At 38.4% G+C, this 144,179-nt stretch overlaps 1 protein-coding gene across 1 annotated transcript; it reads left to right on the plus strand.

Annotated features, from left to right (window-relative positions):
• Positions 1–19,504: 19,504 nt before the first annotated feature.
• MDFIC2 (MyoD family inhibitor domain containing 2) lies at positions 19,505–118,222 on the plus strand (the record flags this gene model as incomplete). Its single annotated transcript, XM_082847451.1, has 4 exons — positions 19,505–19,592; positions 75,137–75,175; positions 105,127–105,348; positions 117,963–118,222. 4 exons carry the CDS (start codon positions 19,505–19,507, stop codon positions 118,220–118,222), a joined length of 609 nt encoding a protein of 202 aa, XP_082703577.1.
• Between the last annotated feature and the right edge of the window lie 25,957 nt (positions 118,223–144,179).

Consider the following 144,179-nt stretch of genomic DNA (forward strand, 5'->3'; position numbering starts at 1 on the left):
TTCTAGTTTCTCCAGCATATCAGAATCACTCGAAAATTCGTCATTAAAACAGAAAACTTTTCGCATGGAACTTACATTTTCAGTGGTATAAGCCCATGGCTTTTTTCTATGATGTAATACTTCAACAATAATTTTGCACAAATCTTTACCGAGATTCAGTGTGTAGAATCAAGTTACTACCAGTTGATTAACACAGCCAGACATAAATTGAGTTAGAAATCTCAAGTACTCCCAATTCAATAGTCTTTAGAAAAATTGAGCAAAATAACAATAAAACAGCTTAACCATTAACTTGCTCACAAATAGCATTTTTAGAATTTTTTGAATGAAACAATAAAGGCAAATGTTAACAGAGCCTTTAAAATTTAATAACTTATCAAAGATATAAGGTTAATCCTTCACTTTTATTAAGCTACTGAAAAGCTTAAAGACTTTTATAAGTCTTTTTCTTCTTTAATTCTAATTACTTCAGAAAGTTTACTGCTATTATTATTAAAGATGAATGACTATGATTGAATATATGAAGTAATTGATTATCTAAAATTTTGTGTGTGTTGCCTAAAATTTGCACTGGACCTTTTCTGTCTAAAATATAACTAAGAACGTAATTTCTTTAAATTTTTCTTTCAACAAAACATCATTAGTAAGTATGATCCCTCTTTAAAATGATAATAACATTAATAGCTTAATTGTCAAAAATATTTCTTGGACACATGATTTCAATTGAGACAGACCCACCTCCTTCCAAATGCCAAAAAGCACTATTCCCTAGCTATAGACTGGGACTTAGCCTAGTGAAACAAATACAAAGGAATTTTTTAGAGCAGGTTTAGGTTCACATTAAAACTGAGGACGGGACTTCCCTGGTGACGCAGCGGTTGGGAACCCATCTGCCAATGCAGGGGACACGGGTTCAATCCCTGGTCCGGGAAGATCCCACATGCCGCAGAGCAACTAAACCCGTGCACAACAACTACTGAGCCTGCACTCTAGAGCCCGTGAGCCACAACTACTGAGCCCATGTGCCACAATTACTGAAGCCCGTGCGTGCCCTCTGCGACCTGCGTGTCGCAACTACTGAGCCCGCGTGCCTAGAGTCCATGCTCCACAACAAGAGAGGCCACTGCAATGAGAAGCCTGTGCACCAAAATGAAGAGTAGCCCCTGCTCACTGCAACTAGAGAAAGCCCGCACGCAGCAACGAAGACCCAACACAGTCAAAAAAATAAAATTAAAAAATATATATATATATAAAACTGAGGAGAACGCACAGATATTTCCTATATAACCTCTGCCCCCAAACATGCATAGCCTTCCTTATTACCAACATGCCCCTCCAGAGTGGTATATTTGTTGCAAATGATGAACCTACACTGACACATAATCATCCAAAATCTATAGTTTACATTAGGGTTCACTCTTAGTGTTGTACATTCTATGACTTTGGACAAATATATAAGAACATGTATTTATCATTATAGTATAATACAGAGTACTTTCACTGACCTAAAAATCCTCTGTGGTCTACCTGTTGATGTTTCCACTCCCATCCCCTTACAACTGCTGATCTTTTTACTGTCTCTATAGTTTTGCCTTTTCAAGAATGTCATATAGTTGGAATCATACAATACATAGCCTTTTTATATTGGCTTGAAGTACATTATTGCAAGCTCTATCGTCTGGCTACACCATGGCTGTGTTTCTTTGAGATCTCACAAGCTTAATTCCCTACTCCATGAAGTAAGGATGTCTATAGTATATATCTTTAAGTTTTGGAAAAGTATTAGATGAGGAAAAGCACATAAAATGCTTAGCACATTGCTGCTTTGCATATTTGTAATGATGGTCTGCCAGTCTTGAATTCTCTCAGCTTTTTATGTCTGAAAAAACTCTTTATTTCACCTTTATTTTTGAAAGAGATTTTTGCTAGGAATAGAATTTGAGGTTGATTTTTTCCCCTCTCAATATTTAAAATAGTTGCACCACTGTTATCCCTCTTGCATTATTTTAGATGTCTGTTGTCTGCTGTCATTTATCTATTGTACCCTATTTGTAATGCGTCTTTTCTCCCAGACACTTTTAAGATTTTTCTCGTAACACTAGTTTTAAGTAATTTGATGTGCTTTGGTGTACTTTTCTTTCTGTTTCTTGTGCTTGAAATTCACTGAACTTCTTTAACACATGGGTTTATACTTTTAATCAAATTTGGAAATTTCCAAAAAATTGGATTTCTAGCCATATTTCTTCAAATATATATTTTCTTCTGTCTCCCTACTTTTTCCACTTTTTCTGAGCCTCAGCTCTACATAAATTATACTGATTAAATTGTTCCACAACTCAAATGATGCTCTGTTGTTTTTTCCCCAGTTATTTTTTTCTCTGTGTTTTATTTTTGATAATATCTATTGCTATGTCTTCAGGGTCATTAATCTTTTCTTCTTCAGTGTTTAATATACTTTTAATCCCATTCAGTATAATTTTTTTCATCTCTAAAAGTTCAAATTGGTTCTTGTTTAGACCTTCCCTGTCTCTTTTTATGTGCATGCTTTCCTCTACCTTTTAGAACAAGAGAGTATAGATTTACTAGCTGTCTTGATGTTCTTGTCTACTGTTCCTGTTATTCGTGGCAATTCTGGGTCTATTTCTAATGATTGATTTTTTCCTATTTATTATCAATTGTCTTTTCTTGCTCCTTTGTGTGCCTGATAATTTTTTATTGGATGTCAGACATGGTCTTTTACATTGTTGAGTGCTGGGCGATTCTTTACTTCTAGAAATATTTTTCATTTTTGTTCTCGGACACAACTAAGTTATTTGGAAACAACTTGATTCTTTTTTGGCTTGCCTCTACACTTTGTTATGCTGAAGACTTACTCAACGCTCAATGTTTTAGGTCTTTTTACTCTGCCTGGTGGGAACATAAACTCTTTGTGGCCCTGTGTGAGCTCCAGGTATCGTTCTGCCTGTTTCTTTCTGATAGTTCTTCCTGGACGCTCATGGTTTTCTCACAGGTAGGCACTGAGCCATATTTAGCTGAATTCTTGACAGGAATCATTCACTCTGTGTGTAGCTCTCTTCTCCCCAGGACTCTGCCATAGGCATTCTATTTGTTTTGGCTTTCTTCATCTCTGAACTCTGTCTCCTAAACTCTGAGAGACTTCCAGGCTCTGTTTAGGTTTCCTCACCCTGCAATGAACTTTTAAAATCCTTCTAAGAAGCAAGCTAGGACAATCATTAGGCTCATCTTGTTTGTTTTCTTTCTGTCGAGGATCACTGTCCTGCACTTCCTGTTGTTCAGTATCTAATTGTTGTTCCTTATGTTTGTCTAAATTTTTTTTTCAGCTGTTTAAAGTGGAACGGTAAATCTGGTTCTTCTTATTCCATTATGGCTAGAGTCAGAAGTCCTTTGTAATATACTTGATGGGGTAATACTAGTATTAGTGGTAATCATCATCATCAAATATGTACAATGATGCCAAAAATTAGTAAAACAGCTTTCATCCGTAACTGTCTTGCCATCATGACATAAGCTACATGTACATGAAATACATATTTATGGGGTAACTGAATAATGAGAACAAATGAAAGATAATATATATAAAATGGAAAAACTGTTCAAAATTTGATAAGACATGGAGGAAGAAGGAATGGAAGGATAAAAACTCTGGTACAACTCTTTAGCCCTTCCAAGTGTCTCCTCAGAACATGAGAGACAACAACTTCAATGAACTTCGTGACTAAGTGGCATGGACGTCTGTACTGTCAAACCAAAAGAAAGTTTGTTGCCCCGCAAGGAGAAAGAGAAGTTTACATAACAATAGCCACCAACATTTATATAGTATTTACTAAGTTCTAGTAATTGTTCTAAGCACTTAACATTTAATAATCATTTAACCCACAAGGACACTGTGAGATACATACTGTTATTAACCAGTTAAAAGATGAGGAGAGTGCAAAACAGAGTGGTTGAATAACTTACCCGAAGTCAGATAACTAGTAAGTGGCATATCTGGGATGTGAAACTCATCATTTTGGGGCTATATTAAGCATCCCCACTAATTTGAAAATGTTCCAGTCTGAGGGTAGATGAGAAACACAGAATGACAGAAAAAAACAACAGAAGGTATGGAAGGGAGGGAGGGAGGGAGGTGGAAAAGAAGAAAGAGGGAGGGAGGAGAGAGAGCACACATTAGAAATAAGATTACAAATTCACAGAATTCAGAAATGCTCTTCAACTGTACTGATCCCAAGAATATCAGGGTTGTGCTGAAATCAAATCAATTTTGCTAGGATACGGAGAAAGTTACCAGGAAAGTAAGAGTGAAAAGGTGATATACAAAAAAAAGAAAAAAAATGTGCTACAATCAACTGGACTGTAAATAGGTGAGGGAAAACAATTCAACAGAAAGGAAAATCTCTATATAGATCTAGAAGAAAGTAAACCAAAGTGACTGATCCCATACTTTAGGCCTATGCAGGCTATGACAAGGCAGCAATGGTAGCCTGGTCTTTTTGTGGAGACAGGACCTGAAAGCTAGAGTAGATGGTTACATGCTCTTGGTGGACCTTCAGTTATTTTTGCTAAAGTTATATGCTCACCATTCACTCATCCACCCTGTCCTCTAGAGTCTGACTACTCGAAAGTATGGTTTGTAGAGCAGCAGCATGTCCATTACCTGGGACCTTGCTAGAAATACAGAATCTCAGGTCTATTCCAGACCTCCTGAATCAAAAATTACATTTCAACAGGATTCCCAGGTCATTCTGTAGGCATAAGAAATGTTGGAGCCTGGAGAGAAAGGGGTCACAAGACAGGAAAGGTCTCTTTCCACCCCTTTCATCACTGTATTCCCAGAGCCTAGTTCAGGTCTACACATAATAAATGCTCATCACACTTTTTTTAATGAATACATTATGGCTATTATTAGTAACACTTCACATCTGAAAACCAGCCTTGTTTTCTTCCTTGACTACCTCAACTCAGTGAGATGAACATGTTAACCACTACACTATGGAAACACGATTATCTCAGTTCCTAGTGAGTTCTTCCCTGCTAAAATCCTACAGTTACTGAATGTGCATCTCAGCTGGCACTAATTAATATCATGCCATGTTTTAGTCTCTACCTTTCCATATGTATGTGTCACTGTACATGTGACATCCCTCCAACTAGAGTGAAATCTCCCTGATGGTAGGGATTACATGTACTTCCCTTAGATTGCATATCCTTCCCTTAAATTACATATCCTTCCCTTAAATAACTGGTTATATTCAAAGCTATCTAGAACATGCATACTCATGTAGGACAGCCTATGAGGCAAACTAAAAACACCTGTACACTGTAGGGTATAGTAATAAAGTATAAGTTTAGATACTAAGATGACCTGGGGTCAATTCTGACTTCCACTAGTTCTCAGCATTAAACGCAGTAGATATTTCAGCCTTCTGAGCCTCAGGTTTTATCTTTAGGGTGGAGATAATGGCACATTTCAGAGTGCAGAGCCTCCTTAGATACACAGGGCTAGTGCTATAACTCATCAGCTACTCCTATTCTTCTGTCTTTGGAGCTCTTAGTCCAAGATACAAAATAATAATGCATAAAGGGACTATTACACCAATAACCAAGCAAGAACACGAAATATTTTTGTTTTGGTCATGTGTAGGCAAGAAGGAAAAATCAGAAACTGCCACTTTGTCTCATGACCTATTTTTCATAGGGAGTTTAATAGTTCAGACAAGACTTCCTTTACTTGGACAGAGACATGTTTTATAATGTGATATACCTACCAGTTCTCTCCAAGTACTGGCTGTTTGTTTTCATAAACATGTATTTACAAAGGTTATAGGCTGATGTCATACAGGTGCAATATCAGCCACTCACAAATGATTTCTTGGAAAGGGAGTATTGTGAATAGAACGATAAAGAGAGAGAGTAGAATTGGAAATGAGCAAATTGCAAAGGAAGGAAGTGTCTCAAAATTGCTCTCCCTATAAGAGGACTACATTACTATTCCAATAAAATATTGTAATATATTTTTCCCTCTCGCAGCATCAATTAGCTAGAGACTCTTTGTAGTTGATTATTTCCTCTTTTGAAATGTAAATGAACACTTGAAAGTTGAGTCTTATTCAATCTTCCTGCAATAACTTTTATCAGCTAATCAGCTAGGTGTGGATGTCCACACCTAGTTGAGATACACACATAGTGAAATCGCTGAAATAGGAAAGGAAATAGACCCAGATGAAGTACTTTGCATGTATCTCAACAGAGAGGAAACGCATTTTGGGGAGGTCATTTCTTTATTGTGCGGGATCCTCCTTACATAACAGGATGTTCAGCACCCAAGGTTCCTGTCCTTGATATGCCAGTGACGTTCCCTAGTCATTCCAGCCACCCAAAGGACTCCTTTAGCGAACCACTTGCTTGCTTCACCGAGAGAAAACAAGTGCATCAAAAACTAACCTTGTCTATTTTACAGTTTTGCCTTGCTGGCCTTGCAGCGACTAGGGTGCCATGGAAATGTCTCATCTACATGTAAACAGCTGAGTTAAGGTACAAATGAAGTGTGTGGTCTGCTCTGAGCCTGACTTTCCTCCATTTCACTCAAGGCTAACCTGGTTCCAGCTTTCAATATTCCATGCCTTCCGTTCATTATCTCATTGCCTTTTTTTGCCATTCACATATTCATCTTCTAACTCAACACTAAGAGGGAAAAAGAATGGAGAGAGGAGAAGAAGTATTCCCTCTATGACCTCTTTTTGTTGTCACGGTGCAGTGCACTGTGCCTTTCCTACACCAGCATGCATTTTCTGCCACCAGCCTTTCTCCTGTGGTTCAAGATCTCCTGAAAAGGGCTGGAAGGAGTTACATTGCATATCAGCAGGCATTGTTCTCCATTGCATTCTTATGATCACATCCCCTGGATGCACTGAATTTTGACTGCCTAAGTGGGATTTTAAGTTACATTAATTCTGTTCTTAGATAGCACTTAGAAATGATGAGAGTCAAATGTTAAATGACTGAGCTTATCAGAATGTATTCCAATATTTCTCAAAGTGTGTTTCGTAACCACTGGTTGCAGGGTTATGTTAACAGGAGCTACTTGGAAAATGATTCCATGGTCAAATAAGTTTGGAGAAGGATGGACTGAACAAATTACTTTAGTGCGTGGATTTACAGAGCCTTTACTGTGTGAAGGTGGTAGGATCTCAGTACAGTGGTGAGGAATGAGTTCAGTGTTTTTCAAAATTATTTGGCTACGAAGTCAATTTTCCCACCTATTACTGGAGCAATAAATGAGAAACAAGTGATTCTAGTCTTTAATAAGCCACTTAAGCTATGGGAATACAGACTTTCAGAGCTGCTGATTCGGCCCCTAGGCAGTACACTACAGGACTATAGCAGTTGGCGCCATTTACATGGCGCAATGTGAATGGAGCACTTTATCAGTCAGAGTTCAATCAGAAAAGCAGAACCACTGGCAGGTTTATATAGTAAGGGATCTGTTACAGGGATTTGATCTTACACAATTTGCAAAGTCAATTAGTCTCTATAAAGTGGTAGTTTTTCTTCTGATGCTGGAGTTTCAAGTGGGTGGAGCAGGTTATCAGGAAGACAAGAAGGTATGTAAAGCACAGGATAAAAAGGATAAACTGACACCCATGAGCTTGAGCTGGAAGCCATGAGTTTGGATTGGAAACTGCGTTGGTTGTCACTACCTCCAACTCTGAAGAAGTAGATACCCTGCAGAGAAGCTGGATAAATTCCATCTAATTTGTAGAAGGAGAATTTCCCCTTTTATTATCTGTACCCTACTCCTTTCCCTTTTTCAATCATTCCTTCTTTTTAATCTCTGTCCACTAAAACTTTCTCATCTCTTCTCCAAGAAAACTCATTTTTTCCCCCTTAGAACTTGTAGAACATTAACAATTGTGTATTCTTAGATCACTGTGGCTTACCTATGTAGGTCTTGTGTGGTTTTAACTTTATTAAGTTCATAATTTAGGGATATACTGATATTCTTTTCCAATTAGTCTCTACAGCTCTTCAAAGAATTATTTTATCTCAGATAACATCAAATAAAACAGCTTACAATTTTTTATTTGCTTTATAGTTCTTTAAAGGATACAAAGACATCATTTGTGAATAGCTGATCAAATGTTAGAATTTCTCTGTGAATCCAAAAGTCCTATTAAACTGGGATTGTATTTGAAGTTCAATTTATTTAAATGTCCTGCTTTAAGACTGACCCATGAGAGGTGGTCTGGAGAAAAGACTGATCAAGATAACATATTTTTTTCTTTCTCTCCAGGGATTACAAAAAAAAAAACAGTATTCCTCACTGATGTAGGTAGAAAACCAGGTACTGTATGAAAGAAATCACGGTTGTCCATCCTACTTAATAATGACCACCATCTCCACAGGAGATCTTGGAACTAAAAAAGCCAAGACACAGCCAAGAATATGACAAAGAACTTGACAGTGACGAGACTCAAATAGGAGGGAAATAACTACATGTAGTCAAGAAATGTCTCTCCCCCAAAGAGACAGAAATTTCCAGATGTTAACGTTTCAAGAGTACATTTGAATGACATAATGTACTGATTAAAGAGGACTTTGTTTTAAGCATTATCATACCTCCACCAATAATATCCACTAGTTTACATAATTATTTAAAATAATTAAGAATTTAGAAAAAGGTACTGTAATGTAAGAATCCAATAAATCAATCCCTTCTCATTAATAAATAATTTTTAAGTAATTTGTAATACAAACTCAGTAAGCAATGTTCTATATGGCTGTAATCGCTATCATCCAAATATTTCAAAATATCTAGGTTTCCAGGGAGAAAGCAAAGTTGCTATTTCTGCAATTTACTTTGCAAATAAATTGCACTAAATGTTCTAACTGTATGAAAAGTTCAATTATCTTTTAAAAAAACAATAGTGCACATTTCTGGGAAGACAATATGCCTCTTCATTTCTATAATGCAATTTTGAGAGGTTAAGGGGCAGTGTCTGGTCTTATTGTCTTCAATTTTATAAGCCACCTTTTTCCTCTTAGAAGGTTTCCTAGCAGATGGTAGTTCAACAAAGACCTCACAGTAGTCAAATATAAAGATGAGACAGTTGTAAACTCCATTTGGATGTCAACTAGTCTCTTAAAAGTAAAGTTGTATATTCTAGGGTAAAATTAATTTGCAAGCTAATGAACGCTATTTTTAACACTGTATTTTCTAATCACAATTTTATTTATTGAGGGGTTTTCTCATTTTCCCCTTAAAATTTTTTAATTTGATAAATACTAAAACCAAACAAAAAGTAAAACCACAGACTTGTATTGATACATAAGTGTTTACAACAGTTTTATTTGTAATAGCTGTAACAGGAAACTACTCAAACACCCATCAACAGGTGAATAGATAAACAAATTGTGGTATGCCCACACAATGGAATGCAATAAAAGTGCACTACCGGCACAACAATATAGATGAATCTCAAGATCACTGTGCTGAATTCAAAAATCTAGCAAACCAAACCAAAAAAAAAAAAAACCACAAACCATAGTATATGATTCCATTTAGATTTAATTACAGAAAATGCAAACTAATCTATAGAGAATAACAAAAAGAGGATTTGTATTTGTCTGAGAATGTGGGTGGAGAGAAGGTTGGATTACCAAGGGATGAGGAGACTTTTGGAGTGATGGGGATGTTTGTTATCTTGATTACAGTGATTGTTTAATGGGTTCATACACATGTCAAATCTGACCAAACCACGTGCTTTAAATATGTGTCACTTTTTGCGCTTCAACTATACCTCAATGGAGTTGAAAAATAATTCGCTCATAATAAACATAATTTCTAAGTCTTTACTGAGTGTTTAATGTATGTTCAGGCTCCTTTCCAAGCTCTTTACATTCATTAATATTTAACCACCACCCCCAACAACTTCAAAGTAGATACCATAATTATTACATCTACTTTAAAGATGAAGAAACTGGAACAAATAAGTTGCCCCTTTGCTCTCCTGATTGCCCAATTTTTCCACTTTCTCACAACCCAAACAGGCCATCCTGTGTTAAACCCTAATGATTGGATCCCAATTCCAAATTGTGGGAGAGAGGATATTGGATCGGTCAGCTTGAACCACCTATTTCTGATACCACCTGTTATGGCCAAGGAATAGGGTGCTGGACCCACCTCTGTGAGTCATGGTGGTCATTATCTAAGAAGGAAGCCTTTCTAAATAGACTCCTAAAAAGCACTTCTAAATGTTGCCTACATTGGTGAACTCATCTTTAGAGATCTCGGGAGAGTAGTGGGAATGGAAGTACAAAGCAAGGCTATGTCTTCAGATCAACAAAACATATGGTGTTTTTATTTCTCTTTAACTGATATTAACTTAGCATTTGTGCCAACATTCCTACTGATAGTTGAAAACAACTTACAAATTCAAGTTAATTCAATCTCTTCCAGCTTCAAAGAGAGGCTTTCAGGCTATATACAATCCCCCCTTAACTTCCCCTTGGATAGCAAATCTAATACATGATAATCCTCTGTCATTGCTGGTCTTCACTTAGAGAGAACACTTCCTAATAGCCTTTGGGGATGATCTCTTTCCCCACAATTTCTTCTCCCCAAATCCATAACCCTTCCATTGCTGCTAGCGTGGATTGCCTACCATGCAGCACCCACGAATGGCATCTCTTATTGAGACCAAGAGCCTTGTTTCTGTTTACTGGCCCTCAGCACTTCTCTCAAACTTGGACGAAGTTTGGAATTCTCCCCAGGTGTTCTCAGAATACACTGTATTAATGGAAATACTCAAATCTTTTCACCTAGTCTTTCCATCTGCTATTGATATTTAGATGTCATGCTGGATGCAAAGATTTTTCTCTAAGTCTTGAAAACTACTAAGGTACTTCTAGGAAACTGGGCAAAGAACTATTCTGCCCTAGTAATCCCCAGATTATCCAGGGATCCTACTGTCCCAATCTTTCAAGAATTAACGAAAACAATAATGCACCAAATTCCTATTTAACGAACATCCAGCATCTAAACCACAGTCACACATCCCCTTCAAATTCCTTCCTACTCACTTGTCAGAATTTAATTGGGTGGGGTGATTAGCTCAAACACTAAACTTTAAAGCAATTTTGTAGTCTTACCTAACATATGATTTATGGTTTAAATGTGATCTCAGTTCTTTGGTACTTATCATAAAAAGGACTTGCTTTCAAAACTACTGATTCTTCTATGAACTTAAAATAAAATGAAATTTGAATCTCAAAAAGGAGCCACCCTTTGTTCTAGACTCATCTGCCCCACACCAGGGGATGTTGAAACCTGTCTCTGATGTCTGATTGACTGGAAGGATAGGGATAAAGGAATGTGCAAAATTTCTTTAACTTTTGGTCTCAATGGAATAAATGATACTGGACTTGCATGTCTTCATTTATAGTTATAAAACCTGATAATTCTTGAGAATAGGTAAAAACAAAAGACGAACTACATATTTGCTCCAGCTCTTGACTTGGCAACACTTTCCCTACCAAAGTGCAAGTACTGAACAGATGGCCAAAGTAGAGTAGCAAAGTTGTTGAAGTGAAGAGGCACAGACCGGAGTTTGGGCTATTGAAGTGGCTAGAATGTTCAGTGCAGGGTTCTGGAGAAGAGGGAGCTGCACGAAGAAGGTAAGGGGCAGAGTTCACCCTAGCATTCCTGGCTAGGGGCTGGGTTGTGCATGCATAGGAAGAGACTTGAAGTATCTTGCAAAAATTAGCTTCTGCGGGACTGAGCAATGAATGCATGTATGAGGGTTAATACAGTGTTAGAGCACACTCTGGTCCAACTAGACTAGAGATATCTCACTGAGCACCTGGGCATTTAACTGAGCCCTGAAAAAGGACATGCCTCAGCCATAATAACCAGATATTTTAGCCTGAGCTACATCGTAACACTAAGAAAAAAACTGAAATTGACTCAACCCTAACAAAACATAAAACCAAGCCTGACAGGATCCAAAGTATATACCAGTAGTTTAACTGTTAGCTAGAACAAAATTCATTACCCTTTAAAAGAATGCGGTGCTGCCCAGAATCTCCATAATGTATCATCCAAAGTATTTAATATACAATAAAAGATTATCAGCCATTTGAATAACCAAGAAAGCAAGCAGTCAATAGAAGATCCAAATGTTGGGCTTACCAAATGCTGACTTTAAGCTAGCTATAATAATATGATCAAGAAATTAAAGGAAAAATGGTGATAATAAGTGAGTATTATCAGCAAAAAAGTAGGAACTATTAGAAAGAACCAAATATAATGTAAATTCTAGAACTTAAAGTATGTTTAAAATGAAAAATATACAAGATTGCTTTAGTAGTAGTAGATTGGGGAGTATAGAAGAAAAGTCTAGTCACATCAAAAGCAATTCTAGGGCTTCCCTGGTGGCGCAGTGGTTGAGAGTCCGCCTGCCGATGCAGGGGACACGGGTTCGTGCCCCGGTCCGGGAAGATCCCACATGCCGCGGAGCGGCTGGGCCCGTGAGCCATGGCCGCTGAGCCTGCGGGTCCGGAGCCTGGGCTCCACAACGGGAGAGAGGCCACAACAGTGAGAGGCCCGCGTACCGCAAAAAAAAAAAAAGCAATTCTACAAAGATTATTCAATCTGAAGAAGAGAGACAAGAGGCTGGGGAAAAAATAAGTCGAGCCTCTGTGACCTTTGTGAAAATATTAAGTGGTCTAACACATGTGTAATTGGAATGCTGTTGGAAGAGAAGACAGAGAAGGGAAGAGAAAACATATTTGAAGAAATGATGGCCCCAAATGTCTTGAACTTGGAGAAAAACGTCAACTCGCAGAATCTAGAATCTCAGCAAAATCTAAGAAGAAAACATTTTTTTTTAAAAACTACATCGAAACACATCATAGACAAGCTGTTGAAAACCAAAGATTAAAAAAAAAAATTAAAGTGATCAGACAGGGAAAAAGGCATGTTAGATATAGGGGTACAATAACAGGAAGGATGTCAAAATTAAAATGAAGGAAGGAAGGGAGGGAGAAATGGAGGGAGGGAGGGAGGGAGGGAGGAAGGGAGGAAAGGACGAGGGAAGGAGAGAAGGAAACTAGCAAACAAGAATTCTACACTCAGGGTAAATATCCTTTACTAAGGAGAATGAACTCAAGACATTTTTAGATAAACAAAAGCTGAAAGAGTTTGTCACCAGCAGACCCAAACTTCAAGAAATGGTAAAGAAAGTTCTTTAGGCTGAAGAGGAATGAAATCAAATGAAAATTCAGGTCTACTAGAAGGAATTGAAGAAAACCAGAAATGGCAACTGTGTGGGTAAACGTTTTTTAAAATATCTATTTTTTCTTTTCCTAATTTATTTAAAAGACAGTTGACTATTTAAATACACACACTCACACACACATGCACACACATACACACAGGAACACTGCCCATCAGATTATAACATTTGTAAATGTACAGCACATAGAAATAATAGTACAAAGGTGAGTGTGTTAATTGCATTATATAGTTATAAAGTTACTAATTTAACATGAAGTGGAACAATATTTACACTAATGGGACAGTAGTAAATTAAAGGATTTATACTGTAATCCCGAGGAAACAAAAATCTTCATAACCCACTAGCAAGTGTCATTCACATGTTTATTCTTATATCTTTTCTCAGTGCCAACCAAGGTCTATGTCAGTAACAGAAACTCTGTAAGGTATAAAAATAATTTGGTCAAGGTAAACAGCTTTTTTAATGATTTGGCATGAAACACGGATAAAACTTAATGCATTTTATATCCCTGAGTGCTATTTCTTAAACCTAAACTTTTGATGAGATCTAACATCTAATAAATCCTTGAATTGGTATGCCTTGTGGTGTTAGCTGTAACTTTCCGCTGGGAGAGCCTGTGTTACAAATAAGGAATTTTCTTCTTGTTTTATTTGTCTTTACCACGGATACTTTAGACCAATGTTTATTTACTCCATGTGTATTTTTGTATCAAGGCCACATAATCTCAAAGAGAATTTTAAAATGTAAAAAAACGTGATGGCATACATTGGTCCTTAGAATGGCTACTGAAAACTTTTTCATTAACTATACTAAATAATATAGAGATTCCATTCTGTAGGAGAAAACATACTTTTGAAGGGTAAGCACTCATCCTATACCGTTTCCATCTGGACCCAATCCACCAATCCTTCAGAAAGATGTACTCTTGTAAGAGTCCTCAAATCCAATAATCCAAGTTGGTGACTTCTCTACACACTGATTAATATCATTTTGTGCATTATACATATAATGTCACTGTTATACAAACAATGGCAAGGGACAATGCAATGATTTTGAAGACAATCACAAAAGACTAATGTGATAGCACATAATTATTTGTTAAAGAAGGCTCTAGTTTCACACATTCAATTTTATTTTAAAAGAAACAAGAAGATGAAACATATGACGATCTTGCAGGGATTTTTTTTTTTTTTTTTTTTGGCAAAGATAGCTTTATGCTGGATAGTGTGCCCTTAAAGATTCTATTTCTGGATAGGATTTTGATTAGGAACTAGAAATACTGCTGCATGAGTCAAAATAAAGGGAATGGAATTATTACTGCCGCATGAGTCAAAATAAAGGGAAATGGGTAATTCAAATTATCTCCTTTTAGAAAAGAAAACAAAAAAAGAATTTAAAAAGAAAACTTGAGCCTGGAGACCACATTCCTGGGTCTGAATTATTTGGCTCGTTATTTGAAATGAGCACAACAAACATAATTTGGACAGGGGATCCTTTCAATAACATGTTTATTCTCCTTGGAGCTTAGTCAGACCAGTCTGACCTCTGAGGCGGGCCAGTCACTTCTGGGCTTTATTTTGGACCATCTATTTCCAAGTCTGCTCTGCCTGGGACCCACTGGACTTAACTCCTTTTTACTTCCTATCATCCACTGTGGTTTATCTTTTTCATCCCAAGGCCCAGTCTAGCTCAAGAGACTAAAACCCAGTCCAAATCAGACTCCATCACCCAAATGGAGAATTCTGTGACCGAAGTACCTCTCTAGGTGGGTGAATGAATGATTTAAAGGTTGGCATCAGTATGGAATACCCTTACTGCAATGTCCAACCAACAGGGACACTAGTGATATACAACTGGTTCAGGATAAAGTACTTGATGCTTACTTTTATCATCTTTCCTGATGAAGTAGATGAAAAAATGCAAATACCATGCTTATTAATGTCTACAGTTCTCATTGTAAATGATTGCTAAAACAAAGACAGGAAAGGAATTTAAAATGAGTTGTCTAACTTCAAAAAATGGCATCTTCAAAATGAAAATAAAACTTCCATATAGAAAATTCAAATAACGTCACCCACTCTTCAAGACAAAAGCCAATTCAAAGAGCAAAAGTGAAATCAAAGGGCAGTGAAAGTCTAAGCAGGGAAAAATGATAAAATAGAACAACAGAAAAATTTTAACTGTTAGGACATGTTTAAAATATATCAGTCAGTCTCCAAAGAAGATATACAGATTGCCAACAAACGCATGAAAGAATGCTCAACATCATTAATCATTAGAGAAATGCAAATCAAAACTACAATGAGATATCATCTCACACCAGTCAGAATGGCCATCATCAAAAAATCTAGAAACAATAAATGCTGGAGAGGGTGTGGAGAAAAGGGAACACTCTTGCACTGCTGGTGGGAATGTGAATTGGTACAGCCACTATGGAGAACAGTATGGAGGTTCCTTAAAAAACTACAAATAGAACTACCATATGACCCAGCAATCCCACTACTGGGCATATACCCTGAGAAAACCATAATTCAACAAGAGTCATGTACCAAAATGTTCATTGCAGCTCTATTTACAATAGCCAGGAGATGGAAGCAACCTAAGTGTCCACCATCAGATGAATGGATAAAGAAAATGTGGCACAAATATACAATGGAATATTACTCAGCCATAAAAAGAAACCAAATTGAGTTATTTGTAGTGAGGTGGATGGACCCAGAGTCTGTCATACAGAGTGAAGTAAGTCAGAAAGAGAAAAACAAATACCATATGCTAACATATATATATGGAATCTAAGAAAAAAAAAAAAAAAAAAAGGTCATGAAGAACCTGGGGGTGAGACGGGAATAAATACACAGACCTACTAGAGAATGGACTTGAGGACACGGGGAGGGGGAAGGGTAAGCTGGGACGAAGTGAGAGAGTGGCGTGGACATATATACACTACCAAACGTAAAATAGATAGCTAGTGGGAAGCAGATGCATAGCACAGGGAGATCAGCTCGGTGCTTTGTGACCACCTAGAGGGGTGGGATAGAGAGGGTGGGAGGGAGATGCAAGAGGGAGGGGATATTGGGGTATATGTATAGCTGATTCACTTTGTTATAAAGCAGAAACTAACACAACATTGTAAAGCAATTATACTCCAGTAAAGATGTAAATAAATAAATAAATTAAATTAAATTAAATATATCAGTCAAAACTGGATAATATTTCCAAATTAGAAATGAATGTTATCTTCATAAAAATTCCCTCAGAACTATTCTTCCAAAGGATTTTAAAGTTTGCAATTTACTTAACAAATACAAATAAGTGTATCACAGTAATTTCAAAAGTAAAACAAGTAGAAAAATATGTATAAAACAAGTGGAAAAATATGTATAAATCAAGAAAAATCAAAGCATAAATCAAGAAAAATCAAGAGCAAACCATAACCTCCAAAGTAAGAAATGTGGACAGGATTTGAGTTATACGTTGCTCTGGGGACAGATAATTAGAAACTAGTTTAGTTGAACATAAATAAAATATGTAAACATAATCACAGAATCCAAGGAGAGGCTTCATCATCACACACTCAAGGTAGGAATGGATTCTCTGCCTTAGAAATTGCACGGAAGAACAGGTTATACAATTTGTAAACTTACAGAGAACTAAAACCATTTTGAATCTTAAAAAAAATAGTTTCTGTTGAGGAATAACACGGATACTCATATGGTCTATGATTAAAATACAACTGGAAATAAACTAGGAGGAATAATATGATCAGCAGTGTTCCGGCTCACTCATTCTCGCCTGAACACTTGACTACTTCTTCTCATCTGGACAGTGTTTGCATCTTAGGTTTCTTTAGCTCCGATGATGTCTCTATTGTTTTAAGATCACTGTGATTGTCATTTACCAAACATCTTCCTGACCCCAGGAATACATAAAATTTAGATAATTTGTTTTTCCAAAGGACAATGCCCGAACTCTTAAGGGCATTAGATTAAGTCTCCAATTTATGATGCAGGGACATAAAGTGCTATAACTAGAGAAAAGAGACAACCTAAGGAAACATCGTAATCAGGTGTTGCCTATGACTTTGGGACAAGGAAAACACCACTGGTTTTTGATATACTGGTTTTGTTTATCCAACCATTGTTACTCTGTAGGTGATCATGTCTTACACTGAGCAAGATGCAGAAAATGCAGAGACAGAGGTAGAGCCCTGGGGGGTTGGGGTGGAGGTGTTTCTAACCTTGCCAGGAAGATAAGACAGGTTTACAGAAGACCACAATGGAGATGATGGTGCCAGGAGTCCCAAGGGGGATCAGAGAAGGGAATGATTGTTTCTAGACATTAAGAAGGCTTCAAGATGGGGGTGGAGGTGGGATTTTGAGGCAACATTCTGAAACGTTCATAACAAAAGCAGGTGAGTTCAAGAACAGCAGCATTGCAATTAGGTTAAAGGGAAAGGATAGGCACCTCGGAGAAATCTTAAAACTTTAAGCCACAGTTTGAAAATGATGCTATAGATTCTGACCAGTCAAGGTCTTCCTTGGCTATTTAAGGAATCTGAAATTTATCTTTTGCTCCCAGTTTTATTGTTTTTAAAAACTACGTTGATCAGTCAACTTTCACGCGAAACTGGGAGCAAAGTAGAAGAAGGAATGAAGTTGGGAAAAGACGTGAAATGGATACAAGTCGATCAGATAACAGACAGTTTCCAGGTAAAGACATTGGAGGAGGCAAAACACTTTGGGTTAAAAAATAAAGATTATTTTTTATGATGAAAAGAGGGGATATGTGTATAGGTATAGCTGATTCACTTGGCTTTACAGTAGAAACTAACACAACATTGTAAAGCAACTGTACTCCAATAAAAATAAAATAAAATAAAAAACAACATTTAGGAATGTTGGACTATTTATTATCACGCATTCCTAAGGGTTATGGGTTATGCTCTCTGCTGTTAACCTTCTGTTGAAAACAGTACTATCTCTGCCTAAGAATCTAATGACAAATCCTCTTTGGAATGTGATTCCAAATTCTTTTGGGAATACCTGCAGACTCTCAAAAGAACGTGGAATGTTTTCTTGTTGTCTATAAAACGTTAGAAAAACTTGCCTTTTGAAACAGCAGCTGCAGGGTGAACTTCTAGATAATAAACCCTGAGAGGTTTCTCTTCCTTTTCTTTTAACCCAAATAGCCTACGTATATTTTTCAATCTCTTCTTTCCACATCCTTAATATTAACTGTAAGTGATGAATGGCGGGTGTGGAAAGAAGGAGACTGGAGAAACTCCATCCATTTGAAAAGAGTTCATTCTTCTCACCCTATTTTGCAGAGTGTCATTTTAAATAAGTGCTGGCCTGGAGAAGGTTTTTATTGTTTTGAACCACAGGCTTTACATTACCTTAAAAAAAAAACCCTCTCAGCCGCAAGTTGGATGCTTCTGGCAGCAATACAAATCTAGCACCACCCAGGGAGGGAGCGTATTTGCTTCTTCGCTCACTTCTGGCAGGGCAGAGGAATGCTGGACATTGAGAGACAAGAAGGGAGGCTGCCCAGAGCATCGGCACACTGCTCCCCCGTCCCACGCCTTGGGCCTCCTCCCTTAGGAACAAACAGGTAAGTACATCAAGGTGCTGATGCAAGTGGGGCATCCTAGCTCACTGCAACCAAGCCATGGAGGAAGTCAAGTGCAATGTACTGAGAATACCTAATAGGTCTCAACACCTTCAGGAAGCTCAGCTTGGCCTGGCTGAGGTCATAAGGTTCTCATTCTACCCAGCACATTGCTGAAAAGTCCTTTGGTGTTTATTAGTCTTTCTAGCTTTGCACGTCACCTTGCAGCATGCTTTTCTCTAGGCTATTAAGAAATGCATTAAAACAGCCACTGAATGTTTGGGTTTTGACAAATCTGGGGCTACTTGTTCATCTGTTTTTCTTTCGTATTCAGAAATCAGAGCTCACAGCAAGCTAGACTGCTGAAAAGTGAAATATCATCTAAAGTTTCGTTTTCAATGTCAGTGTTGTAAAATACTATACATGGATAAAATGTAAGACTTAACGTTAGACAGGGAGCTGAAAAACTACAGAGATAAAATGTTCCTATAATATGAGAGTTGTCTCTAAATATAAGGCTCCATGTTATAAATTTGGGCTCTTAATGAATTTTTTATATAACCAATTCTGTTTCCACTTAGATGTCAGAAACTGAGCTGGAAAAGATAAAAGTCAGAACAGCTGAGCATCTTGAAAATGACAAAAATAACATTTCTTGGTTGAAGGAAGGTAAGCCCTCTTGCTGTTGATTTTCTATCAATGTGAGAATTGTGCTTTTGTTTATAAGCAAAAAAGAGTGTGGGAGAAAGAAGAAAAGTGTCCCAGCATTTCAAATGACATTAATACTTCCGATTTTCTTTCTTTCTTCTTTTGGCCTAAGTGGTAGTTTGAGGGTGTTTAGTATTGAAAAGCTTTTTGTATTCCTTAGACTGCAGAGGTCACTCAGATGACTTTATGGGTAAGAGGATATACATTTTCAATTCAAATACACGTTACCTGTGAGGTTCTTGTTGTGCTGGAGAATTTTCTCCCTTGTAGCCAGGAAGATGAAATAATTTGAGGACAAGTATTTTTTAAGTAATAATCACAGAAAGGAGTGCAGGCTGCAGGAAGTCATGTCTACAAATAGAATCGCCATTCACTGCAATTACAGAAGCCACCTTCCCCCGGGAGAGCACTGTCAGCCACAAGCAGGGCGTGCTTAAGGCGCTTGCTTGAAATACACACACAAATCGATATGTCCTCCTAGGAGAAGCACGAATACGTGCACTTTCTAAAATACGTGTAAACTCATGATTATTTACTAGAAGGTTTGGTTTCATAATCTTTTCTTTTTATGAACATCTTTAATGTCTTTAATCTTCTTATGAACATCTTTAAAAGGAGACCAACTTGATATTCTATCTAAATAGATAAGTTGTGTCTTTTACTTCATTTCCTGAATCTATTCTGTTGTTAGAAGACGGCTCTTAAGTAGTTGCCATGCCTCAAAATTGTTTTCTAAGGTCACAGGAGACTTTAATATATATGTCAAGTAAGTTCTACAGCACCAATAATAATAATAATAATCGTGACATCAAACACGATGACAATGTGCATTAGTGATTATGCTGAATCATCACAACAACCCTAGGAAGCATTAATCGCTCCTAATATTCAGGTAAGAAAATAGAGTCTCAAAGAGTTTAAGTAAATTGCCTAAAATTACAAAATTAGGAAGTAACAGAGCGGGGATTTGATCCCAGACTATGTGACTCTATAGCACATAAGCTGAACTACCACCTTACACACTGTTTCATAGAAAAGATGTTTAAGTTACTTGTCAGGACATGATCTGTGCTCAGAAAGTTTTCCTAAAGTGTTTAAATCAACACCTCCACCTTCACACGTACTCTTCTATCCACTCTTATTCTTAATCCTGCTTTACCCCCATCCTCATTTTTTAACTGTTCACTTTTTTTAAAAAAGATTATCCTTCTGCCCCAGGGCCCCATAATCAAATTTAATAGCTGGAACTCATCTCCAGTGAAGACTTTATTTCAGGATAAAAGTGGGTACAGACATGTATTCTCAGAATCATTCCCTTCGAAAAGCCACAGAGCTAAGAAATTCTCTAACTTCTTTTTATTAAACAATCTTTTAAATAGAATCTTTAAAAAAACAATATAGAAGTAAAAAAACTGAACTCAGGCCAAAGATCCCTCTGTGTTTTTCTTGAGAAGACCAAGCCCGCAAAGACAGAGAAGTTCTTCACTGTGACTTAGAGCGTAGTTTATCTTATTTCTTTTGCTTCAATTGCCCATGCTATAGATGTCTCATAGAGAAATAATGACAAAAATTGATATACCAGTCACTTGCTTCCTGAAGAATTTCCATTTTAAAAAATTGTCTCCATTAAGTACAATTCAGGATTAAATTTTTATAATCTACAAAATCTAACTTCCTAGGTGACCTGTTTTAGCCCATTTGGACACTTCACTTAAGCTACACTCAAATTATGTTTACTGTATCATAAAAGGGATTCCAGCCAGATGCAAGATAACAACATCTTAATTGGGAATTACCAGCAGGAGTTAGTTTTTGAACATAAATGTCTTTTTTTGTTTGTTTTAATGTTAAGAAAAAGGATCTATGTTGGCTTTTTTTTTTTCTTTTTTTTTGCGGTACGCGGGCCTCACACTGTTGTGGCCTCTCCCGTTGTGGAGCACAGGCTCCAGACGCGCAGGCTCAGCGGCCATGGCTCACGGGCCCAGCCGCTCCGCGGCATGTGGGATCCTCCTGGACCGGGGCACGAACCCGTGTCCCCGGCATCGGCAGGCAGACCCTCAACCACTGCGCCACCAGGGAAGCCCTTTTTTTCTTTTTAAAGCAACCTGGTGCAATGGAAAGAGCAGAGGATTTAAAGTCAGGCAGGTGAAGGTTTAAAATTTCAGCTCGGCTGTTTACTAGCTGTTTGGCTGTGCCATGTTGCTTAGCCTCTCTGAGCTGCAGATTCCTCAGGAAAGGACTATAACACCTACTTGTGAAATTATGGGAGAGAGATCTCATTACTTTTGTGTCTTTTTTTCCTCTTTAAAGCATGATTCAAAATAATATAATGTTTTTTTTGAGATCCTGGTTCACACTTGGAACAATCTGCACTAGTACCAGCACTGTATATTTTAATAGCTTTGTCAACAGAAAGGACCTCTATAAAGACGCAAGGAGGCAGTTTATTTGGGATCTTAGAATTGCAATTTGGGGAATCACAGATTCCGGAGGAACCCAGAATAGTGTCTCAACAGAGGAAAACAGGCAGGGGGTTTTATGGAAAAAAGGAGGAAGTTCATGCAGGCTTAGACAAGTTGTTTACCAAAGATTTGGATTGGAGGGTAAATATGTTCCATATATACAACTGGGTTATCAAGCACGTCTCATCCCTTACTAGGGAAAGGTAGGGTTTCCTTAGTCCAAAGAAAGTCCAGTTCTCAGCATTATTGTTTCCTTTTGGCAATTCAGCAACTACTCAGCAGCTTTATTTTTGAGTGTTCAGCCGAAGTTCAGCATGGACAGCAAACACGGAGGTCCTTCTTGACACTTCAGTCATTCCTGCCATTGTTTCTCTCACAGCATTTTATATAAATTCCTTCCCGTGGTCCCTACAACCATTTGGTGTGCAGTAGTACTGTCTCATTTTACAGATTAAAAGACCGAGGCTCAGAGAAACTAGATCTTGCTCGAACTGACAGAGCTGTTAAGTGGCAAACTGAACCTTGAACCCAAATCTTCCAAATTCTGTTCTTTGCCTTAAACCACTTTGTCACAATGCCTTCTCCAACAGTTATCAGTATTTGAAATTTATCAAACCCCATCCCCCTTAAAAAAGAAAAAGAAATACAGTCATCCCTCGGTATCTGCAGGAGGATTGGCTCCAGGACCTTTTGCAGATACCAAAATCCAAGGATGCTCAAGTCTCTTACACAAAATGGCATGGTACAGTCAGCCCCCTGTATCCACAGTTGCAGAACCCACAGATAGGGAGGACTGACTGAAGAGACTTGAAAGTGGTTCAAAAGTTTTTTTCATGAATAGCAAAAGTAATTGCTTCTTCCATCACAGTGCCTCTTGCCTCCCTCTGCAATTCCAGCTGAATACTGGCCACGTTTAAAACATAGGGAATCACAGCACTGCCCTATTAGGGTTGCAGCAAGCACTCACTGGCATAATCTACATAAACCACTGAGCACAGCACCTGACCTCAGAGTGAGCATGGGACCAACAGGAGTTAGCACCATCACTGCCAACCTGAGTACTGATACTCTAACTTCTCATCTTCAAACATTCAGTCAATTTATCCAATTCGAGTCAACATTTATTAACAGCGGTATCACTGGAGACAAGGCGTGAGCATAACACAGAACAATTTTAAAAAATGAAAGAAGGACAGAAACACAGTCCTGCACTCAGGAATTTTATCTAATTGTCCTGCTTTCCCCTGAAAGGTGAAGAGGTTCTTATTTGCCTTCTACTTTCTCTCCTATGGACCATGGGCCTGATGGCCTCGGCAATGGTGTCAAAGAGCTGCTTAAAGCAACATCCAGAGCTTTTATTAACAATTAGGGTAAATAGCGTTTAAGAAACACACCGATAAACCTGAAAGTGCACTCGGAGTCAAGTTAACTGAATCCCATTTTACCTTCTATCAAACTACCTGGCAATCTTGTACCATTATTCGTCATCTTGCCTTTAAATTCCTGACTTCTCAAATTTTAGATTGATCAAATTCCTGGGTCCCAACTTAAGGAATTCAGGAGGATATAGGTGGAGGCCAGAAATAAATGCTTAAGAGCAAGTTAACATGAAGTAACATGTTCAGGGACCATACTTGGGGAAACCCTGTTTTAAGACAATCAGAGAAACAAAATATGATTGTGAAATATGCACCAGGCAAGATGAACTGTACTGTGTAACTGTGCACCAAAGCGGCCTAGAAAGGCCAGTCTTGAAGGTGGTCATCCTCTATTTGCACAGGTGAAGAGGAGTAATGCTGGTGCAAATCACGGGCTGCATGATGCCCGCTTTGGCGCTAGGGAAACGGGCATTTGGGCTAGTTACCTGTGTATGGATTAACACAAAACAAGGAGGACAGCAAGACTGAGTTCCAACTATAAGTTAAGTAGTTAGTTGGACATGGGTTCTAAGTTGTCACTGCAGGTCTGAGGTCAGGGACTAATATACTGAAGTGTCATTTAAATCTGTAACTGGAGTGCAAAGTGGGATGAGGCAGGCAGAGGAAACTTTAAGGCAAGGGGGATGTTGATGGCTAAGACAGCAATGCATTCAGTAGCCCTGAAGTGAGGACAACACGACCAGCATGAAAGTCATAACAAGGAGAAGAAAATAGGCCCAAACGTGAAAAAGGTTACAAAGGAAAAACTGATATAACATAGAAACTGGGGGGGAAATTACAGGTGGAGTAAGATGGCATGTAACACCCCATTAAACCAGGGAGCATTCTGGGTAAGCATTTCAGTGCTCGTTCCTTACACTATTTGATGGAGAAGAGAAACATCAGAATGAAGGGATGGAAGCCTTTAAATTGTTGCCATTTGCAGTTTAAAAATCACAGCATCACCAGTGTTTGAGCTGCACACGATTTCTTAGAGCGTCTCCTGAATTTTCAGGAGAAAGTGGATTTCTATATGAAATCTCCTGATTTCTAAAGGTTAAATAATAACAATTAACAACAACAAACAACACTTTCAAGAAAGAGCCATGCAGAACAAATCAAACCAGGTTCTGTGAGTCTATTTCAGCCCATGGGCTACCAGTGTGTAACTTCTGTTCTAAGAGCTTGTATCTCTTAACAAAATCTAGTACAATTTCCTAAAAACTGATTTTCCATAAATATATATATATATATACACACACAAGGTCAAAACAATGGTGTGACCTACAAAATGTGAAGTTAAGAAGATCGAAATAAAACTGTTTGCCCTTCAGAAGACTAGCTCTCTGTAACGGTTTTAGTGGAGCAGTCTCTTTATGAGTGTAATAAATAGAGGGAAGAATAAAATTATCCCAAGTTACAAGTGTGCCCTCAATGTATGAAGCATAGTTTTATAATCTTCTAACCTGATGCTGACTCGGTCCCATACCTGCTACACTGGGTGGGCCCCAGAGGGAAAATTCATATTATAGAAAATACTTGATTTTTAAAAAATGGCCAGGGGGTGGGCACAGGGAGAGGGCAATGAATAAGCTTTCTCTCACTTTCCAAAAATGCCAGGAAGAAAAGAGCCTGGGAGATGAGAATTCTGTAGTAACTCTGAACAAACTACAGATCCTTTTCTGTAAGCAGTCACATGGTGACTACCGTCTTTGGTGATTTCAAAATTATTATTTAGAGATATTTTAAAGGAAACTTCCCTAAACTTATTTAGTATTGATGTAGAGGAGTCAAGTCACCAATGAGTTGGCATCTTGAATACAGTGGTTATTATTTAATCAAAATTCAGCAGTATTAGAGACTAATATTCCAAGACACTGGAAAACATCCGAGAGGTCCAAAAAGCCATGTTACACAAATTTCCTTCTCAATATAATGCAAAACCTCAAATCCATAACACAAAAATCCCAGCTCACTCTTTTTTTTAATTTTTTTTTGCGGTACGTGGGCCTCTCACTGCTGTGGCCTCTCCCGCCGCGGAGCAATAGGCTCCGGACGCGCAGGCTCAGCGGCCATGGCTCACGGGCCCAGCCGCTCCGCGGCACGTGGGATCTTCCCGGACCGGGGCACGAACCCGCGTCCCCTGCATCGGCAGGCGGACCCTCAACCACTGCGCCACCAGGGAAGCCCCCAGTTCATTCTTGATTAAGGTTTGTTTGCAAATGAGATAGAGAAAGTATAAGTCTTACATTTATTGACATTCATAAATTCACTCAACTTCCCTTAATTCCAAGTGAAGACAGTTCACTTCATTTGCTCAGAAAAATAATTTCAGATCTTGAGCATTAAGACAATTCCAAAATGCATACTTTATACAATTCCACAAGCATTTGAGGAGGCTCCTCTTGAACTCACAGATAACATATTAGGCGAAGAAACAAAGATGTCAAAAAAATGAAAACGCCACAGGTTTTGCACTCAAGGAACTCATGTATTTCAGTGCTTTATTATAATGACTAAATATTAATCCATGCTAATTCGCTCATTCAGATAATTTTCATTTTTAGAAGGGCTACTTTTTTGTGTCTAGCTTAAAAATTAAGCCACATTAACGCCTATTTTAAATTGTTAATTTCCACCAATAGCATATCTTAGTTTCCTTTTACTATGTACACACAGGAAACAGAATCATTAGCTCTTGTTTCTGAGGTCTCCATGAACTTGTGAAAATGTGTTACCTAATAACCAAAATACAGGTAAGGAGAAGGTAATAGTCAAATAGAATGTTGTGCTGTTTTTAACCAGAGCTGAAAGGAGAAATTATATGTGAAAATATGTCCTTGCAAGTCATATAAAGAAGTAAAATAAGCACAAGATAACTTCACAGGGTAATTGTTTTGAAGCTTTAAAACAAGATGATGTGATAGAAATTGGTGTGGGGAACTGTCCTTGAGAATCAGTGGTCAGAGAAGTTCTGAAGGAGAGAGATTTGAGTGGAGACTTAATTGACAAGAAGCCAGCTGTGCAAAAATCTGGGCAGAGCATTCCAACAGGAAAAAGATCCTGTTTCAAGACAGTACGGCTCAGAATGGCTGGATGGGAAGGAAGGAAGGAGGAAGAAAGGGAAGGAAGAAAAAAAGGAAATGAGGGAGTAAGGAAGGGAAAGGGGGAAAAAAGGGCTCAAGTTGCAAATAATGTAGAACCTTGCTGGCCGCAGTGAGGAATTCAGGTGTTTTTCCTTAATTTGAATTAGAAGCCACTGCAGATTCTAAGCAGGGGAATAAAAGGACTCATTTATATTGGATGTGGTAAAGAGTGTACTCGGAAATAAAACAGAAGACACTGCAGTTAACCAAGCAAAAGATAGTAAGTGGGATAGGATAAAACTGTGAAGGTGAGAGAGGTAGAATAGGATTTGGGACCTATTTTGGAGGTAGAGCCAACTGAACTGGCTGGTGCCCTGGTGGGGCCGACAGAAAGAAAGGGGGCAAGGCTGACTCCTGGCTTGAGACACTGCATGATGGTAATGCTGCATGAAGAATAAGAGAAAAACTGGCTGGAGATGGGAGAATCAGAAGATCTGGGTGGGTCAAGTTAAGTGTGAAATGCTGAAGATAATCCCCATGAAGATTATCAACTGGGCAAGAGGATATATGAGATCAGTGCCCAGTTTAAGTAACGCTGACAGGGAAAGCTGGCTAGAGAGTTTGCTTTAGACCCGAAGATTGAGAAAGCATCTACCGATGGGAGAGCACAGGAAATGAGATACAATTTCAAGTAGAAACACAATTTCTTTCAAGGCAGGAAAGAACATGTCATGTTCCATGAAGTGAACAAAAACAAGAAGGGCTGGAGCATCTTGACCCAAAGGAAGGCTGGCATTTGATGAGTGTGGGGAGTTTGCCCAGGAACCGAGCCTCAAGCCTTTCAGAGACCTTGGTCAGTCAGCATCTTGGATTCCAATGAACTCTTTACCCTGGAAATGCCTACTAGAGATATATTTTATCTTGTAGTAAAATATAACCCACTGCATTTTATTCTCAAAAAAAATTAGGTAAAGGACTATGAAAGGATAACATACTACTTTCAAGATGTAACAATGATAAAATGAAGCTTTAATAGTTTGGATTAGTTCTCCAGAGAATCAGAACCAATAGGATAGGTTGATAGATAGACAGATAGATAGAAGAAAGATGAATGGATGGATAGATAGGTAATAAAGGATTTATTATGAGGCACTTGTTTATACAATTATGGAGGCTGAGCAGTCCCACGATCTGCTGTCTGGAAGCTGGAGGCTCAGGAAAGCAGGTGGAGTAGTTCCAGGCCAAGCCCCAAGTTCTGAGAGCCAGTGGTGTAAATCCTGGTCCAAGTAAGAAGTTCAGAGAACTACGGGTGCAGATGTCCAAGGGCAGGAGATGGATGTCCTAGCTCCAGTGGAGACAGAAAATATGCCCTTCCTCTTTCTTTTTGTTCTACTTATCCCTTAACCCACTCTGGAAAGAGATATTCTCTAATCAGACTATCAATTCAAGGGCCAATCTATTCCCTGAAATAACTTCATGTACACACCCATAAATAATGTTCTACCAGCTCCCTGGATATCCCTTAGCCCAGCCAGGTTGACACATAAAATTAATCATCACATAGTTTTTGAGGGGAAAGTAATAGATAATTTTTCTAGTTAAATTAATGAAAAGTGGTATTTATTGGAAGGCTGGGAGTCAGTTTGCAGTCTACAAGGAAAATTCAGGTCCAGGATGGACAGGAAGTAATCTAGCTCTGGTGATCCAGATAGCAAGATTTAACAATACATTCAGGTCACCATTCCTAAAACATTAGCTCCACACACTTCTTCTGTCCTCTCATCCCCCTGTACTCAAGACTCCAAATCTCAAGGAAGAAAGCTCAACAGATTTGTCCATGAGTCCCCATCCTGGCTAGGTAGGGCAGGAAACCGTGACTGACAGCACCTCAAAGCTACGCGTAATGGGGGAGAGATGCTTCTTCAGATGAAATTCAGTATGCTAGCACCAGAATGAAAGGAGAACAGATGCTGTGTGGCTTCCAAATAATGTCTACTCTAAGAGACAGTACCCACGATTTTCAGTGCTTTGCTCCACAGGGATAATATTTTCTTAAGAACCTGACATGTGCTGCTGATGGAACACTGAACATTTCAGGAAGGAGAGTATTTACTTTAAATGTATTGGCCTTCTACCGAAGTTCAAAAGTCAGAATCATTTTGTTTCTCTGATAACCTTCTTTTATGTTGAGAAGGTCCAGTAAAAGATGAGATCTGTGTTCTCATAGGTCAACAAATTAAATTCACATGGCACATCCTACAGCTGACGGTTGAACTTTCTTTCCAACTAAGCCTATAAAGTGGTAAGTTCATTTCTTATAAAATGATGATGTTGATCCCAATGGAATGGAAGGCCTACAAGATGCCATGTCAGCCTTGAGACTATAACCAGATGAATTAATCAGTGCAAAGTCCCTATAAGTTATTAAATAGCAGATTTAAACACTCTCTTTCAATGATGATAGGGCAGTACATCAAATCCAGAATGATCTTAGCTCACCATTATTAACTGCAATTTTATGAACTAGGAGTGAAGCCATCTGTAGAAACTGTGAACCAATCTTTCCTGTCTCAACAGGAAAATGAAAGTTGTAGCTAACTAGAAAGTTCAAGAGATTTACTTGTTTCAACTGAGATTTTTCAGGAGACTCCTTTTCCTCTATGTCACAGCTGTTGGTGTGATTCACTTAATCAACATTAGTATAAAGAGAAATCTTATAGGGAGAGAAAAAGTCCCCTATGTTCTATGGCTCAGGAATAAGGACATTCCATTTCTTGTAAATTCCACAAAGAGATACTTTATTTTTATATGATTATGGCCCATTTCTTTCAGCTCAGGAACAGCATTTAGAGGGAATATACTCTCTAATAAAACGTACCTGCGCTAGGTGTGCACCAGACCATTAGTACAAAAAGGAATGTGAAGAGAGGAAATGAAGACATCAGTCTACAGACATAAATCACTTCAACCATTTTAGCCATTATTTAAGCCTGTCAAAATGTAAATGCGCAGCAAAGACAAAAAGCAAGGGCAATGACAGTAGTTTTGCCAGCGTATAACTTCAAGAAAAAAGAGAAGGGATAACTCCTAGAGGTGTAGTATTAAATAAGGCATCAGGCGATTTCTCCTCTTGAGCTGAATTTCCACACTACTATGGATTTGAAAAGAAACAGCTACCTTGCAGAAGGTAAGAAAGGTGCTTCATGATGTCTAATCTCAAACAACTGACAATAGGAGAGGAAAATCTGCATTTTAGCTCCTTCATTTGCTGATTTTATTTTCTTTATTATATTTAGAATATTCAGCATTATAGACTGGAAACCAAATTTCTCCCAGAGTTGACAAAAGATATATGTCAACACTAAAACATCCTGAATGTAAATTTCATTAAAATATGTAAAGTTTCTATAAATAAACTCTTAGAAGAAAAAATTCATCAAAAATTATATTCCATCTACATTCAACAAAAAAAAGAAAGATTCCACTCTATACATGTGTCTTAAAACTAATTTCTTAGACCACTATATGAAAACTCAGATTGATAAGACAAAGTATTCATACCATAAAAGAGGCATTTGTTTTATACAATAATATACAATTAAGTAAACCAAATCAACAAATGTTTTGATTTCCTGAAACGCAAAGACTTAACACAAATAATATGTCATGATTCTTGTGCCCAAGGAACTTATAATGCAGTTGGAGAAACAAAATATCAACAACACATCCTGTGTGCCAGAGGATTCAGACAAGAGCAAGCTTTTCCACTTTATATGAAATATAGTACAATGTGCACAACCAATTTGGATGGAACTTTTCAGTATCAATCTCTCACACACCAAACCATACGGGTATACCTAATTCCTTAGATAAAGATTTCTGTTAAGATTAAAACAGAGCTTGTTGGTTTGCTATATTTTTAATGGATTTAGCAGATTTCGGCTAAAACAACTGCACTAAAGATTCCCTTGAAAACAGGATTCATTTAAAAATATTAACTTAGATTTCTTACATAGTCTCTTAAAAGAAAAGAACTTTTTGTAAATATTCTTTAATTTATTACCCAGCCTTTTTTCTTAAAAGAAAAAAGAAAAGAAAAACAACTGATGTCCATATTTTAAAATGAGGAAAAACTATAACATGAAGAGATAAAGATACTTAATAAATAGTAAGGGAGTTCATTTTTCCAGGGGAAATTCTAATGTGAATGACTTATTTAGTGAAACTTGGAGGCAAAATATATTCATAGGTCATGAATACACTGGGGTGTCCAATATACTGTTAAACCTCTAAATTCTGTAGGCCAACAACCTGAAGAAGCTACCCTCAGGCCTCTGGATTCTAGGACAAATTACCAAGTCTGAGTTCTAAACTCAATTCATCACTTCCTCTCTAACAGAAGAATGTACTCGTTGCTTCAGTTTTACTTAAGGACATCAGTCTTGTCTTGTAGTCCCCTAGCAGCTAGGAGAAATAACTTGTTCTCCTCACTTCACAGGTTAACAATGCTAATTGGAAATCGGATTTAATTTGTAAAAACCCTGAACAGGGAAAAGTTACATGGTTAAAAATTATATATATAATTATATATTACATACATAGTTATATATAACACATATGTATATGGAACAAAATATTTTATTCCATCCTTCTCTCTGGCCTTCTAACAATACATTTATTGACTTTCTTCTCTTTGTAAGACAACATAGTAGCTTCTTAGGAGAGAATCAGACATAAATAACACTCTAGGTGCCCACAATCAGTGTATATGTGATATTGCAGAGGCCGGTAGTAGTTAAGGAAACTTCACCATAAGCCACCAGATTTAATAAAGCAGAAATGTTAAGTATTAGATTGCTAATTGCTCAAGGGCATGGGTGTATCCAGCTTACTTACTTCTATATTTGAGCATCCAGATAGCCCCTGGAACAGAGCAGATGCTCAAAAATGATATGAATAAATGAAAGAATACGTAAGTAAATTCCAAAGGTGATATGACATTCAGAAGTGATATATGATATAAGAAAGAACACATCTACAATTCAGAAAACTCGGGATGTGGCTGGGCTATAAATCATAAGTAGAGTAGGCAGTAGCATTACAAACTGCTGGAATATTATGGTCTAAAGTGGAGACAGAGAAGTCTGGGGTGTTCAGAGAACAGTAGTTATGTTTTCCTGGGGAAAGGGTATGTGTGTGACAGTAGGAAATAAACATTGGCTCTATCATGAAGGACTGTTAATACTAGGCTGAAGAGCATATTTGGAAAGTTCTAGGACAAAGAGAAGCTATCAAATGTATCTGGGCTGGGGGTTGGGAAGGTGGACAGGACCTAAAGATGGCAGAAAACTCTGTGCTTTAGAAAACATTTGTGATTTGAGCATCTTTATTTAAATGGATTAGAAGCATATAAATTGAGGGGAAGGGTAGAAACAGAGTGTTGCATCCACAGATGAGAAAGAATGACTTCTGCATTGGGCTACTGGTTGCCAGGACAATGGGAACAAAGGGGCTGGCACCCAAGAGAGTGCTGGCCCCAACGCCTTGGCCATGGACTAGATGTTAGAGGGTAAGAGAAGGAGTTGTCAGAGATTCTAGAAAACCTCAGGGTTGAAACTGGAATGCCTCTGTGTGTGTGTGTGTGTGTGTGTGTGTGTGTGTGTGTCCCCTTATGTAAATAATCTGTTTCAGAAAATTAGAAAACACCAATGGCAAAAAATTACTCCAAATCTTAACACTTAGGGGTAGCCACTGTACATCTTTCCTTATATGTTTTATATGTGTACCAAAGTGTATATACACACACTAGTAAATTTAATGAAATTTGATTATGCAATATAATTAATAATGTGCTTTTCTTACTCATAAATGAATGTCAATACCTTTTCAGGTTAACAAATACAGATTTATAGCACCATGTCAATGGCTATACACACAGTACTCCACTACTGAAGTCGTAAAATATATGTCAACATTTCCTTACTTTCGGATATTTAGGTTGTTTCCAATTTCTTGCTTTGAAATCTCAAAAGAATACACTACAGCATCTATTGCGATTTCCTTTCAAACGGATTAACCAGAAGCACCTTGTGCATCCTCACACCTTACCTTTGGTTGTCAGGGAACCGTATGCAACGTACTGCACATCAGTGCTTCACTTTATGTTCATAATAGCCATGCTCAGGAAGAAAGTAAAGGTCAGAGAAATTTTAAAAATGAGGTCTAAAGTCACACAGGCAACAGATCACAGAACCAGATCTCAAGCCAGGCATGCTGATCCTAAATCCACGGCCTGTTCACCATAGACTCTGCTCTGAAATATAATTGAAGGTAGATAACCAATAACCCCTCACCTGCACTCATTAAGACAAATAAAATTAAAGGAAACTGAAAAAGTTTGGGGAAGCCTTGTGGATAATGTATATTTATTTTTTTATTTTTTAAATTTATTTATTTTATTTTTGGCTGCGTTGGGTCTTCGCTGCGCGCGGGCTTTCTCTAGTTGCGGTGAGCGGGGGCTACTCTTCGTTGTGGGGCATGGGCTTCTCACTGCAGTGGCTTCTCTTGTTGTGGAGCACAGGCTCTAGGCGCGCGGCCTTCAGTCGTCGTGGCACACGGGCTCAGTAATTGTGGCTCACGGGCCCTAGAGCGCAGGCTCAGTAGTCGTGGCACACGGGCTTAGTTGCTCCGCGGCATGTGGGATCTTCCTGGAACAGGGCTCGAACCCGTGTCCCCTGCATTGGCAGGCAGATTCTTAACCACTGTGCCACCAGGGAAGCCCGATAATGCATCTTTAAACCTCTAATTCATGTAGTTGGATTCTCTAAACACCTGTCTTCAGCAAAGATGTGGTGATTTAAGTGGGAAAGAGGACTTAGTTATGACATTAGGCAAAGATTCAGAAGCCAACTTATCTACAGATTGTAGTGATTAAATAGTTCAGAATGAATTACAACATTGTAATATTGCTGCATTCATATTTAAGAGATAAAAGTTGGAGTTCAGTTCCCATAATAGCCAGTCATTTAAGACACAAGAGAGTTAATCATGTTAATATCTTCCCACTGATGTTGGCTAACTAAAGAAAAAATATGGCTGATGGAGGAGGGAAGTGGGAATCTTATTTTGTTTGCTGATCTTTCTGAAACGAGCACTTGAAAATAAAACATATCACATCAAAGTGTGGGGGAAAAATAACTCCAGCGGCAGAATCAACCATGATCAGATTAAGAAACAGCAATATATTTTTGCATGGCTAATAAACAGATCAAAAACCTGCAGACCTAAGGATATTTGGATGCCAAATCTAACTTTAATTTTCAAATAGCCTTATCTGGTCTTACCATCTCTCCAGCAAGAAAATTACATTACACATAGCCCTGCTTTCTCATATTCAGCAAGTAGCATCCCACGGTCAACCTTAGACGTGACCTTAATTTTCCTTGTTATATTCAGAACTTAAAAAAATTTGTCCCCTTAAATCTTTAAATAGTAGGATTTAGCAAAGAATAAAAGACACCATTCTGTAAAAGCTTGAAGCCAGAAACAAACACAATGTGTTGCAGACGTGATGGATACTTCATCCACTGTATTTTTCAACCATAAATTAAATTCAACTGTACTTTGGTGATCAGAAGCCTGCTAGTTTACAATAATAATATTTTTAGTTAAAATTATAAATAAAGCTATTTTTTTAGGTAATCAAATGACACTTAACAAATTTCCTGAATTCTTACCATCTACCCCACCAACGGAAAACAACAACAATAACAAAATGCTTAGGGGAGAATTTTAATTTCTCATTTCACATAATGGAGGAAAGTGAGTCAAATATTTTTCCACCCTCTAAGAAGTTTAATGCAACTCCAAGAATTCTGATTACACAAATACACTTACTGCTCCACAAGGCACCCAGACATACGCAATGAAAAGCATTCTTATTTCTGTCTAACCAATTGAAACTACAGTGATTATATGAAATTGGCATTAGTAATAAGAGAAGCTAAATGAATAACTTGAGGGTTAAACAGAAGTAGAGTCTAATTACAGCCCTCTAGTGGCTGAAATATCTAAACTGCTCATTTTCACCAAGACATCTAGTCTCTGTGGTCTGAAGCAATTTTCTTACAACCTTTATCTAAACTTTGCCTACCATATTCAAGTAAACAGGTTGGCTCTTTGGTTCTTTTGCTTTGTTTCTGTAAGGACTCATTTTACAATAACCAATTACTCAGAGTCAGACAAAATAATTTGCACAATTATTTAAATTGTCCAATATTAAATTCAACAAGGAGAGAACTGTGCTTAAATGTAAATTTTATTTGTTCTCTTTTTTAAAATAAGCAGAGATCAGACAGAAATAGGTTTGTATCATTTCAGATTTCCATAAGGAATAATATATACACTAATTAGTCAATCAAAAATCATTGGCAAAACCATAATATACTGGGGGTAGGGGTTGGAGAGGAGGGTATTGGACCAAAGCCTGGCAATAGGCTAGACCAGAGAGGCAGATCATAGTGTACTTATTAACCATGTGAAAGAAGTTACTTGAAGGGCAATGGAAAACATTAAACGGCCTTAAACACAGAGAGACCATTATTAGATTTGCCTTTTTTAAAGACCACTCTGGCAGCAGTGTGGATGGGAGAGGCGGAAAGCAGATAGAAGGGTTCTGCAGTAGCCGAAGTAGAAATTTTTTAAATGACAATATGAATGAGAAGAGAAAATGTGAGGATTCGTTGAAATCTACAATTGTCAGGACTTCCTGGTAACTTGGTTCTGGGGATGAAGGAGACAGATGTCAAAGACAGAATGCAACTTGCTGGGTCAATTACCAAGCCCTTTGCTCAGGTGGAAACACAGGAACTGTGGTGTATCCTTCACTTGCTGTGAGTTACATAACTAAACGGGTTTGGGTTTTTTTTAATTACCTTAATTGAAGAAGGATGTCAACCAATGTGGAGGTGTTAGAAGTGTTGGGTTCTAGAAATTGGAGTTGAGTATTTCTTGGACTTCGGTTAACTAACATGAATTCCATCATATTTTCTGGTGGGCTCTGGGTGCAGAAGTTAATAGGGAGGAAGCAGCATATTCAGAGTTCTTTCAGTCTCTTAGGGAGACAGTAAGCTGAAGATCTGGAGAGGGAAAACAAGCATAGGGTTTAAATGAAGCTTCATGGCCTTTTATGTTTTAATTTCAAGTTGTTTGGGGGCTTATGGGGAAAGGAAATCTAAGGTTCGTAGTAGGTATAAACGACTCATTCATTTTCTCTTCACCTTATTACAAAGTAAAGAAAATGTTTTGATAAACAAGGCTTTCACCCTTTCCCCACAAGTAAAAATACTGCTGCTTGGAATGAAATGTAACATGTAAAACAGACCTAGAATTCTGCTGATGTCTTTTAACAAGGTGATTCACACATTAAACACAGTCTTAAATGGGGTACACAGATGCTGTGAGGTTTGCAAATCAAGCTTGTTTCTATTTTTACACATAATTTACCTTTGTTGTTTCCATAAAGGTGAAAGAATATAAGGAGCAGGCATGAGAAGCAAAGAGAAAATAAATAGGGGGCATGTGTTCTTTTATCAAACCATACTTCAGTTTCATTAAGTAAGGCCCGTATCAACAACAAAAATGCAACAACTGAGATATCCAACATGAATCAAGAGTGGATCAAAAATACAGCACTTTAAAATATTTCCATTGCAGTATTTATACCATTGGGAATGATACTGTCAAGAGCCAAGTCCTTGGATCCACACTGACCTGTATTTAAAATCTGGTTCTACTCCTAATTAAACAGTAATCTTAGCCAAATCACTTAACATCCTTGAGCTTCAGTTTCCAAAGCTATAAATCAAAAGTAATAAAGGCTGCATATACAGTGGATTGCCTACCCAACATCCGTTTTCCCCTTGTTCTTAAGGAACCTCAATTTTGTTCAGAAACCCACCTATTTCATTACAGCCATGCATTTCCAGGGAGGCTGGCTCCATCAACAGTCCCAGGAGTGAAATGAATTCTGATTGGTTTAACCCAATCATGGTGGTTCCAATTGCCCTTACCGGTAATCGTTTTAGACAAGTTTGTGAAATAATTCAGGACAATGAGACGTGAATCTGCCGGAGACTTTTGGTACAGGTTTTCGTTTTGTTTTATTTTGTATAAGGAAAGGTGAGTTGATTGCTTTATTTATTTGTTTGTTTATTTATTTATTCACTTTTATTTAGGTTTTAGGTTTTGGGGGATCCTAAGGAAGTTTACAAGTAAAGTTCTTTCCACTTTTGGATGCTGTCGAGTCTTTATGTGACTGACGCCTGAAAGTGGGAAGCCACCTTATGGTCCTAAAGGGAAGTTAGCCTAATAATAAAGTCATGCATCTGACCTAATAAATTAACACGGGAAAAAAAGGAAACAAAAATCTTATGAGTGTTGTCAAGCAGTTGATTTAATCAACCCTAGAGCCAACCTACCTCTGAAATTGATATGTGAGAAATAAATTACCTTTTTTTAGGCAAGTTTTAGTTGGAATTTTCTGTTATTTGCAGCTGAAGGCTACTTTGCAGAATGAATAATAATGAATGAAAAGTACTGAGCACCCAATAATAACTACTGTCATTATTACTTTAACCTTTTTTTCTCATAGTCACTTTTTAGGTCTTTTTCTCCCTTTTCTTGACCCTATGGAAACCAGCAGGGAATGTGTAGTTTCTTATTCCTTTCTATATTCCCCTACATACCTACAACAGTGTTTATCAACAGTAACTGCTTACAAATATTGTCAAAATGAAATAGAATTGAATCAAAGCATTTTCACACATTATACTGTAGGGTCTATTAATGAACTAGAGTAGACAGATTTCATCAGCAAAAGAGGGTGTATTTTATAAAGAACAGTATGAGAAAAATCAGTGTACTTTTTATTCTAAAGAATGATATATTTTTCATTCTAAAGAGAAAATATAAATTTCCATGAACCAAGTTTCAAATGCTAGAGCAATACTATTTTGAACAAGTGACATTTCTAAAGCACTGAGAAAAGGAAACTCAGATGAGAAAACTTAAAACATGACAATGTCTTTGTAAAACCAAGCCGTACTCTTAATAAAAATTGATAACTATTAAAGACTCATTCAACTGTTGCCCAAAGTACCATCCTTGATCTTATATTCATATTCCTGAGGGATAGCTTGCGCTTTTTATGTTTTTATGCTCCCTCTTTCATCAGATAACTCCACTCTTTCTTTCTGGCTCCAAGAGTCTCTTTAGGCCTCAATGTGTAACACAAAAGTAAATAAAGTGACGAAATAGAAAACAGCACAGTTAATTTTACCAATTAGCAAATATAAGCAAGCTCATAAGGAGGCCTTTTTTCCCCCTCTTTTCAGTAAGAGTCAGATATTCATTCATCTTTTTTTCTTTCTTAAGACTTTCTGGATGAATATTAATGTCATAAAAAAAGAAATCCTGTTAACTTCTAGTGAAGTCTAGTGTTGTGCTGAAAAGAGAAAATGGGAAGAAAAGGATCAAGCCTACCAGAAAAATCTTATCTGGGGACAAATCCCAAGCTAACACAGTTTTATATCACTGTAACATCCAACTAAAGCAGAAGTGTTTTGTTTTCACTAACCTCTAACTAAACTTTAGAATTCCCTTCAATCATAAAGGCTACATCACAATAATTGGCAACAACTGTGATTATGTGAACAACAGAAATCATGGATATTTTCACATCACCTTACAATTGTAACTGATATCTCAAAATGTTGTTTATTTTTATCCCATCATTAGTTATTCGATTTCTGTACTTATTGAATTTATGTGATAAAGATGCACATCTATTACTATATCAACAATTTTAAAATATTTTGATAACTATATGTAATTGATTTTCTTATAATCCTATGGATTTATTTTGATGCATTTAAAACATGACTCTGAGAGGTGGTTTATAGCCTTCACCAGACTTCCATGGCTCAAAAAAAAATGTTAAGGACCCCTGAACTAAAGAAATGCAAATGAGCAGAACACTTCCAGAAATCTAAAAAGTAAAGGGGGTGGAAGCAGAATCAGCTAAGACTGAACCTCTGCCCCTCCCATCATACAATATGCTACTTATTTCTTCTCAAACAACAAAAATCAAAGTCGATTACACTTTCCACAAACAGCTTTTACTTATTTCAAAAAGATAAATTCTTAAATTTTCAGAAGTCAATTGTGCATATGTTTCTCCTGCATATGTTTGATAATTTTGAATCAAAAATATTCTAAACTTATTTTGGAAAAGTTAATTATATCAGTCTTATACCCACCAGGGTAATTCTACCTTCAAAAGAAAATTTTTGAACAAAACTTCTATTTTTATTTATTTATTATTATTATTTTCTTTTGTGGTACCTGGGCCTCTCACTGTTGTGGCCTCTCCCGTTGTGGAGCACAGGCTCCGGACGCGCAGGCTCAGCGGCCATGGCTCACGGGCCTAGCCGCTCCGTGGCATGTGGGATCTTCCCGGACCGGGGCACGAACCCGCATCCCCTGCATCGGCAGGCGGACTCTCAACCACTGTGCCACCAGGGAAGCCCAAAACTTCTATTTTTAAATTACAATTCCAATCTGTAACCACAGAAAGGAAAGTAATGGGTTTTTATCTGCAAATTATAGATAGATAATACATAATCTATATGTAGATATATCTGTAGTATATACATCATCAAATATGTACTTTTAAACGTTTGCACATCATTAAAGAGGACATTTCATAGGCGAAAATACTGGAAATGAATTTTGATTTTGTCAAATTTTAAGGTGGTTTAAAAGTGCTATTGCTCAAAGAGAAGAAAATTCATCCCAATACAAGATATTCCTACATAAAAAATACATAACAGATATGAAAGACTCCTACATAAAAAAGAAATCACAAGTTTGTGAACTTTCTTTTCTCAATGTCTCTCAAATTAAAGGAGCCAGGCAAACATAGCTTGAACTCCATCTCTGCAATTGCTTCCAGATTCACCCTTATTATAGTTAATAGTGATTAACAGTAAAGTAAGAGTAATTGCATTTACAAGGTGTCAGGCACACTAGTTCAAACTGTAGCTATAAAAGGAAACAAGGCAGGCACAGTGACTACACTGAGAGACTCTGGTTTAGTAAGGCAGGTATTATATAATGTAAATAATCGGTTAAATACAATTGTTAATATTATGAAGGAAAATCATATTGTGTATTATCTCACTTAATTCTTACAACAACTCTGTGAGCTAGGTTATTATTATCTTCGTTTCATGAAAAGAGGCTTAAATTCAGAGACATGGAGTAACTTTCCCCACGTCAAAAGGGGGCCACAAAGATACAAGCGTAACAGGAGAGGCTGAAACATACAAATTTAATTGTAGAGTAATAGCTTTATATTACAGTGGTGTTTAGCTTTCTGAAGGAAGACAGTGATTATTTATTCAGCTTTGAAACCATCATACCTTGTACGTGATAGGTAAAACTTAACTGAATGACAATAAAAATATATCACTAGACAAAATTTAAGAGGTAAAGAATGGGAGAACACAAAGTATTACACTCCTACATTCTGCCAGGAAGCCAAAGACAAGATCTGCCAAACTGTACATTTTGGAAGAAGGTTACGTTCACCTTCGGTTAAAAAACAGAAAAAAGGTACTATTCTAGTGAGTGAGGTTTGTAACGGAGCAAGCTATGCATGCGGAGGGACAGGGGTAGGCGGGAAATCTCTGTGCGCCCTCTCAATTTTGTTATGAACTAAAACTGCTCTAAAAAAGTCTCTTTACATTTTTTTCCACAATAAACAATGAATAAATAAATAGACAAAGGAAATATTACGTATTATTTAATATCTGATGAGCATCTACTATACGGGTAACAAATACATTGATCTTGAACTCTTTGGTTCTAATCGGCTGTCAGTAACTCCTAGGAGGGCTGTGCTGAAGAGCATTCTGAGTGGGGTAAGGGTAGCAACGCTGTACTGGAGGAGGGGAGAATGACAGGATGCTTGCCAACGATTTGCCATTCCTGGCTACTGATGTTGTGATACTGTGCTAAGGGAACTGTCCTTTCTCAGGAGAATCTCAGAGTGTAGTGGGAGATAAGCTCAAAGAAAGAGAAAAAGCACAGGACACTGTGACAAGTGCAGGAACAGATCTATGTTCAAGATTCTAGGTCAGTCCCGAAAAGGGAGATAGGAGTTCTGCCTGTAGTTATTAGTAACTTGATTTATTAGTTATAATAACAATAACAGTGTAATATATTGCAAGCGAACAATCTGTCCAGCACTGTACTAACTACTTACATGTCTTAAGTCACCAAATTCTCTCAAAATTCATGTGAGATGGCTGCTATTATTATCCGCAAAAAACTGAGAAACAGTTGAGAAAACTGAACTCTAGATAATATAATTAACCTGCCCAAGATCAATACATGGTAGGTGGGGAACCAGAGTGCAAACCTCACATAGTCCAGAGCCCAAGACGTTACCCATTAAAATATGTGAAAAATACTTTTTTTTTTTTTTTTTGGCACTGGGTGTGTTTCCTCCAGAGATAAGTAAAATTACTTCAAGGATATTCTTTTCCTTAGTAAGAAGCAAGTAATTTGGAACCACAGTGATTTAAGTTTAACCCACTTAACATTGTCAATGAAACTTCAAAAACATGGATCAGCTATACCAATTCATTAACTCTTGATGTTTGTCACTCTTCAAGGAATTCTTTTTTTGTTTGTTTTTGCTTTTGTTTTCACATAGGTTAACAGAGTTTTGCAAGGAAACATACGAAGAGTCAAATACCGATTCTGATAGTTTACCAATTGGAATTGCAAATTCCAAATACAACTCTATAAAATTCTATAAAATTGTAGGGCAGGATTACGGAAATAAATCACAGGGATTAACAAGTACAGATATCCTGGCCTTGTCACTTTTCCTGCTGCTTAATGTTCATTAAGCCTGTCTAATGAAATAAAAACTATAAATGAAGCACAACATGACTCTAGCTTTCATGGAACTTTAACAAGAACAAGGTAACAGTTTTAAGAGTCAGACTCATGAAAACCAGTCTAATTGGGCTTTAAATCCAAGTTTTATTCAGGATTTTAAAAAGCCACTAGCCAGTATCACTGCCACCCAAAAACATGTAAAGGCCTTTTGTGTGAGGGTAGGAAGACTACAGATCAGGGATCAGAAGCAGACTTGTTAATCTTGGAATCATCATGTAAGATTATTAACAGCACGTATATTAACTACTTGATTTTTGACATTTTACACATTCTCTTAAAAAGATACTATTTACTCACCACCTAGATTGAACAGATGTTAACATATGGCCATCTCTGCCTCAGATCCTTTTTCTTTTTTCTTTTAAAAACTAAGTACCACATACTCTTTAATCTCTCTTACTCTGTATGAAATCAGGATTCTAACTTGAATCCCCCTGGAGATTCAGACATTCAAACCCTAACTTTTATTATGATCACAGCTACAAAAGGTCTAACCCAAGCATCAATCCCGTGCAAACACCATGGAGATGGGTGACACAATCATGTCCATCGTACAGAAGAGGTAACCCGCAATAGGAGAGACTGAGATTTGCTAGCTAGTAAGTGACACATGTGGGATTTGAACTGAGCTCTGACTGTCTTCAAGGTCCCTATTCTTTGCATGTGCCTACAGTTCCCAGGAATAATAATGATATCCATCAGTCTCAACAGTAACCATTCCGTCCCAGCTTCTGCCAAATCTAGGCCTATTTATACTGTGGTTATTGAGCATTTACTATGCTCCAGGCACAGTGGATTAAAAACGCTGGCCAACCAAAAAAGAATCAGTCAGAGCACTGCTGATTTTACAAGGCTTCTGGAAATCTATTCCAGTGTCTTCCTTCCTTAATAAAGCTGGGATTCACGGGCATCTCCTGCCACAGGATCACTTATGCTCCCTGCCATCTAGTGCTACTCTCGGTGCCAGGCAAAATGGATTCTATTCCTTGATTATTAATCACCCCAAAAGCCACTGGTGGAGAGAATTCTACCGAGGTTCCCAAGCCATGAACCTCAAAAGCTTTGATGATCAGGATATATTCAACTGTTTCTTCCATCTCCTGCTCCATTCTGTCTTGTTACCAGAATTAGTCTTGTCAACAGGCCTGTCCTGAACACCCAATTGTTATAAGACTCATCTTCTAATTCCCCCTTTCCCTATTTTGTACTGGTGAGACAATGTTGGCAGGTTCATTTATTTTACAAATATTTACTGAATGCCCTCCATTTCCCTGACACTATTCTAGGCACTGTGGAAGGAACAAACAAAATAGTCATGATGTTTGTATTTTAGTGGAGAATGGCAGACAATAAGCAAACAAGTATATGGTATTTCTGGTGATAAAATGGTTAAGGAGTAGAAGCAGGTAGGGTATAAACAGAGTAGTCAAGGAAGGACTCTCTGATTAGGTAACACCCCAGCAGGGACTAGAATGAAATGAGGGCAAAAGCCACATTTGTATTTGGAGGAAAAGAATTTCCATCATGGTAAATAACAAGTGCAAAGTCTCTGAGTCAAGAGAATTCTCAACGTGTTCAAGGCCAGTGAAGTAGGATGAGCCAGGCTGAGTGCTAAGAGCTAAGGTCAGAGAGGATCAGAGGTCAGATCATAGCAGCCTTTAAATTTTAGCTCAAAAGGAATGAGCAATCATTAGTATGTATAAGTATCATGATCTGACTTATAAAACTTCGGTTGTCAGGATAGGACGTGGGCATTTCGGAATTTGGTGGGAGAACATAACAGATTCCACGGGGTTGGACACATCTTCTTGAATAGTGTGTCTGTCCAAGAGGGCTTCCATACAAGCTGGGACTCGCCATGTGTAGTACACAGGGTGTTAAAGTAGGTCAAGGAGCCACACACGGTGAAATCAACCAAAGTGCTTTATAAAATTGAAGATTCCATGAGGCTAGCTCAGATATGATGAACCAGAATTTCTGTGGCCAGGGCTAAAGAATCTGCATTTCAAACAAGGTACCCTAGTGGCTTACATATACGAGAATTTTGGAAAGCTAATGGGGTCAGGGAAAGCTTGGCAGAGAAGATGATTCTTGAACTGAGTTCCAAAAACAAGAAAGAGTTAACTTATGGGGGAGGGCCAGAGAGCAATGGTGGTAAGGATCCCTCAGGGAGAGAAACCATTATGAATAAATACCTAGATACATAAAATACTATCTGACTTTTAGATTCCCACATGCAATATGACATAACCAAAGCAACTTTTTTTCAACATTTATCCTGTGCCAGGCATATGTGTGATCTCATTTTATGACCCCAATCACTATGAAAGGAACTTTAAGAAAAGTGAGAACCAGAGAAATGAACGGACCTATTCAAGATTACTCAGTTAGTAAATGGTAAAGGCAGAATTGAGGCAAATGATGTTTAACTGAAGCATGTGATCTTAGCCATTAGACTGGGGAGACTCAAATAACAAAGTATGAGAGATAATAGATCAGGATGTCCGTGAATGCCTTTGTATAATAAGCCAAAGTGTTTGAATGTTGACACAAAATCCATGGAGGGTTGCCTTGAAGAAATTTATGCAACGGAATGATGTAATCAGATGCGAGTTTTGGCGTGTGATTTTTGGCAGCAAGAATATAGGCAAGAAGTAGTGATGGCTGGAATCAAGTTAATGGCAAAGATAATGCCTTCACTCAAATGCTCTAGAAATCGGAGCTTGAGGCAAGGGTAAAGTGCTGATGGCTTACTTGAGAGGTGCATACCTATGGTGGTGAAGGTGAAGAAATAAGGTAAGTGTAGGAGACTGAATAATGACCACCCAACAATATCAGATCCTAATCCCTGAAACCTTGTAAATGTTACCTTGTAAGGAAAAAAGGATATTTTCAGATGTGATTAAGTTAAAGATATTAACCAGTAGAGATTATCTTGGATTACCTGAGTGGGCCCTAAACTCAATCATAAGTGTCTTTATAAGAGACAGGCAGAGGGAGATGTGACACATGCAGAAGAGAAGGAGGGGATGCAACCACAGAGACAGAGATGGGAGTGAAGCAGTCACAAGTTAAGGGCTACAGTCAGCCACCACAAGCTGAAAGAGGCAATAAACTGATGCTCCCCTAGAGCCTCCAGAGGGAGTAAAACCATGCTGACCCAACTCTGTTGCAGTGAAACTGATTTCAGACTTCTGGCCTCAAGAACTAGGAGGGAATAAATTTCTGTGGTTTTAAGCCACCAAGGTTGTAATTTGTTATAGCAGCCCTAGGAAACTAAGCCAGTAAGCAAGGAAAGAAAGGATGCAAGGCAATGTGATGTATTACGATGCCTTACTATGCTGGTCACCACTTCACAAACAACCACATCATGTCATAACAGGCGGGTTGCCATGCAGCCCACGGGACTTCTGGAGAAGGTATACAAGGAGAAACAATACTCCAGAGCAGCCCACTAAAGGACAAAGGGTGAGGAATTTATCTGCCTGTATGCATAATCTAGCCCGTTGACAACTATTTGGAAACCCCCATTCCACACCTCATGGTGTGCATTTCATGTAAATGCAGAAACAGAAGAGCTGCTTAGTGTAAACAGGACTCAGCATGCGGTGCAAGAGACCCATGCAAATCTCAGCCTTCAACTCTGATTCTGTCTGAATTGGGAGCTCAGCAGGCGGTATCAGTAAAGGTGACGGCACGGTGACTCATGTGGCAAGAAGAACATTGTCAACGGAAGCTGAGAATGTGTACAAAATCTGCATGTGATAAGGGGTATAAAGATGAAATTATATATTCGGGGATGTATTGTAGATACAGTCAAGAGGGCTTTCTAACTAGTTTGCTATATTGAATTGTAGTTAATCAAACGAGCATCTGAGTCAAGGAGATATGGTTTCAAGTCCTAGTTCTACCACCTACTCAAATTATCTACCACCTACTCAAATTATTAAGGATAATTCGATCTTTCAAACTCTCAGTTTCTTCCCATCTGTGAAATGGAAAGAATAATATGCACTATGCAAGGTTCTAATGAAGCAAAATGTGTAAAGCATTTATCACAGGGTTTGGCACAAAGCACTTGGTAAATTAAAAAGTGGAATGATACTCGTTGTCATTATTGCATGGAGTGAGTGAGGCAGAGGAAAGAATATAGGAGGACATTCAGGAGTCTGGCTTGGGCAACTGAGGATATTAGGGAGGGGAGAAAGCTTGACAAGGTAGAAAATGAGAAGCTGACAGACAGCTATATATAGATGGATCTTCCTGGAGCAGCTTCACTGTTTTGCTTGACCACCCAGACCACTAAGAAGAGGGGAAAGGAACTATTCATTGAGTCCCAGCTATGTGTCGGGCACTATCTCACTACTTTACATGTGTTATTTCACTTGTCTTCATGACAACCCTTTGATTTAGGGTGTTTTGCTATGCTTTACAAAAAAAGAAATCTGAGGCATAGGGAACATAAGTTATTTTACCCCAGCCACTCATTTATAAATAGGTAGAGACAAAGATGTCAACCTAAATTCCTCTGATCCCAAAACTGGTGTTCTTACCACCTCCCCCATGCCCCATGATATTCCGCACACATGCTCAAGTATACTTAGAAAACATATTCCCAAGCCAAGTATATTTTTTCTTGAATTTTCTACACATGTAGCATATAAAGGCATTCACATCTATTAAAATATTGCAACTGACAATATCAAGTACTGACAACAACACAGAGCAACTAGCATTCTCATATGCCGCTGACGGATGTACAAACTGGAACTATTTTAGGAAAACTGCTAAGCTTTATTTACCTAAAGCTAAAAATATGCTCATTCTACAACGTAGCAACTCTACTCCTAGATTTATAACCAGTAGAACTGAGTGTTTACGTCCACCAAAATAATACACAAGAGTGTTCAAAGCAGCTTTATTCAAAACAACCAATCACTTGGAATAGCCTCCAAGTCCCCCAACAATAACATGGGTAAATAAATTCTGGTGTAGTCCTGCAATGGAACACTACACATCAGCAAAAAGAATGAACCGCTTGTACACATAAAAACATGAATGAATCTTACCAAACAGGATGGTGAGCAAATTATGTTAGGTATAGAAGAATATACATCACATAATCCCATTTATAGGTAGAACAGGCAAAAGTAATCTATGGTGACAGAAGTCAGGATAACAGTTACTCTTGGGGGCAAAGGTGCCAACTGGGAGTGGGTCACATGGGAACTGTCTAGGGTGCTGAAAGTGTTCTTTATCTTGATGGACAGTGGTTACATGGGTGTACATAAAAACTTAAAACAATCTGTACTCTTAAGATTTGTGTACTTTATTCTATACAAGTTCTATCTCAATGAAATTTTAATTTAAAACATTAAGGAGGCCAATGGAACCAGCCAGCAGGCCCTCAATCATCAACCTCTGATCAAAACCAGTTCTGTATTAATCAGATCTGTCTCACCCTTTTATCCCCTACACCTGGCACACAGTAGTAGAACTCAACAAGCATTTATGTAACAAGTGAGCACATGCCTAGGGCAATAGGCAAGTTCCCACCCACCATTAAGTACATCCCTCTCCGTTCCTCAGCTAAACCACAGACTGTGGTGGCATCACGCTCTGCAGCTCAGGAGGTGGTGGGACCAATCCCCAAACCTGGCCATACCTTCATTAGAAGAAATAAACCATAAAACCAAGCAGCAGTTTTGCAGTATGACACAGCAGTATTGCTTGCATTAGGCCAATTTTCCACTTATGACAGCAGTAATAGCACTAAAAGCTGATAAAAGCGGTCTGTTTGTTCCGAGATCAGCTCTTATGGCTTATTCTAAATATTATCAAGTGAATCAAGAGCCGCCATTACAATGTCTAAAAAGCCTTCATACCTTGTAAGCAATCTGACAAATAATCATCAGCGTGCTTGTGTGAGGCCAGGACTGAGGGAAAAAAGTCAGCAACTGACATTCCCGTTTACAGAAGTCATTAAGGTAATTTTGATTAGTTTCGGAATAAACAAAATGGATTTTATATGTAAAGTCATATACTACTGCTTTCAACAATTCCAGTATTTTTAAAAATCTTATTTCCAGGCACTTGAAGACATGGGCTACTTAAGTTGTTGAAGCCTTCTCAGGCCTTATGAGGACAGAAGGAAGTTCAATAAAACTGCTGAGGGCTCAGTCAGTCACAGTGGCTCAGCCAATATTTCTCACGTCTCATTTTAAGTAAATTTCAATATTTCTGATTCCACTAAATTTCAGATTTGGTGATTATTCATGCATGCTATGCTCAAAATAACTTGCTTCTAAGGGGTTTCTTAAGAAAAAATAAATAAGTCCAGTAAAAACCAAGCTATGTTTAGCTTGTTCATGTGAGAACTTCTGGATTACAGTTGAGGACATAAACTTTCTGGAGGATAATTTGACAAAATTACCATCTACCGGATCAGGGGTTGGTGAAATTTTTCCGTAATGGGCCAGTCAATATTTTCAAATTTGCAGACCATATAGTCTATGTCACAGCTATTCAACTGCCACTATAGTGTGACAGCATAGACAATATATAAATTAGTGTCACCATGTTCCAATAAAACTTTATTTAAAAAAAAAAAGAGGCTGCATTTGACCCCTGGTCCATAGTTTACCAACCTCTGCACTAGACTGTAAGATCCCTGTCATAGGGCTAAACCTGCTTTATTCACCATAGTATCTCCAAGTGGGTGTTGAGAAGAGCACAAATTAGATATTTGGTAAATATTTACTAAATAAATATTGAATGAATCATAAGCCTTAAAATTCCATATAATTCATTCACCAACCACCTCTAGACATTACCCTAAGAAAATAATCAGAGGTGAGTATAAGTATTTTGCTATGCGTACTTGTCACAATATTTGTTTACAATAAAAAGATAACAGAATAACACAAATAACCAATAATAGGGGAGTGGATGGAAAAATATGTATATTAATAAGATGGAATGTTAATTACTCATTAAAAATGATGATTTGGAAGAACAATATTTAACATTTTTTAAATATCTTCAAATGCATGAAGTAAAAAAATTTATTAGAAAAAAGTATTTTTCATTAAATATTTATTGAACACCTACTATATACCAAACACTATTCTAGACGCTGAAATACGGGAGGAACAAAACCAGCAAAAATCCTGTCCACATAGAGGACATATTATCTTAAATAAGTACGGTTGTACTATCAAAAAAAAGTACATATAATATTTTTAAGTTTGAAATGTTCTTCATCAAAATATTTTTTTAAATTAATTGTCAGGGAATAAACTCCTGAGTAATTTTATCTATGACATTTTGATTAAGAATACTAAACAAAGTTGATTACTTAACATGAATGGTATCAATAATAAATAATCTGATTTCAAGTAATTATTGCCTAATTAAACACTGATGGGGTAAGACATAACTTCTAGAATTTTTTAGCAGAAAAGTACCTATTTTGAATGAAATTTATTTTATTCACCAAGCCCTCATATAGCGTGTATATATATGTATATATACACATACATACATACATATCTTATGCTAGACACTGCTCTAAGTACTTCACAAATATAAACTTATTTAATCCTTGTAACAACCCTATGAGGTAAGTATTATTATTATCCCTAATTGACAGATGAGGACACTGACGTATGGGAGGTGGGGTAAGCGACTTACCCAAGGTCACAAAACTAACCAATGGCAAGGCCAGGGTTTAAACGCAGGCTGTACCATTCCAAGGCCTGTAGTTTTAATCATCATGAATACTATTTGGAAACGCAATATATAAAATAGGTAATAATTTTTTTAATATCCACTTTCTTTGTAAGTTAAAATTTCTAACATTGATATAATAAGATCAGTTAGAATGATGAGGTATTTCTGTTAACTATGGGAATTTTTGTTTGGAAGTTATGAGTGACAGCTGCAGACTTATATCACCCTGAAGAGGCAGCTTATTTTTGCAGTTTGCTTTGGAAGACTAAGTACTGAGACTCTTCCTCCTTACAGACAAATGGTAATAGATTTTATTCTCCCTTTTTATATAACTTATATTGCAGAACAGGCAAAAATCTTGAACGAAACTAACCCAGAGCTTACAGGAGGAATAGTAAAAAATAATTGGGTTTTAAAGTTAAATCACTAGCAACATCTAATAATTTTTATAACATTCCTTAATGCATATTCAATTTGGAAGTTCCTAAGTTCTTTACTCAGTTTAACATTAATTATTTCCAGAAAATACTTTGCAAATATATCTTATAACACCAAGCTGATGAATAATGTCATTGAAAAATTATATATCAATGCTCATTTCTGTCAGGTATTCACTGTTTTCCAAGAGTTAAATTTATTTTGTTGAATATGATGACTCTAAACCTTGTTTCATTTTCATCGATCATAATTTATCTGCAATCAAAAGCACCAAAATATTATAACCTGAATTGCCTAATTGAACTCCCTGAGATTTAAATAATCAGCTCTCTCTCTTTCTCACTACACACATACACACACCCCACATGCAGCTATTTCTTCATTTTAATTATAATATTTATAACAACCTCTTGCTCTGAAAAGGCCAATAAATTTTGGTATCAAAAAGCAAATTCTGGACCGCTCTGCAAATGTGACTACTAACCAACTCTGAAAAAGCTACCCTTTAAAAAACTATGATCAAAAAAAAAAAAAAAACTATGATCAATTCATAATGCCTGCCATTGGCACAATAGATGGAGAATGGCAACGTATGTGTGCCAAGTATTTCTAAGGCTTGCCTTTCTCCCCTGACACTAGCAAAATGCTCTTATAACCAAAAACAAGACACCTCATTTCTTTGTAAAAAAAAAGATCCTCCTAACACAGACTTTACACAAGGATTGACTTTTTCCCAATTAGATGATACTATTGTATTATCTGGAGTTCACTGTTTTAGGGAGGATTTTTCTGGAGCATCTCCCGGGTGATGGCAATCATCCTAAAATACTCCTGGAGAGAAACAATTCTGTGATCTCATCCTGAAGCTTTTAAGACTTCCCTTCGGATTAAAGGTCTTAGCATCTCATCTTTAAGAAGAAAAGCGAGGTGATGAGTACTATATAAACACATATTTTCTTGAGAGTAATCTTCAGAGAAATTGTGGAGTCGAGTAAGTTTTAATGAACTCGCTGGGTTTAGCACACTTGTTATTCTACCTCTGGGACAAGCATTCACATCTGCATGAAACCTCATGCATACCTTTCATGTCTCCCTGATCACCAGGGTAAATCTTAGATTTGCCAGTTCTCTTAGGATTTTATTCATCTTCCTTTTACACATAACCTTTCTCATACAAAACTCAGGCTGGACTCCCTTTGGCAAAAGGTAGCCAGGAGTGTGACAAAGAATCTATGAAGCTAAATGAGGAGGGAGGTTATTATGTGACCTGGATGGAGGCCTTCATGGCACCAATTAGAAGGCACGTTAACAGGAAGGGCGCTTTGGAGAGCTATTGCAGAATGTTACCTGCTGGCTGTCTCTTTTAGTTATTTATTTGAGTGATCTCCTCTGATCTCTTTTGCATTTCCTTTCCTTCCCAAAATCTTGCTGAAAGAAAATTCTAACCCAGTGACCCAGGAAACATTCATTTGTGCTTTTCAGTGAAAACTTGGAGGAAAGCATGGAAGAATTTAGAGGAAGGATAATAGGGTTTTGGTATTTCAGCATTGCTACATAGTCTATCTAAACTCACAATGTGCTGAGAAGTTTTTTACAAAGTTGAACATAAACTTACCATACAACCCAGCAATTCCACCCCTAGGTATTTACCCAAGAGAAGAAATGAAGATATATGCCCACAGAAAGGCCTGCACATGAGTGTTCACAGTAACTTTCTTCATATTAGCTCCAAACAGGAAACATTCAAGTGACCATCAGAGTAGAATAGATAAATGAATTGTGGTTTATTCATACAATGGACTACACACCTCAGCATTACAAATGAATGAACTCAGCAAAATGGATCAATCTCAGAAACATTATGGTGAGCAAAAGAAAACAGCCACAAAAGAGTACACACTGTACGGCTCCACTTACATTAAGTTCAGGAAAAGGCAGATTTAATCTATACAGACAGAAAACAGATTAGTGGTTCCCTGGGGCTGGCTGGTGGGGGGCATGGGAACTACAAAGGGGAATGGGGGAGCTTTGGGGGAGATGGAAATGTTCTGCATCTTGATCATGGCGGTGTTTTCATTTGCCAAGATCCCAACACACACATAGAAGAGGTACCCTGTATTATATGTAAATTATACTTAAACAAACTTGACCAAAATAAATGTGCTGAACAACCCTTGGCTTGTGATGGGGACTGTCATTCTTCCTTTAAAAAATGTGATCAAACCATTACAATTTTAACCAATGTCGTGCAGAGGTAGCATGGCACTCTTTTGTGCCTTTTGATAGGATTCTCACTACAACACAGCTTCGGCGAGTGTGAGTCAAGAGGCTGAGATTCAAGGGTCACCCCTGCCCCCAACTCTCTGTGAGGCCTCCTTAGATGGGTCAATTACTTACAAAGGTCTCAGTTTTCTCAGCTGTAAAATGAAGGTAATGGACTAGGCCAGAATTTGCAAAATGATGGGCTATGGGCCACATCTGATCAAATTTGCAGGTCCAGTGCAATGTAATTTTTGCAGTGTAATTCTTGTTAAATATTTGAATTAATTACCAATATTTAAACATCAGAAACTTTTCATAGAAATTTCAGACTTCTGGCTTCTTTGAAAAGCAAGTATCTGAGGACACTTAATCTGCACCCCAAACGGCACCAGTTAGCTGGAAAGGATTAACCACAACTCCATTTAGCCATGCGTAATACTCTCCAGTTCGCCTTGCTTCTCCCAGGCCCTTTTCATGTCCCCTGGTCATGTTGAGTTTGGAAATCCTAAGCTAGATTAATGATGAATAACTGGTGCCCTCAAGGTGTGAACAACTTCCCAGCTCTGAGAAATGACCTATGATCTAATTTTAGGAATAAAATTGCAATGTATGAAAAATTGGCCCTGCAAAGCCACTCACTCAGGTATACACAAAGAGAGAACATTCACAAGCTGTGAAATTCCAGGCAACCTTTTTCAAACACTGGAGTAGGACTAAGGTAGCAGCCTACATGTACCAGAGAAAGTTTCAATAATTAAAATAGCCCAAGACCTACAGTATGATAATCAGCCACTGATCTACTAGTGACTGAAACAAACATGTAGCCCTGAAACAGACCCTGCATTTATATGGGACTGCTCTGCGTTCTTCTTTTTTTGGTTTGTTTGCTTGTTTCATTTATCATTTGGGGTTCAGGACTATATATTCTTTATGAAATTATTGGAAGCTGTTCTTATTTATTTTCCCTGCTTTAAATATTTTATAAAGCGCTGGAATTAATAGTTGTACCTTAGAAATTTGAAAGGAATCATCCTTAAAATCAACTAATAGTTGAGACTTCAACCACTTTTTCCAAAGCTCTTAGTCTATTCTGTTTGTCTACGTTTTCCAAATTTTAAAATAATCTAAAATTTCTAATTTATTTGTATAATTGTGTGGTTTGCATTACTATATTTCGCAGAACTTTGTGTTCTCGGTGTCTTTCCTTCCCTGGAGGAAAAATAAACTCTCGGATTCATTTATCCTTGCATTCTTGTCCAATTCTTATTTCTCATTCAACCTGTTTCCCGTTTCTTCTCTTTCCCTTAGGATCATTTTCTTTTTAAATTTTCTTGAGTTGTATACTTACATAAGTAACTGTCACTTAGGCGTAGTAATTTTCCTTAAGTTTCTATTTGACTCATGCTTTAAACTTGGGTATTTAGTATCACTGCCTTTGTTTCTGAACACAATATAATTGTGTTTTGATTTCTTCTTTGTCCTAATAACAATTTGGAGAATAATATTTAAACTTCCAATTGGCTAGGCATATCTTTTTTAAATTGTCGTTAATTCCTAATTTTATTTCACTATAGTAAAATATGACCTGTACGTTTTCTACTTGAGGAATTTATTGGTATTTTCTTATGACCTACCATGTGATAGGGGACTACCTTTTAATTTTTTGAAATACTGAATGTGGATATTTCAAACAAATATTCCACAAATGTTTAAAAAGAATATGTAAGTTTTATTACTCCATCCTTTATTTCCTTTTTATGCAAAAATATATGTATTTTTTAACCTGTGACAGACTGATAAAAGGATATTACGATCTCCCACTATAAAAGTATTTTTCTCAATTTCTCTTTATCTTTGAGCTTTGTAATATACAGGAAGCTGAAGTCTTCTTCTGGTTCAAAAGAGAGCACCATGTTTTAATCACTTCCATTGTAAATTATTAATAGTAGGCATACATGATATGTGCTTCAGAAAAAAATAATTCTCATATATTGAGAGTTTACAAATCCATTGATACTAAATATTTGGTAATAATACCTTAATTTCTTTGGTAAATGAGAGAAAAACATTTCTGAAGCAAATTATCACATGTAAAGTGGATACTACATTGAGATATTCTCTAAAGGAGTTACTAGAATCAATAACTTTTTTTTTCAATTGGCTGCAGAGGAGCTGGGACAGACACTGAGAATTTAATCGTTTGAAAAAGAATGCTTAGAAATTAGAACCAAAGCTCAAATTCCCAAGTCTACTTTTCAGAAGCTGAACTAAAATCTATTGTTTAGATTATCAAAACAATAGATTGTTTTGATAGTCTAAAATTATTATCAAAAATCTATTGTTTTGTAGATTTTAGTGTACAGGTCATACACATATGTCCTTAACTTCATTCCTCAGTATTCTATGGTTTTTGATGCTATTGTAAGTGGTATTTTCTTCAAATTCATTTTCCAATTCTTTCTCTCTCTCCACTCCTTCCTTCTCTCTCCCCCCGCTCTGCCTCTACCTCCCTACCTCCATTTTATAGCTCGTCTACGATTCCTTTTTCCTCTTAGCGATACTCTCTCCTGCCACAAACAGGTTCTCTCTAGGAGGAAAAATGGCCACTGGCATTGCTAAACCTAATTCCTTAAAGGTCATGGTCCCAAAGGAAAAGATTCTTCCCTGTTGATTCCATCAAGAAATGCCCCAGGAAGTCTATTCTTGAACTGCCCTAAGTGACCAAACGCAACAGGTTTTAAGAGATTAGGAAGAGTCTGCCAAGGAAACCCCTTTCCAATACTGAGTAGGTGGGGGCACGGGGGGAGGAGTATTCAGAAGACAAAAAGCAGAGTTAACCAATTCCTAACAATAATCATAACGTATGTTATCAAATTACCTTCAAGGAAAGCTGTGCTGGTTTACCCTACCATAAACACTGTACAAATATCCTCTTTCCTTTTTCATTCTATGCTTTAATGTTGATTTTTCACCATCATATCTGTGAATTTTATAATACTGACCAGATACTCTCCCCACCACTGGCCATGTCCTTCTCTCATTTGCTTAGTCACAAAGTCTGGCTTTTCCTTGGGCTTCACAGTGGGGACAAACTTTAATCCATTTCCCAAGGAACTGAAAGCAACTGCTAAATTCCAAGTATCCATCTACAGAAGTTCATTTAAGTTTCCAGTTGCCAACATAGGGGAAATAGCCTATCTACTCTGAATTGCAGTGTCAGTGTGATAAAACATGTTTAGAAGCTCTCAACTTGAAAGTAAGTGATTAATAGGGAAATTTCTCACAGTCAGAATAAACTAGAGGACCAATACCAATAATATCATTCCACCCTTTCCATTGCTTCCCCCTACTTCTGGAAAAGGAGGGACATATTTCACAACTTTAGGCCCTACTGAATAAGGCATAATTTACTTTACTGATGGAACAGAAAATGGCAGCAATTTTCCAATGTTATATTAATTTCATTAGTCACTAGGTTTCCAACATTTAGAAGAACTAATTGAACAATGGGGTCCTGAGACCCTCAAAGAGTGAGTATACCACCCTAAATTAGAATTGGGATTACAAGCTTTTAATAGTTACAGGTTACCATCAGCACCCTATCTTTTTTTTTTTTTAAATAAATTTATTTATTTTTTTTGGCTGCGTTGGGTCTTCATTGCTGCAAGCAGGCTTTCTCTAGTTGCGGCGAGCGGGAGCTACTCTTCGTTGCGGTGCGTGGGCTTCTCATTGCAGTGGCTTCTCTTGTTGTGGAGCACGGGCTCTAGGTGCACGGGCTTCAGTAGTTGTGGCACGCGGGCTCAGTAGTTGTGGCACGTGGGCTCTAGAGTGCAGCCTCAGTAGTTGTGGTGCACGGGCTTAGCTGCTCCACGGCATGTGGGATCTTTCCGGACCAGGGCTCGAACCCGTGTCCCCTGCATTGGTAAGCAGATTCTTCACCACTGCGCCACCAAGGAAGTCCAGTATCCTATCTTTAAGAAACCTTAGAGATTAGTTTATACACTGGATCATTATAGAGAGGGTTAATAAGAAGTCCAAACCATGTCTCTCAAATGATGAGCACATTTCTATATGACTCAGAGAACCTGTAACAGAGATACATGTTATCCTTTTTTTTTGAATTTCATTTATTTTTTTATACATCAGGTTCTTATTAGTTATCTATTTTATACATATTCGTGTATATATGTCAATCCTAATCTCCCAATTCATCCCACCACCACTCCCATCCCCCTCCTGCCGCTTTCCCCTATTGGTGTCCATACATTTGCTCTCTGCATCTGCGTCTCTATTTCTGCCTTGCAAACCGGTTCCTCTGTACCACTTTTCTAGATTCCACATATATGCGCTAATATACGATATTTGTTTTTCTCTTTCTGACTTCACTCTGCATGACAGTCTCTATGTCCATCCACGTCTCTACAAAGGACCCAATTTCGTTCCTTTTTATGGCTGTGTAATATTCCATTGTATACATGTACCACATCTTCTTTATCCATTCGTCTGTCAATGGGCATTTAGGTTGCTTCCATGACCTGGCTATTGTAAACAGTGCTGCAATGAACATTGGGATGAATGTGTCTTTTTGAATGATTGTTTTCTCTGGGTATATGCCCAATAGTGGGATTGCTGGGTCATGTGGTAGCTCTATTTTTAGTTTTTTAAGGAACCTCCATACTGTTCTCCACAGTGGCTGTATCAACTTACATTCTCACCAAGAGTGCAAGAGGGTTCCCTTTTCTCCACACCCTCTCCAGCATTTGTTGTTTGTAGATTTTCTGATGATGCCCATTCTAACTGGTGTGAGGTGATACCTCATTGTAGTTTTGATTTGCGTTTCTCTAATAATTAGTGATGCTGAGCAGCTTTTCATGTGCTTCTTGGCCATCTGTATGTCCTCTTTGGAGAAATGTCTATTTAGGTCTTCTGCCCATTTTTGGATTGCGTTGTTTGTTTCTTTAATATTGAGCTGCATGAGCTGTTTATGTATTTTGGAGATTAATCTTTTGTCCATTGATTCGTTTGCAAATATTTTCTCCCATTCTGAGGCTTGTCTTTTCATCTTGTTTATAGTTTCCCTTACTGTGCAAAAGCTTTTAAGTTTCATTAGGCCCCATTTATTTATTTTTGTTTTTATTTCCATGACTCTAGGAGGTGGGTCAAAAAAGATCTTGCCGTGATTTATGTCAAAGAGCATTCTTCCTGTGGTTTGCTCTAAGAGTTTTATAGTCTCCGGTCTTACATTTAGGTCTGGAATCCATTTTGAGTTTATTTTCATGTATGGTGTTAGGGACTGTTCTAATTTCATTCCTTTACACGTAACTGTCCAGTTTTCCCAGCACCACTTATGGAAGAGACTGTCTTTTCTCCATTGTATATCCTTGCCTCCTTGACACATGTTATCTTGATTCCCAGAAAGTGGCTTTATTTTTACCAGCAGCAAACAGTTTATAATATAATTGCTTGAACACTGCCATCTGAATTACAAGGACCCACCTCAAAAAGTTGTTCCTTACACTAGGGGAAACTAATAGATAAATTTCTTTGACCTTGTTGGTTCTTGCCCCATCACCTAGACCCCTGAATTCTCATTACTATTTGCACTAAAAATGAATTCCGGGTGGTATTATTACCCGTAAATTGGTTCAATTCTAATGGGGAGAGAAAGGGATAGATCCTGATTTTAAATCACATATTTACAATTTTTACCAATTCTCCATGTAATTAAGATTTTTTTCCACAACATGTTCAGGATCCACAATTTACACATAACCAAGGAGTTAAAGCAATTCCCAAAGCGACAGAGGCTTCCGCCAATTGGTGTGTGTTTGTCCCAGTTCCCAGTATTCAAAGGGTACCTAAGGCAAGTTGAGGAATAGGACTGCTTATTTACTCCTGAATCACAGAACCAACACACTTGTTCCATATCTGCTTATTATGAACCAAATGTCAAGAACAGCTTAGACTCATCTATGGCCCTTTTATTTGTGTGCCCGGTGACACCCATGAAATCACAAAGTATTTTTCATAGTTTTGTTTTATAAAAAAATGTATCAGTCATTAGTATAATCGACTCTTTATCCTGTAGTTTAGTAAAATTTTTAAATTTCTTTTACTTTTCTTGTAATGACATATCTCAAAAAACTTCCTTGATACCAAAGACGCAGCATGGTTTAAGAACCAGTTTACTATTTTGTTAATTGAACTATTTCCCTTTAATTGGTCCATTACTTTCATCTGCACTTCTTTCTTCTTCAAGCTGGTTCCCCAATCATTCCAAAAATTACTACAGTCCTCCCTCAGTATTAACAGGGGATTGGTTTCAGGGACCCGGCAGACACCAAAACCTGCCAATGCTAACGTCCCTTATATAAAATGGCATAGTATTTGCATATAACCAACCTATGTACGTCCTCCCATATACTTTATATCATGTCTAGATTACTTATAATACCTAACACAATGTAAATGCTATGTAAATAGTTGTAAATACAGTGTAAACCCTACATAATTCAAGTTTTGCTTTTTGAAAAGTTCTGGAATTTTTTTTTCCCAAATATTTCCAACTCACGGCTGTTTGAGTCCAAAGATGCGAAACTCATAAATACAGAGGGCTGACTGTATTATAAAACTATAGGAAACAAGCTAAATGCCATATTATTGGTCAAATGCAGAGGAATATTATAAAATCATTAAAAAAATGTTAAAGTAGAAAAAGGGTAAAATAAAGACCACTGCATATAATAAGCTCTCATTTTTAAAATAAAAATGAGGGCTTCCCTGGTGGCGCAGTGGTTGAGAATCCGCCTGCCTATACAGGGCACACGGGTTCGAGCCCTGTTCCAGGAAGATCCCACATGCCGCGGAGCAACTAAGCCCATGTGCCACAACTACTAAGCCTGCACTCTAGAGCCCGCGAGCCGAGCCACAACTACTGAAGCCCACGCACCTAGAGCCCGTGCTCCGCAACAAGAGAAGCCACCGCAACAAGAAGTCCGTGTACTGAAACGAAGAGTAGCAGCCCCCGCTCACCGCAACTAGAGAAAAGCCCGCGCACGGCAACAAAGACCCAACACAGCCAAAAATAAATTAATTTACAAGTAAATAAATAAATCAATAAAAAATAAAATAAAATAAAAATGGGAAGTGCTAGGGCTTCCCTGGTGACCCAGTGGTTGAGAGTCCGCCTGCCGATGCAGGGAGCGCGGGTTCGTGCCCCGGTGCGGGGTGGGGGGGATCCCGCGTGTCGCGGAGCGGCTGGGTCCGTGGGCCATGGCCGCTGGGCCTGCGCGTCCGGAGCCTGTTCTCCGCAATGGAGAGGCCACAGCAGTGAGGGGCCCGCGTACCGCAAAAAAAAAAAAAAAAAAGGGAACAGCTATATATGCAGAAATCATGTAAAGAAAAACACAAGAAACTACCGACAATTTAACTACTATGGGGCGGGAAGTGACTGAACATCTCCATTGGGGTAGATTGATTGAGTGATGATAGGACTTCTAATTTTCACTTTGTAATCTCAAAAAACAGACTATCTTTTTCTATCACTGTGATAAACTTAAGTAATGAACTTCTTCGTAATTACTGATTTCATAGAAGAAAATTGCTTTCCACATTTTGGTTTTTAAGTGCAACTACCTTTGCCACTTCACCATTGGGGAAAATAGACTTGTATTTATTGTTCCAAAGACTTCTACGTGAAAATTATTTTTCTCCAATGTTTAGCAGAAGGAAAGCCCCAAAAGAGTTTATTTTTGTTCTATATCCTTTGTATCTAAGATGGATTATATTATTTCAGATCATACTCACATCTGTTTATAATAATGTAAAACTTGTATAAAACAAAATAATAATTGAGAATAATTGCACAGACTGAATAAAAATAAGCAATTTTTGAATGTTTGGGGTTGAGCTTTTTTAAAAAGGATTCTTTTAAGTAGTCTTAAAATATGACTTTAATTTATCCATTAAATCCAAGAGAATTCAAAAACAGGCATTACAGCTGTTAAAATCATGCAATTGACACTAATGTTTTATCATTACTATTTAGCATACAATTTTTTGTGTGTAATTGGAACTAGGTTTTGTTAGGTATAATTACCAAAAAATTTTAATGTTCTGAAAAGAATATTAAAAATATAAACATGCCTACTAAATTCCTGCTATTTGAATCAAACTATACAGAATCATAATGAATCTTACCTCTGTATTTGTTAACCCTCTTCTTTAATTCTACTGAACTAGCTCCATTTTACCAATGAGCAAAACAGAAAAGCTTCTGGATTTTGTTTTGTTTTTAGATGTGATTGTGCATTTTAATATATTTAAATATTTTCATCTCATGGAACAGAATGTTTCCTTTTAGGTTTATTTGATGCGAGAATTTCAAATTTCTCTAAAATGGGTTATGGCATAGTGTTGTTGGATGTTTTATGTTACCTCACTTTTCTGCTGTTTTTTTTTTTCTCCTTAGCACTTACACCCATCCAAAATATTTTTCATTTTACTTATTTAATTTTTTATGGTCTGTTTCATGAACCAGAATATTAATCCCATGAAGATTTCTGTTTGTTTTGTTTACTATTGTATCTGTAGAATCTAGAATAGTTTTGGACACACAGTAGGTGTTCAAAGACAACGCAGTGCCTGCATGACAAAACTAGTTAGAGCCAAATACCCACCTCCTATAAATGGGGTACATGTTCTCCAGTTTACCAGGCACGTCCCATTCCTATCACCTGGTCCACTTTATTGATTTATGTTCTTTGCCTGTCTTTGCTTAAGTTTTGAGATTGAAACACTTGAATTATACTTCTAACCTATTACTCTCTAATCTACCTTAAGCGAACTACTTAGTTCAATAACCCATTTGCCAGCTATTACTATAATAGCTTACACCCTGAGTTAAGACTTGTCCCCTCCTCTACTACCCATTAAAAAAAAAGGTCACACATTCATGCAAATGAAGTAGCAGCACCTGTGAAAGGCTTATGGACCACTGGTACGTGCCACCATAATCCAGTGGACAATTACAGCATATACTTTAAACCTACGTGATATACTGGGTAAGAATTACACCCAGACTGTGTGTAGCTCCATTTCAAAAATTATTTTGAGCCTGTAAAAATCTTCTATTTTGTTCTATTTCACCAAGAAAGAGGTTTGGGCATTGATCACTTACACATAACTCATAAATTTATTGAAATGTTTCAAATCTGTATGGAGCTGAAGTCAAACAGCTTTAAAGGTAGCACAGAACCAAAAGACTTAAGAAAAGAGTAGATGTCTTCCTTCACCTGCTCACCTATGCAGAATGTTGTTTTGAAGACACAGGTTAAGGAACTATAATCGGACATTGTGTCTCAGTCAGACACTGCCATAATAATACTATGTAACAAACTACCCCACATATCAGGGTCAAATGTCAATGAGCATTTATTTCTTGCTTGTGTATCTATGAGTCAGCTACAGTTTGGCTAATGTAGGCTGGGTACAGTAGGGCTTAGCTCAAAGCTGTACGCGGGGTCCCGTTTTGCCCCACATGCCTCTCATCACTCGTGGACCAGCAACTTTTAGGCATGTTATTCTCAATGCAAAAGGCAGGAGCGCGCATTTGCAAGCACGCTGCTCACATCTCATTCCTTATCTTTGCCCAGTCAAGTCACAGTACTAAACTCTCGATGTACACTCCACCACCCATCATGAGCCAGAGCAATGTTCTGCAGGTAAAATACTTTTTTAGGGGAGTGAAAATTTTAGACCGATAAATCAATCTAAATACACCCACTATTATATGAAAGTAGAGACACGGTATATCTATAATCTGAGACCTCAGTATACATAGATAAAATAAAATTTCAGATGGTGCCCTTATTATGGCAAAGATGAGCCACCAACTTAGAATATGAAGGCTGAAGACTGTGGTAAATGACTTTACCTTCTGGACATTAAGTTCTAAGAACTCAGATGTTAGAACTGAAACTACAAAGGGCTGGCATCTCAAAATCCAGAGACAGCAATAACCACAGAACCTGAAGAGTCAGTCCGTCTCCAAAGATGTGGGCAGAAACCACCTTTCTGCAATTTCTCTAATGGAATTACAATTAACCACAGGCTTGTTGTGGAATAAGGCTCCACTGGGTATTAGAAGTTCGGCCTAATGAATACAATTCCACAGTACACAACAGAGTTTCTAGGTCTCTCTGGAAAGGCATTTAAATGGTGATTTCACAAAATATTACTTTTAATCAAATCACATCGGGATGAGTCACTATTTTATAGTTTATCTTTCTCTAAATAGATTAAATTTTATCAAAGATCACTTCTTCAGCCAAACGTGCTATGTAGTTTTGGTGAATCCTTATTATTTGACAACCTGCCCATTAAACCTGGCTTCCCCTGAAAAGAACTGTGTGCTGAAGAGGAAATACATATGTTTATGTCTATAAATCCAAAGGGAACACAGTATTTTCTTGGTCCCAAATTGCAAGATGCTTCCAGGACAAACAAAGGATTGCCAGTGGAAACTCTGGATATTAGCATTTGAAGTGTTCTGGGGAAGCTGGAAATTTTTCTGAAATAAAAACATACAGTAATTTGAAATTACACACATTCATAGAATAAACCTAGCCAAACTGGCTGCTCTGAGACTATTTTTCCACCCAAATAGTTTAATGGTTTTTCTTTTAAGTATTAGTTGAAAATATTTACCTAGAAGCTCAGAGGAATGTCCCAGAATTGACTGAATTCGGTTGGAAAACATTCTGAGTTTTTAAAAAAATTATTCATTATGAAGAAAAACACAGAATGCTTTCTTGTCAATAATGATTAAATCTGAAACATAGGGTGTGGTATCTTCTCAGTTACCTAAATAATGTCATTGACAACAATAAAGCTACAAGCGACTTATAAATTATGTACTACGAGAGCAGAATTAATAAATACAATAAGAGAGATTTAGGGCGTTAGCTACACGAAATGAGAAGAATTAAGGGGCCCAACTCAAGAAGTTGCGAGAAAATGTTGAAACTTCAAATCCCTCAAGATATTTATTGAACAGAGAAGAATAACTACCAACAGACTGAAAAAGAAATCCCTTGGCTCAAACCACTAAATAGAAGAGGGGACACAAAATGTGCACAACCTGACCGTTCCTTTGTTTAAAAACAATAATTTAATAAACAACTCGAAGGCAGAAGTTCTCTCTTGATTTCTGATGGAAATAGCTCAACATCAGCTGGACTAGAAGATCTAATTTTATGTGCTAAAACTTAGGCCACTTGGCACACTGCTCACTTTTTTGCCAGAAAACTCCTTCACCCCCTCAAGAATGTTTTTTATTAGGCTTAGCAAATAAAGGAATTTTAGTTCTTTATCTTATGACCACTGGCATCAGCAGTTACAATTTGAAATGACTACCGTATCTTAGCAACTCTAATCTTAACAAAATAAATACAGCAAGGAGCAAACAGGCTTCATGCCACACGAGTGTCTCATCACCATCCAAAAAACGCGAAGGGGGAAATCAACAGAGGATGACTCTCACCGTGCTGGTACTCTGGACTTGGCAACTCTCCCATCGCCAGAAACACTACATTTCTTTACATTTTCACAGCAGGGGCACCTACAATACTATATTTTAGGGAAAATTTCACTAAGACCTAAAGGGGCAGTCATGAAAGAGGGAGGGGAAAAGGATGATTCATCCAAAAAGAAAGATACGAAGGGAAAATGTGAAATGTAATTATTTTCTGTTCCCTTTTCTCCTGGAACTTGGGGGTCACAACAATGGTGGCATCTCCTCAGCTGTATCCAAACCAATGCTCATATTTGCACAGTATGAGCAGTTCCTTCCCTTAGACACTAAAGTCTGAGGTAGCTCCGAATTATGACTTAAACTAAGAAAGAAGGCACTCAATAAATAGAGTGAAAGAATGAATGAATCCATTTCTGGCCTCTCAAACTGGTTAGGAAATAGTAGAGACACACACCTCTTGAAACCACTTCAAACTCCTGCAGAGATTACTTAAAGTGTCTCTGATGTAGAATTAAATGCTTGCTCGACGTGGTCCAAACACGCGCATCACTCTGAAGTGAACCCGAGGCTGTGCAATTGAAAGGAGAGATCAGGGACTTTGTGATTGGATGGACTTGAGCAGGGAGCTCACACCATCATTTCCTAGCTCTGTGAATTTACAATATTACATCTAACATCTCTGAGCTTCAGGTTCTTCTTCAGCCAAATGGGATAAAACTCCAGAGGGGGGAAAAAAAAGATGGCCGTGAAGTTGTCACTTAGAATAATGCATGTAAACCTACCTATCCCATTTCCTTGAAAGGTGACTGATTTTACCATCAACAAAGGAGACTCACTTTCCTTCTCTTGGTATCGTTTCCTCTGAGTCATATAGGCCACCATCAGCAAACTTATCACATATGGCAGCCTACTCAGTGTAATCCTGTTTGATGCTGAGCAGGGTAATCTCCACTCCTCAGAATGTGCAGCTGTTTAGTTCTTTGGCTTGTTACATCTTGCGCATCTCCAGTTAGAAACTGACATCTTGTTTAAGCCCTCATTACCTCTCACCTGAAATACTGACTGCGAGAGCTCAAACACTGCTCTTCTAACCTAACCTTGTCTCTTCCAATCTGCGGCCAGCATTCTCTTTCTAAATTTGACCATATTAAACTTTATGGGGCCTCCAAGTTCTGAGTTATGCCTATTTCTTAAGTCTCATTTCCTGGAATTACTTCTATACTCCAGTGAAACCAGTCTGCTTCTAATGCTGCTTCAGACTCAACACTTTGGCAACTGTTGTGCCCTCTACATAAAATGTCTTTTCACTTTTTTTGGCCAGTTGGTAATTCTTCAGAACCCATCTCAAGCATTATCTCCCCAGTGAAGACATTCCTGCAATTGCTTTAGAAGGTTGATGAGATTCTACACGGGACCATGTCTGTACAATATACTCTGTCTTTATAGCACTTGATTACGGTGCACTGCAATCATTCACTTCCTTGGGTATCTCTGCCACTAGATCATGAGTTAAAGAGTCCTGAGGTCAGAGATTATGGTTTAGCATTCCCACTGCCTGGCACAGTGCCTGCATGCAGTAGATGTTAGTAAATGTTAGCCTATGTCCTCTAGCACTCTCCTCCCTACCCTTCAAATAGTATAAAGATGGATTAAACTGGCTTGTTTGGACTTTTATTTCAAAGAAGTTAACTGAAAATTCTACTTTATTTGTTAATGTAATGTCTAACCTAATCTAAAAGACGAGTAAGCATCTCTTTATCACAGAAAATAGATGGAAACTTACATTTAAGAAAAAAAAATGTTGATGTTATTTTTGTTCCTGCTGAACTTTCAGTTTCTGTTTTCTTGATGAGCATAATTCCATTTTGCATGCTTGTGACCTTGAATCTTTCTTAAGGCTCTAACTCATTCTACTTCTTGCTTCCCTCACCCCACACTTCTTTCACTTTATACTTCCTTGGCAAGAGCCCATAGCGTGTATATAATAGGAGCAAAACCAATGATAATGATGATGGGGATAAAAAGATTTACCTTTTGCTATTAAAGTGTCACAAAATTCTGAGTTTTAAAAGAGACATAATGTTATATATCAAAATTCTAATACAATGGAGTTGCTGCTTGGGTCTGTGGTTCAGAACTTGGTACAGTGCCTAAGATAAAAATTCTATATACTTAAAGTCCCCTAAGAGGAATTTCCCTGGAGGTCCAGTGGTTAAGCCTTCGCTTTCCAATGCAGGGGGTGTGGGTTCCATCCCTGGTCGAGGAGCTAAGATGCCTTGTGGCCAAAAAAACAAAACACATAAAACAGAAGCGATATTGTAACAAATTCAATAAAGACTTTAAAAATGGTCCACATCAAAAAAAAAAATCTTAAAAAAAAGTACTCTAAGAAAATTCTTCATTCATTCATACAACAGATAATATACTTTACGTAATAAAGAATACGTATGAAGTGCCCAAGAGTATAGTTGAATATCTGAACTTAAATGTTTCTATAATACAACTTTCCTGGTGGCCTTAAAAAATTACTTCACTAAGTCTCCCATCACCATGAAAGTCACCCTCAACCTTCCAGATCTAATCTAGTTCCATCCTTGTAAGAAATATTGCCTATACCCTACTGCTAAGATGGTATGACATTTCACCCTACGCAGGCTAAAGGATATCTCAAAATGGAAATTCAACTATAGAGGAAATATTATCATTATGTCTGAAAAAGGAGGGAAATGACAAAAAATTAGAAGGAAAGAGAAAATCAATTCAATGGTGAGGGAATAAATTCATTCAAGCAGTGTGGATTAAACTCCTACGATTTGCTTGACTCCGTATTTGGTACCCAGGAAAACACATTTAAAAAAAATTATCTATCCTTTATGGCAGTTAGGGAGACAGACAGACACCAATTATTATGATAGGACCTAAGTCTTACATTGTTCAAGAACATTCTGTCCAGGACCTATAATTATAAATTTTTGAGCGGAGAGTCATGTCTCAACATAATATTATGCATTACTATTCTGTGAGGAGGAAAGAGATTTACAATCTTTAAGATGGTAAGGCTGTTGTAAGGATAAGAAAAAGTTAAAGTTCTACCGGTTTTTCTCTAAAGCCTTCTTTCCCCAATTATAATCTGCTTTCTAAACAGTACACGAAGCCTTGCTTTTATGGTGAAGATAGCCAGATTAAATGCAGGATGCCTAGTTAAATTTAAATTTCAGCTAAATGATGCATAAGTTTTTAGTATTAAGTATGTCCCACATATTGCGTGGGACCTCCTTCTCCTAAAATTTTTGCATCATCTACCAGAAATGCAAATTTCACTGGCCATCCTGTATTTTTATTTGGTATTTTTTAATTTAACACGGTAACCCTATTTATAGGGGTGCCCATCCAATCTTCAGACTCCCCACTTTGAGTGCACTGTATGTGGTCTTAACGAACGCAGTGGATCACACAGTGACTGAGATACAAAGCAGTCTCCTCAGCCTTGTGTTTACCACAACATTGTTTCTCAAGCCTGCAGGCTTGGACAGCTGAGTTCCCAGCTCACTTTCCTAAACTATTTCTGGTTTATCACACAAGTAACAAAATGTGACCTTTATCCTTCTCTTCTCCTGAAGAAAACAGAAATTTTCTAAAGGGGTAAAAATAGCCGAAATTAAAAAAGACTATGAACTATTCCAGAATCTTGAGGCTGTCAATACTTTATCCTTTTAAATAGTTGCCATGGTTCACCCCAGAAGCATCTGCATATTTCTGTGGTTTTCTTCATGGTGTGTAGTGAACTTTGATATCTTTGGGGAATAAAAGAACTCTCTATCTGTCTATCTACACATATATATTTAACAATGCGAGTTATTGTTATATAAATGTAGGCTGTTGTCAATTTCAGTTCCCTGCCATATCAAAAGAACAAAGCAGGCAGGAAGAGCAAGAGGATGATCTAATATGCCTACGCTAATAACAAAGCCAGTGTCCTAAACTGGCAGTGGCAGCCCTCTTCTGCAGAGATTGTTTTTTACACCATCAGTAGACATTTTACAAAATTGGATGGTGACAGGAAGAGTACATTTTAAATTGTCAACCTTCATGATGTCCTTTTGAAGAATAGCAATTACATAACTCAGGGAGCTTTATTTTGCATTTGAAAAAATATGTATCTAAAGGAGTTTGCAGGGTTATGCAAGACTCCACATTCTGAATTCTTTGTAGAAATTAAGGTCCCTTATTTTTTCCTGTAATCTCATATCCGTTTTTATCCACTTCCTAGTTAAGGTGGGAATCAATATTAACCAAGTAGTACAGAATTAAAGCTGTTTTTGATTTAAATTAACAAGTTCATTTAAAGAGGCCATCAACCATATGCCATTCCTTAACCATATTTAAAATCCAGTTTGTAAGTTTCCAAGGATCACACACCTTTTTTTCATCTCTATGGCATTAAAAAGTTTGCTTATAATATTCTAATATTTTGTTAAAGTTGTTTCCTCTTAGGCAATGAGAGAGGGAAATATTATGCAAAAGTAATTTTATATCACCCAAAAGTCATTTGGTCTTTTTCTTCTAATTCTCATCTTTTTTTGAAATAATTTTAGAAAAAAAAAAAAAAAACTCTTTAAAAAATGCAGACAATGCCAAGAGAAACGCATTGCAAGTACCCTAAATAGTTAATGTATTTTCTAAATGAATGATTTAAAATAGCTATTAAAGGAGAGGAAATGAGCTTAGGTTTCTAGTAATGACTTCTCCTCTTCAAAATGAAATCTGTAAATCCCTGATTGCAATTCCAAATCCCCAAAGGACCAGCAGTTCTGGGACCAGGGCTCACTGGCTTTATGTCTAATAGCACCAGATAAGTAGCATGATTTTTATATATGTAATTTGGGAGAATATTCAGAATTTATAGTCCCGGAGACAATTTATGAATGAATTTCCTTTTTAAAGTACATTATTCTAAAAATCAACTTTTCCACCCAAATTGTAAGCAGAGCACATAGGAATGTGAGAGGCATGGATATATACGTAGAGAGACATATGTATATATATTTATATATGCATGCACACACATGCACGAAATGTAAGTACCATTTTATTCATAAGAGCATAATGATTCAGCCTGTGATTGTTAATAAAAATGCATTTCTAACCATCAAATTTGAGTCTATTATTCTAAGTTAATTGCATTTGCCCTAAAGAGACTTACAGCTGGCTGTCAGCCTGTTTGTGTCAGTTTCATTTTATTCATCAGTCAATCTTGTCTCCTCTTCTTTTTCACATCCCATATATTGATCAAATAGATTTGTTAGCATCCCTCCACAGCTTTCACAGCATTTAAAAAAATAAAAAAATAACCTCGATATTATCATCAGATACATCTGATGACTTCATTCGTTCGCATGTTATCTTCAGTGCTATTTCAGTAGCAAATAGATGCCCTTTGGACAAGCCCATAAGATTGCCATTAAATATAACAGATGTAACTCACTCAAAGCAGCATTGAGAAAAAGTTAAACGGGAGAAAAAAGTGAACAACGGCAGTGGTCGGCGGCATCTCCGCTTTTCAGTTGGAATAGAGGATACTCATTGCGGTAAACATTAGTTCTTTACTGGAGTGTATTATGGAGTAAAAAGCATCTTGTTAAAATTCATCCTCAGAAGAGAATGTACTATTAGGTGGTGAAGTGGATTAAAGAAATAAATGGGCACCATGTTCCCACTGGAGCCAAAGAAAACCAGTGGGGGAAACAGAAGAGCAGGGAGGTTAGGGTAGAAAAGTAGTTAAGGTGAAAATCTGCAAAGAATTAGAATCTTCCTTGTGTGAGTCAAGTTGCTTAGAGAGGAGATAAAAGGCATCACAGGGTGAGGAGATAATTAGCAGATCAGAAGCAAAGCAGTTTAAAAGGTGACCCTTACCTCCTCTGTTACTCAGTCTAAGAAACTATAGACAATTATTACAGTATTTTCTCCAGGGATGTGTGATACAGTTTCTCCACATATCCTCCAAGACACAAAGCTCTCTCAGCATTGTCACTGCGTTGCCTGAGTTCAGTGCTTTTTATGGAAATTCCTTTACATCACGCCAGCCTTGTCTTTCAACCTTGCTTTAGATCAGTGATTCTCAAATGGGGTGATTTCACGCCCCCCAGGGGACATCAGAAATACCTGCAGGCATTGGGGGAAGGTGTTACTATCACCTGGTGAGTAGAGGCCAGCTATGCTGCTACACACCCCACTGTGCACAAGACACCCTCCACGACAAAGAGCTACCCACCCCAAATGACAATAGTGCCGAAGTTAAGAAACCCGGCTTTAGATGGCTGACTGAAATACATGTAAAGCTAAAAAACAAAAACTACATCACAGTACAGCAGCAGTGCAGTGAGCAGGATTTTAGCAACTCTGAGAGGCAGAGAGCAGTCCAGCGACTACACACAGGATTTCACACTCGCCTATTAAATAATACAATTCATTTACCTAGACCCCAGGAACAGTGGAGCAAAATACAACCCCAATTTTGAGGAGAACAAAGAAAAATGAAAATCATGGCTTGAGAGAAGACATTTCAAAGACCTCCAAGACAAACCAACCGAAAAATCTCCAATCAAAAGACTCCGCAAGAAAATTGTATCACAGCCCCTAATCCTCAACAGACCTTAACAAGATGTTCATGAGCCAAAGACTCATGTCTGCAGAAGACAAAAGACATAGGAAACAATACAGTCTAGAGAAGGATTATTGTTAAGAGGCAGGAGAAAGATAAAACAGATTCCTCCACCTTACAATTAGAACGCCTAAAAAGAATAACCAGAAATATGCTCAAAACCATGTTACAGTAACTGTTACATCTTTCTGCTCTTGGGAAATTAATATTTAGGTTAGACCTGGGGCAATATTTTTAAAACCTTTTTTTGATGAGTGCTTTTACCCCACCTGACTAGACACCCCTGCCTGGCACAGATGGCCAAGACATTTGCTTTTTTAAATACTCCATATTTCCACAGCCACCCACCAGACAAAAATTAGATTACCAATGCTTGTGTAAACTTTCCAAGCTCTGACACAATAAGATTCCAGGAAATGTACATGCACAGCTAAAAGCAGCATTATACATAATGCACTGTAATTCCAACAGACAAGTTGCTATCTTCGATAGATATACACACTTTCCATGCCAAACACATGAACGTCAATACATTTTTCTCAAGTTAAAATGGAAACCATTTAACAGATATAATGGGCACAATGAATTTCATTTTGCATTACTAATGCAGCAGAGGAGAAGGGAAGCTTTGGCAAGGATTGCAGTAAGACCAAGAAAAACAGGAAACAACTTAGAAGCTATCATGGTTGTGCAAGCTATTGCCCTAAAGCATGGTCATGAACCCAATGGCCACTGAGACTTCATATTCTCAAAACTCTAATTCCACATAAACAAATTTTTGACTCATGGGAAAAAAGTAAAAAATGGACAAAAGAGTGGTTGCATTTTTCGCAAAAAGGTCAAGAGAACATCACCATCATTTTTTCCCACAGTTCCTGAAGAGATGTTATCATGACCAACTTGATTTTAGGGGAGATAAATTGGAGGCAAATGAATTAGATGATGCGTCATGTGAAAGGGAATTAGGAAGATAACCCAGGAGCCCAAATCCCCAGCCTCTGCTTTTACCACCGGAAATACGTATCCCCCAAGACTCCGTCTCATCACTGTTTAAAAAAAAAAAAAATCAAAAACAGCAATTACTTCACTGGCCCTTACCTTTATCTTAAAGTCTTTCTGGCACCTAAAATAGTTTACCTCAATCATTGCACACCAAAGAATTTTTTGGTGCTTTCTACTAGATTTAGATAGTAAACTCTGAAGCCCTAGATAAATGTTATTATGCAATTTAGAATAAAGGTTTTGAGCACAGGCTTACTGCAATCAGGCACACCTCACTTCCAAGCTGATCTCGCCTACTTAGTGAGATGGGCAAACTGAGTGACTCTGAGCAAATTCCGTTATCAGAGTTTCACTTTCTCCATCCATAAAATGGGTGTATAATAGTCCTTATAGTAATGGTTTTGGGGAAGGATTAAATGGGGCCATGTGTGTAAAACATTAGGTAAATTAATAGTAGTAAAGTCTAGCAGCAGCAGGAACCCTTCCTGGGTTCAAATCCCTGCTTCCACAGCTTCCTGGCTCTGTGAACTTGGATAAAATCTCAGTTTCCTCACCTCTAAAATGAGGATAGTAATAATAATAACTTACAGGATTGTTACGAGAATGAAAGTGACATAATAATAATAATGCCTTGACAATTCCTAACCTAAATTAAAGCACATTACATTTTAACCATAATCATTCTTTCCATCATATTTACAAAGGAGATTTAACATCTTTAGTATTAGGCTCCAAAATAAATGATGAAAGTATCTCAAAATGTAAATGCATATATAGAGATAAACTTGGAAAGAAACCAACTGGAGGAACAACATAAGACTTTCTTCATTATGTTTATCATGAGTTCCAGCAAGGATCTGTCTTTCTTTGATCTTATTTTTGCCCTTAGAAAAATAAAAACACATCTCAACACAGTGAACTTTTCAAAGTGGAAATATGACAATATTGAGAAAGCTCAGACCTAGCAATTCTTCAAAAATGCTCCCACTTCCAGCAACTGATGACTTTTTTGGCTAATGTGCCATATATGGTACCTCATCTAATTACAGAAGTCAGTATCACCACAGTCAGTCCCATGGCTAAAAATGATGTGACAGCAAATTGGTTATAAGATGTAAAAAATGGTGGACACAAAAATGAAGAATATCTTTGACTGTGAAAGGTCAAGATGAGTTAGTAAGCTATTAACTTGGCTCATTTTTCAAATGATGAGTCAATTTTTATGAGAAACATTCAGTGTTTTCAAACTGCTTATCAAGTTCCTAATTCTGTCATCTTAAAGGCCTATATTACTCAAAATTTTAGAACACCACTTAACATCTTAGTTGTCACAGTGATGTGACCTGGAATATGAAAATAACTCAAACTTTTAGCTTGTTTTTGTCTTCCCATGCAGAATAAACTTTTCAAAATGAGGGGCTTCTAAGGTGTACCATGTTTAGCCAGATAAAAAATAAACCAGATTGGTATGATAGTCAGCAGCAGAAAGAGAAACAAATTAAGTACTTATAATTAAAGATTGAGGAATGAAAGAATTCACACTTTCTTAGAGCTATTATTTCAGACAGTCTGGTGTCAGAATTAAAAGCCAACCAGTGCATCTGTTTACATTGCCAAGGATTTTCACAGTAAGAAGGGCTAGGAAACACATATTTTTTAATTAGGGTCCAAATCCCAAAGAACACCTAAAAAATAGGATGCCAAAAATAAATGTTCTTGTGATTTGTATTGTCCAATGTCTAAACAAAGACAAAAAATTATGTTTCTTACTTCTCCTTTATAAACACAAGTGAAAGGAAAAAAAAAGAGAGAGAGAGAGAGAAAAGAAAAGAAAAGTAATTCTGTTGCTTTGGCCACAGACTCCTTTTTTTGTTATCCTGCTTGTTTCTGGCTCAGCTACTGCTTTTCTTTCCCAGGATGAAATAATATAGGAAAAGCCGATTAAGGAAAACTTCACTCACACAGAAGGTTCACCAAGATGGCTCAGTTACCAAGCCTTAAAAGCTGAATTACAATGGCCACCTAAAATGACCATTCTATACTTTAAAGTACATCTCCATTTGAAAAATTTCAGTTAACTCTTTGCTTATCTTGAGCTTTGAATTAAAGGAAAGTCCTCTTTAAAATCCACAGTGATGGACTGAACGTTGTAGTACTCAAATCTACCATTAGCTTATTTTTACTTCTCACCAGCAAAATTAGAGGTATTTTCTGCAATTTCAAAGATCACTCCTTTGGTCAGTTGAAAAAAATATATAAAAAGTAGTATTCTGTACACAAATAGACTTCCTTCCCTCATTTATTTATTCAACAGATATTTATTGATCCTCTCTTATTTGCCATACGCTGGGCTCATTGCTGGGAAATACTGAACTAAACAAGACATCACTGCATATAGCATATAATCATAACACAAGGTGTTACCATCTCTCCTATTGGAGGTATAGGGTTCTGGGAAGCGCTTACCAGTACAAGTGGACTAGGATAGACTTGAGAGATGATCAGCCCTCATATCTTTTATTTGACAGAGGAGGAAACTAAGATCTAAAAAGATTGAGTTGCATAATCCCAGAGCTCTTTACTGGAAAAAAATCACAGGACTAGAATTCATGTCTCCAAATTCAAATCTCAAACTCCCTATATAGCAATACACTCCTCCCCAGAACATAATTTTCCTGAAAACAATAATGCCAAGCCATGAATGTCAAAGCAGTTGACTTGTTGGAAATATGCTTTGAGATCAAAGGGTCAACATTCTTCCTAATTGTACGGCATTCCCGATGGTGGAGAGGGAGGGCTCAGAGGTCAGACCCAACTGGATCCTAACCTTAAATCGACCATGCCTAACTAACTAGTGACCTTGGAGAAGAATGAAACTCTGAAAATCATCTGGATTTTAAAAAAATCTTCCAAGTCAGGATCACAATATCTACATGAAAGGGGTAAATTTCATGAAAGAAATTGAGTAGAAACTCAATACACATAAATTTTTGTCCCCTCTTCTCACTCATATAAATTGAACAGAACTGATTGAAAGACCAGGTTAGCAGAAACCACACCTCAGTTTATTTCTTACCAGTTATTTTAGCATAAGATCCAGCCTCCAATTTTAATCCATTTTCGTAGGTCATTTTTGGCATACCTCCACATAATTTAACATTTCTACTCTGTGAACGTTTTGGGAGTTAGAAAGCAGAGATTAAACAATTGAATTTAGAGAATTTCATCAGCATACATCCTCTAAAGAGAGATGGGAAGGAAACAACAGTCAGAAGAAATATTTAAAATGAATAAAGCCTCCTATATAATGTCGTGGGCCTCTTTCCATTATAGAACACAGAAAGCCAACTAGCATAGGTAAAGGGAATTTGTAGATTCATGTAGCTAGGATGTCCAGGAGTAGATGAGCTTCAGATGTAAGTGAATCCAGGGACCCAAATGGTGAATTCAGTACCTTGCCTTTACTTTTTCTTGGCTGTTTGGCTCCCTGTTTTGGCTTTATTCTCAGGCTTTTTACACAAGGCAGGAAAGATGGCCTCTGTCAGTCACAAGCCTACATTATCTTTCTACCCCACAAAGGAGGAGAGAACCCTCACTTCCAACAGGCTAATCTCAAGTCTCAGGGAGCAACCTGATTGGTACTGCCTGGGTCTTAGAGCCATCCCACCACAAACCTCTATGGCTGGGAAACAGAGGACATGGGTTACCATGTCTCTGTACATGGAACACTGATGGACAAGACCATTCCACTCAAGCTACATGGAATAGGTCCTCAGTTGGAAAGTGGGTTTCTCTTTCCTGAAAAAGGGAGTAAAGGGAGCCTGGAAAGGCAAAAAAATGGATATGCACTCAAATAATTATTTTTAATTTCCCTTCTTTTAGGACCATCCAGCTCAATTCAAAATCCTCTGGAAGACCCTGGTAGGTTCATTTTATTTCTTTGTAATAGCTTCCTATACTGGCTAATGGGTACTTTTGGTGCAATATGATAAGGGAAGGACTCCATCTTTGTCTACATCCACAGTATAGTGGCCACAGCACCGGCACACACATCATCACACATCTGCATTATTCAAGGCATACTGCAATCAGTTTTTACCTTGAAGGTGCTTATACCCTATCTCTGCATACATGTTAGGTCACAAAAGTTTAAAAATCATGTATTCATTTATACAATACATGGATTCAGAGTCTATGTTTAGGACCCTATGTTCAGCTTTGAGGGATGACAAAAACCTCAGTCTCTGTCCTCGAAGGACCAAGGAATCTCTCAAAGATATCACTTGAAGCTGGAATCTGCAAAGAGGACTCCATGTATAATTAACATCTGAGCTGGGTTTGGGGGCATAAGTAGAAGTTTCACTGTTAGGCATGTACAAAGAGGCCACGACAGAAAAGTTGAAATGTGCTTTCTCGCTTCGTGAAAAGATGACACAGAAGAATGAGGAATAAATAGCAAGGTAGCTTTTAAGCATTCAGCAATGAAAGTCTGCCTAAATACGTCATGGTTCTCCGGTAGGAGGCAATACTGTGCCCCAGTTCTTCAGGAAGAGGCAGGGCTAAATGAGCAAGACGCATTAATGAGGGGGAAAAAAAATCCAGTGTCACATTGACAAATACAGTATGGCCCATTTACATTAAGTAAAAATCAGACATGCATATGTTCGTTAATGTAGATAAAAGGTCTAGAAATGAGTTATCCCAAACTGAAAATACGAACAACCTCCACAAAGAGTAGTAAGAATGAAGCAAGCAGCAGGAGTGAGGTGGGAATTTTCCTTTGCTTTTACACTTCCGTATCACTTAAGCTCTTTTTTTTCACAATAAAATTTTATCTACATGTTGCTTGCCTAATAAATAAATATTGTTTACATAGAAGGAAGTTTTTGATCAAAATAAGGACCAAAATAACACTGGCAGGATAAGGAGTGTGAACTTTTCAAAATTAATGTTCTTGTTATTTTTCGTTGTCAGTGGGGTAGAGAGCCAATACCCTGAGCGAGACGTTAGGAAGAATAACATTTTGCAGGTGGGATTATCTTCAAGCCAATAAACAGATAGGCAGGTAGAACTCTTTGGAGGTCGTTACATAGATAAATACGTATATTTTGTAGGTGTATATGTATATATAAATTAAATATATAGCCTAAATAAATATATTTTATATAGGAGGTTATTCCAAATACATATAATGAACATATATAATAATGAATATATATAAATGAACAATAAGAGTTAGGGAGAGAGAAGAAAGACAAGTTCTTTTCTGAGTATGAGGGATTTTAAGATATCAAAGAAATGCCTTTAGGGATGTTTGCTTGCAAAGTGTCTTAAAGACAACACATCTGGATATGGAGATCACAACAAGCAGAGTCGGATTTCAGGTGAGATGTGGCAGTCATCTACATGAAGACGAGAAGTGAAGTAATGAATGAGGTCAAAAGGTCATCAGGGAATAAATGAGGTCAGCAAGGGAAGAGTGAAGAGAGCCTAAGGCAAAGCTTTGAGAAGGATCATCCATTAAGAGAAGAGAAGCAATGCACTGGCTCATTCATTCACTACTAATTTTTTTCAAGGACCCTGAGCCAAACACTGTAGGTTTTGAGGACAGAATAGAGCGGTGGAAAAAATGGCATGGTGACTGCCCAGAGGGACTTATAACCACTGGAATGAGAACACCCACTAACATTAACTGAATGCTTCGTGACTTTGCAATGTCACTGAAGTATCACATCAACCTTAAAACAATGTTATTACCATCTCCTCTCTGTGGATGAAGACATGAGGCTTAGTGAGGTGGGCAGTGTGTCCCAAGTCATACAGCTATGAAGCGGCAGGGACTTGATTTGAACGCCAAGTTTATCTACCACCACAACTCATAAGCCTGTGTAACGCTGCAAAGAGGCCAACCAATGGGTCATAGAAGAAACATGAGAACAGAAAAAGAAAAAAAAACAACAGCATTCTATGCTAAAGAAGACAGGGACAGAGTCGTGGGCCTGCTAAGCCATGTTATCAAGGAGGAGGGAAACTGATGCAAGATCACTGATTTGATGGTTAGAAAGTCATATATTCATTCATTTATTCACTCAACCAATATGTATTAAGCAGCCAGCATGTATTACCGCATGGGCTTTGAAAGATCAGTTTTACTTCTGTGGGGATGGAAGTCAATTGTGAAGGATTAAGGAATGAGTAGATGGTAAAATCGCTTGCGTTAAGGACTCCTCTGAGGAATTGGGTGATGGAAAAATTAGCTTAAGAAGGATTTTCAGGCTATGGTGTACCTAAGCAAGCACGCAGAGGCAGGATGGAGTCAGTAGAGAGAGTGAAAATACAGGGAAAGAGGATGATGGTGAATACAGATGCTTCCTATGGATGGAGAAAGAGAAGGAGATGCAAACTCCTGAGGCAGAAGGTTATCTTTAAAAGGAGAAGCGTCCCTTTTCCTCTGATAGGGGATAGAAGAAAATATAAAGGAACTGAGAAATGCTGCTGCAAAATGCAATCATAGGAAACTGTACCAATAAGATTTTATGTGCACACTTCTAGACATTGGTTCTCGACCCTGGCTACACACTAGAATCATCTTGGCAGTTGTTACAAACTGTGATGCTTCGACTGAACTCCAGTCCAATTAAATCAGAAAAATGTGAGGTTTCTTCAGGCTGAGGATATCCAAGGCTGTAAAGAGGACTTGGCGAGGTGTGACTAGGGGGGAGGTTACATGTGATAACCACTTGAGTAAAATGAAAAACTAGGATCCAATAAAGAAATGAATTTGCCTAAAATAAAGGAAGGAAGGAAGGAAGAAGTGGGCAAGAAAATAGAAACATTAGGATGTGGGGAGATGACAAAGGATCCTTATAAATTTCCAAATTGCTGCAAAGTAGATACACGTGCGTCCCATTACTTACGACCATAAACTGTACTAAGCACGGGTCTTAACAGTACTACTCTCTTTTGCATTCCCAATCAATCTGCATCGGAGTCCCTGGCATACAGTGGATACTCAATAAACATTAGTTGAATGAATAACTTAATAAAAAAACAAATGTATAACTCAGGTGGCAGCCCAGCCCTCCCTTCAAGTATCTAGAATCCTTGAGAACGGTGGAATCGTCTCATACGCAATCCCAAGCCACTCACTGCAAATACTTCTCACATCTCAGATCTACATGGGGCCTCAGCTGGTTTCAGGGGATATGATTTCAACCTCTTTATTCTTAATGCCATCAACAATAGGTTATGTGGGTAATCGATTTTTACTAAAGTTTTACAAAAGTGAGAAAACAATGGGGAGGAGGGCTTTATCAGCAAAACACCAGCCAGCAAGCAATTTAAAATTAGCTATTAGACAGCCACAGTGTTAACTATGTCACTTGGCCTTTCTCATTGGCCCTTATTCCATGCTGAGCCCTTGCCTCCTACCATCTTGCTGCACTCTTATTTCCGTCAAGCTTCACCAGTGCCACCCAAACCACAAATTTCACCTTTTCTTATGCAGAGCAGTTTCACTATGACTATCTCCTACACCGAGGCTTGGGGGGATCTCACTTTTAGTACCTAAACTTTCCCAGAAGTGCTTTTGCCAAACCAAAGGTTAGATATTAACCCCAACCTTTTTAGGGCCCCAAACTTTCATAGCCAATTATGATTTTAAATGGCCTTTTCCTTCCTTCCATACAAAAGAATGAATCATCCTGGGAAGACAAATGGAAAATCCCCAACCCAATAATAAATGAGGCCCCGTGAGGGAATAAACATTCGTCATTGGAAGTCCACGGAATACGTATACACATTACTGTTGAGAATAATCCTTACCTTCCTTATTGGGGCATCTCAAAATTAGTGTCTTTGTCTGTGAATGTCATCATCGTATCCAGTCACATGAGCAGTGATGTGAATACAGCGGGCACTCAACACAGACGCACTAATCATGAGGATAAAGGGTAAAGATGAGATACTCTCTGAGATTTTATACCTTATAATAATAGTGGTAATAATAGCTGCTTTGTATGTCCAAAGCCGTTTAAAAGCATTAACATTTCACATGGCCACACATCCTCGGAAAGGAGATCAATATTTATTCTTCCAAGTGTGTCAAGTATACAGTTGCAGAACCTCGAGGTGAAAGTTTCACCCTGCCAGTGTCAGCCTCAGACCTTGGAAATCACATCCCCAGTTCAATGTGTCAGAATAATAAAGTGACCCCGGCTGGCTGAATGTATTCATTAATGGCTGGGGGTGGGGGGTGGGAAGCAGGCGGAAGGAGCAGATAATAAGGCTTTGGGAACTCACAGCGCTAAATAGCCGGCAAGGAAACACTATTATTTGGTGTTGCATCAGTTCTGGAAGGGAAAAAGATACACACACACACACACACACACACACACACACACACACACACACACACACACACACACAGAGACATCACACATCACAGCAGTCCTGTTTAGTCCTTTCCAATGAGAATTTATTTTTGTAACTCCTGGTCCAAGTAATTTTATTGCCACTGATTGGAAGGGGAGGGGGATGGTACTAAGAACTTCCTTCTGGCGTCTCTCTCTCTCTCTCTCCCCCCGCGTAGTGTGTGTTTTGCTGATTAAGCAAATCGACCTTAATTAGGAACTAAGTAGAAAAGAACTCTGCAAGGTTTCCTTAAGCAGCGTCAAAAACGACCACAGCCCATTCTCAGAGCCCATTAAGAGGTAATCAACCAACGCAACTAACAAGTCACTCAGACCAGACTTTTGGAATTTGGCTCTTTTGTTCTGTCAGTTTGAAGAGCGCTGGGCGAGTGATGCAATTTAGAAGGGAGCTCTTTCAGAGCTTTCACTCAGGAAGGCATCGGGAGCTCTGGGGGTAGAGCTTACTTAGCGCAGAAAAAGGGAAAGAATGCAAGTTTGCATTGACAGCTTGATCCCAGAGAGAGGCTGCGGGGCTGCTTGTCTGGCGGGTCCTCTGGGTGTGCATGAGGCACGGGTAGGAGCCCTCGTCTTAAGTGAACGTGCGCCTCCAATATTAAAAGAACAATTACCTTCCTGTGCACTGCTCGCTGTTTGCTACTGCTGTTTCCTTCAATAAAACCTCTTTTCACTTGCCAATGGGAACCTGTCAGGCAATAGTATTTTTCAGGCGTGATACACTTACTAAAATGCCCTTGTGAGCTTTTAATACATTTACAGTTGATAACAATAGGGCTGTTTTGTCAGGAAAGGTAAAAGAAAAGTATTTGTTACAAATGCAGAGCAATGGCAAGACAGGATTGGACCAGTGTTGCCGTGCGTGGTGGCTGCTGGTCCCTCCTAAGTGTCAATCCAGCTGCCGGAGAGCAGGGAAAAGGAGCAAAATGTGATCAGGGTGTGGTCTTTTTATTCAAATTGAAATTCACCTTTTTTTTTCCTAACATAAATACATTTTATAGACAATATATTGTTTCATGGAGTAGAACATATTCTTCTTTGGTGATTACTTATTGATTTTCTTTTGTCTATAACAATTTAAAGTACTTTATTGCTTACATTTAAATAAATGCTAAATCAATTGTAAGTTATACAACTATATAGTAGATATATGTATAGAGACATTATCCAGAATACATGCCCTGGTAAGAATGGAGACTTGTAGAAATACTCACTTTAGATGACTCTTATAAGAGCAGAAATGTGAAGAAATAAAAAGATCTTACATTTCATCCTCAATGCTCAATTCTTTTTAACATCTTTATTAGAGTACAATTGCTTTACAATGGTGTGTTAGTTTCTGCTTTAGAACAAAGTGAATCAGCTATACATATACACATATCCCCATATCTCCTCCCTCTTGTGTCTCCCTCTCACCGTCCCTATCCCACCCCTCTAGGTGGTCACAAAGCACCGAGCTGATCTCCCTGTGCTATGCGGCTGCTTCCCACTAGCTATCTCTTTTACATTTGGTAGTGTATATATATGTCCACGCCACTCTCTCACTTCGTCCCAGCTTACCCTTCCCCTCTCCGTGTCCTCAAGTCCATTCTCTACATCTGTGTCTTTACTCCTGTCCTGCCCCTAGGTTCTTCAGGCCCTTTTTTTTTTTTTTAGATTCCACATATATGTGTTGGCATACAGTATTTGTCTCTCTCTTTCTGATTTACTTCACTCTGTATGACAGACTCTAGGTCCATCCACCTCACTACAAATAACTCAACTTCATTTCTTTTTATGGCTGAGTAATATTTCATTGTATATATGTGTCACATCTTCTTTATCCATTCATCTGTTGATGGACACTTAGGTTACTTCCATGTCCTGGCTATTGTGAATAGAGCTGCAATGAACATTGTGGTACATGACTCTTTCTGAATTATGGTTTTCTCTGGATATATGCCCAGTAGTGGGATTGCTGGTCATATGGTAGTTCTATTTTTAGTTCTTTAAGGAACCTCCATACTGTTCTCCATAGTGAAGTTCACCTTTCTAATAAAGACCTTTGTTTGTTCAGATCCTCTTGGATGGTAACACAAGCCAGGTGGGTGGTGGGCGTGCAGCATCCTTATATTTGAATATACATTTGGCCCTTGGATTCACCGTGGAGCACTGTCTTTAAAACTCAAGCAAGATGAATTGTTCCATAGATAAACCTCCACTTAAAAGAGATTTTCACCCAAAAACTAGAATCCTCGAGTTATAAACTATAGTTTGCTGTGATCACAGCTCAGGTTTGTTTCGTTAAATGAAACCAGATATTAAATAATAAATAATCAATAGAGAACGTCTATCAGCCAATTTCTAGAGAGATTTCTGTTGTCATTCAAACATCCATTTGGCTAGAGTTTAAAATATATATATATGAATCATCTATTATTTGCATAACAGTAACAAGCTGACAGAGATTTTGAGAACCAAATAATAGTTCTAGTGGTCAAAAATAAAGATTTTGATACTAGCCCACAAATAAATACATATTTTTATGAAGGGACATACTGGTGAGAAGAATTTCTGTTGTCATCCTAAGGGTGAAATGGATCTTCTGCATTATTCTGCAGGATAAAGGGAACTGGGTGTCATTAAACTATGTTCCCCTTCAGGAAAGAAATAATAGGTGATATTAGTTGCTCAACATGTATTACGGTATCTACCAATGGGAGACAATATACAGTTAAGAGGATAGCTCCCATATCTGACAGTATGGATTCAAATCCTGGCCACGATACTGTTAATTCTATGATCTTAAGTAAAATGTCTCCAACTCTCAGTTTCTTAACCATTACTGTGTGAGGGCAGTAACAGTACCTACTATTATACAACTACATAGTACTACTGCTGCAGTATCTACTAAGTACATTTCTTATAGTTGAAAATTAAGTAATAAATATATTGTATTTTGTATCAATCCTGTAACCCTATAAATAGTAAATCGTTATTATTCTATAATAATTACTGAAACATATTTATTGATTACTTATGGGTTGTATTCCAAATTAACACGTTATTAACCAGACTGATTAACAGCAGCTGCTGTAAAGAACCCCCAAGTTTCCACGGCCTAACTTAATAAACGTTCACTCGTGGCCACCCGAAGTTCAATGCAGATAAACACTTCTCAGTTGTCTCCTACCACATGGTGACTCAGAGATCCAAGCATTTTTTCTCTTGTGGCTCTGCCATCCCTAGAAGCCCCCTCAGAGTTTTCTACTGTATTCTTTGCTTATCTCTGTCCAAGAAGTAAAGAACAAAACGTGGAGAATCACAGGGCGTATTTCAGGGGATAAACTGGAAGTGAGGCACGTTATTTCTGGCGGCATTCCTTTGCACAGAACTATGTACATGATCCCACCTAGATGCAAGGAGGCCAAAACATGTACGTTTACTGTGTATCCAGAAAGAAGAAGAAGATTTGGCTCAGTAGACAGCCAGTCTCTGTCACCAACATAAATCTTTATTAGCTAAAGTCAGTATAATTGAGAGTAGTTTCCTTAGCCATATTTGAAGCACTGCGCATGCCAATTTATGCAAAGTAGGAGCTTTCTGAATATATAATGTCCTTCTTAGATGCACTGGCGCTGTTGACCACTAAATTCTTTTATACACTCACCTTCCTTGGCTGCCTCTGGGTTTTTCTTCTACCCTCTGACTATTCCTCCTCACTCTTCCTTGCTGATTCCCTGTCTAACATATGTACCAGAATGCTGATAACTGAACTCTTTTTTCATAAAAAGTTTTCCTTTTTTTTTTCTTCTTTTTCTTTTTTTAACAAAAGAAAATGTGTATTCTTCCTACTCTTCCTCAGATTCCGCTCTTGACTCACCTTCTCTGGGAAGACCTCTTCTATGATGGAGACTGAGCTGGGTGCCCCTCACCAGCAGCCCTGTAACCCCTGTCAGAGCATTGTTACATGGAATTCTCAGTGTCTCCTCAGCGGAGTCTGCTCCTTGGAAGTGATCTGAAAACTGACTTATGTCTTTTATCTGAGTTTCTCCTCCCCTAGTATAATAGTATCTACCACATAGCAGACAATACCATTCACTGAACGAATGAAGGAATTTCGAGGTAAATCCATCTGTACATCTTAGTCAATAAAGAAAACCAAAATACAAATGGAACTTCACTGCTATCAAAGAAAAAATGAGTCATGAAAAAAATAAACGGGAGGAATATATTTACCTTTATAAAAGTATAAAAATCTTTTTTTTTCAATTTTCAACATTTAACACTATACCTTTTAAAAAGCAAACAATCTTGAATGCTGCACCAGTTTCCAGTAAATTGACTTTGGAAATATTTTTCTTTCCTTCATGTATTCATATACTATCACTTGAAGAGAAAAGACAACTTAGAACAAGCCTATCAAAGAGCCTTCTCCCAAAACTTGCAAGCTATGTTAAAAAAAAAAAAAAAGGCCATCTCTGAATCTCTATTAGTGAAACTTTTCTTTTGGCAGCCTAATATAATTACAAGACAAATAGTTCCTTCTAAGATACAAGAAAAATACTTATGCTAAAGGTGGGTAACTTTTCAAGTTAAACTTTGATAACAAGATTTTTTATCAAGGTTTTTCCATTCATTCACTGTGAAAATATATAGTGTTACATTTTCTTCAGTATTTTTGCATTATTGTCTATTTTACATCTTATTATAAATATTCACCTCTAAAAAATGTCTTTCTTTATAACAAAACTTCTTAAACTTAAGGGTAGTAAAGACTACTGTTAGCACCTATTCAGTGCCAAATATTAAAATATTGCACACTAAATCCTAATAATTGTGGTGACCTATTCAAACTGATATCATTAAAGTTTCTCCTTTGCATTTAATGTATACTGCATATTCTATTACCATTATAATACCACTATATTATCAATATTACTTATTATATTATACATACTAAGAATGTTATTTCTTGCCTATTAAGTCTACTTTATCATAGGCAGGGCACCATGATAATTAAAAGCTCATCTTCTTTTCTGGAACCAGACTTCCTGAGTAGAAGTCCCAGCGCTGCCATTCACTATCTGCAATTACAATTCATAACTTATATTACCTATCTGTGCCTCAGCCTCCTCATATATAAAATGTGGATAGTAATGGTCCTTAGCCCATAGGGTTGGTGAGGATCATATAAGCTTACACATGAAAAGTCTTAGAACATCTTCTGGCACATCAAAAGCCTCTAGAAATATTTAGCTATCATTACTTACTGAGAGAGTACTATATGTTCCATTTTTCTAAATTTCTTATTTCTGTTTTCCCCCATTCATCCTACTTTAATCTGTCTTCTAGCTTCACCCACCTATTGAAATTCCTCTAGCAAATTGTCACCGAATTACCAAACTCAGCAGTTTGTTTTCCAGCCTGAAGTATCCTTGCCTTCTTTACAACATTTGCCCTTTTAATCACACATTTTTCGGAAATGTTCTCATCTCTTGGGCAAGAAGAGGCACAGAAAAATTCAGAGAGACTGATATTATAGTTTTGGCCCCAGAAAAAATAGTGTAAGGAAAAGGTTGTAATTGGTTTACAGGTAATGTGATGGAAAGTAGTCAAATAAGAATAGCTAGAATCCTGGACTCCAGTTTACTTTCTCTATAGTTCATCCTCCATATTGGACTTTCTAAGACAAATATATGATCTTGTTTTATTTCTGCTTAAAACATTTCTTTCAGGCTCTTAAACAAGTTAAGGGAACTTGGATATAGTTTGCGTGTTAGTGGGGGCGAGGGGTCAGTAGTCTGTATTATATGTTTGTGTATGGTGCATTCTTCCAAGGAAAGAGTTCATATACTTCCTTGGGGTCCATTCCCCCTAAATCAAGAACCACTGCCCCAATGGCTAAAGTCTAAAGTCCACAGATATACATAAAAAACTCCACCTTAACTCTCACAGTCCTTCTTCTCTCTTTTCCCTTTTCCCCCCATGCTCTACTAAGTACTGTTTTTCACACTTCCATGTTTTACAAACTTTTTCTTCTTTCTTGAATATCAGTGGCCACCTGGCAGCTGAATACTAATTTTTTGAGATCCAGTGAAAACATCATCTCTTTTTAGACTTCTATGTGCTACAATACACCAAGCATTATTAGAAATTCCTGAATTTCACACCCAGAGAACTATGTACCACCTAACCTTATTATCCGTTTATCATATGCTATTGAAGTCATCTGAGCGCCTATCACCACACTGAAGGGTAAACTCAGAAGACAGGGAGCAGGTCTTATTTACCTTTGTGTATCTACCAGCAGTGAGCATACTGCTAAGTACTACGTAAAGAATCCATAAATGTTTCACAGATGAATGAGTGAATTACTGATTGTTGTCTTGCTTCAAATTCATCTGTTAGGTGGATATTGCGTGACATTTTCTGAGGGATCTTTTTTTTTAATCCGTGTGGTTAATCCACATAAATACCATACTTCTGAATTCAGGAATAAGGTGCTATGTTTCACACTCCTTAAATTGTTTTAAATCGTGTTAAGTATCGTATCAAAAAAAAAAAAAAAAAAACCTTGATAGTTGGTGATGAAACAAAGATTTGATAGCATGATTTTTAAGTCCTAGGAGGCCAACACTCTTTCCACTAGTAACTTTTGTCTAAAAGGGACAGTTTGAAGTTATTTCGATAAAAGCACCACCATACATCTTGAACTGAACACAGCAGTGCTGCAGTAAAAGCCACATACATAGCTCCAAAGGGAGACACTGAGATAGAAGCAAATGACATATTTTTAAAAGACATACATCTAAAGTACTTTTTTCTTTCTATGATAAATATATTTTCCTTCCATTGTTTCATCTTCATGGATTACAGAAACACCAAACTTCGTTTGATCCACAAGAGAAAGTTTTCTTACAAACATGTATAAAGAAGTTAGAATTAGGCATGCTTCTGGCATCTTCCCTTTTTGTGGAGAACAGGATTTTGAAGCAGGAAGAACATAAACAGTACACATTGACTCCTGACACACCATTGCTTTCTTCAACTAGAATAATACAAATTTGCAAGTGAACAAAAGAGTGGGAGGTAGATATCTGATTTACAATGTTTCTGAGATAAAGAACACTGTAAAAAAAAAAAAAGATCCATGTGAATAATAAAGCATTGTTAACTGAGTCCTGACATTTCTATTCTAGTGACAACGACAGCAGAACTGCATACGGGCGCCTTGTGCCACTTTGAAAGTGGGAGGAAGACATATAATTATAATTCTTACAATGACGAGAATTCAAGAAAATCTGGGGAAAAATTTACTGAAACACATATTGACATATTAGTATTATAAATTACTTTCTCTTATTGACCTCCCCCCCAAAATTCTTTTGTTGGCTAGCTCATCATGGCACTAAAGGCATCTCATGAAAAGAGAGACCTGCCTTGAAAATTCTCTTCTTACGTTGAAAACTATCTACCATGTATTTATTCTGTAACTTGCTCAACATGCGAGATATATCAGAGAAATACATTTTCAAAACAGTTTTAACCTCCACTGTCTTGAGCGCACGTATCAACTCTGTCATGTCACTTATCCAAAATCCTCATGGAAACTTCACATTTAGGCAAAACTAATGAATCTGTTTTAACACCCTTTGCGAAAGTCAAAGAAGATATAATATTATGTTTTCACTTAACATACATTTTCATCCATCTCCTTTCTTTGTTGGATGGTGTAAGAGGGGAAAAAAATACTACAAAAATTACAGTGATGTTATCAACTGCAGTGTTTCAATAGAGAACAGAATTGGAAATGGCATTTTGCTGAGTGAACCTCTAAATGAATGGAAAAAAAAAAAAACCCACAGGGATGAATTTTCTCCTGGTGTTTATCTCCACTGAAGTCTCAGAGGGAAGACTCCCAAGTGTTGAAGGAAGCTCTCTAACTGACCCCATTACTGCCTTGGGCACTGGGAAGGCAAAGGGGCAGTTGTAAAGTCAGACCCTGAGCGAGCATCCTGGAAATTATAGCGTTGTGTTAAATGCATCCTCTGCAGGGTGCTTTCCTATCTTCAGAGAACACTCATGAAATGCTGCCAACGAGAAAACTAAGCGTTTGTCTTTAGAAAAAGTGCCACCTTTTATGAAACATCTGGAGCCCATCCAAAGGGCCTCCAGAATAGATGCAAGAACGTAATAAAGCAAAACACCTCAGCCATTGAGGGCTAGAGTCATTTCTGCACACGTACCAGGGTTATTCATCCACCATCATAAATACTCGTGAGACTAAGGAAGAACGCAGGGTATCTGGTCCATGTAGAGTTCAACTCAAGGCCCATTGAACCAGTAAGCAAAAAGCCCACTTACAAACTTAGAAGAAAACATATTTTGGCTATTTCTTGCAGTTTACTAATCCCATTTCACCCACACTCAATATTTTCCCTCTGCTTGTTAGTGATAAGGATACACATGAGGATTTGGCTTTTACATGAACCTGGGGTTTTCTACAATGCCTGTTGTGATAAAGAATAAAGATTAAGATACACGAGGAAATATATAACTAGAGATATTGCACTCTTGTACATATCCAACGCAGAGAGCATATCAGCTAAGTCAAGAAAGAAAGGACACCACAAGGACTGTGGAGGGGGGCCGGGGGGAGAAGTTACAAAAGTCAGATAGACTAACGGGTACCACAGAAAGAGCACAGTAAAAGACGGTCCAAGATTAGGTCCCAAAAAGTGATAAAAGTAAATTCACCTCTGAGAAGGAAAAAAAAAAAAAAAAAAAAACACCAAAAGAACCCAAAGAAGCCCAGCATCATCTGCTCATTTGTATGTGAATTAAATTGACTGCCTGTAATCATGTTGACCTGGTTCTGTCCTAGGATGCTCTTAAAATTGGGTAGTAGGTTGGGAAAAGAAATATCTCAGAGTTAAGTTCTGGTGATGAACCTAGGACAGGGCACCGGCCTTTAAGTCTCATTCGGACAGTACGAGAATTTAATAGATTACTCATTTTCTAGAAGAGAATTTCAATCTTTCCTAATTGATGCATGGCAACTAGTCTCTTTGAAATCTAGAAAAGTAACTTTTGCTCGGAAAGGAAAAGAGAGGATCATTTCTAATTCTAACTCAAACATCTTCTTAAACATATGTGTGCCCGAAGTATTGGATGCGAGTGTTTATTATCGGCACTCTGCACTCATCTCAGCTGATCTGAAGGAATCTGTGCAGAGATAGATGGTAACAAGAGAGAGGACTTTGGAATCAGAACAAACTGGGTTTGAGCCTTGGCTGTGTGACCTTGGACAAGTTGCTTCATCTCTCTGAATTTCAGTTGCCTTGGGGCTCATAATAGCTACACAAAAATTTTGGGGACCACTCTCCTAGGTATTAGAAAACAAGATCTAGGTGGGCTCATGCTAACATGATGTATAAACTACTGCACAGTTACCAGCTGGACTCAACAAGGTGATCACCTATAAAGGTATTCCTTTCAGAGCAACCTTGACAGGAGCAAAGGTACTTCCTTTAAAACATCAGCAGTATCTTCTGATGACTTACAGAGCTCTCCTAGAGAAACAAAAAATCCTCGTTCAGCAGTATCTTCTGATGACTTACAGAGCTCTCCTAGAGAAACAAAAAATCCTCGTTCCAGTCTGCCACAGTCATTGAATTGGAAACACCTTGTATATTTATACCTGTTTGTGTATCACCAAGGGACAACCTCAAAGTATAGCTGGCTCATATCAGGTTTAAATATCCCATTAGCTAAGTTGTAAGGAAGTTCACGTAACCCAGGGGGCCCTGTGGTTCCACCTAAAGTATTATTCCTTTAGAGTTTCTGTTACTGTTTTCAACCTTTTGAGCTCTTGCAAATGTATTTGGCATTCAATTAAAGTGAGATTAATCCAAAACAGATGCAGTAGTACTAGTAGTAGTAGTAGTACTAGTAAAGAATTGCTTTGTTGAAAGCCTGCCCATCCAAAGTACTAAGTTATAAGCACATAGACACAAACAAATCCACAAGTATCAATTCTTTAAAGTGATTTAAAATGCATAGTTTCATATAACTCATTTGATAACAATACAAATGCCAATGCGCTCTTAACAAACAGCTACAATGCCTAGTTTTATCTTTATGGAAACATAAAAGCATTTCAGATGCTGAGGACCTAGAATCTCAAAGAGTCTTCATCTCCAATTACCAAGAACAACTCAAATTTTACCCAAACCTCCAACTCTCCATGGCTATGACTGTTCCCCTACTTGAGTTCTTAGATTTCCAAAGAAAGAGACCGGCAGTGCTTCTTTGTCCTATAAACTTGGGGGGAGTGGGTGGACCATAAAAGCACCTACAGCGATCTAAAGCATAAAGGGTGGATGACATCATGGTTAATACTACTGTTATTTTCTAAGTGAGAGTCAGAGCGCTCACCTGCTAGACACAAAGGATTTCCGCCAGGCTCAGGGGTTCTTTTTCTATGACAACCTAATTGATAGAGGCTCTTAAAGAGAATCAGGAGATTAATCTACCCAACTGATAGGATGAGGCCCAACACTCATCATCTAATTTCATAATGCCCTGTGAATATGCAAGCTCTCCTTAACAATGATAGCCAAACAAGATCATATGCATCAGAGCCCCAGGGAGTGGGACAAGAGCCAAACTGCCTTATCTTCCATCATACATTGTCCTTTCTGCCCCTTCATTTGAACCTTGGCCTCACTGGGGATTTCTGACCAGCTATTAGTCATTAAGGGGAATTTCATTGGTACAAAAAGCAGGTTACAGATGGCAGAGAAGGGATACCTGTGGGCAATCTATCTGTTGACAAGTTTGCCTCCTATAAATAGACCATAAAGACCCCAAAGGCACAACCATGCCACATTCATCTTTGTGCCTCCTGCATCTTTGTTAAGAGGAAGGACCGTAGCTTCCAAATGCCTAAATTCAAATTCCTACTCCAATCTCTACTAGCTTAGGAACACACCAATGAATAAAGCACAGCCCCCTTCCCCTCTAAACTGCATTTTCCTCGCTAGGAAAACTGTACTTATAATAACCTCCTCATTGGGTTATTGTGAGGATTAAAGGAGAATTCATTTAAAGCACTTAGCCAAAGCTTCTCACGGTGTGGAGCGACTATTAGGTGTCCTTATTTTCATTATTACAGCAGGTGCTAAGTGAATGAATGGATGGATGAATTGGTGTCTGGAAGATGAAACTGACATCTATGATTTATCCAACATCTAAACTTCTATAATTTGACTCAGTTTCCAAAGAATTTCATATCTGAAAACTTACCTGAAAATATGTCACCTGTCCTGGCTATTATTGTACCTGTTTTGGATGCAATATAATATAGCGGAAAGAGAAAGAGACTAGAGGCCAGGGGAACAAGAATTTAAACATTTCATTGCCTACCACTTAGTAGGCAGATACTGATCTACATTCATGCAACCTTTATGCCAAATGCTCTGCTAAGGTCAGGAATACCAAGGCATGGACCCCTTTCCTCACAGAAAAGAAAGACACATGCATAACAGAATGTCTTGGAAGCACAGAAAGAACCTTTGTCACAAGTCAAGAAAGGCTTCAGAGAAGGTGAAATGCCCATTGAGGATGGGAAATGGGTTTCATTAATCCCCATATTCCCTGTATCTGGCAGGGTTTCTAAGTACAGGAGCAGATGACAGATAGCTGTTAAATAAATAAGTACCATGTCCTCCAGGTCTGAGGAATGAGGAGCTGAGTAAGGTGGGGAAGGAGGGAAGGGAACTCTAAGCAGAGAGAATGGCACTTGTAAAGGGCATTCGCAAAATTGGGAGTCACAAATGTCTATGTGTGGAGAGGATGCTGTTGGGAGGAAAGGATTTGCAGATCAAAAGAGACAGTGGGGAAAAAAAAAAAAAGAGAGAGACAGTGGCTGTGAACACACTGCGTGAATTGAAAGCCCCCGACAGCTGCATTACTACTGTGCTGCTTGCTGCCCTGATTCTGACCTTTTTGGCATCCCATAGGGTTCTGAGATGGGTTCCTCATCTCAACATTCACTAGCTCCAGGATCTTCTCCAAAATGCCTGAATTCTCTCTTCCGCCTTTCTTTATAAAAATATTTTAGAGAATCACTAAAGAATAAAGACGTATAATACTTGCCTTCATCATTCCTTTCATTAAACAAAGGAAATACTTATACTAATACTTTCCAAAGAATAAAATTATTGACGTGTACACAACTGACCACTCCAGACACTAACGTTTCTATTTGACTATCTTGGTTTCTAATCCATATCGTTGCATCAGTATTTTATAGCATTCATTTTAAAGTTCCCCATTTTTAATTGGTCATTTTGAAAAGGAATATTTTTTCAATGAAGAAATATATTTTTCTTAGTTTGTACAAAGGCCTTTTGTGTCAAAATGCTCATTTAAGAAAACGTGGGGCTTCCCTGGTGGCGCAGTGGTTGGGAGTCCGCCTGCCGATGCGGGGGACACGGGTTCGTGCCCCGGTCCGGGAGGATCCCACATGCCACGGAGCGGCTGGGCCCGTGGGCCATGGCCGCTGGGCCTGCGTGTCCGGAGCCTGTGCTCCGCAAAGGGAGGGGCCGCAGCGGTGAGAGGCCCGCGTACCGCAAAAAAAAAAAAAGAAAACGTGAAAGATTCTGAAACTTTGGAAAACTCATGCTCATTACAGGCATTTGGAAAATTCAGAAAACACTTTTGTGAGTGGAGGTTTTATCTGAGGATCTTTCTTACGTATAATTTCCAGGTAACTGCCATAATGAAGAATAAAAATGAATCCTGCAAAGGTTGCTTTATAATTACACCCAGATACCATCTGATAAGGAGACCAAAGAGTTCTACACACTTCCTGGTTTCTGGCTCCGTCACCTCCAATCAGTGCTAGTTTTGAATAAGGACATTCACCTCAATATTTTCACTGTAATTTTAGTTTTGTAATAACCATTGATCGTTCCTCAAGACAACTGTCATTCTTTCCTTGCCTCAGCGTCTCAAAACCTGAGTTCCTACCTTTGCTTTTGCCTTCTCTGGAAGTGAAAATATAACTTTAAATAATGTTTTCAGAAAAGGTTTTGTTACTTTTCTTTAGAGTAGAATATTTTCTTCTGATAATGTATTAGGAGAATACCTTAGCATACCTTCCCACAGAAAAGACAAACTGATTGAGGATAAAATTGTCAAGGCCTAATCTTTCCTCAAAATTTAAGAAATGTGGCACCACTGTTTTTTGGCACGTAGCTTTGGCAAAAATGATTTGGGGACAACCTCAGAACAATTCTCTCTTATATGATCCAGTTTTCTTGTCTGGGTGCTTGAAAAATATCTTTATTTTTATAATTTAAAATACTTTGTAGGATTATTGGTCTCTTTTTTACTAAATTTTAGACAGTGAGGTACACACTCATAAACTGTTTCTACTGAAGACATACACATCAAGATTATCTTTAAACAAAGCTTATATTTAAATTGTTTTGGTTTCTTCTTTAGGAAACTATTAACGCTTGGGTGAGATCTATGGGCTCTGACCTCTGTATCTAACACCACGTTTATCATCATAAGTTCAGTCCTTTATCCTTTACTTTGAAACTATGGGAAAGCTGTTCATATTTACTCTCTACATGACTACTGATATTCTCTGTAGGGTCAATTCTCTGTTTTACTGCCCAGAACACAGATTTTAATTCTGTCATTATAATCTTGACTTCTTCAGAATCTCTTAATTCACTGTGTCCCTCTGGATCTATCCTGCAGGCTTTTCACCTCCATTTGTTTGCTCCTTAATATTTTCTTCTCTTTTCTTCACAGATTTCTTCAGGCAATCTAATCAGAATCTCAATTTTTGAAAATTTTCTGTTTATTGTAAAAAATCATACCTGGATTGGTTAGATTGACAAAGAACTACAGCTCGCTGGTCAGATCAAAAAGCACAGCTCTTCAAAGGAGAGGGCAGCTCAGTTTTCCAAATGATACAGAATATTCATTACTGGACCAGGCAAGGTGTTGGGGCACGGTGGGGAGACAGAGGTTGTGCACTGCCCTCTCAGCTGAGCTAGCTGAAGCGCCAGACGGATTGGATTCTTTAGTTCAATCCTAATGAGTAGATATGTTGTGTTAATTCTTCCCAGAACAAGCAAGCCCATATTTTGTGGACGTGAGCATTTTTCTTTTTCCATATTGTCAGAGGTGTTTAAGAAGGAAGCTAGGAGAAATTTTATCAAGGATTTCTATAAAGACAATATTTTAAACTTGGAAGCTGTGACTACAGTGACTATTAGGCCTGTGGAAATAACTTTTTAAAACCTATCATGATTAATACATGGAATAAGTGGATACTTTTTTAAAGGAGACTTGTTTTTTCCTTGAAATGGTCCAAACACTTCATAGAATTGTTCTGTTATTTTTAAGACCTGAAAATGTAACCTAACTTTGTGCTAGCCTGCTTTAAGCATTCTAAAATATATTCAGAATAGTCTACCTTCACATGCTGGAATACTGAATATTTTACGCTCGGACAAGGAGCAAACCGTAGGTCTTTCGCCAAGCACCGTCAGTGCACTTGAGTATGGGTTACCAAAAACTCTGGAGAATTTTTTTTTTCTATTTATTGTTATAGCTGAAATCCTTGTGTCTCTGGTAGGCTTTAAGTGACATAAATATGCATTTCCATCTGCACGTCCTTGTCAGGAATAGTTCTGCTGGGAGGTGTTATGCCACCCAAGTACTTCCAGAATAGAGTCTGTTAATCCTGTTACCACTATAGAAACTCAGAGGAAAAGTCTACTCAGGCCACTACTGCAGCTGCTGTGGCTGTCAGTCTTCCAGTGTGCCACACCCTCGGTACCAGAAGGAAGCCTAAGAAAATGGATTTTCCTTCAGGTGGAGAGGGATGTAGAGGGCTGACCTCAGTCTATTACTTAGACCAGCGGTCTCCAAAGTTTTTCTTGTAAACCTTTATTAGTAAAAAAGGGGGGAAAACAGCAAGGCCCACTTTAGGTAGGTATGTGTATACACACACACACACACACACACACACACACACACACGTGCACATGCAATGGATATATAAGTTGCCACATTAACTGCTATGTATGTTATAAAATATACCAAAATAACTATTATATGATAATTTTCTTAAAAAAAAATGTCAGTAGCTGCTCTAACCCGCATTGGATAGACTTGTACCTTCCCTAGGAGGGAGACCATTGGAGTACACTTCCACCAGATGGGCCACCAGGAAAATAGATCATAAAGCCCAGTGAGGCTTCCGATAGATGCCATAATACACTGGGCACATACAATGGGCCAAAGGAGTTGTAAATGAGCACGTGCTTTGCTTCTCTACTTACTCCATCTTGTTACCTCTTGCCCTTCCTCCTAGTGTGGCTTGACTTCTAGCCTCCAGGCTCTCTGCTTAGATCTCATCCCTATCCTACATTTAGATAGGCATGTTACAAATGGGTATGAACCTGTCAAGACCTACAAGCCAACAGGGATCTTGCATAGTCTGTCAACAGACATGTCACCTCAGAGCCCTCAGGACACAAAAGCAAGAACCAGCTAAATAAACGAAATCCAAACGTCAATCATCCAATAAATATTTTTGAACAAAAACGTATAGATCTATAAACCCAAAATGAATGTCTTTCACTGTCTAATTCCATATAATACAGCAGAGCTCAGAATTACCCATGAATCTAGTTGTGGAACAAAAATTCTTCAGAAAGGCAGTGGATATGAAAAAAAACCTCGCACTTCTCATGATAGTGAAAGACGGTCTTTTCAGATATAGAAAACTGAAGACTTGGCTCAAAGTTCTGTTTGAATTGATAAAAATAAATTATTTTATTGGTAAAACCTAGAGTCAGCCAGAAAAAAGTATGCAAACTTCCCCCAATCACTACTGGTGTGGGTATAAATTGACATGATCCTTTTGGAAGGCAATTAGTAAATTATACGAAAAGCTTTAGAAATTTGGCCATTAATCCAATTAAGTCCTTACTTATGAATTAAACCTGCATAAATGAATAGATTCATGAAAGTAGCGTTTAAGAATATTTATAATAGCAAAAATTGGCAACAATTTACAGTTTTATTGAATGGTGGAATGTTAAATAATTTATGATATGTCATGCAAGAAATGTTATGCATTATTTGACTTCTTATTTATTAAGTACCTATTATGTTCCAGGCACCCTTCTAGGAGATTGCAATTAATTAATATAGACAAAGCTTTCATAAAGGTGATATTCTAGTCAAGGGTAGAAGAGATATATACTCCATAATCAAGTAAACAAATACATAAACAAAACATTTTCAGAATAATGGAAAGCACTATGAAGACAATGAAATTGTGATGTAGTAGAAACGGCTGGTGGTGAGGGCTTGAGATTAGTTTATATAAGGATTTCTCAAATTCAGAGGAAACCGTATTCTTTGTGGAGGCTTTTTTTTTTTCTGTCGGGGGGAGGCAGGGACGATTCCTGTGCATTGCAGGATGTTTAGCAGCATCCCTGGCCATTAGTCACTAAAAACACTCATCCCAATCATGACAGTAAAACACATCCCCAACCATTGCCATTGTCCCCTGGGTGGCAAAATCTGCCCCAATTGAGAACCATTGCTTGAGATTTAGTGTAGGGAAGCCTTCTTTGAGGAGGTAACATTTGAGCTGAGATGTATGTTTTTAAATAATCTTTAGGATATAGGGAAACATTCATGAAATAACTGTAACATATATAATACAACATATTCAATAAAATTGCAATATTGATTTTCTTTTTAAACCTCTATCTAGACAGACAATATAGCATGATGGTTAGAAGCACAAACCTGTAGCCAGGCTGCCTTAATTATAATCCCAACTCCATCACTTTTTAGTTGGGTGACCTTGGGTAAGTTACTTTATACCCCTGTGCTCTTGGGTCCTCATCCAAAAAATGGGGATGACACTAGTAGTACTTAACACATAAGGTTTCTGGGAGTATTAAATGAGTTAATACATGCAAAGTTCCTAGAAGAGTGAGTGGCACATCTTGGAAACACTATATATAATATATACATATATACTGCATATATAATAATATATTAAAATTAGATAAACATTCTAATTTTAATATTTTATATATTATAAACCTGACATATGTAGATATATATGCTATATATACACCAGATTTTTCCATTGTCTCTTTGTGAAACAAATGAAATAATGTGTTAATAATGGTAGAATTACAGGGGATTTTATTTTCTTTGTGTCTTTTTATATTCTTCACAGTTTTATAGATACAAATGCAAATGTTGCTTTCACATCAAAATAAAAATCAATATGTATTTTAGCACAAAAGAGAGAATTTTTAGACTTTCACCAGGATCAACTGGCATAGCAAGAGTGGGAGAGGAAGACCAATGGAAGATGTGCTCAGAAACACCTGTCCCAGGGAAAATGAGTCAATTGTCAACTGAAAGCTGAGACACCCCACGTTCAATCTGTCAGTCAGTTCATCAGTCATCTGAAATTTACTTAACGCTTGCTTTCTGCCAGACACTGTGCCAGGTGCTGGAAAATCAAAGATGAATGGAGGTCACATTTCTTCAAGGAGCTCACAACAGAAAAGGGAAGAGAAATACATCCACAATTAGCCACAGTACAATAAATGGAAGTATAGGCTATAATGAGGACCAACCCAGGTCTCTGGGGGCTCTCAAAGGTAACAATTTCAGTTGGAGTGGGGGGCAGTGTAGGAAGCTTCACCTAGGAGATGACACTTGCAATGGTCTTTGAGGGATAAGTTTGGAAAATGCAATCATTTGTAAGAATTCTGGTTTTGAGCAAACACAGAACGTGCTTCCTAATCAAACACCAGCAAAATCGCTTAGCCTAGAGAAAGGAAAATCAGAAAGGACAAAGGAGTTATACTTCAGAAAAGTGTCTTGATCTCATATCAGAGTGCCTGGTTCCATAAAGCAATTTGTGAAAGTTTGACTGTCATAGGAATTAGAAGGCATAAGTTCAAGTACTAGCCCTGCCCCTTACCAGCCGGGTAATCTTGGGCAAACCATTAAAATCTCTGACACTCCATCTACTTCCTCATTCATATAATGGTGATAATAATACTTTGCAATACTGTTGTGAGCGTCAAATGAGATAATGCAAGTAAGAGACTTTCAGTGACATTCAAATAGTTGGGATGATAAATTGTGATGGTTTTAACATAATAGAGACGATCGTGAATAATTATAATTTAATTTTTAACATTTATATTCAAACATAACAGTAAAAAAAGAAATCAAATCTATACACAACACCAATTATACATGAGTTTATAGCCTGATTGGCTTCATTTATTTTTTCAAAGCTCTTAACCTATTACTAATCCAAGTGCATCAAGCTATAAAAACTGCTAACCAATTACTGTTTTCCTAAGATAACATAATCTCTGCTTCTTGAGACACTTTATACTAACGTTAAACTGAAGCTAACTGCATGAAAATGAAATGGAGACTCATAATTGCAAACTGTTTTCATGTCTAAAGAAGATTCAACCACTTCCTAGGACTGAACTGCTCCTTGTTAAAGTTTAAGATCAAGCTATAAAAGTATATCACTTAGCCTATGTCTGCCTACCGGTGCAAAGTATAGTGGCAAGCAGAAAACGGAGGTAATTATCTAGAAACATTAGGCCAAAAATCCCACTTCGGCCCCAAAAGACTGAAGTTGCTTTGCAGGTATCAGGGAAGCCTGAGGAGGGGGCCACGTTCAACTTTCTCTTAGAACCTTCTTCTCCATGAATCCTTTTTACCTTGAACACTCATTGCTGTGACATCTGGAGGAATAATATTCTTTTGCTTTTTCTCTCTCTAAAAAACAAGATTTACTAAGGCTGACTGAAAAGGCTTAAAATGCCCTCTTGTCATGGCCCTTGATAAACATTTTACCTACTGTTTTTTGAAGCAGAGTTTCAGTTGAAGTGCTGCAGAAGACAAAGCAAAACAATGATATGTAAAACTGCTGCTTTAACCAGAATGCCTTAAAAAACAAAACAAACAAACAAAAAACCTGAATGTCTTTAAAAGACATCTAACCAGAGCTGGCATTTGAAAAATTAAAGAAAAAGAAGGTCCAGTATAATATTCTTAGTTCATTTATCCCTCCCCCATCAAAAAATAGATGTAATGAACCCAAGATTTTTTGTTCAGTCTAACTAACAGGATATAACAATGGAATGCTCCATGAATTACTTACTGCCATTCATTTCAAAAGGTGAGAACATTTTAGGAGGCCTTCAACGCTCACCTTGAGAAAACTACCTTCAACGCTCACCTTGAGAAAATTACCCCACTCAGCTTCCAAAAAAGAAAATGTGGGTTTTTTCAAAAAAAAAAACACCTTCTTTGAGTATCAGTTACCTTTTATTATGCTTTTGTGACTACTAAGGAACCCTCATCGTCCTCATTTTGTTCTGTCTTTAGCCATACTATCAAATCTCAAATTTAACTCAATGTAAGAAAAATAATGCTCTATACATACAGAAAATGACTCTAGCTCGTTCTAATAATTTTCATCATGTGTGATCATGTTGTATGCTTTTCTCTACTTTGTGTATTGTGTCATTACCTACCAAGCTGTGGAGAAGAAAGTCCATATAGTCTAACAATAACAACAAAATATCATTTCTGACATTTGTGTGAACTTTAAAAACTTTACATACAAAGGAAAGAACTTTTTTTTATCTCTACCGTGTCAGCTTACTAACCATACTTATTTATTAATGGTTTAGTAGCTTACACTTTGAAATGTCACTTGTCTGTTTTGATCTGATTTCAACCACGGATAATCACAGTACTGAATTCTAAGCTAGACTACAATTTAAATCCAAAGGAAAATATAATTCACCATTACAGCTTTAAAAATGGTCCAAACACTTGAAATACACACTCACCTTAAACGTTTTGGTCTAGAATTAAAATTAAAATCACCCTGCCTTAACAACTTATCTAATAATTTTCATAGAGGCTTCTGGAGTTTAGCGTTCACAAGAAAAACTTAACAACAAGCAACTTTTGTCAAAGGCAATTTGTCGGTAGAATGGATAAGTTAACTGAGAATAAGAGAATGGGAAAGAAAGAGCTGCTGACATCTTGTGTGTATGCATGATGTGCGTCTGCTTTGTTTCGTTTTGCTTTTTCATGAGTAATATGACCAGAAGAGTACTGCTCACGACATCATTTTGATTACAGTGAGTAACTCTCTTAGGAGAGTTGTTACTATAGTTGAGATCAATGATTACTGAAACACAGGCTGACCTTGTTTCATTGTGCTTTGCTGTATAGTGCTTCACAGATACTGTGTTTTTTATAAATTGATGGTTTGTGGCAACCCTGCATCAAACAAGTCTATCAGAGTCATTTCTTCCAACAGCATTTTCTCACTTCGTGTCTCTGTGCCACATTTTGATAATTCTCACAATATTTCCAACTTTTTCATTATTACTGTATTTGTCATGGTGATCTGGGATCAATGATCTTTGCTATGACTATGGCAAAAAGACAACAACTCACTGACAGCATTTTTCAGCAGTGAAGCATTTTTAAGTAACGTATGTACCTTGTGTTTTTAGACATAACGCTGTTGCACACTTAGTAGACTACACTATAGTGTAAACAGAACTTTTATATGCACTGGGAGAGCAAAAAATTCGTGTGACTTGCTTTATCGCAGTATTTCCTTTATTGTGGCCATCTGCAACAGAACCAACAGTATCTCTGAGGTATGCCTTGGAGTCCAGATTTGAGGGCACAGAAGATTAAACCTGAGTGGTAGTATTTCAAATGAAAAAACAGAGATGGACTTGTGAGATATTTAGAAGGAATAAGAAAGAAAAACTGGAAGGTCATTGAACGGAGAGATGGGGCAAATCGAATATTTTTAAGCTCATGAAACTGGCAAAATGACAATACTATGAAAAGAAACTGAACTGTGAATTCTCCAGGGATATCCAGGATTACCAAGTTTGGGGAGGAGAATGAGGGGCCAATAGAAAGAGACACAGTAATTGTAAGGATTTGGCCAGTAATTCAAATAAAACATCCAATAGTCAGTTGCAAGTTTGAGACTGCAATCTGTGATGACTCTGGGTCTCTTGAGGACTATTTGCTCTTAGTCTTTGAATTCCCAAGCACCTAGTACAGCTAGACACATAGCTTTTGTGGCTGGCTGGCTAACTGCATAGAGATTTGGGGCCCAAGTGCACAAAGAAAATAAGTTGTGAGTGTGAACGAATACAGACTTTAAGACCAAGGAACAAAGAAAGGAGCCAAGAGAACAAAGTTTGAGAAAAAACTACATTGAAGGAATAGGAGGGAAAAAAGAAACCAATAATCAAGATAGGAAAGGTCAAAGAAGTAAACCCAGACAGAGAAATGGGAAGGGAAGGGAGGGGGAAAACAAGAATAGGATGGGGGGGGGGGAGAAGAGATGTTACTTATTCATGATTTGAATTCATATATATAGAGACTCAGAAGATGCACCAATGCAAAAATTCTAAAGTCACACTTAGTGAGCAAAAATGAAAATCATTAAAATGTTTCATTAATGACTTAAAGTAAATAAATTAACAGCTCCTGTCACATTGATTCATCCATTGCATGTGGGCACTCAATAAATGTTAATTGAATTAAATTAATAACATTTGCTCAGTGGTAATAAAAAATTAATTTACTGTCTGTCGTCTCTGTTACTTAAGTTTATGCCCATTGCTTCTGCAATTACTTCTAGCCCAAAGAGAAATTTTCTATTTCCCTGACTTTCAGTACACACTTTCTTTCCCAAGAAATACAGTTGAACTTCTAATTTTTGTCCTAATTTTGGTGATTTTTTCCTGTTGAAAAAAATTATTTTCTCTAAGTTAATGTCAAGAACTATGTATAACATCCCAAATTTAGTTTCACGAGTTCCTTATTTAATTCCAAAATAGTTTTCTCTGCAGAAGATGTGATACCACTTTTTATGTGTTTCTCCTTTTAGCTTATGCTACTTTATAATACTTTGGGTACAAAGTCAAATAACACCACAAAAGAAGGAATCTGGGGAAATTACTGTTAGCATTCCATCTATAAAAGATGGAAGATGTCAGTAACATTCACCCAAAAATTGTGACTCATTTCAGATGTCAGAATTCTGGGTTGAACAGACTGGGTTCTGAAATGTGTGTTTGTCAGATGATTTTCTAATGAGTAACAGATAGTTCCCAGTGGGGAATGAAAAAAAAATAAAAATATAAACAGAGATTATAGAATTAAAATAACTTTATGAATGGCAGTTTAACTTCTCCATAAAATTCTCTCAGTACAAGCCCAGTGTCTCCAAATGGTTGCTTAATGTAGCACACCACTTAGATTCAAAATGCTATACTTAAAAGTGTCGAGAAATTAAAAAGAGAATCATATACCACTTGGCTGTATACTGTATTCTCCGCATGTTCTTATATTCCAGTAACCTCTATCCAACTTTTTTTTTGTTACTGAATTACTTTGTGCAAAAGCAATTTACATTACATGCAGCCTGACTATGTGTGATAATTTGAGCTGATTGTCAATTAATTCTGTAGTAAATAGCTGCTGTAATCTCTATACTCATCAAGGTTTTCTTATCTATCAACTCTTCCTGAAATGCTCTTTGATGTACGGGATACAGCAGCTGTAACTAAAGAGGCAGGATTCCCTAAGTGTGCAAGAAAGTAGTCTTAGCTTTGCAAAGACTGCTTAGGTATGTCTGTAAAGCAACGTTATTTTCAAGGCTTGATTTCAGGTAGGTGACACATCACGGGATTGAGAGTGAAGAGGGTTTTGCTGATGTGCAGTCCCAATAGTGAGGAAGCAGAGATAAAAGCTAAGAACAAATTGGAGAAAATGTTGAATAATATAAAGAGACAGGGACGAGAGCAAAGCTTTTGGAATCCAAACGGCCTGGGTTCAAATCCCAGCTCTACCATTTACTAACAAGGAAGCCTCAGGGAACTTATCTAAATAAACTAAGCCTTGGTTACGCTCATTCATCTGTTAACTTGGGGTACCAATTTATACATTTCCCATCTGTCCTGGGAGGCTGCCAGTATTACCTCCTAGAGTCTTTGTGATGCTTAAATTAAATAAGGTACATAGTGGTAACACAGAACTTGACATACAAGGTATACAATTCTGTGTGCTCTGTGTGTGTGTGTGTGTGTGTGTGTGTGTGTGTATGTGTGTGTGTGCGCACGTGTATAAAGCAGTGGTTTGATATTCAAAATTGGTGGTTTTGCCCCATGGAGGAAATGTGGCAATATCCACAGACCTTTTGTTTGTCATGTCCTAGGGCAGCTGGTGTTACTGGCATCAAGTAGGTAGAAGACAGGGATGCTGCTAAACATCCTACAATCTCCCTGTGACAAAGAATTATCTGGCCCCAAATATCAGTGCTTCTCTAAGTACTGAAGGCATAATGTGAGTGACTATTTGTGATTAAAGCTGGTTACTTGACACTTTGATATCCAAGCAAGAAAAATAAACTATGATTTTTGTCATCATCGTCATCATCATCGTTATCATCACTATACCATTAATTTGGTGAATCTCTCTTGGGTTAAAGGAACCCAAGAGCTTCCCAATCTGTTGAACTAATTCTATCTATTCAATATTACATTAACTGCTATCAACAATAGATGCTTTTCTGAACCCCTATTTCTGCAACCAAGAGATTTAAAGCTAGCAGCCTAAGAGGTAGGGAATAAAAATTAAACACTGTTGAAAGCCAAAGCTGTATGGAGGCTCAGAAAGCAACAAAAATGGCCTAAGACAACTGTGCGTGCAATACTGTCAGCTCTCGTGCCAGTTAGGAGCCTTTGGAGAGCAACTGCCTCGTGATTAGCTTCTGAAAATCACTGATGTATGTATCAGTGGCTGTCCTCTCCTTCCTCCACTCTCAAAAGCAGAAGGCCCCTGTGGCAGTGGTTCCCAAACTTTTCTGCATGTTGGAATCACTCAGGGAGCTTTGAAAATCTCTCAGGAAATGTGATCTAATCTGTTGAGGGGGAGGAGGGATTGCCTGAGCTTTAAAAAAATTCCAAATTTTTAGAACGTTTCCTAGATGATTCTACCCTGTAGACACATCTACCACTGTCCTAGGAGGCAGGATCAAGCAGAGATTTCCATCTACCTCAAACTAAGACGCAATTTCTGGAAGGACAATGAAAACGGACTTGGCAAGAATGTATTTCTTGCACAGAGCTACCTAAGCACAGTAAAATTAAACCAGGTTGCCAACTGCTTTATTGATTTCAGTCACTCTGTGAGCATCACTGAATCAGGCATTGCGCTAGTGATGGAAAACGCAATTCTCTAGAAGGCATCTTCACTATCTCCCAATAGTGCTGCCACATCACCAGGACTGATGCTTGTTTAGGTCTGAAGAAGTCCCTGGGTGTCATCCTGGATGCAGGTTTGAGAATACCTTCTGTTAACTCTTCTCTCCATCTTAGGATGATTTAATTGGTGTAGGTAAGCTATACACTGCCTGCATCACTACCCCGTCTGGATGTTTCTGAAAGCCAGGGACCATGCTTGTCTTAGTCAGCACTTAATCCCCAGTTTCGAGACCAGTGCTTGTTATGTAACAGACCCTCAATTATTCTGCGGGAACCAGTAAATGAGTATGGGAGTTCTGAAATACACGAAGCACCTAGGTCTTTTCAGCCTTCGCTGTGCCTCTCCAAACCAGAACCTCAGTAAAGGACTTTACTCTAGGTTCCCTGCCAGGTGGTCACATGGAAATAAAAGCCTGTTCCCAAGAAGTACACCCCCAAAGCCACAAAGACTATCAACTTCATAGACACCTAACAAATGGCAAGGCAGAGAAAAGACTGGCGAAGTAAGAGACTTTAAGGGCAGATGTAGAAATGGGCTTATAGGATGGTTATGTGTGACCACTTTTCTTATACAGGGCAGGAAACTGAGGTTTGTAGACACAAAGAAATAAAACAACTTGATTGCGATCACATACATTACTTAACAGCATTTAAGACACTTCTACTACTTCTGAGATCCATAAAACATTATGACAATAAGCTGACAATATTCTATGAGGTTTTGTTAATCCTAGTGAATGAATGCCTTGATTCTCCCCACCCATCACTATAAAAACCACTGTGTTTCTGAAATAAGTGGTACAAATTACTGTGATAGGTGAAACTTGTAATATGGGTAAGATTTTATAATTACTCAACTTTTATTCTTACATATATTTTCATTCAAGATAATACTGTCCAATAATGCTTCATGCTTCTAAATAAGATTTTAATCTTATAAAAGCCTAGAATGTGAATTTTTCTGCCAACGTCCCTTCTTGGATCGGGAGGTCACGTCAACTATAAGCGGGTCTGTGTATGTGTGTTTTCTTTTTTCCTCTAGATACGCAACTCACAAACGGAAAGCAGGCAGACGAGAAAGCCATTAATACCATCGTTATAAACTCAGTATCCGAATTCAAAATCACAGATGGACCAGCCAAGGAAACCCCCAGTGAGAAAAAACTGTCAGAATCCAGCATATCACTGACCTCCCTTGAAGAATGCCAAACGAAATTTTCCTACCTCCAAACTCATCCTTCAGTTCATCCAAGAGACACTGATGGTATGTTTCTCACAATCAACCCATCTCTAAATAAAGCTCCCCAAACCCCAGCCCCTGGAAAACCATCATATATGCTGTTAGAAAAAAAAAAGTCTTCATGAATATTAAACAGGAAGGCTTCAATTTGAAAACTCTGATGAATGACACATGTCAAGGTCACCTGGCAATTATGAGGTGCTTGGCAGGTTGTTTGCTCTCAAAGCTGGGAGTTTGAGGCAAAGTGTTTTAAATAGCTAGAGTGAGGTAAAATCATTCTTGCTATGGAGCTATGAAGTAGACTAAAAAATGGCCAATTTTTTTCTCTTCTTGCATCTGGGACTATTCAACCCGCGACTCTAGGCTTGAGAGGAGAAGAAGATAGGGTGGAATAGCATTGCAAAGCTGGAAAAGTATAAATATAGACTGCAGCAAAATACAAGGATGCTTACACCAGCAGCCTGTGGAAAAGGGTTGGTTCCTCTAGGTAACATCACCTCCTAGGCATTCGAATCAGTGCAAAGCTACACCAAACCACCTCTATATATGACATAAGAGGCATGTTGCATTTGCAAAACCAATTGCAAATTGAATTTATGCTAAATGATCAGCACAGTCAAGTTCAAGGTCATGGACTCCACACCAAGACATACGGAATTTTACTCATGTTAACTTTGCACTGACCTTCATAGGAGACATAAACCATTCAGGAATTGTGTAATGTTCCATATTGACATTTGCATTTAAAGAAACATTGAAGTTTCTCAAAGGAAAACATAAAAAGGTACAGTTTCTGGTCCATATTTAAATTCATATTTACTTTTTTAAAATAAGATAAAAAAGTGAAATAAACTTTGCATAACAGGAACTTTGAAATCACATCAGTTTAATTCCTGGCTCTGAAATTTATTCACTGTAACACTGGATTAAGTTTTTTACCATCTCTAAATCTCAGACTCAGTTATATAATGGAGCTAGTAACACGCAATAGGGTGTTTTGAAGATCAAATGAAATAACATGGGTAAAACATCCAGTAGACAACCTCTCACAGAACAGATGTTCGACTTCTGCTTTTATTATGATTATGGTTTTAAAAAGTAAGGGGAGAGATTTCTAATACACATTATATATGATCTCGTGAAAACATTGCCATGGAGGCTTTAGACTAGAAGACACAATTGCCTGCAGTTGCCAGGAGACAGTGCAAATAAGGAAGTACCTCCAGATGTATGATAGGGATGGGTGAGGACTGTGGCAAGGAGAACACTGCCTCTACTCAGCTCCAGCTAATTGTTGCCAGAAGGAAAAAGAGGTTCAGACCTGCCAGAACTAGAGTGTTACAGGAAATCTCCCAATTTTTAAGTGTTGGCAATAGTTCTATTTCTTCTATGAAGCCCCAGACACTCCCAACAATACACAGCTTTCAGCTAACTTTGGCCAATAGGCTGCCAGGTATGACCTTGAGTCCAAGATGATGTCCAAGCTTCTGGTTTTGTTAGAGCTTGATGCTAATCAAGAAAACAGGCAAGGGCTTCCCCGGTGGCGCAGTGGTTGAGAGTCCGCCTGCCGATGCAGGGGACACGGGTTCGTGCCCCGGTCCGGGAAGATCCCACATGCCACGGAGCGGCTGGGCCCGTGAGCCATGGCCGCTGAGCCTGCGCATCCAGAGCCTGTGCTCCGCAACGGGAGAGGCCACAACAGTGAGAGGCCCGCGTACCGCAAAAAAAAAAAAAAAGAAAGAAAACAGGCAACAGAGGAGAGTTCTCTACATTTTGACAATAGAGAATTTTATCAGATCATGTAAGAGATGCATGGATTTTTACTTGTAATGGATCTTGGTTGTAATGATCCCAGAATTACGAATTACCATTATATGTATCCACACAATACAGGAGAGTGCCCCTCCGGAACCACTCTGATCTGTCTTATCAGGTATCTTGGCAGAATGAGAAGGACCAATGCAGCTAGCATGATACCTGAACCCTTGTATTCTCAGGGAAGACCAAAATGACTACTCCATTAAAATGGCAGCACATACTCAGGAGCCTCATGTAGGAAAAGAACCAACTACTCTTTCTTCAAAAGGGCAAAGGAGATTCATGAAGACCATTGAATTACACTGTTTTCTTAGGCCCTGGACAGAGGCTATTATGACCCAGAAAATTCCAGTATTAAGCTGACAACACAGGTAATAGCTCATCCTCATTTCTCACACTGCAAAAAAAAAAAAAAAAAAATCCCCCCACTGAGGTAAGAGTTTTTGGTACCTGGTTAAAAAACAGAGTAAAACACCTAGACTAGGGCCCACAAATAGTGCTAAGAACCTCTCATTATCCTAGATAGCAAACATCAAGGAAATAAAGAGTTAAGTCAGACTCATTGCATTTTAGGAAAATTTTGATAGTAATTAATTTAAGGATGCAGAAATTGAGAACTGGGGTCACTGTTCATACTGAGATAAATACAGAAATATCTTTCAGGAACAGCAGGGGAAACAGAAGGGAAAAGAGAAGATTGCATCCACTTTTATGTAGTTTGTGGTTAATTTATTTTCAAATATATAAATGAGTGCATAGGAATGGATGCTTAATTGCTAATATCTATTATTTATATACATTGCCCCACTTAAAACAGGATGGAGAAGCCTCACACATGCAGATTTTGTAAAATGTGTTACATCCATTAGCACAGTTCATGATGTGTACTCTGATGGGAATTTAAAATGATCTTTACTGCACATCACACACTATGTGCTGCGACATTATTATTAAATTGTGCCTCATCCTGTGTGGTCCCTTTCCTGAAGAAAATGGAACAAGTACAGAGCACTATCTGTGCCTCTGCTCCTGCTTCTATGTTCAGATTGCAAAAGCATCCCCGTGGATGATAAAACCAGGGATACACATGATATGAGAAAACAGCCTCCTTAAAAAGAATCTTGAGAATAAACCTAATTGATGTATAATTTTGAATTTGAGATGTCTCATCCAGGTGGAAGGGGAAAATCATAAATACAAGATACCTCAAAAGAACAGTCTTAATTACACCATGGACTACTGAATAAAATGATTACATTTTCTACACTGTAAATTTCATACAATTAAATGCAATAGTGTCATCTTATAAAATGTTTCAATTTTATAATTATTTCAGTTCATTTGCTCAGAAAAAAACATAAGCAAAAACTTACTAAGTATCACCCAAATCTAGTCATTCTAGTTCTAAAGAACTGACTTGAATGTTAGTTGTGCTTGTCTGAACTTAAATAGATCTTGACATATTTAAGTAGCTATTAAAATTGATAACATCAGGAATGATACCCCAGCTAGAGAAAGGCAGTCACACTTTATTTATTCCCATTCTGTATTACATTTTTTTAAAGAACTAGATGTTGGGGGAGTGGGAACCAATTTTTATACTTTTTTGGTTTATTTATTTATTTATTTGGCTGCATTGGGTCTTTGTTGCTGCGTGCGGGCTTTCTCTAGTTGCGGAGAGCGGGGCCACTCTTCCTTGCGGTGTGCGGGCTTCTCATTGTGGCAGCTTCTCTTGTTGCGGAGCATGGGCTCTAGGTGCACGGGCTTCAGTAGTTGCAGAACGCGGGCTCAGTAGTTGCAGCTCACAGGCTCTAGAGCGCAGGCTCAGTAGTTGTGGCTCATGGGCTTAGTTGCTCCGCAGCATGTGGGATCTTCCCAGACCAGGGCTCGAACCCGTGTCCCCTGCATTGGCAGGCGGATTCTTAATCACTGCACCACCAGGGAAGTCCCAATTTTGATACTCTTTGACCAAAAACTTTTAGTGATCAGTTGGAGACGGGTGTCATGAATCTTGTTATTATGGCAAATTCTCTCAGGGACAGCACATTAACCATTAACGTATGAGAATACTGGGGGTATCTTGTCTTTTTTTTTCTTACTTTGTTTTGGGGGGAGAGGAAGGGAGACTGTTGTTTATCTGGGGTCACTTCTGGAAGAATCATGTTCTTGCCACTTTGGAAAATGATTCCCAAAGATGCAGGAAGCATGTTTCTGGAGTTGAGGAATGCGCCAGGGACCGCAGAGGGCAGCTACAGCTACCTCTTGTTCCTCCCTCCTCCTGATCCTGGGGAATCATGGTGGCAAGAACACTGAAAGCTGGAAAGACAAACTCAGGGATTACAGGACCGTGAACGTGGGGCTGACCTCAGGTATATGAGTGGAAACTCCTTCGCACTGTTACCTTTTCCACCATGGTTAAACATGATCCATTCTTATGAGGCAGATTCTTCCTCTCTTTATTACCCTCTTTTTTGTTCTTTTTTAAATTGAAGTATACTTGATTTACAATATTGTGTTACTTTCAGGTGTACAGCATAGTGATTCAGTATTTTTGTAGGTTATTACAAGTTAATGGGTATAATTCTCTATGCTGTACAGTATATTCTTGTTGCTTATCTATTTTATACATAGTAGTTTGTATCTGTGAAGCCCATACCTCTAATTTGTGGCCCCCTTCCATCACCCCTTTGGTAACCACATTAAGATGTGGTATACATATACAAGGGAATACTACTCAGCCATACAAAAGAATGAAATACTTCCACTTGCAGCAGCGTGGATTATCCTAGAGAATATTCTGCTTAGCGAAGTAAATCAGACAGAGAAAGACAAACACTATATAAGTAGCCACTATCCAGTTAACATTTAGCACCTTTAGAAGCTGCAGTAGTCCTTCACGGGCGTGAGGATATCACTTAGCATATTATAGCCTCCACATCCTCAATGTACCCTAGGGGTGTAAAGAGGAAATGGAACCAACTTGAGAGGGATTTTATCATGCCTTCTTGCTCAAAGGCAAATACCACTTCCAGCTGAATGGCCTGCAGGTCTTGGATACATCTTAAACCTCCTTTAATCCAGGTTTAACGAAGGAAGAAGTAGGAAATGAGATGGGTACTATGACAGCAGCAACTAGAGCCTATGCCATGATGCCAGGTAGTCCAATAAAAGAAATTTAATACTTGGGAATGTGTTACAAAGGTATAGGGAGAGGTGAAAAGCTACGTGAGGAAATTACCGACAACAGGAAAGCTCTGCCACCTCCTCCCTTGGTCTCTCTAGGGCACTAGTAAATCACTACTACTGGCATTAGCTCATTGGCCACTAGCAACTAACTATTACTAGACAGACCACTAGTAAGTGGCATTAGCAGAAGTCACAAAGAGAAGGGCATTCAGAAAAAGATAAAACCAAAGGGAAGACACAAAGCAGAGAGAAAGAAGGAGATATACCCCAGGCTTTCCTTTCTCCCACCCTCCCATTTCCTATAGCTGCCTCCTATTGGCTGGAGCTAGCCAGAAGCCACCTGGCAGAACCTGCAAAACACACCTTACCAGTCTTGTGAATACAGAGGGGAGTAGGGTGAGAGGGGAATGGAAGGGAGAACAGGTCACCAGGAGGCCTAGAGCATCTGGTGCCAGGCTTGGACGTGACAGAAGAAAGCGTGTGTGTTATGAAGGGCAGGTCAGCTTCAGAGTTAAGGGCTCTGGAGGAGACAATCTAGGTTCACATGACAGCCCCACCACTTCCTGTATTTCTTAAATTCTCTGAGTCACAGTTTCCTCATCTATAGAACAGCAGTAGTACTCAACTGAGAGTTATCTCAAGACCCATGTGAGATGTTTGTAAAGTGTACAGGACTGCAAATTTGCTTTCCACGAACCAGCTGACACATCTAACAATGAGAAAGAGAGCACAGATTTTGGATCCAGAGCTAGATTAATTCCTTGCTCCACCACCATACAGGTGAAAGTTTTAGGACAGTCAGTGACAATCCCTAAGCCTTAGTCCTTACATCTAAATAGTGGGGACCATGTTGTTTATCTCTTATTGTTCATTTATTCATTCATTCAACAAGAGATAAGCCATTCTTGTGACTTAGGTTTTAGTAGGGAGGGAACTAATCAATAAACTAATTAGTATACTATCCTGTGGTCAGTGCTATGAAGAAAACAACAAAGCAGGGTGCTATGAAAGTTTCTGCAAGGATGTGATTTACAGGGAAGGTGTTTTAAGCTAAAGACCCAAAGGTTGAGTACGAATTAGGTAAAGTTGTGAGGGGAAAGTGTGCAACACAGGCCAGAGACAGAGCATGTACAAAGGCCCTGAGCTAGGTGCATGCCAGGAACTGAAACTTAACCAGTGTGGCTGGAGTGCAGTGAGTAAGGAGGACACTAGAACTGGAAGGCAGAGAAACAGGCAGGAACCTGATCACACAGGAGCTTGCAGGCTATGCCAAGGATTTAGGACTTGACTCTAAAGGGAGAGTGAGATGTTCCAATTAATGATTAACAGTATCACAGGGGCTGATGAATTTGAGGTGGGCTCATGTGGAAGCAGTGTCAGGACAGGAGGCTGTTTCTGTTGACCTGATGATGGCTGATGGTGGCTACAGCTAGGATGGTGGATAGAGGCTGATGGGTTTCAAATAGGAATTTGAGAGAGAATCAGCAGAACTCAGGAAAGAACTGGCTGGGAAGGGTATAATGAGGAAAGGGAAAATGACAAGAATGAGTCCCAGATTTGTGCCAATTAATCTGTGTGTTCGGGAGCCATTCACAAGAGAAAACGAGGGAAGAGACAGGTTTGTGGGATGCGGGAAAGAGGGACACCCATGATGTAATGCGGCCTTGGTAAGTGTGAGATATTCTGAGCACAGAGCAGAAGAGATGGGAAGCAGGCAGCAGGATGCAGGGATGATGTTTTGGATGGGCCGAGAGGAGAACTAATCATAGGCTATGACTCTGAACATCAAGTTTATTAAACATTAAAGTCCCAAGGAATACTGCAGGCAAAGGAAAATATACCCATTCAGGAGAACGGAAAGTTCAACTCTCTTTTCAAACAGTGCCATTTTCAATTTTCCTCTGAACTGCTTACGCTACCTTTGGGCAAACATAAACTGGCCATATGCAAAACAGGTCTGCCTGCTCGTGTATAATTATTTAATATGTCTTTTAGGAACAGTGTGGAACACACTTGAAAGTGGGGAAAAATCTGTTTTCAATTCATTAATGTTGCCGTGTTTCTCTAGGCAAGAGGCTCTGCCCTTTACAACCAAATAAAAAGGACTGACTTATAAACAGAAAAAAATGGGCTCTATTCTCAAGTGCAAAATAGAGAGATGGAAGGAAACAAATGCCAACTTCACCAAAGGATTAGGCCAACATATATTTTTTTATAAATAAAATCTATAGTGTACATCAGAAGCGGAGACCTCTGGAGTCTGCCAATTTGAGGAGACGTTGGCAAGAGGATTTGAACCAAACGGTTATACGCCCACAGGAAATTATAAGGCCATTTTACAAACAGGTTTTCACACTCTGATAGGAAACACCAGCTCCCATCCCCACAGAACACCCTACACACAACCTGACTTACTTCCAAGCCAAACTTTCAGTCTCGCACCTACAGAAGACAGGACCTAGTGGGAAAATCATTTGTATATGGTCATGGACTTGAGTCTCTAGCCTAAAAGATCAGGGAGCATTTGCTTGGAATATTTTCTTCTGAGAACTTCTTCTTTGCCAGGGGCTGCTATAACAGCGGTCTTGGAATTGCAAAAAACGTGACGAGGTTTTATGCCTGAAATCTTTGACCACCAACACGCCCTCTTCAGAAATGCATACGCAGAATAGCGTCTATGTACGGCACTCACTCACTCCTGAATTTCTGTGGGAGATTTATAGTGACTTATGAGTTACGGGTGAGTTGGCCACATGCTAGAAACTGGCTCTGAGTGAACAAAAATACTCCCAGTCTGGCAAAGAGATGAGTACACACACCACAGACATACTATGGAATAGTCCACCTAAACTACAAATATTGAGTAATGGCCACAGCACCTGCAACAATATATGGCAATTCAAGTGGTCATAAAAGTCATGGTGTGGTTCTTTACCACTGTCTTATGGGGAAGAAAGAAATGGACGGTGAGAGGCAGGGGGAGGGGAAGGAACACAGGGATGAAGGGAGATTTCTGTTTACCTATATGCAGAACTCACTTTAGACCTTTATAGATGTTTTTAAAAGAAATAAGAATGGTTTTCTTTAAAATATTTGTTCCCTTTCAGAGCAAGTTTCCATGCTCTCCCTTCTCTTAAACACTAAGAAGTATATGAATAAGAAAAGAAAAAAGTTTTCTGGAAAACATTGTTTGGATTCAATGAAGGGAGCTCTAGGAACACTTAGATCGCTCTGACAGGTGAGGCAAAGAGCGAAATCTCTCCTGCAGGCTTGTACAGTTACAGTCAACTGAAGTCTGAAAACCAAAGGTTATTAACATTCTTAATGGGGGAAAAAATAGATTACAAAAAGTCTAATGTTACTTGATTGATAAGCCCATCAGGAGGAATGAATTTTTCTCCAATTCATGCTAGAATGTTACTTTCAACCATCAAGTCTTCAGGATGCTGATTTTAATTAATTAGATGCTGTATCACATGAACACTTACCTACCCTTTTTCAAAACCCTCACATGTTGTTGAGACTTTCTTAACTAAAAAAAGGAAGAAAGGAAGGAAGGAAGCAAGGAAGGAAGGAAGGGAGGGAGGGAGGGAGGGAGGGAGGGAGGGAGAGAAAGAAAGAAAGGAGGGAGGGAGGAAGGGAAGGAAGGAAAAAGAAAGAAAAAGAAAGGAAGGAAACAGAAACTAGCAAACAGAATCCAGCAGCACATTAAAAGGATCAAACACCATGATCAAGTGGGGTTTATCCCAGAATGCAAGGATTCTTCAGTAAATGCAAATCAATCAATGTGATACACCATATTAACAAACTGAAGGAGAAAAACCATAGGATCATCTCAACAGATGCAGAAAAAGCTTCTGACAAACTTCAACACCCACTTATGATAAAAACTCTCCAGAAAGTAGGCATAGAGGGAACTTACCTCAACATAATAATAAAGGCCATATATGACAAACCCACAGCCAACATCATTCTCAATGGTGATAAACTGAAACCATTTCCACTAGATCAAGAACAAGACAAGTTTGCCCAATCTCACCACTGTTATTCAACATAGTTTTGGAAGTTTTAGCCACAGCAATCAGAGAAGAAAAGGAAATAAAAGGAATCCAAATCAGAAAAGAAGTAGTAAAAGTGTAACTTTTTGCAGATGACGTGATACCATTTATAGAGAATCCTAAAGATGCTACCAGAAAACTACGAGAGCTAATCAATGAATCTGGTAAAGTAGCAGGATACAAAATTAATGCACAGAAATCTCTTGCATTCCTATACACTTATGATGAAAAATCTAAAAGAGAAATTAAGGAAACACTCCCATTTACCACTGCAACAAAAAGAATAAAATACCTAGGAATAAACCTACCTAAGGAGACAAAACACCTGTATGCAGAAAACTATAAGACACTGATGAAAGAAATTAAAGATGATACAAACGGAGAGATACATCATGTTCTTGGATTGGAAGAATCAACATTGTGAAAATGACTATACTACCCAAAGCAATCTACAGATTCAATGCAATCCCTATCAAACTACCAATGGCATTTTTCACAGAACTAGAACAAAAAATTTCACAATTTGTATGGAAACACAAAAGGCCCCTAATAGCCAAAGCAATCTTGAGAAAGAAAAATGGAGCTGGAGGAATCAGGCTCCCTGACTTCAGACTATACTAGAAAGCTATAGTAATCAAGACAGTATGGTACTGGCACAAAAACAGAAGTATAGATCAATGCAACAGGATAGAAAGCCCAGAGAGAAACCCATGCACCTATGCTCACCTTATCTTTTTTTTTTTTTTTTTTTTTGCGGTATGCGAGCCTCTCACTGCTGTGGCCTCTCCCGTTGCGGAGCACAGGCTCCAGACGCGCAGGCTCAGCAGCCATAGCTCACGGGTCCAGCCACTCCGCGGCATGTGGGATCTTCCCGGACTGGGGCACAAACCCATGTACCCTGCATCAGCAGGCGGACTCTCAACCACTGCGCCACCAGGGAAGCCCGGTCACCTTATCTTTGATAAAGGAGGCAAGAATTTACAAGACAGCGTCTTCAATAAGTGGTGCTGGAAAAACTGGACAGCTACATGTTAAAGAATGAAATAAGAAAACTCCCTAACACCATACACAAAAATAAACTCAAAATGTATTAACGACCTAAATGTAAGGCCAGACACTATCAAATTCCTAGAGGAAAGCATAAGCAGAACACTTTATGACATAAATCACAGCAAGATCCTTTTTGACTCACCTCCTAGAGAAATGGAAATAAAAACAAAAATAAACAAATGGGACCTAATGAAACTTCAAAGCTTTTGCACAGCAAAGGAAACTATAAACAAGACCAAAAGACAACCCTCAGTATGGGAGAAAGTATTTGCAAATGAAGCAATTGACAAAGGATTAATCTCCAAAATATACAAGCAGCTCATGCAGCTCAATATCATAAAAACAAACAGCCCAATCCAGAAATGGGCAGAAGACCTAAATAGACATTTCTCCAAAGAAGATATACAGATTGCCAACAAACACATGAAAGGATGCTCAACATTACTAATCATTAGAGAAATGCAAATCTAAACTACAATGAGGTATCACCTCACACCAGTCAGAATGGCCATCATCGAAAGGTCTACAAACGATAAATGCTGAAGAGGGTGTGGAGGAAAGGGAACCCTCTTGCACTGTTGGTGGAACGTAAATTGGTGCAGCCACTATGGAGAAGAGTATGGAGGCTCCCTAAAAAACTAAAAATAGAATTACCATACGACCCAGCAATCCCACTATTGGGCATATACCCTGAGGAAACCGTAATTCAAAAAGCGTCACGTGGGCTTCCCTGGTGGCACAGTGGTTGAGAGTCCGCCTGCCGATGCAGGGGACACGGGTTTGTGCCCTGGTCCGGGAAGATCCCACATGCCGCGGAGCGGCTAAGCCTGTGAGCCATGGCCGCTGAGCCTGTGCGTCCGGAGCCTGTGCTCCACAACGGAAGAGGCCACAACAGTGAGAGGCCCGCATACTGGGAAAAAAAAAAAAAAGCATCACGTACCACAATGTTCATTGCAGCGCTATTTACAATAGACAGGACGTGGAAACAACCTAAGTGTCCATCGACAGATGAATGGATAAAGAAGATATGGCACATATATACAATGGAATATTACTCAGCCGTAAAAGGAAACCAAATTGAGTTATTTGTAGTCAGGTGGATGGACCTAGAATCTGTCATACAGAGTGAAGTAAGTCAGAAGGAGAAAAACAAATACTGTATGGTAACACATATATGGAACCTAAAAGGAAAAAAAAAATAGTCCTGAAGAACCTAGGGGCAGGAGAGGAATAAAGACACAGATGTACAGAATGGATTTGTCCTGAAGAACCTAGGGGCAGGAGAGGAATAAAGACACAGATGTACAGAATGGATTTGAGGACACAGGGAGGGGAAAGGGTAAGCTGGGACGAAGTGAGAGAGTGGCATGGACATGTATACACTACCAAATGTAAAATAGATAGCTAGTGGGAAGTAGACACATGGCACAGGGAGATCAGCTCGGTGCTTTGTGACCACCTAGACGGGTGGGATAGGGAGGGTGGGAGGGAGACGAAAAAGGGAGGGGATATGGGGATATATGTATATGTATAGCTGATTCATTTTGTTATATAGCAGAAACTAACACCACAATGTAAAGCAATTATACTCCAATAAAGATGTTAAAAAAAAAGAAAGGAAGGAAGGGAGGGAGGGAGGAAGGAAGGAAGATGTTAAGAAGTTATAATTTTAACAAGAGAACTGCTACATCTTCTAACTAATTCCCTTTATGGAAACAAAAAATACAATAATCTATAACCCATCACAGCTGTTTGGCTAGAATTACCAATTACCTTCAATGCCTTAGAGATACTTTTCACACTTTTACAAGTCTGCATAGTAAATTTTTAAACCAATTTTCTTAAAGAGGATTGATAAGATTTATACCATTTTAGGTGTACACGATGACATATTTCATTTAAGTTGATATAAAATCAAGGCTTTACATAAATGGAGGAAAAAGAAGACAGGGATTAAAAATAAAAGACAACCTGAAACAACTATGATTATTTAAAAAGTCATTTATGTTAGGTTTTGGTGCTTTTCACTCACATTTGAATATGGGTGTTGCAGATTTACTGGAGTCCACATCAAACAAATAAGAAAGCCTTGTGACGAGAAGCCAGAAATGTGTATGATCGCTCATTGTCCCCAGATCTAATTGCTGCTGCAAGCTCCCTGCACTTGGGGAGGACTTGCTGTTTTTCAGACCACTGCAAGGTTTCCAGATAGGCAGCTAATTGTGCGGCTTCCCAGCACCTCTGCAGGCAACGTAAATAAAGGAGTTTAGAAAAGTGACAGCACCTTAAATAACCAGATTACGTGGAATCAATAGGAAATGCTCAGGAAGTTAATGAAGCAATTAATTAAGTAGAGTGGATGGGGGAGGGGGAGCTTGAGAGGATAACTGGTGTACATCGCCCCTAATATGGATAAATAATTAAGAGCGGGCTATAAAGTTATCAAGCACACCACTGCACATGCCTCCTATTCATATGCGCCCCCAGAGGGGCCACCTGTAATTGTCTTTCTTCTTCTTTAAACAGAGGACTGTGCCTCCCTCATCCTCACCTGTCTGTTTTGCCAGTTTTTGGATTGTCTCCTGATGCTCCCGGATACGTGTGAAACGGTGTGTACCAGTTTGTGCTGCCCCTCTCACAGGTATCACCACACCTCAGATGAAAGCCACTCCCGGAATGACTGCAACTGCAACTGTGACATAGACTGCAGCCTTTTTGAATCTTGCCAGGAGACCAGTGAGTGTCTGGAGCTGGCCATGGAGATTTCAGAAATCTGTTACCACTAGCGTGACAAAGGAACCACATCCCGGCAGGCCCTTTGGCCCCCGGGGGAAACTCCATTACAATGAGACTGTGATTTCTATGCGCTGAAATGTAAGGACTGTATACATTTCTTGGATGCTCCAGACCATTTTATTCTGCACCTGTCTGGGAAAAAGCTAGTATTGTCAACTCAATGGCCTTATTCCAAATTTCCCAACCGCATGGCTCACTGAAAAATCAGATCTTGATCACATGTGATGAACAAATCTTAAATACCTCTTAAATGCCATAGGTACAAGATGTTTCTTAACTGTAAAACAGCATGTGAAGCCATTCTGTTATTGCACTCACTGGCTTGCATCATGGATTCAACTTCATTCACAAATTCAGGACAAATTAGCACATTCTTTTAGAACTGACATACATTAGCTTGTACTTCTAATGGACTCATGTATAAACATTACGCATTGTTGGTTATTATTAATAATGCATTGCATAACATCATTTTGTAATTAAAAATTTATTTGTACAGTCTCTTAAAATTCACTTATATGTTCAGTTTAGGTAGAAAGGGAATTAAATGAATTAGAAACCGTGTTCCTATAATTACTACAGATGTCTCCAAGACATATCCAGTGAATTTTGAATATGATGTACTTCGAGAGAGTGCTGTAATTCTAGACCGTATTATTATTATGTCTATGACTATGTCATAACAGGTTATGCATGTTCTTAATTTGTTACAGAAAGGCTTTTCTTTATTCTAATGAGTAGAAATGGGAATTACGTGCAAGTTTCAAGAAAATGACCCCAGATCATCAATTTGCCATTTTCCTCATTCCTGTTTGTCAGGTACAATAAGCAGCAGGATATTAAAACAGAACCATTTCATTTTACTGAACGATGAGTTGTGTAGGCACCTGAAAGAAATACATGTGCAGGCACTTATGCAGCACTAAGTTTCCTAATACAGCACGTGCTTCACAAACCATATTTTTTTTTCTTTTTCTGATAATTCAAGTGATTCATAATTATGTTGAGCACTTCCTCACACGTACAAAAATTTTTTTAAAGATGTGATATAAACGTAGAAAGTGACTTCCAACTCCAACGAATTAAAACAATTTGTGCAGGTTGAAGTTACTTTGGAATTTTCTTTACTTTCTGTAGGCATGGCGTTGCTCACAAACATGTGCTTAAATATTCCCATGGACATCTTCACTGAATATAAAAAAGCACACTATATCAATAACCGGACAAAGAACATGAAAGTAAAATGGAGAGTCGAGGGAACTTTTTATGATTTAGGCAAACAACAACAACAAATTCCAAAATACCTGTCTTTGCCTGACTTAGGTAATTTTGAACAAAAGCTACACTTGTTTTGTTTCTGTAGTCAACTAGCACATTCTTCTACTCTGCAGTAATTTCCTCAAAACGCTGAAAACTCTTAATCTTTTGAAAATATTTTTAAGCTTCCCATCAAAAGGCACTGAACTGCTCTTGTCTTGTTCCTGATAGCACAGAGCATCCATGGTTAATGCAGGCTTCATCCCTGTTTGACTATCATGTTTTCCACGAAGCACAGAGCATGTGACTGCCCACCCCTTATGAAACACTTTGGTCTCAGTGCTCTTCGGAAGCTCAGAGACAACTCTATTCTCTATGCATAGAACTTGTAGATCTTTATGAGGGAAAACTATAAACCCTTAGGAAGGGGACTTAGAGCTGTTCTTACCCAGTATTTTCATTTTTCGTAAGAGAAAATAGAGGACCCCAAGAGCTGACTTATCCAAGACCATACAGTGATTTAATAGCAGTGTTGGGAAATCAAACCGGTGGTCTAATTTTCTAATGACACTGTACCACCCCAGGATTCTCCACTTCTTAGTCCAGCTTTACACAGTGGTACAGCTACTCCAACTGTTCAAATATTAAACTACTACTAGACTGGCTCATAAACAGTTGCTACCGTGAACCTCCTTAGGGCTTCTCCCTGTACCCCCTGCCACCTGGCCCCTCTCCAAGCACCCACCCACCTCCCCCCGATCCAGCCACTCAAGGAAGAACACCTGGACCTGCAGGGGGTTTCTGGGATCCTGTCCCAATAATATGGTACCTGGTGTCATTGATCAGGCCATGTCATATCGATGTTATTTATTTTGACCATCATCCCCTTATTCTTTCTAGTCTACATACCCTCAAATTGGGCAAAGATGGTCCATTTCGAATGTGAATTGAACGCTTGTCAATTAGAGACGTTAAGAATTGTCAGGTCTTGGGCTTCCCTGGTGTCGCAGTGGTTGAGAGTCCGCCTGCTAATGCAGGGGACCCGGGTTCGTGCCCCGTTCCGGGAAGATCTCACATGCCATGGAGCGGCTGGGCCCGTGAGCCATGGCCGCTGAGCCTGCGCGTCCAGAGCCTGTGCTCCGCAACGGGAGAGGCCCCAACAGTGAGAGGCCCGCGTACCGCACAAAAAAAAAAAAAAAAAAGAATTGTCAGGTCTTATTTTATACTGTGGTCAGAATACTACAAGATCTTTCTGTGGCCTCTCTTACCACGGTTTGTTAACTTATTCCTCACTTTCAGAATTCACCATGCTCCATGCTCTAACAGAAAGGATCGGTTATACAAAGTGTGCAATTTCTTTTCTTTATCACCAATAATAAAACATCATCCTTTTTGCAAACATGAATGGCTCTTTCAATTGAATTCTTACACAATAAAATATACGCAGCTGGGAAAATGCAATTGCAGAGGTAAGACAGATGAAAAAGGAATGTGGTTATTGATTAAATACAAATATCAGAATCTGAGAAGGCTCAGGTTTTTTTCTCTGCAATGATGAAGGCCGGTGATCACAAATAAAGATAATGTTGTTCTTTAAGGTGGGCTTTTAAGGGAAAAGAATATTCTGATTTAAGGAAGCACACTAGGTAAGAGAGATCTGAGAACATACAACCTTTATAAGGATTCCAGAAGAGAAATTTTTTTTCCCACAGCAATATAACCAGATGAGTACATTGTCTTTGCTTTGCTCAATGGATTTTTATAAAACCATTGCTTCTCTAAAAGCCTACAAAATATGGAAAGCCATGAAAAAAAGAAGTTACATTTAACTTGCTGATGAAATTTTCCCGCTACATAAGCTGATAGGCCTACAAAATTAATTATCAATGCTGGACAATCGAAGTTAATAAAGCAAAAGTCGCTTCCATTTTTTCCAAAGAAGTAAGACAACATAGTCAGGGAAGCTTTACAAATAGGAGACATCACATGAAGGCATATCAGCATTTTTTCAAGGATAAATGTGAAGGTGGAAACGTTTGAAGGACAGAATTCATTATCCAATGCCTCTAAATTTCTCCCTCTACAAAATGAAGCAAAAGAATAACACATACACTTAAGAGAGGCACTTTGACTATAAGAATTTTGCCCATCAAATGCTAAGTTCACCAAGGGTACACAAACTGATGACCTGTGATAAAATTATAAAATTTAAGTATTTGGTTTAATAGTTTGTTGGGTGTTCTCTGAAAAATATATCTGAGTTAAAACCTGAAGAGTTGCCAGATAGAGCCTCACGTGAGCCGTTTAGAAAGGCAGAGTGAATAAAGCATAATTTTCCAGTGATCATAATCAACACTGGACCAAAACTGTATTAGTGAGATCCTCTACGTATGTCTAGACAGTTCCTTACATTACTGTGAAGAAGTCCAGAATCTGGGGAGGGATGAAAACGGAGGAAGGGACAGGACATGTATCAGCATTGGATAAAAGTGCCTCCTTCTGGCCTACCATCTGGATTGGATAAAAGTGCCACCTTCTGGTCTACCATCTTGATTGGATGAAAGTACCACCTTTATCCAGGTCTACCATCTTGATATGCTTCACAGCCTCGCTTTTGCCACTATCTCTAAAGCAGTGGTTCTCAACTAGGGGTGATTTGGCAATCATTTGGCAATGTCTGGAGACATATTTGGTTGTCACAATGGAAAGAGGAAGGATGTGATTAGCCTTTAGTGATTAGAAGCTAGGAATGCTAATAAACATCCTACAACACACAGGATAACCTCCCCAAAGAGCTCTGCGAGCCTTTCTATCAGTCTCAATGAACCATCACCAAACTGACCTTAAAAAAACTGTTGCAGGGGCTTCCCTGGTGGCGCAGTGGTTGAGAGTCCGCCTGCCGATGCAGGGGACACAGCTTTGTGCCCCGGTCCGGGAAGATCCCACATGCTGCGGAAGGGCTAGGCCCGTGAGCCATGGCCGCTGAGCCTGCGTGTCCAGAGCCTGTGCTCCGCAACGGGAGAGGCCACAACAGTGAGAGGCCCGCGTACCGCAAAAAAAAACAACAAACTGTTGGAAACAGACTTGCCAGGTAAAAGAGAGGATGCCCAGTTAACTTTAAATTTCAGATAAATAACAAAAATATTTCAGTATAAGCATGTCCCAAACATTGCATGTGACACACTTATACTATGAAATGATTCCTCATTTATCTGAAATTCAAATTTAAGTGGTTGTCCTATATTTCTATTTGCTAAGTCTAGCGGCCCTAGTTCAACAGACTCCACATTTTGAGAAGGAATGCAGGGAAATGGTGATCCTTCAGCTCCCTCCCTGACTCCAAGAGAGGAATGATTGTTGACCTCTTTGGTCAGAAGCCAGGACATTCACTGGGCCACATTTTACCTGGTGGTGTAATTTAGGTCGGGGAACCTGGTTTAAAGATCAGCTCTAAAACAGGACACTCTCATTTTCCCTCCTGTCTAAGGTTCCTGTCTTGGACTAAGCTGGTCATGTCACATCTCTGTTGGCAACTGAGGAAGCACCTTAGCCAAGAGCTATCTTGATTCAAGAAGTAGTAAGCAGAGGCCTTCACTTACACCTTCACATCTAAACCATATTTTCTGATTCAGTCTTGGCTAGAAAGACCTGCCCTGAGTAGTGCTTGTATCTCTAGATCAACAGCTCCCTCTGCCAAAATTCAGTAAGGGAAAAAGGGTGAGTGGGAGGGTGAAATTGAGGCATTTCTTAAACCTGGACTGCAATACCATCTACTAACACCTGAACTTCACCATGCACTCTTAGTATATAGTTAGGAGGAGACCAGAGAGCCTGAAAGTGTTCCCTTTACTACATTATTCTTATTTATTTTACAGATGAGAAAAATATCAAATAGAAAATATTTGGGGATGGGGGAAGGGAAGAAGGATAGACTGGGAGTTTGGGATTGACACACTGCTATATTTAAAATAGATAAACAACAAGGACCTACTGTTAAAAATAAATAAATAAATGTTTAAAAAAAGAAAAGAAAATATTTGATTAAGTGCTTTATATACATTATCGCAATTCTCTCAACAGCCCTATGACACAGGTCCTACTAGCATCCCTATTTTCCTAGGGAAAACAGAGACCTAAAGAAATTAAGTAACATGCCCAAGGTCCATACCAAATAAGCAATTGTCACAAGGCTTGAACCCAGGTCTGTTCATTCCAAAGTTTATGCTTTTAATCACTAAGCCTAAAAGTTGTCCATATGAAAAATGACCAAATCAAAATAAAGTTCAAGTATTCACTTCTAAAGCAAAAGCAATCAGAAAAATACGACACTATTCAAAGAAACCCATTCGCTGATAGTAAATGTTTTCCAAGCTGTTATCCTGTGCAATGATGAGAATCTGAAACATCTTCAATATGCTTTTTTTTATATGCTTTTAAGATATGTATCCAATAAGTAATAAATGAATGTATTGCAATTTAATCTTTATGTGAATGCAAAGTGAATGTATTGCAATTTAATCTTTATGCCAGTAGCTGTGCCCCATTCATCTCTGGTTATGAAGGCTTACATTTTAGTGCTCCATTTTAGCAAAGCAACTTTGATCTCTACCTCCAGAGTCCATATCCTGTACACACACCCAGGCCAGCCCTCATCAGTATTCCATGAGAGCATGAATTGTTTTTAATCAGTCAACAACACTATGTCAACCAAATGCATTCTGATTCTGAGACCTTTTATCTCAAAAGCTATGCAGAAACCAAGGTCACGGTAACCTCTTTTATGGTTTATAGTTCCTCAAATGCACTTACAGTGAATTTACAATGCCACAACTTACTTTGTGGATTCTGAGCTTTCACTAGGTTCAGCCCTCTCCGACATCCTCTTTGTTTCCTCTTTCAGCACTTTCTGCCTAAGGGTCTTCACTGAACATCAAGTTCCCGTAAATATTAAAAAAAAATAAGAATATTGAACAAGATTCTCCCAGCAGATAAGCTACTCATCATTTGTAATTGAGGCTCTTCAGAAAGCTGCATGAATGTTTCAAATCACGGCTGTACAGCTTTGTAATACGAGGTGCAGGCCCCTGCAAAGGGGCAGGAAGGTAAGAAGGTAGGATTGTGCCAATGCTGTCACTCCGCCATTGTTACAATCAAATACCTGCTCATGTGGCCAACGCAGTAAACCACCTAGCTCAGGGGACAAGTCTGGGGAGCTGCTCTTGGAGAGATGAGGCAGAGATAGGGTTCTAAGGGCCTCAACAGATCCACAGACCTCATGAAGTTACCTCCTAGCTCACTTTTTTGATGACTCTCATTCTAAGCAATAATATGCATAAATTCATGGTCTTGATCTACTAGTAACATTTTTACAATAATTTACTAGCCAGGTATTAAAAATAATTTTGAGAACAAAAGTGTCTGTAGCACCAAAAATCATCCTGCATGCCAATGGTACTTACACTGGGCAACAGTAGGTTCAATGAGAGCAAGAATGAGAGAAATTTGGTGACCGGTTGGGAGGTTATTGCCCAGCTCCAGGTAAGACTTAGTAGAGGCCTGTACTAGGTGGGTGGTTGGGAAGTGAGTGCTTGGAAAGGAGGAAGAGGCAAGGTTCATATCTAGAAAGGGCGTTGGATGTTACTTTGTGATGTACTTAGGGGCAAATGAAAAGCCACTGAAGAATGGCAGGGAGTTACATGATTAACGTGGTGTAGGAGGAAGATGGACCATGACACAATGTACAGGACAAATTAAAGCAAGGAGACACTAGAGACTGACAAAGGAGCCATCGCAATGAGGCATGGGGTGCTGAAGGCCTGAAATAGGATGGTGACAGGAAAAACAAGATGGAAGAGATGGATGGGAAAGAAATTAGAAAAGGACCATTAGTCCTTTCTCAAACTCTTCTCAGTTTAAGACTCAAATATTCCCTACTGTCTATCATGTCTATGAGTCATGAAGCCATTATTTTCATTAGGGAAGGAACTGGTCGGGGAGGGGAGAGTTTTATTCCAAGTGGAAAGTCAAGGTATATTTTTAGCTACATTAAGCCAGCCTTCTGCTGCTCAGCACACTGATGTAATTCCAACATAAAACATAATCTATAATATTCCAGGGGAACAAATCCAATTCTTGGTCATATAAATTTTCATGTAAGTCCATCACAATTCATTCCCAAAACATCTCATTCTCTTTGAAAGCTGGAGCTGCAGCAAGTGATCAAAAAGAGTAGTTTAAAATTGCTCTGGAATTTCCGGAGATGCTAAATCTAACCTGCTGACGGCACAGGACCAACCCCCCAAACTTTAAATCAGAGGTAAAGCATTTTATGTTTTAAAAGATATATTCCTCAAAGTTTATCACAGTGTATTAAAGTCAAATGTGAGTTATTACTTACCAAATCTGGAGCTGATGTCTCCTCTTTGATTGCCCTAGGTAGGCGAGAATAAGTATCTTCCAACCAACATATTTTTTACTTTTTCATCTGCCTCTTTCTATTTACAATAGAGTGAAAAATAATAGCCAAGGAGTGACTTTTCAGGGTTGGACGAAGTGCAAATCCCATCTGACTAGAGCCTAAACTGTATTCCAGGCCCCTGGCAAGTTCTGCCGCATGGGGAAGGATAATGGAAACTGACTTCTCAAGAGCTGGATTGGTCCTGTAGGAATAATCAGTGAAAACTCATCTGATGAACTTTCAGCACATTTGCATTGGCTTAGAACCCAGGGTATATATTATTAGTCAGGCTTGAAATCTAGTTCTCTCTGCCCTCGCTGGGGCTTTCTGCAGGAGGGAGACAGCTATGCCATGATCAGGATGCCCTGTGAAAGCCCAGAGAGAGCAGAAATTTTATAACTAATACCACTGATGCAGAAAAAAAATCCCTGTCAGTTTTTCTGGTGTTATCTGTTGCCAACATAGCAATTATGAGTAATTCAAGCCTCCTTCTAGGGGATGAGGGAGTTGGGAGGATGGAGGACATCCTTTGGTTTAAAGCGATCTTAGATCCTTTTCTGTAGGTGGGGTCAGAATATTACCTAGGCACTCAGTTAGAGGAGCATCCCAAAGGTTCACCGTCCCAAGGGCCCTCCCTTCTGGTCCCTGGGTGTTTGGGCTGTCAGGACACCCCTGCTCCAGAATGCCCAATTATAATGCAAGTATCTTCTATTAAATGACTTTAAGTAGCCATGTAACAGTAGATAAGAAGGTTGAGGTCTAAAGATAGACGTGGGTACCAGCTCTGTCTCCACTGCTTACTGGCTAAATGTATTAAATCAGTAACTAAACCTCTCTGAGTCTCACATCAGTAAAATGTGGCTATAAACACCTACCCCATAGGTCATTGTAAGGGGTAAAAAGAGATAATTCAGCAAAATCTTTAGTGTAGATTTAGTACATATAGTACATTCATTAAAATTTTCAGCTCTAATTATTATTAGCAGCACTACCCAGCTCATTTGTTCCCATAACACGAGAGATGTTTATGCTCTATTTCTGTAATAGCCCACATCACACCAATCTTTTGAGACTTAGCCATATGCCATCTTTTTCATTATTCCCTGGTTACTTATCCAGGAAACGAGCACAGTATCTAATTCCCGTATCTCTTTATTTTTCCTTCTCTTATGATACAGTACCCTTTTCTCCCAAGATTAGGATACTACTCATTACAACAGATAACTTTAATAAGCACTTATTATGTGCCAAGCACAGTATGAATGGCCTTTCATGTATTATCTCATTGAATCTCCTCAACAAACTCTGAGGAATTTTACTGAAGAGGAAAGTGAGGCTTGCAGTATTTAAATAACTGTCTCATGCCAAGGGAACATGATGGCAGAGTGGAGATTTGAACTCAGGAGTCTGTGTGAATGCAAAGCTCATGCTGTTAGCCACTTAAGCTGTAAGAAGACCATGGCTGAAGTCCAGACTGGCCAATTTCAAAAGGTAAGCAGTGGGAGAGTCTGTCCTCCTCCTTAATCTGGTGAGAGGGACTTCAATGTCACCACTCAAGAGAGCTTGATGTGTTCCCCTTGCTTTATTGGGAGGAGATGAACAGTGTCGACTCCCACCCAGGAAATCAGAAGGGTGAGCTGCTTTGTCAACAGAGTGAAAGAGAGTGGCCTTCACCCCGAGAAAGCCCCCCACATGAGTGAATGTGGGCAAGGAGTTGTGTGGGTGGACTATGTATGGGTGAGGTACCTGGGAGAGTTGGTTCCAGAACTGCCTTACATCCTGTGTCACAGGGCCACCCAAAGTGTCTACGAGACTTCGGCAGAAAGGCAATTAGGTGTATAGCACCAAGACCTGGGGAAATAGGGCTCACTTTCCCAGGTCAAAGGAACTGCAAGTGGGAGAACGTTCTCCATGATGGGTTCTCTGAAGAACCCACAAAAGGCACCATTAATGAAATTGGCATCTTACACATATGACAGTTTCAGAAAAGGTGACACCATCTTATGAGGGTATCAATCAAATTAGTTGTTTTCTAACCTCCCAACCCTTCTTCTCTCCCCTCAACCTGTTCAACCTTGGTAGAATCAGAAATCAGAGCGAGTAAGCGAGTCGAGAAGGAAAAGTGGCGGCTGGAGAAAGAGAAAAGACCCATACACCCTCTCCTCCAGCAGCCAGTCCACAGGGCAGTCACCAACTAGAGCAGAAGAAGACATTGACAGAATAAAATTCAGAACTATGGCTATTATTCTCAAGCTAAGTTATGAACTGAGGCTGTGTTTATGACTTAAAGACTGTCTATTGCTGAAGACTAAACAGAATGTCATGGGGCCTCCCTAAGTTCACATCCAAGGGCCAGGGAAGGACTCCGTTTGCTGAATAAATATAAAGATGGTAAGAGACAAATATAAAGTTGCCTTTATGACTACACTCCATGAGTACTGCTTGGTCAACACATACTGTTAACATTTATTTCTCATCACCCCATGGAATAGAGTCACAACATGAAAGCTTCTTGGGGGCTTTTCTGTGTTGATCATGTCATATTTCACCCAAGAAAGGTCTACACGGTTAAGTTTCTGATCCTCTGCATAACCACCCTCCAACTCGCTACTGCAATCAAATCCCTTCCAACTATTACAAAACTGTTAATTTTTTCAAAATAACACTGTTATTATTTTCCAAAATAAAAATTCCATCATTGGATATGAGGAGAACATTTTCAGGATTTGATTTTCTCTTCCAATGGATGAATATATGGTCACACAAGGTAGGGGAAACTACTTTTAAGAAATCCTCTGGTTATTAGAGCCTATGATGCTCTGGGTAATATACAATGTGATGAGGAAATGATCTTTCTGTGTTTCAGGTGAGAGTACTGAGGTGCTGATGGAGTGAAGGGGTCTTGCAGGTCACACTGCAAGCTCCTGGCAGCGCTGGGTCAGGACTATGGCATGACCTATTTGAATGTCCACAGAAGAGATTAAAATAGAAGTTAGATGACTTTAGGTGGTATGTTCTGGATCTGGCAAACTGGATTCTTTTACTCATCATGAAAAGGAGTTTCCAAAAGTATCAGAGGCAACTCAAGGGTTAGTCATGCTCTCTGCTGTCCTGTAAAGTTTATACAATGTCTGGATATTCTCTGCAAGGTTTTCAACGCTCTGCCCAGAGGTTGGTGGGAAACTTCGATCACTGAAGAGTTCTAGGCCCTGAAGCTGCTATGGTCCGATAACTGGGGGGAGAAAAGACAGAATGGACACTCACAGCTACAGCTGAGCACCTGTATGAAAGCTTCAGGTGAACACTCCAGCACACGGAAGGGGTGTTCTGAGCCTTTTTCGTATGATGCCTGAGGTTAGATGTGACCATGGATGAAATTTTAATACGGCCCTTCCTTGTGTGGGAAAATCCAATTAAGGCTTTCTTTGGAATGGAGGTAAATTCACGTTTTGTGTTGAAAGGGGCTCCGCACAAGAGAGGACCCTGGAAGTGTATGTTTCATTAGCTTCAAGATAAAAATTGCTTCTGTTTGGGATCCAATAGCATAAGTGTTTCTGCAATCTACGATGGAGGTCTAGACATCAACAGGGCAAGCAACTTCACACACAATGGGAAAGGGCCTCAGCAGGGGATGTGCATACGCTAGCATTCTCTTTGGGTGTAGACAGTCCTTTCTTACAGGAAAAGGGCAAAGCAAACCACCCACCATGCTTCAGCTCAGTACACAATGCATTAGTCTCACCTGACAACTTGAGAAGTAAAATACAGTGTGCCAAGAGGCACCCGGGGCTCCATTTCAGGATTCTTCCCAAGGATTCCCCATAAAGGTGACATAAACACACATAGTTATTCCAGCAAGGGCTTGCAGCTAAATTATTCAGTGACAGCCAAGACTCCAAATTTCAGTTCTGACTTACCCTACTGCTTTCACTTCTTCTTTTACATCTTCAATTTATGGTTGTCGAAAATCTAATTAGTTATTAATCCTTAGGAATTATGTGCTCCAAGCATGATAAGAAACCAAAAAGGACTAAAGAGAGGGAGAAGGAAGACTTAACTGTGAAAAACTCATTCACAATGAATGTCTAGGTAGATGGGGGCTTAGCCTCAATTACCCTAAAAATGAAAAAGTCAGACCCTTCTTTAGCGAAGTGACAGTATCCCAGCATTTCCTAAGGCTGTTGGGCACCACAGTAGTTTCAAGCAGATACTTTGTGGAATAAGCATTCTAAGATCAAGGGGCATAATATTACTCCTTCTTGGAGACTCATAGGGCAGATTAAAGGCTCTGAGAAGTCCTGCAGTTAAAACACCTATATATATGTGTTGAACTCAGCATTTCCCAAACATATGTTAGCCAAAGAATCATGTCTATTAATAAGGGCAAATAGATTTGAGCCACTGGTTGAAGCCTTTATTTAACACTTTTAAAAGCATCATGGATGGTGCACTTCATGGGGTATTATAATTCTTTTAGATAGCTGCACAAGACAGTTCTTCAGAGAAAATCAAATGACCCACCCCATCTTTGTAACCACACTGCTTCAAACAGGAATCTGCACCAACATGGAATATCCATCTGCTTTACAGAACTGAGATTTGGGATTCTTTTCAACATGACATCCAAAAGAAGATTTTGATTCTGCCACGGGGAAGCAGTGACACACTCTCTCTTATCTTTCTCTTTGTTTCATGGTATGCGATGTGCTCTCTCCTTCTCTGTCTAACCATCCCTCTAAATAGATATCCATGCTCTTATTATTTATTTTTCTTTACCTGCTCTCAGTTTGATAACTGGGGAAACACTCCTTTATTTATTGATGTCGTTCATAAGAACAGGATAGAATCACAACATCGGGGGCCCTGATTCACATTAGGCCATGTATGTGATGACTAGCTTATTTCAAGAAGGGTCTACCTTTTTGTCACAATTCTGGCACCCCAGGGGACACTGGGTATCTGCTGGCTTTTAGAGAAAGCTGCTCCCAAAATAATAAAGAAACTGTAACTTCCAGATTAACTAATTAGTTAACTCGGAGACTCAGCTGCATACTCCATGATTCCTCTGTTTGAGAAAGAAATGTCTTGACCTCTGAGAAACTCCCTGCTCCTGCAGTATTGGATTTTTCTTTAACTCCATGCCAGGGTAAGTCATTTCACACAAGCCATTGACAATAGCGAAGTGGGTGCAACATTTATTCTGGGAATATTTTGTTCGTCATAGTTACTGAAAACTTTTTAAAAGGACCAGACAAATAAGTCCATAATGTACATTCATAGTCATTTCTTTGGGCAAGTCACTTAAAGTTCCTATGCCTCAGTTTCCTCACCTAGAACAGGGAGATCAAACTTAGACCTCAGAGTGAAGATATAGTGAAAAAGTGCATTACCTGTCTTTAGGAGCGTGGTTGACACAGCAAGTATTCAACAAAGAATAGTTAACGTAAATCTAAAAGTCTGAGGAGGATGCAAATGCCTACTTTTCCCTAAATTGTTAAGTAAGAGGGACTTTTTATGTTCAAATTTCACTTTGGATTAACCCTCCTGTTGGAATCTTTTTCTTTTGCATCGTTAATATATAGTGACCAAAAAATCTAATTAGTCATTAATCCTTTGAAATCATGAGCCATAAGCATGGTAAGGAGGCAAAAAAGGCTACAGAGGAGGAGAAAGACGAATCGTTAACTAGTAAATGTTCATTCATAATGAACTTGTATGTAGGTGGGAGCGAAGCCACAGTTGCCCTAAATTAGCAGAAATTTACATCCCTAAGAACGATTCTGCCATCTCCATTACTTGGAACTATTAGATTCATGTTTGGGTAAAATTGAGCTAAACTGGGCTCAAGTCACATTTGGGGGGCCTCCCTATAAATTAGCCCGTGAAATCCCTGTGATTGAGGTGAAATTTCCAAAAGCTTAGTCTTCTCTGGGAAAATGAACAGACCAACGGTTCCTGGGCGTTAGCTCCACCCCACTCCAATCTGTTAGTTTTACGTCCAACGTCAAAGGCGAGCTCTCCTCATTCCAACTGTACCCTGAACGCTCTCCCCCATTAAATACAGTTTAAAGGCCAGCTGCAGTGTGGAGCCTTTTCTCGGAGCCTACAGTTTCAAACAAACGACTGGGCAGAAGCCAGGATCTATATGGGCTCACGAAGACTGTAAAACATTTGGTGCGGAGTGGAAAAAGACGCCTGAGAGCTCTGCCAGGCGTTTTCAGCTTTCTTGCACCTGTGCCAAGTGTTTTGCAGCTCCCCTACCCCTTTCTTTGGAAGGGGGGCTGGTGGAATGGGGCGGGGTTGGGGAGATAAGCAAGCTTTCGGAGGGCATATGCCATGGGAATTGAAAAACTTGTTACCACCATTGGATACTTGTTTCCTGCCCAGTCCCTTCTCTGAAGGCAAAATGAGGACCTCCAGCCAATCTTAGTACTGGAATTCTGAGCATTTGAGCCTACTTGACATTTATTTCATCCTATCATATATCACCATGGACTCTGAAGACCACCTCCTCCCCAGCCCCCTCCCTGAAATCTCTCTCTTGAGCTCTCAGTTGAATCACCCCTGCCCATCACCGACACCAAATTGCCAATTATTTCAAGGAAATAATTTACACGTTGAGACAGTTTGTAATATGCAAAAATGTGTGTGGAAGAAAGTATATGTTTCTTAAAGGAAGAACACCCAAAATGTTTTCGGATGAAAGTGTGAAAATGTCTAAACATAGATGACATGATACAGATCATGAGAAAGTCAATTTGAAATTATCCTGAAACGTTGTGATAATGTTTTCAAAAGAAGGAGAATTCAGGGGAAGGGAGGTGCTTCTCGGACCCTGCACAGTAGTGTTAAAGATAAAAAGTTCCACAATGGTGTATTGATTCCCATGCATTTTTTCAGTTCATTCAACAACCCTATGAATTATTTTCCCCATTTACAGTTAAGGAAACAGAGGGTTAAGAAGATTAAGTCACCCGTCACACTCCTAGGAAGCAGGGCTTGGACTTGATCCCTGGTCTCTTTACCTCTGAGCTCTCACTGTTAGGCAGGCCACATTCCTCTGAAAAAGAAGCCCTTTCAGCTTATCGAGTTGTTGATGCAAAGAAAATCACACATAGAGATTCATTCCTTTGGCTTAAACTTGGATCTCTGTTAAGATGTAAGTGTTCTCTCAAGACAAAATATACAGCTTCATCAGCCACTTGAACTTATCAGGAGTGAGAAAATTAGATCCTTTTCTCTGGGCGTGTTTCACTAGGTAGAGAGGGGCAGAAACATTACTGGGCTGCTGTAGATGGGAAAGGAGCAAGAAGAGAGCAGCTGCTGGTAGGGAGACGGTGAAGAGAAGTCTCTGAAAAGTGGAATGGGAACGAAAACTTGTCACTTCCTTGCTCCCCCAGTGATCTCCCACTGTTCTCTGATTAATTCCCAGCTCCCCACCACGATCCGTGCAAAAAGCTTCCAGCCTTAGCGGAAAAAGAGTCAGTTCCCCAACTTAAGGTGCTCTTTTCTACCTCAGGTCATTTGCGTGGGCTGACTAGCTTCAATTAGCCCTCCAGGTCACAGATTTTTACTCTTTCCCTCTGAAACCTAGATTTAAATGAGGAGGCCTTTGTTTCGTCATCCCTTAGCACTTTTCTTTTCCTTCATGCTACGTAATTAAATCTGTAACTCCACAGTAAGAACAGAAGGAGTATGTCTTTTATAAACCCCTGTACACCCCATAACTAGTATATTCCCTGGTACATGGTTGGCACGGATTTAATATTTTGTGGAAGAATGAATGGATACAGGGTAGCACAATCTACCTTGGTACTCCCTGACTGTTCTATAAGGAAAAGCACCGCTGAAAGTTCACCCAAGGACTTGAACATGTGCTTGACTGGACACTGACACGATTAAAGGAGATTCTTGACTACGTAGGTATATAAAAGAGACCCTGGCTTTGTAAAAAGGTTTCAGGTCTTAGATATCTATTTTCTAAGGTCTAGGTGTTATATATAAATATATATTACACCCATACACGTATATGCTAGTATGTATATGGGTGTTATATATACTGTATGTATATTACATATAATATACAGGTATATTAGTAACTATCAACATGATTACTATTTTGTCATTATTATAATTTTGTTATTATTGTTATTATTAGAGTAGCTCCCACTGGCCCGACAACTTGCTATGTGGTAGATACTGGCCTAAACAATTTATATGTATTATTTAGTTCACGCTTCATTAAAAAAACCCATAAAAAGGTATTAATACCTTCATTTTACATATGAAGCATTAGGGCTTAGAACAGTTAAGACATCTGATCAAGATTCTTTTAGAGCTAAGATTAAAAGTTAAGTTTATTCAAAGCCATTTATCCTCAAGGACAACTGACTTCCAGTTCATAATTCCATCACTCAAAAACTCAAAGAAAAAAAATCAGAACTCCCTCCCTTTTATCCATTTTTCTCTTTTTTCACACACACACAAACACACATCCCCCAAGCTTAAGTGAACAACAAAAAAAACCATCGCATGATAAGAGAAAAAAAGAAACAGAGCAGGAAATCGAAGGCCACAGGGCAGTTGAAACTGCATGAACAACCTGCTACCACACCCATCCACCTGCTCAACAAGGACATCTTCCTTTTCTTTTTTTCTTTTGACATCTTCCTTTTGAGTTGAACTTTTCCCTAAACACTTCTGGACATAGCAAGCCTGACATAATCCAAGATCTCCCAAAGAAGTTTACTGGCTCCATTCAGCTATAACAGGAAGTATCCTAACATGCAGTAGGCACTTAAGTAAACTCTAAGTTTTCTTCCAACCCCTAGACACAGTCATTCTCATCAACAAGTAAAGACCTGCTTAGAAGCAAAGCTCGGGGCTTGTCAACAAAGATCCTAGTGATACTGGCCTTCAGCAAGTAAGACTCTCAGTAAAATGAGATATTGGACACCATTAGGGGTATATTCGATATGTTGCTTTGGGGGGTCAATGGAGACACGGTGGCAGCTAAGAGAAGATGACTGGACAAGATGCTGGCCTGCTCTTGCCCTGCAGCCACTGTAACTCTTAGGTATTTTGGTCCTACATATGATGTCACTGACACCCATCTAACATTCATTCAACACACACCAAAAATACATTTATTGGGCTTCCCTGGTGGCGCAGTGGTTGAGAGTCCGCCTGCCGATGCAGGGGACACGGGTTCATGCCCCAGTCTGGGAGGATCCCACATGCCGCAGAGCGACTGGGCCCGTGAGCCATGGCCGCTGAGCCTGCGCGTCCGGAGCCTGTGCTCCGCAACGGGAGAGGCCACAGCGGTGAGAGGCCCGCGTACCGCAAAAAAACCAAACAAAACAAAAACAAACATTTATTGAGCACTATGCTCTAGGCAATGTTTAAGTGGCTACAAATTTCACTTCTAAAAAGTGGAGGAGCAGGCGCTTCAGAAGGGAGGAGGAGAAAGAACAAGGAAAAAAGGCAGAGAGCGCCCGCAAGCCAGAGGCCACAGCAGGCCTTCCAGCCTCGACATCCTAAGTTTCACACTCACTTAACCTCTTGTGGCTCAATTTCCCCATCTTTAAAACGGGGACAGCTACCCTGCCTCAGGCTTCATGAGATAGTTGTGCTGTATGATGTCAGAGAAAAAAAACATAAGACGAAACTGCTCTATCCATTATAAAGGTCCTATGATTGCTCCATGAGCCACAAAAAAACTCTTTTTCCTTATGAAGCATCTCACCATTTCTCATAACCCACACGGGAAGATCCTCAGTGCCTCCCCAGCCAGTATTTGCCGAGCTGCAAATGCCCCACACATGCTGGCTTCCCACTACCACACCCCAGTTGCAAAACATTCGTCCCTTCTCAGTTTAACGTATTTTCTTGCAGCAACTTGTCCACTAACAGGCAGAGGTGCATTAGTGGGAGATTTATGCTAATATCTCAGCAGTGAAAATCATGAGCCTCACTATATTCTCATTCAGTCTGAGACAAGTAGCCAGGGTATGTCCTTTAACAGGATTTCCAGGAAGGATACTGCATCTTAAGAAACGCTGATTTGCAGGCATTTATATATTCCAGGAAGAGGGCTGTCTTAAGTGTATCAGAGCCTCAAGCAGAGAATTATTTTAATGCCCCTGCCTCCCCTCCACACGTCTCCAGCATAAGAGAGGAGCAGAAAATATCCACTGGCTACAGAAATGCTGGCATTGGAGAAGAGGCTGGAACCGTTTTGAAGAGCCCTCGTAAGACAATAAGACAAGCGGCCTGGAGAATGGGGTGCTATCCATCCCCAGCAACTGCTCCTAGGATGGCCCTGCCAGCATGTGTAACGGCCAACTGGTTCATCTTGCTAACTATAACGCTCAGCATATGGGGCGGGAGTGTTTATAGATATATACATACACCATACATTTTTCACAGCAAGTACATATAGAGACCATCCAACTGTATATTTTGCAGACATACAAACACGCACATATATTGTCCATATGTTCAAACAATTTTTAAGCTATATCATGAACAAATAAAGATCTCTTTACACAAAAAGTTGCAAAAGGTACCACAGTGAACACTTTGGAGCATGTATTTTGAAGACGAAAAAAGTGGACTTGAACTCCAGCCTGACCTTTGCCAAGTATGTAACCTGACCTCTTCTATAAAATGGGAATAATACTGGGATCTTCCCCATAGGATAACTGTAAGAACTACTCGAGCTGATGCATGTAAAACACTTAGCGCCTCATCCAGCATAAGGTAAATTCTCAACAAAGGTCAGCAGTATTACTTCTAGATACCAAGCCAGGTTGTGCTCACCAAACTTCTTTCAGAATCAAGAGAAGTCAAAACAAATGTCAAGATATTATACAGTGCCCATCTAGGGCCTTCAACAACTTGACGTCTCTTGTCTGTTTCTCACTATATCCCAGGCACGCGTCTGTCATTGTACTTACCCTATGGCAGCTCTCTCCCCTCACTAGCCTATGGCCATCTTGAAATCAGGAACCGTGTGTTTTTCATCTTTGTTTTCTCGGCCTGTGGATCAGAAACCAGTTCATGGTAGGTGCTCAATAAATACTGATTGAACAAACTACTATTCACAGGTGACACATCCTATGCAGAAAGATCTGCAACTGGAAGTGTCAGATTCAGCCCATCAGGGAGATGTACAAATGTAAATTATCACAGTAAAAGCTGATCTCTTAAACAAAGAAGTCCAGATAAAGCAAAGGAGTGTTTAAAAAAAAAAAAAAAAGACTATTTTCTTCAGATATTTTCTTTCACTGAGAATATATGAATGTACATATTTTCTCTCATCTTTTCGGATAACGCCAAAGGACAAGTGGATGTTTGATAAAGACCTGCATCATTTTTCTTCCATATACCACCTCCTTAATGCACAGCCTAAAATTTCAGCCTTAGATCTTAAAGCGAAGATCACAGAGACTCTTTTTAAAAACCTATGTGAAGAACTCTTCCAGACATTATATCTTGTATCTTAGTAAATTTGGTGAATTCAAATTCTTATCTAACCTGTGAATCCCGAACACATGGAGATACTATGTGTACGGTAAATTTAAGTCTTGGAGCATGGACAGAAATATCTCTGGATGAAATGTGCTCCTGAATGGCAAACAATAAAAAATTAAGTGTAATGACTATGTGGAAAGGTGTTTTGGTGGCCCAGTGGAAAGAGCAACCATGAATGGTCAGGATACCCCACCTTTCCACTAGCTTTCTCTTAGGGAGTCACAGAGCCCAACTTTTTACCATCATCAAAAGAGTTTTATTCTAAGAGTTCTTGTTATAATGCAATACTCCTGAGAAGCTGACCAAATGAAGTTATTCTAAGCCATTATCACCTCATCAGGAATTTATTATCCAGTCATTTGGCAGAGTTTCTGGAGGAGATTGCAGAGGGAACGGGAAGGATAAATCCAAATCCTTGGATGATATCTATGAAGTCTCAAAACAGATCAACATCATTATTTTCTTTTTTTTAGCACAGATTTCTGGACTGGGCTCAGCTCATACATATCCACTTCCCTAAGATGGACACTATGAATTGTCTACCCAGATCTATTCTTTCTCTCACCAAAACAACCCCTCTAATTTTAGTCATGTACCTCCTGTCTCTCGTATAGCTCATGGAATTCATGGGACACAGGTGAAGCTTCACGGGTAGAGCCTGATGAGAATAAACAAACCTGACTGGTCCGAGGATGGCCAGGTGACCTAAACTGACCGAGTCTGATTGAAAGGAAGGACTTAAATATTAGGCTAAGGGGAGAGGTGCCCTTTGTCATTTTCATTTGGCATAAATAAGGAACTAAAGTGTCTTGGTTGCTATTGATGGCCAACTGATGGCCATGATTAAATCAATGCCGTATCTACATTCATATCATTGGCAGAGAAGAGATGAAACGAACTAAGCTCCCTAATAGTGTTAACCCACTATGACAATTAAAAAGCAAACCTGTTCAACTCTAGACCTTCTGTTAAGTATGATAAATTTCCTTATACTTAAGCCAATTAAATACCCGCTTTTGTGATATAAAAGAAGAACTACTGCATTAACTGTCCATATTGATTTTAAGATGTAGTTCAATTTGAAAACATTAAAATGTATATGGGAGTGTGAGGGGCAGTACTTATTAAAATTTTGGAGACAAGCTATAAGACAAAAATATGTTGGAATTGGCTTGATTCATGATTCTGAAATTAGAATGTCCACTTAGGATTTATGGTCTATAATTAGAAGTGGTTTCAGGCCAGTGGCTACCCTTTCATAGACAGCAGCCTAAAAAATCTTAGACCTTGTTGATATGAATTGAGTAGATAATTGAAAGGACAGAAGATTAACCTTTTCTAGATTTTTCATTTGTAGGCATATGAACACAATAAAACGAGATCCTTCAAGAAAAATAGACTACTGAGAAGAGTTGAAAAGAAAATTCTTTTTAGATATCATGAATACCTCTAACTCACATAATTGTTCTTCTTATAATTAATGGCTATTTACCTAAATCTAGACTTAATAAATATCTTGGCCACTTCCAGGCTCCTCTATCTCCACTATTATATCTTGTTCAGTGCCTCTCCTCTACATGCCTTCATGTCTATTCTATTTTGGCTCAACTCTGAGCCTGAGTTTCAGACACAACCACTTCATAAAGCAACTGACACCTTTCTTCCTCTACTCAGCTACTTAAGCTCTTTAAAACAGACTTAAAAAGAGATCAAAACACGATTACATGTACCATTTAGAGTTTTTCCAAAAGGTGAAACAGTAGTTTCCTAGCATAAACAATTTCTATTCTCACCGTGCGCCAAACCATCTTATTAAACACTTGGGTGTAGGGGTCCTGGGTTTAAGCCTGAGAACAAATACAAACCAATACAATCAACCAAAGAATAGGAAAATCAGTCAAAACAAGAGCACCTTATTCAGCACCTAGTTAAGGTGTAAGAAATTAAACTGGACAGGATGCCTCTTCAAAAAGACACCCAAATAACTAAAGAGAAGGTATAATTTAGAAGTCCCCACACTGAGTCACTTTCCTGGGCAGTTTGTTTTTGTTTTGTACTTTTTGTCTTTTTTTTTTTTTTTAATCAGCCATTCTGATTGCCAACCATTCTGCATTCCCCAGATACAGAAATGTGAAACTTGACAACATGTTATGATACAGCTGGATCATTCCCCTATAAATTTCAATGTATAAAATTATTTTTATACTGAAAAGAAAATACCACTTCCAGGAGAAAATTTTACGAGTATTGGGGGGGGGGGGGTGGGAAACGCACCTTTTATTATCCTCAGAGAACAAAATTAAACAGCGAGACAGTTTTTAACCTGGCTAATGTGATTAACAAGATAGTGAAAACAAAGTAGGCAAAATTTTAAGAAGTATCAAGTTTTGTCATCTTGATGGATGGTCACTGCAAGCAATCATTTCAGAGAAAAGTATTTTTTAAAGTTTTTGCAAGAATAATCCAGTGTGAGCATATACAAATGTTAGTATTTATTAAAAGCACATATAACAGTAGTGGTGGAGGGAGGAGTGTCAAGGATAATATAACGCCTGAACAGGTGACTTACAAGTTATGACACATACTTGCTTTTTTAGTTAAAGTGAATTTTGCTTTTTACTGCTGTGAAAAATTGGGGCAAATTTTACACCATTTCTCAAAATATTCAAAAGCCATTTTTAAACATGGATTTTGAAAAACCACAGCAAAGAGTAGGCATTCAATAAATGTTTCTAAGAATTAAACTGAATTGATCAATGCAGCACTACACAGGCCAGGTAACAAAGAGAACAGAGGCTATTTGAAAGGTAATTCATGCTGAAAAATAAACAGTTGAAGAAACAGTAACTTGTATTACAATCTATTAAATGCATTAATACGATAGGGTAATAATATATCTATCAGTATAAATTTAGGCCTCTTATATTTATCTGAGAAGAAAAATGCAGTAGGCTGTTGGTGGTTAAGTTTGCAAGCAATAATTCATATGTATTCCTAATCCCTGCAAAGAACTGGATCGTCTTATGGGGACGGTTTCAACATCCTAGGTAGGAAAGGACCAATACGAGATTAATTTATAAAGATGCTATGAGACACACTTAACTAAGGTAGAACATTCGTAGAGAACAAAATTTCTAATAAAGGAAAAATTTAGTTGTAAATCTCAGATGTGAACTGAACTGATGTTTATTAAACAAGTAACTATTTTGGAAAATATATCTCCCTAATATTGTTCCCATCTGAAATCAAGAACTCAGATTTTGTGCCCAGCTAAAGTCCTGAATTTCCCAGCCTCACATTTAGCTGTAATGGGCCATGAGAAATCGTTCTGTTCAATGAGCTTTTGGGGAAAATATGGTTATCTTTAAAAGGAGCAGGTCTTACAGGTACTGCCTTTGCCCTGAACCCTCCACTGTGTTCAAGCCACTCTTTTTTGAGTTTTCTTACCTGCAGCCAAAAGCCATCCCAAACCCAAACAGGGTTCTGACATCTTAAAAAGTAATTTATTATTATGAAATAGGATGTCTCTTCAAATTACATGAAAATAAACCAGCACATATAAGCAAACTAGTGCAATAAACTTTTTACCCCTTTAAATAACACGAAAAAACTGGCAGTAGCAGTATCTTAATGACACAGAATTTCCAAGGACTTAAAAATGAAGCTTTGTTTTCTCTTTCTCACGGATGCAGGTGGGACCATAAACTCTTTCTAGCCTGATGCAGAGAACTCCCCTAGCCAAAACAAGACTATCACCTAAAAAAAAAAAAAAAAAGACTACACATGAAGCAAACTAACAACTTGGGGAGGTGGGGTGTATGTCTGGGTTCCAATAACTAACCAGCCTGTAGGGAATTTAAAAATATTTTACCTGGCCTGTGGTTACTTATTGGATAAAGGCAAAATATGTTTAAAAATGAAACAACTGAACAAAGCTTAACAGAAAGTTTTCTGTAATGGGAAGCGTATGTCTAATGGATTAGATCAGCTGTCTAGATTAAATTATTGTCATTTAGATAGTAACTCCTTGTCAGATGACATTCCAGCAACAAAATAACTAAGTCACTGCTTTCTTTTCAAATCACTTATGAGCACAACTAAATCACTTCCAACACAGCCTTAAAATACAGAAACCTGCAACTTGAAGCTTCTTCAACTTAATTCTGTATCTCTCTTTGTCTTATCTGCCAGGTGTCTTCCTGAATCCATGGTGGACATTAGAGGATTTGCTCATTTTGAATATCCATTCATTATTATTTTCATTTTCTGGGATAATGATTATGTACTTTGAAAAAAGTAGAGAAAGTTTAAAGGACAACGGAACAAATTTCTAAACACAGCACATGAGGTTACAGTAGAAGAATTTAAACATACCTCATGTTTTGGTTTTTTTTTTTTTTTAATGAAGATCATTCATATTTGAGTAAAAACCTGGGAGTAAAACTCTTCCAAAAGACTGTGCCTTTTAACCTACACCAATGTCCGGTTTCTTGGTACTTTTTCAAAATTATTTCAGCCAAAAATAATACTCAGATTTTCCACAGGGCACATTTTGAAAATGTATTTTTATTTATAGCATTATACATAAAACCTACAAATGCTCTGAACAGTATGGGTTTGATATGTCTGAAGGTTTTTTTTTTTTTTAACGTATATTCACAATATCTTCCAGGAGAAATATATGGCAATGAAGTTAAACTTCAGCTAACCTTCTAGACATAACTCTTAGGTACTCCCAGATTTACTAGTGATCAATTCTGCACACTTGTGAAAAACCTAGGATAGTCTTTGACACTTTGATATACAAATTCCACTTTTAAAATTACGATGTTCATAGAGCTGCCTGTAAGAATAGACTTCTTCATTTCTGAGAAGTAGAGAAGAGAGAAAAGGTAACAAGGGAATTTTTTTTTAACATGTGTTTTCTGGACAGCAGGCAAGCAAGCAGTTATTTCTGGAACTCTTTCACTGCATTAAAATATCACAGAGCCAAATTCTGCCCTCAAATGATTTTTCTTAAACTTACTTGAGTCCATATGTTTCTAAAAGCTGAATTTGCTTCATTGCATTTCAAGGTCTAACCTTGCTGTTATTACACAGACAGAATCTCCATGAAATTGAATTTTTGTTTGTGTAAGAACAGTATATTTGAATATTTCCCGAAGCAAGATGTGGGCAAAGACTGTGAAGAATTAGGGTTAGTAGAAAATAAACTGCAGATCATCAAAACATCTCTGAACTGGCTAATTTTTCTTACAAGATTTCTCCTTTTACTTGGAAAATGCCAGGAAGACGTCTGAGAACACAGAAAGGAATATCTAGAGAATTTTTATTTATAAGTATCTCTAAAAAAAATTAACAATGTCCCTTACAATTTTCTCTAAAAATGTTTTTATCTCCATTTAGCTAGTGAATAAAATACAAATTTCTATGTAAAGCATCGTCAATGCAAAACAAGAAAAAGGAAAATCTAGACTGCAAGGGATTCTGCTTAAAATTGTTATTTTTCAGAGTATGGCTGCCAATTTAATACCAAATGGCCGTTAATTGTGCGGTATAAAGTAAAATATTATGTGCTTTTCTGTATAATTAATGAATCTTAAATTCAAGAATTTAAAAGAGGCAAAACATTATTCCACCAGATTCCATACATTCAGGAACCTCTACATAATATCACAAATCTTCTTTTAAAGTTTCTGAACATTTGTCATTTTCCTATAAAGCTATATTCATCTATCACACCAAAAGTACCTGTTTCATTTTTCAGATAATAAGGGGGAGAAAAAACCTCTCCTACATCTGCACAAAATATGTCTATCCTCATTAGATCCATTTTTTCAATTAAATTCAAGTTTCTCTGTCCAAAAGGCATAAATCTGGGTATTGATTTAACTATAAACTCATGAAACTCCCGGTAGTCTTCTAAAACCATTTTACTTGGATGAGCATATAAGCTTTTAAAATATCAAGTTATTCCAGTATTTAATACACATAACTGCTTCCAGAGGGGCTAAAGGCAATAAGGCACAGCTGCCCATTCCATCTGAAGAAAAACTAGACTGCTAGCCAGTGTCTCACTACTTTCTGTTGTTTTTTTTTTTTAAGCGTTTGCTTCTATTTTATTCAGCATGAGTTTGATACCTTCTGAACATGAACCATATCACCAGCAGCCAAAATCAATAACCTATCTAATCAAGGCCCTATGAACTAACAACAGACCCTCAGTGCTCTGCTCCTATAAAATGTAGTTCATTCTAAGTCTTTCCTTCCAAACCAGTCTAATGTTAAATTTATTATCCTCTTCTGACAAGGTTAGAGCATTGTCTACCTAGACTTCTAGAAAGACCCTTTTGGGGAGCAAATCAATTACCTCTTGAAAAGAAAAAAAAAGAAAGAAAGAAAAGACCTCTCTAAACTCTCCTTGAAATCTTTTTATGTTGCTTCAATTTTCTTTTGAGAGCAAGGAATCTTCGCCATGAAGCTTTCATGCTGCAAGCAGCTACTTCTTTTCAAATAAAAATCATGTGTAAATATTTCACAGACATGTCTCTACTGTGAATTGCACAATATGAAAAGGAGATGTTAAAGAAATATTTCCCTAAATCAAACCAAATAAGAATACAAACATTTTCCTAAATCCACGAAGTTTTGAAGTCTAAGCCACAAATTCTCCTTGTATAAAACATCATATGTTTTTT

Source organism: Leucopleurus acutus (assembly GCF_964270905.1).
Source record: "Leucopleurus acutus genome assembly, chromosome: 10".
In the NCBI taxonomy this organism is placed as follows: domain Eukaryota; kingdom Metazoa; phylum Chordata; class Mammalia; order Artiodactyla; family Delphinidae; genus Leucopleurus; species Leucopleurus acutus.